The 144,179-nt window shown below is 36.1% G+C and overlaps 1 protein-coding gene across 1 annotated transcript; it reads right to left on the bottom strand.

The window, feature by feature from the left end:
• Window positions 1-35,223: 35,223 nt before the first annotated feature.
• Spred1 (sprouty related EVH1 domain containing 1) lies at window positions 35,224-122,374 on the bottom strand. The gene is made up of 7 exons (XM_046461394.2): window positions 121,226-122,374; window positions 82,269-82,443; window positions 65,777-65,945; window positions 64,484-64,530; window positions 52,784-52,942; window positions 43,013-43,114; window positions 35,224-40,296 (listed from the first exon to the last, which is right to left on the bottom strand). Exons 1-7 carry the CDS (start codon window positions 121,255-121,257, stop codon window positions 39,643-39,645), a joined length of 1,338 nt encoding a protein of 445 aa, XP_046317350.1. The 5' UTR covers window positions 121,258-122,374; the 3' UTR covers window positions 35,224-39,642.
• Window positions 122,375-144,179: the final 21,805 nt, after the last annotated feature.

Here is a 144,179-nt window from a genome sequence, read left to right as displayed (position 1 = left end):
TTTTTTTTTTTTTTGGTACTGGATATTGAACACAGGGGTTCTCTATATCCCCAGCCCTTATTATTTTTTATTTTGAGACAAGGTCTAACTAAGTTGCTCAGAGTGTCTTCAAACTTGCTATCCTTGTGGCTGAACCTCCAGAGAAGTTGTGATTTCAAGAGTGGGCCACAGACCTTGTCTCTCTCTAATAAATCTTAGCATTACAAAATGAGAGATAACTGGACAGTATGTAATTTGTGATAGAATGCAGTCGAAATTTTATGACACCACTTAGGAAATTATTTTGCCAAAATAAGGAAATTGAATTTGATCCAGTTTCTAGCTCTAACTATTTATTTACTTGGAAACCCAGGAAATAGAGAAACAGGATGAATGATACCTTGGGGGCAATCAGCAAAGTCCAGAATGGATTTTTTTTTTTTTTTTTAATTTTTTATTGTGGGTTGTTCAAAACATTACAAATTTCTTGACATATCATATTCCACACTTTGATTCTAGTGGGTTATGAACTCCCACCTTCACCCCCTACACAGATTGCAGATTCACATCAGTTACACATCCATTGATTTACAAATTGCCATACTAGTGTCTGTTGTGCTCCGCTGCCTTTCCCATCATCCACCCTCCCCCCTCCCCACCTCTCCCCTCCCCTCCCCTCCTCTCTCTCTACCCCCTCCACTGTATAACCCTGAGGGTCTCCTTCCATTACCGTGCAATTTAAAAATGGATGGCATTAGAGCAGATTATGCTAAGTGAAGCTAGCCAATCCCTAAAAAACAAATGCCAAATGTCTTCTTTGATATAAGGAAAGTAACTAAGAACAGAGTAGGGACGAAGAACAGGAGAAGAAGATTAACATTTAACAGGGATGAGAGGTGGGAGGGAAAGGGAGAGAGAAGGTAAATTGCAGAATGGATTTTTGATTACCTGTACAGAGAATGAGTGGCAAGAAAAAAAGAATAAGAGGAGGAAATGTTTCGTTAAAAGAGACATCACCAGATGCCATCTTTTAAATCCTTATTTGAATTATTTAATCATCAGTCGAATCTATAAACAAAAACCAATTGCAAAAGGCCTTTATAAGATCATGGAGGAAATATGAATATTGACTACAAATTGATACAAGAAAATTGTTAAAATTTATTTAGTTGTAACAATAATGTTGCAACCTTGGATTAAACAACCGTTTCTTAAATATGACACCAAAAACAACACAAAATAAAAAATAAATTAGACTTCATCAACATTAAAACTTTTGTGCATCAAGACACCATTATGAAAGTGAAAACAAAATCCACAGAATGGGAGAAAATACTCTTCAAGTCATATATCTGACAGGATTGAGGATCAAAAATAATTAGAGAACTCTTAAATGTGACAACAAAAAGACAAACAACTAAATTAAAAATTGGTAACAAACTTGAAAAGACATTTCTCAAAAAAATACCTATATACATGGCCAATAAACACACAAAAAGATGATCAATATCATTAGTTATTAGGGAAATGCAAATTAAAACCACAAAAACATGTCAGCTCATACCATCTAGAATGGTTATAATAAAAAGGATGGATAAATAACAAGTGTTAGCAAGAATGTGGAGAAATCAAAACCACATATGTTGGTGGTGGGAATGTTAAATAATGCAGCCACTTTGGAAAGCAGTTTGGTAATTCCTCAGAAAACTACATACAGAATTACCATATGATTCAGTAATTCCACTCCTAGGTATAATCCCGTGTTGGTCAGGATTTTGTTTCTGTGACCCAGATACCTGACAAGAACAATTTACAGAAGGAAAAGCTTATTTGGGACTTATGGTTTCAGAGGTTCAGTCCATGGTCAGCTGATTCCATTGCTCTAGGCCCAAATGGGGCAGAACATCATGGCAGAAGGATACGGCAGAGGAATGCTGCTCAGTTCCTGGCATCCAGGAAGCAGAGAGGACAGAGAACAGGAGACAAAATAAAAATCCTTGAAGACACATCTCCACTGAGCCACCTACTCTATCCACATACCACCTGCCTACAGTTACCACCCAATAATTCATTCAAATTATTAATCTATCAAATTGATTAATCTGCTGACTAGGTTACAGCTCACATAATCTAATCATTCTATCTCTGAAAATTCCTGCATTGCCATATGAGCTTCTGGGGGACATCTTTTATCCAAACTATAATGATGCCCAACAGAAAGGAAAACATATGCCTTCATAAAAAATTATACACAAATCCTCATTGCATCATTAACCACAATAGCCAAGAAGTGGAGAAAACAACCCAACTGCACATCAACTGACGAATGATGAATCAAATGTGATATATGCATACAATGGCATGGTATTCAGCTGTAAGAAGGAATAAAGTACTGATAACTGATTCAAAATTGATGAATTTTGAAAATAGTATGCTAAGTGTAAAAAGCCAAAAGAGCCTCTCATAGTGTGATTCTATTGATATGCAATATCCAGAAAATCAGAAAGCAGATAAGTGGTTGGGAGGATGGAGGGAGAAGGGAATGGAAGTGGCTACTATTGGGTAAGGGATTTCTTTTGGGGGGTGACTAAAGTGTACTGAAATTTCCAGTTTCCCATGCTCACTGTGGTGAAGGATGGATTTGCCAGTGGTGAAGAACAACATTGTAAACATACATAAAACCACTGAACTGTGTACTTTAAAATGGTGAATTTTATGTTACATGAATTTTATCTTGATAAAAAAATGTTTAAAATAGTATAGTGACATTTTAAAAAGAGCCTTTATTGCCTATAGATGTATACTTTATTTATGGATGACGTGATGATGTCTAGGATTTGCTTTTATAAAATCTAATGGGATGGAGGTAGGTAATATGGGAAGGGATAGATGAAATGAGAATGGCCATGAGCTTATATTCGTTAAAGTTGGGTGATGAGTCCCTGAGGATTTGTTATACTATTCTCTCTACTTTCAAATGTGTTTGAAATTCCTCTTAAGTAAAAGTTTATGATCAACCAGTGGTGCTGTCAGGTCACACAAGGGCTTTAACAATAGTGGGAGAACCATAGCACATCGGGCACTAACATGACCTTATAGATCATTTAATTGAGCTCTTTGTTTTTATATAAAGGCGAAAACTAACATACCCACAGGGGGGTAGGGGAAACTATTTTCCCAAAGAGGTAGGTCTAGAATAAGGACCCATAACATAAAATTGCTTTCCTCTGCTCTCCTATATTCTTTGATTGAGCTATGAATTAAATTGACACCAGACAGATGAATAGGGAAAAAATCATATTTAGTTATATATGTATGCATGGGAGTCCCACAAAATATACAAGAAGGGTCAGATGGCTGAAGCTCCTTTAGCACCCTGAGCTATAGAAAGGCACAGGGCTTTGGGCTTCTGGGGGTGGTGAGTTATGGGAAGGTGAAGAGAAAAAAAGGTGTAGTGGTTCAAGGTGTCTTGTTATGCAGAAAAATCTCTCTGGTAATTGAGTTGTCTTGGAACAGTCCTCAGAAGTACAGGTGATTGGACGTGGTCTCTCTTCTGATCAGTTTTCTGTGGAGGATATTCATGACTGATTCCTTTCAGAGGACCTGTCTTTAGGCAGATCAAGGGGGCCCAGGGAAATCTTCTGTCCCACTTCCCCAAGGATCCTCAGTTTGAAGTAACCATCACACCAAGTGATATATTTTGGGGTGATATTTCCTAAAGTCTTTCAGCAGTTTTAGGTTAACAGTGAAATTGAGAGGAATATACAGAGCTACCCCATATGCCCCTTCCCCTATACATATAGAGGCTCCCCCATTATCAATATCTCCCACCAGAGTGGTACATTTGTTCAATTGATGAACTTACATTAACACATCACTTATCACCCAAAGTCCAAATTTACATTAGGGGTTGTATATTCTAGTGTGGACAAGTGCATAATGACATGTACCTACTGTTATGGTACCCAACAGAGTATTTTTACTGCCCTAAAAACCCCATGCACCCTATAGGATGTGCATGTATGACAGTAGAGGGTGTATGAAATATCTCTTTACATCCCTCTCAATTTTTCTGGGAACAGAAAAATTAGACTGCTCTAAAAATTTAAACTTAAAAAAAAAATGTCCTCTGTGCATTTTTTTTCTCTTTTCTTCCCCCAATCTCTGGAAACTGGTTTTGTTGTTGTTTTGTTTTGTTTTTACTATCTCCATAGTTTTGCATTATCCATTATATCATATACTTGGAATCATAAGGTATGTGGCCTTTTCAGACTGACTTTTTTCATTTAGTAATATGTAATTAAATTCCCTGTGTCTTTTCATGATTTAATATTTGATAATTTGATTGATTGATTATGACACTAGGGATCGGACCCAGGGGCACTTTACTACTAAGTTATATCTCCAGCATTTGTTTACTTTGAGATAGAGTCTGTTTGAGTTCCTGAAGCTGACCTTGAACTTGTGATCTTCCTGCCCCAGCCTCATGGAGTCACTAGGATTACAGGTGTGCACCACCATGCCCAGTTTATTTCATCTATGTTCAGCTCTAAATAATCTTCCATGGTTTGAAGGTACCACAGTTAATTTACCCATTTCACCTAATAGGGCTATCTTGGTTGCTTCCAAGTTTGGGCAATTATAAACAGAGCTGCTATTAACATTTGTTTGCACTTTTTTACCTGTGGATTACTGTTTTGTATAGTAAGAATGATTTACATTTAATTTTGTTAGAAACTAACAAACTGCCTTTCAAAATATCTGTACTATTCTGCATTCCCGCTAACAAGAAATGAGAGTTCCTGTTGTTCCACATCCTCACTAGCATTTGGTGTTGCCAGGGTTCTGGATTTTGACTATTCTGAATATGTGTGTAGTAGTATCTCATTGTCATTTTAATTTGTACTTCTCTGATGACATATGACATAGGGCAAATGTACTTATTTGCCAATTAACTATCTTTGGTGAGATAACTGTAAGGTCTTTGGCCTATTTTTAAAATTGTGTTGTTTTCTTACTGTTGAGTTTTAAGAATTCTTTGTATATTTTGGATAACAGTCCTTTATCAGATATGTCTTGCAAATATTTTTCTCCCAGATTGTGGCTTATCTTTTCTTTCTCTTGACAGTGTTTTCCATAGAGCAGAATTTTAAAAATTTCAATGCAGTCTAGCTTATCAATTCCTTCTTTCACAGATCAGACCTCTGGTATTGCATCAAAAGAAGTCATCACCAAAACTCAAGGCCATCTGCATTTCCTCTCTGTTACCTTCTTGGAGTTTATTATTTTGCATTTTATGTTTGATTTTGTGATCTATTTGCAGTGATTTTTTTTTCATAAGAAGTATAACATCTGTATCTAGTTTCAATTTTTTTTTTTTTTTTTGCATTTGGGTATCCAGTTATTTTATTGTTTGGCTTTGCTCCTTTGTCTAAGAGTCAGTTGGTGATATTTTTGTGGGTCTGTTTCTGGGCAGTCTGGTCTGCTCTGTGGTGTTTGTTCTTTCACCTACACCACACTGACTTGATGAATGTAGCTTTCCTTGTCTTGAGGTTGGGTCATGCCAGTCCTTCTTCAGTTTTGTGCAACTCTTCTCTCCTAGTGTCATATTGGCTATGCTGGGTTTTTTGCTTCTCCATATAAACATTAGAATCAGTTTGTTGTTATACACAAAATGACATGCTAGGGTTTTGCACTGAATCTGTAAATCAAGTTGGGAAGAATTGACATCTTGACAGTATTGAGTCTTCCTCATCGTGAACATGGAATCTCTCTTCATTTATCTTGTGCTTTGATTTCTTTCATCATAGTTTTATAGCTTTCTTCATGTAGATATTGGACATTTTTTTTACATTTTTATACCTACATAATTTCATCGTGGGGGATACTACTATTAAGTGGCAACTTTTAAGTTTCAAATTCCATTTTTTTATTTCTGGAATATTGGAAAGTGATTTTTTTTTAGACATTAACTTTGTATTCTCCAACAATGCTATCACTTGTTAGTAACAGGAGGTTTTCTGTTGTTTTGGATTTTCAACACAAACATTTTCTGTAAAGAATTTTCTTTGAAGGATTTTCTGTATAGAATCATGTAGTAGTAAATATTTTAGGGTTAGCAGTCTAGCTTCTCTTGCATAACTCTACTTTATATATATATATATATATATATATATATATATATATATATATATATTATGTAAAGAAATGAGTATACCTGTGTTCCCAAAAATACTTCATTTACTAATTACAATATTTATTACCTTATTACTTTATATATGCCTGTGTGTATTTCCAGGTGCTGGGTGAACTGAGTTGTCTGGTTCATGAATTGTAGTTTGCCAACCCCTGGTCTAGAAGAACCAAATTCTTCAGACTCTACTTCCTATTCTCTTTTCACTGGTCTGAATTATGAAGAAAACAAAAACACTGGTAATCTTCATACTAATTGCTTTGAGCTTACAAATGAGGACTCAGAAAAAAAGAAAAACAGCATCCTTGAACCAGAGCTTCCGTGTCCCATCCATTCCTAACATCCCAAATTGATCTACAAATGATAGGACTCTGGTGCACCTTGAAATTAGTTTTTCTCATAGCATAAATACTATTTGAAAATAGAATATCCTAACTTTAACTGACCGGAGCTCTAAATCACTTTGAAAGTAAGGAGGGGAGGAGAAATGTTTCAGGGAAATCTTTTCCAGAGATGGCAATATCAAACACAGTCCTGGGCATAATTGTTTATAAGAAGAAATATGATGTTAATAAATTCATCTGGTAATGGAAGATAATAGTATCTAATATTTAATGATTTTTCAGTTTGTATTAGGCATTCTGACACACGGTATCAATATCACCTTGTGTCTTTGCAAAAACTCAGGGAGTTTCCCAGTAAATGCAACTATAAATCCTGGACTTAGTGTATAAAGCAGGTATCTGATGACTCTGGAAGTTAAATGGAAGAGGGAAGAATTAAGAACACCAGAATTCAAAGTGGTGGTGCTTATCAATATTTTCCTTGCAGGCATCCCTCAGCCTGAACGTAATGCAGTCTTGAACAACTGGAGTGTGGGCATTAAAGTGACTAGATAGAAGAGAAACCCTCTAGTTTTGGCTTTAGAGCAAAAAGGAATCTATTAAAACTGAGAGGATGCAGAAATCTCCCTCCCTTTCCATTTTCTATATACCCTGCAACTCTATGGAAACAGAGATAGAGGCTATAATTCAACTGAAGCCAAAACTGTGGGAGAAAGGATTCTTCCTCCTCAGTGCAGGGAGCTGTGACCCTGCTCCTACTCTCCTCTGTCCTCTGTCCTCTATCCTCTCACCTCGCTCCTCTGTCCTCCACACCCCGCTTCAGTGTTATACCAGCTGGTTCCATGGATGGTTGAATGGGGTGACTAAAACCTCTGCATTCTGTCAGAGGATGAAAGAGGAGACTCTGAGAACTAAAAAGTTGTAGACAGAAATGAACTCTGAAAAGGGACCCCATAAAGTTGTTTATGAACTACTAGGCTCACCCCCTAGTTGAACATTCATGATCTGATCCTAATTTTGAGAACTGAACAAACAATAGATCTGTACCCTGGATTCAGTCTGACTGTTGGTTGGTGCACATGAGGGTAAGTCGGCAGGAGGTAGTTTGCCAGATAGGAACCTGTTCTGTATCCTGATGGTGGTGGTGCAAGAATTCACATAGGTGAATTTGGCTGCACGTCAACAACAACAAAAAAAAGTGTTTGCACTATTTCTGTATGGTCATTTTTAAAATTAAATGAACAACAGTTAAATCACAGGAAGATAGCATGTCTGTCAAGATCCTTGGAGACGAGCATCGGGAGTGATTCTAGTTAATTTAGTCAGAAAAGAGTTTATTTGAATACTCTTCATTGGCTCACAGAACTGACAAGGACAAAGAATTAGGACTGGGAAGGTGATATTCCAGCAATGCCCTGGCTAGGATCCTTCACTTTCCTTGTTAATACCGAGCAATCAGTTCCACCATGGCCACTGGTGCTGTGTGTGCCAAGGTGCAGAAAAGATTGCATGCTTTGGCTTCCACAGAGATTCCCAAAGTGGCCAGGAGTACAAATATAGACTGGAGGGTGCCTAGCTGGCAGAAATAAATAAGCAAAATGTGGCTTTACTATTAGCCCATCCTACAGATGAGAAAACCCGGTGTGTGAAACATATATAACTCTTGAATAGAAGTGGTGAAAGAGGGCATCCCTGTCTTGTTCCAGTTTTTAGAGGGAATACCTTCAATTTTTCTCCGTTTAGAATGATGTTGGCCTAAGGCTTAGCGTAGATAGCCTTTACAATGTTGACATATGTTCCTGTTATCCCTAGTTTTTCTAGTGTTTTGAACATAAAGGGGTGCTGTATTTTGTCAAATGCCTTTTCTGTATCTATTGAGATGATCATATGATTTTTATCTTTAAGTCTATTGATGTTATGAATTACACTTATTGATTTCCATATTTTGAACCAAACTTGCATCCCCTGGATGAATCCCACTTGATCATGATGCACAATCTTTTTGATATGTTTTTGTATTCGATTTGCCAGAATTTTATTGAGAATTTTTGCATCTCTGTTCATTAGAGATTTTGGTCTGAAGTTTTCTTTCTTTGATGCGTCTTTGCCTGGTTTTGGGATCAGGGTGATATTGGCCTCATAGAATGAGTTTGGGATTACTGCCTCTTTTTCTATTTCCTGAAACAAATTGAAGAGTATTAGTATTAGTTCTTCTTTAAAGGTCTTGTAGAACTTGGCTGTGTATCCATCCGGTCCTGGGCTTTTCTTGGTTGGTAAGCTTCTGATGGCATCTTCTATTTCCTCACTTGATATTGGTCTGTTTAAATTGTGTATATCCTGACTCAATCTGGGCAAATCATATGACTTAAGAAATTTGTCGATGCCTTCAATATCTTCTTTTTTATTGGAGTGGAGAAGATAATGCTAAGTGAAGTCTGCCAATCCCCAAAAAACAAATGCCGAATGTTTTCTCTGATATAAGGAGGTTGACTCATAGTGGGGTAGGGAGTGGGGAGCATAGGAGGATTAGATGAATTCTAGATAGCAAGGAAGTGGGAGGGAAAGGGAGAGGGGAGGGGATTAGCAAGGATGGTGGAATGTGATGGACATCATTATCCAAAGTACAGTATGAAGACTCGAATTGGGTGTTAACATACTTTATATATAAACAGACATATTAAAAAAAATTGTGGTATATATGTGTAATCAGAATTGTAATGCAAAAAAAAAAAAAAAAACAACCCAAAAAGTACATGTATAAAGGCATGAATTGGTGTGAACATACTCTAAATACAAAGATATGAAAAATTGTACTTTATATGTGTAATAAGAATTGTAATGCATTCCACTGTCGTGTATTTAAAAAAATAAAATCAATAATAATAATAAAAAAGAAATGTATATAACTCTCCTGAGTTCACACAACTTCACCAGAACTCAAAACTTTTGCTTCTAGCTATCATGGGATGGCTAAGTCTCTGGCCTCCAGAGAGCTTTGTGGAAACCCTGGTGCCTTGTCTAAAAACAAAGAAAAGTAATTTGAAGCAGAAACTCAACTTCCGCCTGGCTTTCCAACTCAAAAGAATGCTAACCCAGCTATTTTTTGTTGTCGTTGTTGTTTTTGTTGTTGTTTTAAGCAGTTTGACTGTTTTGTCTTTGAAATACAAACATTGGGGTTCTTTTCTTTCTTTCTTTTTTAATTTTTTTTTTATACGCTGACTCTTGATATGGTCCCTAGAAAAGTAGCATTCACATTTTTAGATCACATACTCATCATCAAATATTTCTAAGCATTACTCCTTATAAATGTAAGTTTGTTTGTAAATGATATGTATATTATAATACTTATACATTGCATTCTAATTAACATCTAAAAAGTAAAGAATGATAAAATATTTTTTAAATAACGTGTTAAAATAGTACAAAATCAATTTCATTAAAGAATTGTTAATGTAAGTTAACTGAATATGCTTCAAATGTCTGGTTCTAAATTTAGTTTATTTTTATACTTGATGTTAAATGGCTACTATAATTAGAAAAAAATTCACAAAGATATGTAAACCCAAATGAAAGAAGTTCATCACTGGCTATGTTTATTAAACAACAGTTCTTATTATTTTTAATCCCAACTATCAGTTATGCAAAGGATTTTGGGAGAGGGGACCATAGAAGGTTGAATTTAGAATTTAGTAAATTTCCATTTTTGTTGCTGTTAGACAAATAATTAGAAGATGCTACATTTTTGTACTTTTAGCAAATTACTTGAAGACTCATTGATTTTTTTTTCTGTTAGAAAAATGTAAATAGGTTAGCAAATTATGATTCTTACTTTTCAACTGTTATGTAACAAACAAACAAACAAACAAAAACCCTGTACTCTTAAAAAGCGTTATCTGTCTTACTTAACTGTGAAGTCAGGCTTAGTACTACATACCTGTAACCCCAGGGACTCAGGAGGCTGAGGAAGGAGGATCATAAGCTCAAGGTCAGCCTAGGCAACTTAGTGAGACTCTGTCTCAAAATTTAAAAATAAAATTTAAAAGGCCTGGGGATGTACTTTGGTGGTAAAGGACCCCTGGGTTCAATTCCCACTATTAAAAACAAGAAGAAGGAGGACAAAGAGGAGAAAGCATAGATCAAGAAAGTATACTGTACTTTATTGATAGTATACAAGGGTGTAACTATATGGCATCAGAGGAAACAGTAAATTTGGTACATTTGATCCTTCATAAAATGAAAGCTCATACCTCTTCTTTCCCTTTCAAGGAATTTTGCTTCCAGCTTTGGTAGACTAGTTTGTTTAGTATTTTCTTATTTAAGACTTCTATAAAAATTTAACAACAACAACAAAAAAAAATCTTTTTAAATCTGAAGGTATTAGAGAGCTGTGAACGTGGTGAGGACTCTCCTGGAGAGCAGGGACGCCCAGGGAGGTGAGCGTGGCAGTTAGAGCTGCTTGTCCCCGCCAGGCAATTGATAGTCTTCACAGGGCTGAAAGCCTACGGCAGCTTTCAACAGTCACTGGACTGGGTAATGAGAATCAGAGAAGGGCCTTGGTGAACACTGCAGGGACTAAACCCTTAGGGTAAGGTGTGTTAGAAATTAATCATCCTTCTCAAGGACTAAAGCCCAGCTGCACATCATTTCAGTCCCTACTTGAATTAAGATGATCTGTAATTGATATTACTCCTTACTTACACATCTGCTTTAGAAAATGGGTAATTTCTTATTGAGGAGGATACCATAATCTAGAGCTTTACAATATTTCTTTGATGTCAAGATCTCAATTTAAATATTATCAGGTAAAGAGAAGCATAATTGAAAATCAAGAGAAAGAAAACACACAGGATAGATAACAAATAACCAAGGGATCTGGGCAATGAAGCCATTAGGTATGAATTTAAAATATATATGATTAATATGTTTAATTAATTAAAAGACAAGTCTTAAGAATGTTGGCAGGGAATTTGGGAGGTATAAAAAATAATCAAATAAAACTAAAAAACAAATTGGACTTCCATGGATGGATTTAAAAGAAAATTAGGCACACATTTAAAAATTTTGTAAGTAGATTGAAGAAAATATTTAGACTGAAGCACAAAGAGATTATATATATGTTATTATACACACACACAAATACACACATATATACACACTATATATTGTGTGTGGTAAAAATGGGGGTGGGATCTATAATTAGAGTAACAGAAAGAAAGCATAGAGAAAATTGGGGCTAAAGAAACATTTGAAGAGATAATGACGAGAATTTTCCATACTTGCTGATGGACTGGAAAGTATAGTCAGGTACTTTTGTATAGGTAAGTGACAAAAATTTTTGAGGCACAAATAATCACAAATCGTTTTGTTTATATATTTACCTTATTTATCACATCTGGTGGCTCTCTGTAAATTCCTGGCCTCACCCATTTTGGGAGCAATAGATTGCCTATGAATCATGTAGAGAATGAGTTTTCTATGGTGCTATGTTTGTAACTCCAGACTCCTTTATTTATTTGGGTCAAAGCAGCCACTCCTTTCAGTTCCACTGACACAAACCTCCAACGCACATTGGTGTTTGTTAACTTAAAATGTCATTTACTACAGAAATTATATAGTTTCTAACACACTTTTACATAGAGATGCATGCAAAAAGACTTTTGCATATTTCATCATTAAAACATTTCAGGAAATAAAATATAGGGCCATTTTCTTTTCATCTTACTCAAGGGTCAGCAGACATTTCTGTAAAAGGCTAGATAGTAAATATTTGAGCCTTGCAGTCCACTTGTGCCTTCTGTCATAATTACTAACTCTGCCACTGTAGGACGGAAGTAACCACAGACAGCACGTAAGCACGTGAGTGTAGCTGTGTTCCAGCAACACTGTATTTACAGAAATCAGTGACGGCCCAGTTTCACAAAATGGGCCACAGTTCACCCATCCTTGATCTGACTGGCTGGCAAACGTCCACTCTACATAAGTTTTTCTTATTTTTATATCTGCATTTTATCAGCAATGATTTCTGTGTCTTCCAACAGAATCTTCTAACATCAGAGTGCAGTTTACGTCATGGCCAGGTCAGTTCCTATGCATCATTTCAGTCATTTTAACCCAGAAAATGTTTCCCAATGATAATTTTAAAAACTCTTTATTTAATAGCAAAGAAAAGAATCTTCTAAACTCCTATAATAGAGTTTAGAAAAGGAATATATGGTACTGGACTGAGTATTACAATACATAAATTTAAACACTCCTGGAGAAAATATAGAGGTTTGTCTTCACATTTGGATCTCTTTCTTTCTTTCTTTCTTTCTTTCTTTCTTTCTTTCTTTCTTTCTTTCTTTCTTTCTTTCTTTCTTTTTAATTTATTGAATGCTTGCTGGCTAATGTTTTAAATAACAGTAAGAGTCAGTATTGAGGGTAGGGGCTAGAAATTCACAAAGAAAGGGCGTTTTTGACATCCTTTGATTCTCTGGTCGGACTTTAAGGCGTCATTGTTTGAGTCTCATGTTGCTGTCACAGAGCTTCTACTGTACCAAGGTTTGCTGTGTGTAAGCATGTGCTTATACTAACAGTGTTATCTGAAATCCCAAATTTCTTTGCAATAATCTGCAAAAAAATCTTTTTCTCTATTTCAGCATGGTTTCTTTGTTTGAAATGAAAGAATATCATCTCTTCGTTCCTTTAACTAGGTATGTAAAAACAGCAGCTCATTGCCAATAGGACAGCCCTCTGAAATGGTGAGTTTCTAGGCTTGTCTCACTTCACCTTGGTTAGCATCTGTGTAGCATGATGGACTAACATAAAGATTTCAGTGCATAGTATTTGTACAGCTTAATTTCTTTCAAATTTTTAAATTAAAAATAAATATGTGAAGAAGTTTTATCATTTTTTTTCCATATCACATCAAATCATTACCTACTACCTTACTACAGCCAAACTGTGTGATTTTCTACTGACCAAAGATAGGACAATTTGAACATTAATAAGATTTGTATCTGTAATGTATTGAAACACATCAAAGCTCCTCAAATCTCTTTGGCTGCTTTTGAAGGACTGTAGAGAACCACCTCACTACATGGTTACTACTTTAACCATGGCTCGAAAAATTAAAGAACATCTGAAACTATAATACCCCACTCTTTTAAAATTCAGATGGCTTGATATAAGATTTTTCTTCATGATTTCCCATGGTTTGATATAAGATTTTTTAATTTTACGTTGTTGTGAAATCAAAATGTGTTCCATAGAAACAGTACTTTGAGTCCTCAAAAAACCATTCTGTGCTTCACTTTCAATACAAAATTCAGTAAATTACAAGAGCTATTTTCAATGCTTTATTTTAAAGTAGGCTTTGTGAAGATGAGTTTGCCTAGGTGTAGGCTAATAAGAGTCCCGAGCACATTTAAGGTAGGTTCAGTAGATAGAAGTTGCATTAACAATTTGAGATATTTTCCACTTACAATGAATTTATCCCTATCACAAGTTGGGAAGCATCTGTACTTTTCTCATCTGAGAACTCCGAAACTTTTAACTATGTTGCCACAAGCTATGTAAGTGAGAGCTCTTGGCCATTTTCATGGATTCTTTGGAGAGTTTGATTATTTCTATAGAATCCTTCTTGGAAAAAAAAAAGAACACTAATCCTTCCTTCATTCCTTCATTTCTGTATTTGCCTAATCTTTCCTCCCTCCATCACATCACCTTTTCTCCCTCTCTTCCTTTCTAGTTCAGTTCAAAAATTCTTGAAGGCCTGGGAGTTGAGTAAGATGTGCCTGGTATTCCTGAGGTTGCTAGACACTCATGCAAGGAAGTTAAGCCAGTGACAGTAGCATCTCAGTGGCGGGTACTGGGCCCACACAGGAATATGTGCTATGTAGGGTGGAGAAAGAATGAACAAATAAGGACATTTGGAGGATAACAAGTTTCTCATTCTTGAAGAATACACTTACAAACATGAGAAGGGGAAAGACTAGGATGAACCCTGTGGTATTAGATTGGAAGTAGAGACATTAGAGTGAACTCATTATTTATTAAAGAGATAGACAGAGATGTAAATGTGTGAATGCCACCACACGCGACTAAATCAGTTGGGGTCACTCCAGGTGAATTGGGCTGGCACTAAATAATCACACAGACACAGGGGTTCAGTGACAACTCTTCTGCCCCAGCTCCCACAAGGGAGGCAAAAGAGGCAGACAAAAGAGAGAGGGAAGCATGCCTGAGACCATCCTATTTATTGAGAAAGTTCAACCCAACTAAGGCAAGGGGTTGGGTTTCAGGGGGTTGCTTGGTGATGTCTTGCAGTCAGCAGATTGACTGACATCTTGGAAAGCCACACCCATCTCAGGTGCCGTGTGGGATCAAAGGCAGAGCAAGTGAAAGTTACACTTACTTGCACATCCAGTCAGAGCAGCAAGGTCAGTCCAGTCCCCTCATGTGCTCAAATGCGCATAGCTCACACACACAGCCCATGGCTGGCTCGCGACATGGGAATATGTGTTATGTGTACATTTATTCCTGGATCTGTCCACTGAGAAGTTCTGGCAGAAGTAACACCTCACAACAGCCAAGCACCTAGTGGCTAGATCTTGATTCCTGAATACTTTCCTTCACTAGAGCTCACGGAGAAATGTCTGGTCTCAGGAATGTTCAAAATGAGACCGGAACATCTGTGATTCCAGAAAGTAAGAAGACCCTCAAAGAACAATGGGCACACGAGAGAAGCCATTGGAAGGGAATCACACAGGCCAAATTTGGGACAACAGATAATCAAATAAATAATAGTAATAATAATGATAATCAAATAAATAATAGTAATAATAATAATATGCTCTAACCCTTTGAGAATGAGTCCACACTTATAAAATAAAATAAATAATAAATGTTTTAAAAGGAAAGCTTTGCTTTATAGTAGAATAACAACAATATATGTAGAGATATATGTTAAAATGAACAGGAGGAGGTTTCAAGACTGATGAATGAATAAATAAGTGAAAGCAGAGCAGCAGCAGCAATAATAACACAGAGACAATCCTGGGGAAGCCAAACCATATGAGTTTCTACTGATCAAAGATAGGACAATTTGAACATTAATAAAGGTAATATCTGTAAGATATTGAAACACATCAAACCCCTCAAATCTCCTTGGCTGCTTTTGAAAGACTGTAGGGAACCACTTCACTATTTTGAAAACTGGCATCTGAAGGGAAAGAATGGAGGGTTTATCCTGACTTTCTTGTATTTCTTAAACTTCAGGGCAACTTAACAGCTTTTGAGAGCTTTCCCTTTATGGAAGCATCTCAGTTCATTCCACCTACTCTGTATAGATTTAAATTTTTTCCACAATAGAACATTTTTTTTTTTTAAATGAGCATCTGATCTCAGTTAAACACAAGGCTACCACATATGGTGTTCACAGGGCACCCACCAAGTTGAGAGGATATGTAGGGGCAGAAGCCCAGCCCTCACTTCTCTTGCCAAGCCATTTGCCTTGCTGGGCAGTGGTGTCAGCAGGAAGAAGGGACATGTTTGTTTGTTGGTTTGTTTGTTTTCCAAATGGTCAATTCAGAACAGTCATCTATTTCCTATTTCTGAGAAATAGCCTTTACAATTTTTGCCTCAGGTGACGCAGGGGCTCTAAACAGCAGTGGCATTCAAAAACCAGTCTCATTAAGAAAACCTCTTCTCTAATTCAGAAAACTGCCAAAGAACTGTGTCGGTGGTAGAGACATCAGCAACAGAAGTGAGGGGAGAGCCCAGGAGGGAGAACAAAACAAGCCTAGTTCTTCAAGGAGCAGCAGAACAACAGCACAGAGAGGAAGGGACCAGGACAGAGCAAAGTTATGGCCACTAGGAGGTGCATTAGACTCACTGTGGCCTCCGTGACAGGTGGGGTGAAAAGGCATTCTGATTTTAGGAAGTGCTTTGAACAGGGCTTAAAGTGTCTACCTTGCAATTTTGTGCCAGCTCTTGTCCCTAAGGTGGGAGTAGCTTTAGGAAACAGGCTATGTAACACATGCCCACATACCATCCTGCTCCAAAGCATTCATATATCCTCAATACCCTCAGGATGCTGGTTAATGTTCTGCAAGTGGCCATTCACGGATTCTAGCTAGTTGTGAACCTGGGGACTCCCAGTGCAAGTCCAGGTTATTAGGCAAATGTACATCAGGAGCCTGGTTTTCACCTGGTGTATTTCAAAATGGTGACTGACTTTGCCTCAGGTCACTATTATTTCAGAATATTAAAATGTATTTAAATTACTGTCACTATTATTTCAAAATGGCTAAAAAATATATTTGAATTGTTGCTAAGACTCTGGCTTCTGGCAGGCAGGCAGCTGATTGGAAGTGGATCTTGCCACACAGCCCATACTTGAAGCCCGGACTTACACTCAAGGGCAGATGCACGGCCTCCCACACATTCCCACGATGTGTGTGCACTGACTGAGAAGGAAATGCCTGTTCTCAGACTTGCTGCTCGGGGAGCCTGGCTTCTCCGTTTCCTCCCTGGTGACTTCCCCACTTGGCTTCTGTAGGAAGCAGATCAGCTTTTCTCCCAAAGGAGGCCAAATGTCATAATAGAGAAAAAGGCTGCTAAGCAGCAAGGGGGCCCTAATGAGAGAGCAGGAGAAAAGCTGGACCTAAGATCCTGAACAGATCATTTTACTGGATTGGAGAGAGAGAAATGAAGGTCTTTCTAAAACTGATTCAACCAACCAGGACATTTATGCCTTCCTGCATGAGGCTCCTGCATGCCTCCCTGGATTCTGTCCCCACCCCGTGCAGCCCCTCATTGCTAGTTCTGGAAGTCAGTGAGTGATAGGTTAGCATGGTGCTCATCCCATGGTGTCACCTAGCAACGCGATGTTCATAAATAGCCACAATCATCTCTTCTCCAAAAATGGTTAAAACTTCTTTTAAAGACATCAGGAAAAATGCTTAGCTCCTTCAGAGCTAATGTGAAATATTCCCTTTTCTCAGTCCTCCCATTCCCAGCCTTCCTCTTCCTCTTCTCAATTTGACCTCCCAGCATGTTTATTATTTATACTTTGCCCCCTCTTTTTTTTTTCTTTAATGCACATTTCCTTCTACCGGGTCACATAACAGATGTGCATGTAAAAGTCTCCCAGTAGTCTTACAAACTTCATTCAGCTGAAAAACATCTCAAAAGCCAAAAACATTCCTACTTAATCTTCATGTCCTGCACTTTAGAAGAAATCAAACTAAGAGTCATAGAATATTAAGACTAAGAAAGAATTATCTCCACGCAAGTTAAGATCATACAAAATGTATAGCACTATCAGATAAAAGATTTATCCTTTATTAAAAGTTCAAATGCATGAGAACAAAAAGGGTTCCAATAACTAGACCATTACCTAACAAACCTTAACTCATAAACCTAACATACACTTTGGGGGCTTCTACTATATTTCAAGTTCTGAGCTACATAATGATACAAAGATGAATAAGGTTATTCTATTAAGAATTCAAAGTGTGGTAAGAAATGCTAGGAAATCCTTTTTGCCCATGGACAAAACAGCATTCAGAACAAGTCCCAATCTTCTAATTATACATTGTCATTGGTACAAATGGAGAGTCACAGATAAATAGATCTGTCTAAAAATGCTGAGAACCCAGAAAAAGTATATTTTATAATAAAATTGAGTCTTAATTTTTTAGCTGGAACAAGAGATACACGCTGGCGCTTATTGTGATAATGAGGACTAGATGCTCTAGGAAGGAGATAGGTTTTACTTTGGCCATATTGAATTTGAGGAATCTTGTAGGTGTCCATTCTCTGTCAGGATAAAGCAAGAACCAGATGTATTCTCAAACTAGAAAATCAACAAGAGTTAAATAAAGGAACTGATACAAGAAATACGGACAAAGAAATCAAGGGGGTGGTGAAGTGCTCTGGCACAAGTCATAGCACAGAATGATTACTACCTCTAGCTTTTAGGGACAATGGGAGAAAGGTTGGACTGACCAGAAACCAGGAAGTAGCTGTCACTGCTGAGGGTTGACTTCAGTAGAGGAAAATACCTAACCCATGGTGAGTAGGCAACAGGGAAGACAAGGAGATGAATACCCTCCCCTCACTCTTATCCTGCCTTCTCTGGGATAGCTAGCACCTCCCATGGGGCAAACTCAACTGGTAGCAACAGGCCCAGAGAGCCTGGTGATGCAGCATACAGACTAGCCTCCTAGGGCACAGGATATGAAGGAGATGGCTGGAGATTTAATCTGGATGGTAAATGGAAACATCTACTACCACACTAATACAGATGGTAAAAAGGTTTTTTGGGTTATACAAGCCTGAGATTCAGGGAAGAGGCATAAGTGAAGATAGACATTTGGGAGCTATCCCGTTAATAAGTGGTACTTAAAGCCACATTTCAGGATGAAAACACTCAGATTAAAGAGTGTTTAATTAACCATATTAAAGAGTTGAGGAATAGCTAGCTGCTTGATGGAGGAGGAGGAGCTAGCAAAGGTATCAAATGATCTCATTGGCTTCTTGATGGTTATTGCCACTGAAGAAAACAGACCTTGGGCTTGGGCTGGGGCTCAGCAGTAGAGCGCTCACCTAGCACATGTGAGGCCCTGGGTTCAATCCTCAGCACCACATAAAATAAATAAATAAACAAATAAATAAATAGATAAATGTAATGTGTCCCACTACAACTCAAAAATAAATATAAAAGAGAAAATAGACCTGATAACTGGGGAGTTCTCACTCTAGGGTACTTGTGCCTTAAGAGAAGTTGAGGGAAAGAGGAAAATGCCTAACACTATTCATTCCTTCAAAAATGTTGAGCTCCTAGACTGCTGGGTGCTGATGAATGAACAACAACAACAAAAAAACATGGCACCTGGTCTCATGGGAATTGTAATTTATTGCATGTGAGACAGTCACACAAATAAATGTCAAGTGTGGTCATGGAACTGTGAGAAAGGCATAACTGTTTGGGATTCCAGAAGTACTTTCCTGATGAAATGATGCTAGGGCTGCTTGAAAGGTTCAGAGGTTGGTTAGAAGAGGACATATGGTGGGAGCTGCCGGGGTGAAGCTTGCATAAGTGAAGTCCCTGTGGTTGGAGGGAGAATGGACTGAAAGAACGAAAGAAGGACAAGGGGGGGTGGGGAGGCTGGGGAAGTGGCGTGCTCGCCTGGCATGCGTGCTCCCCGGGTTCGATCCTCAGCACCGCATACAAACAAAGATGTTGTGTCCGCCAAAAACTAAAAGTAAATAAATAAATAAATATTAAAATTCTCTCTCTCTCTCTCTCTTAAAAAAAAAAAAAAAGAAGAAGGACAAGGGGGCTGTGGAGTTCACACAGCAGTAGTAAGGCCAAACGGAAACTGGAAGGGATCCCAGCCTATTTGAAGTATAGGGAAGGAGTTGAAGAGTGGATGGAGTACCTATGGATGTAGGTGGAAACAGACTAATGCAAAAGTCTGATGGCAGCTTGGACTAGGGGGCTGGTGCTGAGCAATGGCCAAGGCACAGGAATGCAGGAGAGGGTGGGTCCAGAAGGACTCTGGGTTTCTAGTTTGTAGACTGGTGAGATGGTGATGGACAGTGACGAAAACCACCCATTCACAGAGCAAAGGGGCGGAAGACTGTGAATAATGTGAGGAGCCTCTGTCTCTTAAAAGAACTTGTTTTCAGCTCTTTTCTCTTCTTTGGACCCCATTAGTACAAAATAACCACCCTCACTATTAGAGGGTGAAACTATTGAATGTGGTACTTTACTCTTCAGTATGGGTGGGACCTTGCATAAAATACATAAACATTTTCAAAGCATGTTCACATCCAGCCTTTTACTTTATCCTCACCAAAATTTCATCGCTTCTCCTACCCGTCCTTATTGAAAGATCAGTGCATTCACAATCTTGGTCCAATTATGATGTGTATTTCTGGGCACATCATCAAAAACCTGCAGCTGCTAAATCCATTATGAAATCTTAGACTCTCTGAGGTTTAAGGGAACATTAGCTCTCAGTTACTACCAAACCACTTATTTTTCTGAGGCCCAAAGAGATAGCCAGAGGAAGAACCAGGATTGTAGTCAAATAAAACAAGTACACATCCAATTAACACTCACAATCTCTGATAGTTGATATATTATTTTCATGTAGAGTTTTTAAAAGAAATGAATGTGCTAAAAGAACAACCCAGATCTGTTGACAAGCAGTCCCATCAATCAGCAAATGGCCTGTGGCTCCATGCAGTGATGCTGTTGGCACTGGTAAATGGAAAAGCCTTACTCATCTCTGCCCCTCCTAAGAAGGGACTGATCCACACCAGACATTTTCTTCAATGGCCTTCTCTCCAAAGCTTCACTCAGCAACTCCCAAAGGGTTTAAGTGAGCAGGTGATTCATAAATGTCTCCTCTGGCAGGAAGCTAGGGCAATTCTTTGAAGGTGTGCTACAATATTGCAAATTGGCTGCCTGAAATTTAATGGTTGTGGAATTTGGTTGTGGAAATGGTGAGGACAAGAAGACTCTTAAATAGGCTGGGAGTGTAGCTCAGTGGAGAGTGCTTATCTAGCTTATCCCTGGGTTGGATTCCCAGCAATGGGAGAAAAAAAAAAAAGATTGTTAAACGGAGAGGAGTAGATGACAGAATGAATAGTTGTGCTTAAACAAACAGAACAAGCTTTATATACATAAAATCAATCTAGAACTCCTAAGACCAAAATGATGTTTGAGACAAAATTTTTTGTGACTCCTTTATCATTGAAGCTTGTGCTTGAAATTTACTTCAATTTGATTTGTTCTGTAGGAGAATGTTGGAGATAAGAAATGTTCTAAACAGGATTTAGCCCAAACTTAAATCCTATCCCTCACCATCAGGACTCCTTCTATTTGGACCATTTGTTCAAATAACGTTCCTTGAGAAGTTTTCAGTGCCAGGCCTTGTGCTAGGACTGGGGCATGTGATGCAAACATGCAAAGACACTCTATCTGCAAAGGAGTCTAGCAGGGAGTCTAGCAGGGCACTTGGACTGGTGAACAAATATCACTAATAAAGACAGGTGTTCACTGGCATGTAAACAAATGCTGGAGAAGGTACTAGGAGTCTGTTAGGGGCCACTGGAGGAGACTTCAAAAAGGAGATGATACTTCAGTGAAGTTTTGAAGAGTACATATAATTTGGTAGGCAGTCAAGAGCATTCCAGGAAGAGGATAGTGTGTTCAAAGGGCATACGAACATGGAACTGCTGGGAAGAGATGGTCAGGTTATGGCCGGAGATGAGAGATCAGATCATGAAGGATTCCTATGCCATGCTAAAGAGTAGAAGTGACTCACAGTAGTGAGTAGTGTGCTCTATTTCTGCCCAGGGTTTTGGCACAGTATAAGCTGATTTTGCACAGTACAAGCACCATTGTGCTGAGGAACAAATGACTTCAAAATTTCAGCATTTGCAAAAACAAATGTTATTTATCATTCATGTCACATGTCATCAATAGATCTGGTGAGGTTCAGCAGCTCTGTGATTCTGAGGTTCTGCTCTAGGTGGCAAGTGGATTGCATGCCAGCCCTGCATGGATGCTCATTCTAGAGCCTCAGGTTAAGGAGCAGCCCTTTTCTGAGGTGCTCCCTTCTCACGCAGAAGGCAAGAAGGGAACTTCCCATAATGCATCTGCTTGGAAGTCACTCACATGTCCATTGGGTTGAGCAAACTACATGGCTACACCAAGGGGAATAGAACACACACTCCACCTATAGGAAGGGATGGCAAGGTTGAATACGTAAAATGCTCTTTCAGAGGTGGGAACAGATGATTGGAAATGACAACACAGTATAGTACAGATGGCTTTAGGAGGAATGAGCAAAAAGCTGTCATCATGGCCCAGACAAAAGTATGGTAGCATTCTTGTTGCCTGTTGTGGCACAACAAATCACACCCAAAGTGATTCAAAACAACAGCAATTTTATTGTTGCTAATGGTTTCTGTGGGTCTAGAGTTCAGGGAGGGCTCAGCTGAGCAGCTCTGGCTTGGGAGTCCACACTGAACTTGCAGTGTGGTCGGGGGATCTGGGCAGGGGACAGGAGCAGCTCTCTCTTGGGTAGTCTCAGGGACTCTGCAGGTCAGCTGTGGACCATTCTTACAATACGGTGAGCCCAGGGCGTCAGGCTGCTTCTGCGCAGACTGAAGGCTTCAAAGTTGAGCATTCCAGTTGGCAAGGCAGGAATTCAGTCACCTTTTATGGTCTAGTCTTGGAAATCACAAAGCATCACTCCAGTTGTACTCTAGAGTGGGACAATTTTTTTTTTCCTGTAAAAATCCAGCTAGTGCATGTTCTAGACTTTGTAGGCTATAAGGACTCTGTCACAACTACTCAATTCGACCACTGTTTAGTCAGCTTTTTCACTGCTGTGACCAAAAGACCTGACAAGAACAATTTTAGAGGAGGAAGAGTTTTTGAGGGGGCTCATGGTTTCAGAGGTCTCAGTGGCCAGAGAAGGTCAGTTCCATTCCTTGGGGCTAAAGATGAGGCACAACATCATGGCGGAAAGGTGTGACAGAGGAAAGTGGCTCAGGACATGATCATAAAGCAGAGAGAGAGAGAGAGAGAGAGAGAGAGAGAGAGAGAGAGAGAGAGAGAGAGAGAGAGAGAGACTGACTCCACTTACCAGATACAAAGATAAATACCCCAAAAGACAGGCCCGCAATAACAGGCCTCTTCCGGCCATACCCTACCTGCCTTAAATTACCACCCAGTTAATTCCTATCAGGGGATTAATTCACTGATTGGTTTAAGACTATCATAACCCAATTATTTTACCTCAAGCTTTCTTACATTGTCTCACATATGAGCTTTTTGGAAGACATCTCACATCCAAACCATAACAACCACTAAAACACAAAAGTAGCCCCAATCAATACAATACAGAATAGTAAGGCTGTGTGTGTGTGTGTGTGTGTGTGTGTGTGTTATGTTGTTGTTATTTATCTGTTTTTAGTACTGGGGCTTGAACTCAGGGGCAGTTTACCACTGAGCTACATCTTCAGCCCTTTTTTAATTTGGAGACAGGGTCTCACTGAATTGCTGAGGCTGGCCTCTAACTTGCAGACCTCCTGCCTCAGCCTCCTGAGTGTCACCTTTTTTTCCCAAACACTTAAAGGTGTAAAACCCATTCTTAGATTATAGGCTGAATAAGACCAGGTGGCAGGCCCAGCTTAGTCCCCAGGCTATTGTTTTCCAAGTCCTGCTCTACTGCAAAGTTAATTGGAACTTTAGTTTTACACAGTTGAGAATATCTGAGCTAACATCATAGAGGCAAGTGTCACTGGCATTTGGTTGGTGTTTGAATTCCCTAAAGCCAGTGAAATTTCCCCAGCAGTAGGCACTGATTGGAAGCAAAAGATCCTGGAATGGAATCTTAGGTGCCCCAGCAGCTAGAGATGAGGAGCTAGTGAAGAGAGGTTGGAGGAACCACAATCCAGCCCTCCTCCACCAGCCTTCCCCACCTGAAACCTCAACCTCTTGTCCCTACTTTCATTCCTGCCCCCCAACCCCAACTTTCCACACCCCAGGTACTATTTCCAAAGTTACAGGTAGAGATAAAGGCATGCAACTCTGAAATGTGGAACTCTTCACACTCCTTTCTGTCCAATTCTTTCATACAAAAACTATGATAACTTTGTCAAATCTCATGTTATTTAAATACCAGGTGACATTATTGCATATAAAGAGTTTCTTAAGGAGTGCTGGCATAATTAATATTAATAAGCCATGATAATTTAGCAAAGGGAGAAAGAGACCAATAAATCAAACTCTATGAATTAGTATTTGCAAACATCATTATTTGTACCTTCCTGGGAAGGAAAATAAACTTTTCTAGAGATGTCATTAAGTAGAAGTCTTTTAGAAAGAGAGTGAGAGTTGTGTTGACTCTATTTCCTCTAACTCTTAAGTTTTCAAAAGACTCTAACACTGGATACAGAATGCAGAGAATAAATGCAGTTTATTCAGTGTTGGGAGTGGAAAACGATTGCTCTTTTGGTCATTGCAGAACAAGCTTGATGACCAAGCTAATTAGAAGTGTGTACAGGTGATCTTGTGACTTGAGGCCAGGATAATCATGGCAGAAGCACAGAAGTAGTGCAGTGTCATGATGCAGTTCAAAAGGATGGCAAGAACAGTCCCATCACTGACACATTCTCAGCACATAGACATTGAAGTGGCAAGGTGGGAAGGCAGGGACCTCCCATCTCTAAAATCCCCTCCCATCTCTAGGATTCATTTCTTCTCCTTCCTCATGGGCTTGCATAGCCTGCAGCCAGTCATTCCATTATTCTGCAAATATTTGGTGAACTTCTAAGAAAAGGAGCAAATCAAAATGAAGAGCACCCTATAGTACTGAAAGATTTTTTAAAAAGACATTTAAATAACATTTGGTCCCTGCCCAAGGGAAAATTGTATTTTTTTTTAACAGAAGATTTGATATGTACATAAAAAGGCATCTGTGGTGTGGACTGGAAATTTTTCTATTGCACTCCTTCCTTTTACCAAAACTTGTGTGGATAGAAGCCCTGCCTAAGAAAACTTATCATTTCAAAGCCTGGTTTGCTTATATTGATGATAGCCAATGATCAGGAGTGAGACTAGCATCTCTGTTTCAGAAAACACCTTAATGAGTGGTGTGTGTGTGTGCGTGTGCATGTGTATGTGTGCGGGTGTGTGTTTATGTGTAATACAAAGTTAGGTCTTGAGATCCATGAGGAGAGCCAAGTCTTCCCATTCTAATAATGTAAGAGGCTTTGTCCAGTAGACAGAGAAAATCTTTGCATAGCTCTGTTAGCTATTGTGGTGATTCCTTCAGAGGAATACATTTAACAATCTATCTTCAAGTGATGTCATAATGTTTCACATCTAGACAGAGCTCAGTGAAGCCGCTTCTTCCCTCCTAGCCTTTGTGCTATTGTCAAATGTTTTCTACATTAAAGATCATTCTATATTGGTTTTATTTGTGGTTAAATAGCCAATATTCTCCTTAAAAGAAGTAAATATGAATAAAGTCTTTATGTGATCAGGAGGCTCCTCCCTCTGGCACTCTCACTGTGAAGGTCTAGATTTCATCTGGTGTCGCCTCACTCTGGCTGAAAGGCCTCCTTTTACACTTTGTGCACATGGGTCTGGTGGTGAGGGATCCATCCAGCTTTTGTATATCTGAACAAGTCTTTCCTTCACCTTTGTTTCTGAAATATATTTTGGTGGATATAAAATCCTGATCTTGTTTATTTGTCCCTTGGTTATTTGATCAATCTTGCCAGAGGTTTATCACCTTTATCAGTGTTTTCAAAAACCACCTTTTGGCTCTGTTGGTCTGTACTCTATGCTTATTTTCTAGTTTATTAAGTTCTAATACTATATTTCCTCCCTTCCATTACTTTCTTTGACCTTATTGAGCTCCTCCTTTTCCGACTTCTATGTTAACTCTTTAGTAACTCATTAAGATGTCCTTCTTTTTTTAAAATTAAAATTTAATTTATATCTATAAATTTCTCTCTAAGTACTGCTTTGGCCACAGCTTACAAGTTTTGATATTTGATACTGGTTACTATTGTTCTGGTTTAAATCATATTAAATTCTTATCATAGGTCCCTCTTTGAACTAAGAATCTTTTTCTCAGTATTTTTCTAATGTTCCAGATTTGCAACCAAAGATTATTCTCTTCCACTGGGCATAGTGGAACAACTTGGAAGTCTGAGGCAGGAGGATGGTGACTTCAAAGCCAGCCTCAGAAACTTAGTGAGGCCCTAAGCAACTTAGTGAGACCCTGTCTCAAAATAAAACATAGAAAGGACTGGGGATATGGCTCAGTGGGTAAGCATCCCTGGTACCAAACAAAACAAAACAAAACAAAAAGCAAAAAGCTTCTTTCATTGATTCCCTCCTCCTACCCCATTTAATCCATTAGGAAATCTTGTTGGTGCTATCATTAAAACATATGTAGTATCTGCCTATTTCTTTTCAACTTTACAACCGCTACCCTGGTCCAAACAAAAATAACTCTCATTCAGACCACTATAATAGCTTCTAATTGGTCTTCTTGCATTCTCTTTTCCTCCTTCTTCCTCAATCAATTCTCCATAGAGTTCTCAGAATAGTCTATTATAATGATAAAGTGCCACTTTCCATGTAAAACCCTTCAATTATTTCCTCATACTTGGAATAAAATCAAAACTTCTTACCTTGGTTTACGAAGCCTATAGAATCTGACTTCTCTCTCTCCCTTGCTCACTCAGTTCCTGTTCTGTTCTTTTCTCTCTTGTAACCCATAAAGCTCACTCTCACCTCAGGGCCTGTATTACAATAGGTTAGGTCAAACTAGCAGACTCCAGTGAAGTTCAGGCTGCTTTCCTCCACTTTGTAGCTACAGCAAAGGACACATGACCTCCAAGATCACTGTAGCTAAGCAAAAGAGACAAAAGCACAAAGTTCTTAACTGCCCTGCCCTGCATGTGACTCATGTCACACTTCCCTTAATTTAAATTAGGTTAGCCTCCTATGCTCTCCAAGGCTTAGAAAGTAGAGATTACAGAGAGATTCTTGAAAAATGTGGTGAGTTAAAAACTAAGGTAGATGATGATAAGATGTGGTTAAATGGAATTGATGAAGAAAAGGGTTGTCCTCCAAAAACTAAAGGTAGAATTACAAAGGGAGTTGCCCAAAGAGAAGAAATTGAGAAGCAGGCTACTAAATTTAAGTTATCTGCTGTGAGAGAAAGTTTGGACTACCTTCTTGACTTTGTGGATGCCACACCTGAATTTCAAAGGTTTCATTCCACACTGAAAGAGATGCAACAAGAAGTAGTCAGGAAACAGTTCCAGAGTAGAATCCATTCAAGAATTGGTAGTTTTTTGACACCTAGGCCTCATAATATTAAGGATACCTTTAAAATGCCCTCAACTTCTGGTTCTAGTAATTACATTTTTGTGTTTAAAGATTTCTGCAGTTACATGATCATGTTTGATGTAAGCCTACTGTAATTGTCATTGTTTTTATCAACTGACATTATTTTGCATATCAGTGTTCATTTACATATTGGTTATAAACTATACAGTTTGAAAATAATAAACTTTCGTTTCTTTAAAAAAAAAATTAGGTTAGCCTCAACCTATCTCTCTTGTAAACTTGGAGAGATAGAAAAGCAAATGGATACTGGAAAAACACTAACTCTGTCTTAATCAGGCCATCAGTTATTCCTCTGACCCTTTCTATCCACTGAGAAAGATTCTCTGAATGACTGGAGTGTAGCTTGTGAGACCACTGCTTGACCAGGTTCCAAATTTGGGCTCCCTCCTCAGCTAAGTAAAATTCTAGCAAGAATCCTGCTGTGTCAGTTTAGTGACAGTCCCCACCCCTATTCTTTATATTGGATCCAAGTCCTCACCCACCCTTCTTGATATCACTCTGGCTTGCCTTCAGAAAGGATATTGTTAAGTTCATTTAGGAAAAATCCCCCTTAACCTATCCTATTTCCTCTTAGTAACTTACATCAACTGGTACCTTCTGTTCTCCTTAACTATTAATCCTCACTTGTCCTTATTGTATTCAATTGAGACCAATCTTTCTTCCCGACTGAAAAACCTCCAATTGCTGTAGTCCCCACATCTATCACAATAGTCCTGAATAAAGTCTGCCCTTTTGTTCTTCTGTTTTAACGATCATCTGAATGATTATTTTTAAATCCAAAGAACACACTCAATCCTTTCTTGCGGTTGATGATGTAAAGTTCCATCTTCTTGTTGCATCTAGCTGTCCTGGATCTCCAGGTGATCTGTGTATTCTCTTCTTTATGGCTCTTCTCCATAGGTTTATGAACCAGGAATCAAAGTAGTTGCTTATTCCTCCAACACATGCAGTATATAAGATGCAAGAACAGGATAATTGCAATAAACATTCTCATTTGAAAAGAATGGGAATAGTAAATACAAATCAATAGCCCATAGCAATTCTAAGATCTCACTCAGGAGGATCTAGAATGGTCTTCTGCCTTAAAAATAAATCCCTTTTGAGTCCCTGATTCTTCTGATAAAAACAAAACAAAACAAAGCAAAACAAAAAACACTGTTCTCTGTGATCTGATGCTTTTGGAAAGTGTATTAGTTTTCTTTGACTGTTTTAAGAAATCACATTTTTAAGTTACTACAGTTCCAGATGCCATTGTTTTGAAATTAAAATTGCTGGACTGAAATAAAGCTAGTCATCTGGAGGCTCTAGGTAGGGGAGAATCCGTTCTCTGCTTATTTCAACTTTTGTTGGCCACCAGCATTCCTTAGCTTGTGGCTACATCTACACAAGTGCAATCTTCCTGAGTATGTTGTTCCCTTCTCTACCTCTTTCTTATAAGGACACATTTAGCATACACCTGTATAATCTGGAAAATCTCCCCATCTCAAGATTCTTCATCACACTGTGAAGACAATTTTCCAATATAATATCTGCAGATTCTGAGGAATTAGGACCTGCTATCTTTCATTGTCATTATGCAGTACCTAATAGGAAGTAACTCTTTGTTTATTATCCTCTATGACTATATTTGAATAGGCCTTTTGAGGTTGTGGATTTCTCACCTGTTTCTGGCTGATAGAATTTTAGTGAAGCAAGAGTGGTCTTATGCCTTAACACCATTTTTCCAGAGTTCTTATTCTTTATTCCATTTTCTTTTATGATTTTCTGAGCCAAACAACTTCTTGAGAGACATAGAGGAGTGCAAAAATTAGATAAACCTACTGCTAATGACTTTATTTCATATTAAAAACATTATCATGTATCATTAGGTGTTATGGTTTGGATTTGAGAAATCCCCCAAAGGCTCACGTGTGAGACAATGGATTCAGAGGGGAAGTGATTGGATTGTGAGAGCCTTAACGGAATCAGTGAATTATACCCTGATGGGATTAATTGAGTAGTAACTGGTGGCAGGTGGGGTGTGGCTGGAGGAGGTGGTCATTGGGGGCATGGCTTTTAGGTATATATTTTGTATCTGGTGAGTGGAGTCTGTAGCTGCCTGATCATCATATGAGCTGCTTCCCTTTGCTGCACTCTTTCACCATGATGTCCTACCTCACTTTGACCCCAAGGAATGGAGCCAGCTTATGGACTTATGGAGTGAGACCTCTGAAACCGTGAGCACCTAAATAAACCATTTCTCCTCTACAGTTGTCCTGATTGGGTCTTTCAGTCATAGCAGTGAAAAAGCTGAATAAAACAGGTTCACTTTTACTAAAAATTAAGTGGAGAAAATGGAAAGCCTAAGGAAAGTATCATTCATATAGAAGAAAAAGATTTTTAAATGCAGAAGAGTAGATATTCTCTATTAAGATATACCGTGGTCAAACCTGTGTCATCAGAAGTTGAGATGTCTGGGGTGGGGATGTGGCTCAGTGGCAGGTAGAAAGCACATACTTGGCATGTATGAGGCTCTGAGTTCCATTCCCAGTGACAAAGAAAAAAAAAAGGAAAGTGATTAATCAATTGCAGATCAAAATACAGGAAGTAATGGATAGGTGCCCACATTTGCTGAAGTACAATGGACTTAATGCTGCACCATTACCAGAGAGCAAATAAAGACCTCTTTGTTAGAATCTAGGCATTGCAGAAGCATGCTATAGAGGCTCACCCTGATCTTCTAATGAGTCATTTTCTTTCTAAAATTTCAAAGCATAGACTTAACATCTTTTCATGGCTTCACTATTCATGGGAATCATGAAGTTAATCCCAGATTGTCTTTTGAAATTTCAGTATTACCTGACTCTCAACTGTGGGTAAGACAGGCCAGTGAGTGTGAAAGAAAATGCAGAATGAGAGAACACTGAGGCCAGAATTTGAAGGGGGAGAAAAGGAGATAATGCAGATTGAGCGCTGAAATAAAAGCAGGGGAGAGGCTGGAGACTTAAAGAGGGGGACAAAGGAGACACACCCCACAGAGGCAAAATGTAAGCCAAGAAAATGTGGGAGTCAGGAACAGAAAGGTTTGGATTTCAGTTCCCCCACTTAATTAAGAATCTAGTTTTTAAATTTCTCCATGCCCAGTTTCCTTATCTCTGAAGTGGAAGTAATTATGCTGACTTCACAAAGTTATTGAGTATGTTTAACACAGTGCCTGGTCCCTAACAGGCAGCCAATAAACACTAAGTTATTTTTCCTCATTACAGGTGCAGGCAGAAGGAAAGGAATAGGATAAAGGGAATAACTGTCAAATCCAGAGAAAAGGTAGTAATAATCCCGAAATTAATATGTAATGAACATGAGGTGATGAATCATTCTAAAAATAAAAGCCCCCCTACCCCCACCCCGGGGAGAAAGAATAGAAGCAGGAAGCTGTTACAGAAATTGTAGGCTGGAGATAACTGAACCTTGTACTGAGATGGTAGTGGTGCACATGGTGAGAACTATTCAGATTTGAAATCTATTTTAAGTTGAGTCTCTTGCAGATGGTCTGGACTGGAAACATGATGCAAAAAGACTAACTCTTTAGCAACTGAGTAAATGATCGTTTTTTAAAATGAGGCAACTATAGGTGGAGCAGGTTTAGAGTAGAGAACCAACAAGAGTTCTATTTTGGCCTTATAAAATTGAAATGCCTGTGAGACGTCCAAGTGGAGATATCAAGATCTAAAAGTGGATAACCTTAGCCTATGTTATTTAACTATGAGAATGGATGCAATTCCCCAAGAGGGGAGCATATATTACTGTACCTGAGGAATTCCACCTTGTAGTGAGTGGAAAGAGGAGCCAGCAGAAAGGAAGAACCAATCAAAGAGGAGGAAATTTGGACAGTTTATTCCCACGGAAGCCTAGTGAAGAATATGTCAAAAGCTGCTCAGTGAGGTGAAGGTTAAAAAAACATCCACCAAGTTCAGAAATGTGGAAGTAGTAGTAGATCTTGTTGACAGCATTTCAGTTGAATAGCTAAGATAATGCCTGAGGTAATGCAATACCAGTCCAACAAGATCTGAGACCAGAAATGGGGTTTATGGTTTAAAAAAAAAGAAAAAAGCTACATAGCCATAAAATTTCTCTGTTGAAAACCTTTCAGTAGATTTCTTCTACACTCAGAATTAAAATCTGAACTTACTATGCCCTACAAATTCCTACAAGATCTGGCACTTGCTGTGTCTGTCCTTAGCTTCTTCCCCAAGCTGTCTCATTCAGTCCCTTTAGCCATACTAATCTTCTTGCTCCTCCTTCGATAAGCCAAGACCTTTCCTACTCAAAGCCTTTGCGTTTGCTTTTCTTTAACCAGAATGGTTCCTTTCTCACTTACGTGTATGGCCTTCTCCTGTACCTTCACAGCATCATTTAAGTACTTAGCCTTTCCTAGAGGTGTGACCTTCAAAAGGGGAGGAAAGCTGCACCAGGCAAGGTGTTTTTGACCTTGCTTCAGCAAAAAATGAGTTGTAAAAAAAAAAGGTAAACTTCTGAAATAGGTTCACCTGGTTATGCAGCTATTGATTTACTTATAACGCTATCAACAATAAGATTCAAAAACTTTCTAGTAATGGCCTCTTTCACCCAAGTTCTCAGAAAACAATAACAATAGATAACAAGCTTAAAATCACTTAGAAAAACTGGATTTGAGAACAGGGACATAAATTACAGTTCGTCGTTTCTGTAAGTTTGCATTCTATAGTTTGATTTGCTCTCAATTACCGCCAGGATGCTGAACTGCTCTTACAAGTCACAATGATTCAACTTAAAAACTTTTTTGGGGTACAGATAGTGAACCTTGTGGCACTTAACCACCAAGCCACATTCCTAGGGCTTTTTATTTTTTATTTAGAAGCAAGTTCTCACTAAGTTGTTTAGGGCCTTACAATGTTGCTGAGGCTGGCTCTGAACTTGCAGTCCTCCTGCCTCAGCCTTCTGAGTCACTGGGATTACAGGCGTGTGCCACTGTGCCAGCTCATCATAAACCATTTAAAATTTTTTTTTCTTAATCTGGGAATATCTCAATTGGAAGATCATAACTTTATATCACTATTTTGTTGTATAAAATGCTTTCATATTCCAATTATATTTAAAATACAAATCATCCTTTGTTAATAAAGACACCCAGGTGATTTATTGGTTGTTTAATTTGCAGTGACAGTAGTATGATCCGACTTCTACTAGGATAGTGACACTAGGGATAGAGGAAGGTGGGACAGATTTGAGGGACATTTAGAAAATAGAACCATAGGAAATTGAGAATCAAGGGCGAAAAGCAAGAAGAAAATGAGAAATTAAGTATGATGACCAGGTTTATGTCTAGAGAAATTAGCTGGGCAGTGGTGTCAATGCCATCTATCATGGCAGAGGAGAAAAAAAGAATGAACAGGGGAAATCATGAAATCTGTTTCGGCATACTGAATGTGAGGTGCTTGCAAGAGATGCACTTGGACAGCTGGGTATACAGTTTTAGTGCAGGTTGTTCTCGTGTAAGTGAAAGAGTTTGCACTAACACCTAAACCTTTTGAATTTCAGTTACTACATTTATAAGGAGCATGCTATTCTAGATAATCTCTTTGGTACTTCCCAGCCTAAAACTTCAGAGAATCTGACAACTTTAGTCATTAAGTAACTTGGTTTGGTTTGGTTTCCAGTCTCATCTTAAAACTCTGGAGTACCATGCTGTCTATGAGCATTTTACTTTGATATTTGAACAAAAACTATTAACTAGCTGGGAGCTCAAGTATTCATACAACTTTGTTTTAAATTTTATGACTGAAAGTCAAAAAGACTGACTTCCCCTACTTATTAAAGACACAAATTAAGCTTCCTGGCCTTTCTTGGGAAGAATACAGCATAGAATCAATCAATCAATTTATTGATAGAACATACACATAAATATATATTGATCTATACAAATACACAAATGTATATACACAAATTCTTTTCCATGAATTCTTGCCCTCATAGACTTGGATGTTCAAAGGACATTATTTCTATAAGAGGGCAACAGAAGAGCAGAAAATATGAAGGGCATGAAAAAGGGGTTGGATAAGCAAAATCTGTAAGGTTTCCTATATATATTTTTAAAAAGAAAATAAACATTTAAATTGGCATCTTGCAGTGTGGCAACACAAAATTAAGAAGTGATGGAAATACCAAGTCTCCTGTCCAGACATAATTATCTCAATCATTTCAACACTGAATAGTCTGGATTCTCCTGTCTTCCTTCCTTCTGATTTAAATATAACTTCAAATTAAATCATTTCCACATTAGCAGAATCAATAATTTTAAGTTCAAGGGAAGAGAAATGTCTTCAATCTGACATATTTAAATAGCCTGGACAATAAACACAACCCCGGTTCCAAGGACAGGATTTTTTCTGTGAAATAACTGACATGTGAATAGCTTAAAATAATCATTAGAATTTCACTTGAACGATATGATTGGTGTACTAAGTATATCCGCACCCCTATAATATAAAGGCAAAACTGCACTGGGACTTAAAAGCATGCATGGGCTTTGGAGTCAGAATTTGGTTCAGACCCTCGTGGTCTGTCAAGTAGTCTCAAAGTCGCAATCTTCTCTTCAGTAAAATGAGGAAGATAATACCATATTACAAATTTTTCTAAGGATTAAAAGTGATTAAGGGGCTGGGATTGTGGCTCAGTGGTGGAGTGCCTGCTTGCCTAGATTGTGTGAGGCCCTGGGTTCGATTATCAGCACTACATATAAGTAAATAAAATAAAGGTCCATTGACAACAACAACAAAAAATATTTTTTAAAAAAGACGTTATGAAACAAAAATAAACATGGTTTCAATTATAATTGTTAGACTTTTGTTACAAAAGGTACTTTTGGAGCCATCACTTCAAGGGTCTAAAACTTCAAATCTTAAAGCAGTTAATTTAAAAATAATTGACTCCAACTTTCATTACTATTGATTTTTTCCCCTTCAAGGAATACTGTGCATGACACTGTATTGAGGACCAAGCAGGAATCCTAGTTCCAATTCTGATGTAAAAACTATTCAACTTACTTGTGCATGATATCTTGATATGAAGAATATAGAGCAAGTTCTAATGAGACTACATTTTATAATTCACAGAAGGGCACAGTTAACTCTTGACTTTTTCAGTTGACTACAACTGTAAATTAGTAAAACAAAGTTATTCTGATGTTGAGATACACTGACTTTTGAGTAGTACTGCTATAGTAACTTTTCATTTGTTTTTGTTTACAAGTACAACTGTTGTATACATCTGCCACTATCATCTAAGGTTTTTAAACCAAACTTAACTACATTATGTTTCCAGACTACTTTTTCCCCTATAATGTGGGGGAAATTGAACTTGGGGCCTTGCACATGCTAAGCAAGCACTTGATTACTGAGCTACATCCCCAACCCCTAAATTTTGAGACAGGATCTTGCCAAGTTGACCAGGCTGGCCTTGAATTTGCAATCTTTCTGACTCTGCCTCCCAAGTAGCTGGTGTTATTGGTGTGTGGCACCATACCCAGCACTGCAACGTATTTCCAAACCAATACACATAATGTAATACCAGACTGGAAAAAACAAACATAACAACTGGATGCATAAATAGATGATTAACTATTTGTGAACTTTCAGTTAAAAAAAGAATGAAACAAAATTCTGATAGAAAGTTTCCATTTACATTGTCCTCCAGTAATTGTTATCTCTTATGTGATAATTTGATAGCTCTAAAAGAGTAAGAAAAAGTCCTTTAATATTTCATGATAGGTTTAATTAGGTAATTCCAAGAGGGAGGGAACCATTAAAACAAATTCTTATGATATCATCTGGTATGTCCAATTACATGAGTATCGTAACAAAAAGTTACAAATGTATATATGCGTATTTACATTGTATACTCGAAACTATCAAGCTAGTCAACTATATCTGAGATAACATTATGACATGAGTTAAACACTTTTTCATTGCTCATTAGAAAAAATGCAGTCAAGCTTTTAATGGAAATAATGTACAAGTGAGGCACTTTTGAGGTCAAGAGAATAGAAAGCAAATGATACTACACACTGGAAATGTTCACAAAAATCTATGTGTATCTTTAATACAAAGGCTTTTCAACTAGATTATTCTTGAAAAATTTCAAAACAATTATGCAATTTAAGCTTTCAGTAACAATGGCTATCATTTATCAGTGTACCAAAGCATATGAAAGTTTTATAACCACCTGGCTGCTAGGCAAATAGTACTTTAAAGCCCTTTTTCTCCCTCTCTCTCCCTCTCATTTTAATATAAATCACCTCTGGTCACGTTTCTTTTTTTAAAAAAATATTTTTCTATGTTTGACTTACTGCAAAACACCTTATGGTGCTATTAGGATTTATAGACATTTTTAAGTGCAACAATAATGCAAGTTTCTAGCACTTTCCCTTAGAAATGTGATCATGGAGGTCAAATGAAGAATGAGAATTGTATCATTGAGAAATCTGTTTTTTAGGTAACACTAAAGTTCTCTAACTTTTCTGTAGAAAAATGTGTATTTTCTTAATGTACCTTTGGGCTACAAGTAAAAACCTAATCTTAAACCCAAGTTACATATTCCAAGTATAATCACAAAATCTAGAGTCAGTTTCAGTAATAACAACAGAAAAATCCTTAAAATATCTTTATACTGCATATCTGAAGTAGTATGTTTCCTGTACTCTGGATACTTACATGAATATTAGGAAATATCTTTGAGCCATTCAATTAAGGGGAAAGGAGAGAAGAAAAAGTAAAGAAAAAGCATGACTTACCAAAGATATTAGATGGCACTATACACATGAATTGAAAGTGCATTTGTATAACTTCAAAAGCTCATTTTAGGCACTATTGAATAACCAATGAAAATAGGTAGTTTCAAGTTTTTCCCTTTAAATTTTAATCCCTGCCCCATCTTTGTCTCAGAAACATACACACACTTTCTTTAAAGTTGTCATGATAAAATACAGGTGGTTACGTTTATCTATTTATATATAAAAAAATTCTCCCTGACTGACAATGGGAGGGAAAAATACCATTTTGGTAATGGCTTCCAAGTTAAAGGAACTGGTTCTATAAATGCCTCAGCATATCCATTAAGTTTGATTGCCAGCTCCAAATAGCAATAAATATTTTAAAACAGGATATGTAAGAAAAAAGTGCTTAAAATCTTTCAGTGACCAACAAAATTAATTAGAGAAAAGAATCATTTTACAGTTCCTTTGAGATATTTCTTACTCCTGGTTTCCCTGTAGGAGGTGGCCACCACTTGACTAGCCCTTTACTGGTGGTAGTGAATGAACCCTGCGGATGCCTATTGCCATCTTTTTCTCTGGTCTGGATATTATCCAGTAGGTGGTGCTGAAGTTCCACACATGGAAACAAATGATCCAGATTATCATTTGAAAACTATCAGTTCCAAACAAAACAAACTCATCAGGCCAAATTCTTTCTTATCATGCCACTTAGATGATCTCATTTTTAGTGTTTACTTTAACAGTTTTGTTGAGCCATTTGCTTATACAATCAGATAAAAAAGTTGTAGAAGAAATGCCAAATGGCAGTGCCAAATCTGTATAGAGAATGGAAACAGTTTCTGAATGTACCTAAAACACATTTGAGAATCAGAGACTTAAACTATCCATTTGTTTGCACATAGGAATTCTCAACTACTCCAAAGAGAAAATTTCCACATAGGGATACAGATACACTACATTATCAGTTTTTGTTTCCTAGATTGATTTGGAAACTATTTCAGTTATAAAGATCCAAGGTGAAATAAGAACCAATTTCATCACCATAGTTTTTAATGAAGAAACTTGTTTAAAACTGTAATGGAAAAAACGGGGATGGGACGGCAAAATCTTAGCAGCAAAGTGGTTAAACAAATTGAAAATATTAATGCACAAACATTAAAATATTAAAGCATATATGTTGCATATAAAATACAGTACAGAACCAGGAGTTGCACTATACTGATTAGTGCTTAACAGAAGAAATGATTAAATTTGTTCTTCCCAGAAGTATATACACAGTTCATTTCCACAGCATTTTCCTATATAGCCAGCAAGTTATTTTCTTCAGTCATTCACACCTCGCTCAAACCTGAATTAAAAACTCAGTACTTACAAATATGAAAATTCATTCAAAAAGAGAACCAGTATTTCCATTTCATCCATAAAAAGGAATTTTGAAAGTTAACAGTCTATTCTAGGAAACCAAGTTTAGCTGAAAACTTCAGGGATGAAGATCACCAGGTGTAGCAGCATTCAAATATATAAACAGTAAAAATAAGACTTAAAACTGCTGCTACAATGTCATGTTTTGGATTTAGTTCATCCAATTGATTTTTAGTACAAAACTAGAAATAACCTCTTCTTCATAACATCTACAGTTAACAATATAATTTTCTTCTTTTCAATGTGAAATAATACTTCAAGATGATCTATGTACACAATGTTGTCAGTTCAAGCTGTCATATAAATATAAATGCTTTCTTTTTTTTTTTAAAAAAAGTATTTTACAGACAAGATAGTGTTATATACATTGTTCAGTTTGATAGGGGGCAAAAGAAGAATGCTAACACAAGCTTAAGTTTGATATGTAAAACAAATGATATATAAATGACATTTAAAACCTGCAGAGAAAATGAGCTTCAAATGGTAGTGTGATTTTAATTTCTATCACCTCTAGTATTTCGAGCCATTAATTAAAAAAAAAAAAAGGCACACGTCTCAACTTTATTCCTGTAAGGGAATGTTCTTAAAGAATTCCTCATTTGGTTAGTTTTGATGTTAAAAAAAAAAAAAAAAATGACCCCATGGTATTTTAAAATGGTATGCTGGAACACATATCCTACTAGTTTGTAAATTAAACAGCAGTAATACAATGCTCTGCAAAAGAAATAAAATTTATATCTACAAGATATTTCATTCACAATGATGTTGGATTAAATACTTTCCTGGGATACGTTAACATACATTTTAACAAAATAATTTTGTTTTCGGCCAGTTTAAATTAAAAAACATATAGCTGAGAAAGATCAGTGTTATATGAATAGTAAGTACTGAGGAGAAAGGTAAAACATTAGTAATGCAGCTGAACATATTTCGGTGTAGCAGAACAATAAATGGAGATTTCAAGAGGAAACTGTTTTACACCAACTATGCATTTACACTTTTTGCCTTGTAAAACGTTTGTTTTTGCAATATTATTTTTTGAAGGAGGAAACTCTGAAAGAAAACAACTTGCTGGTTGGATACCACAAAAAAACAAAACAACTAAAACCCTTAAATTTTCTGTTTACTCAGTCTCTTTTTATATAAAAATAAGGGTTAAGTTCCCATCAGAACATTAGACAATTACATCTGTGCTTTAAAAAAATGTTGGTCACACAAGGCTATTAGAATATCTTAAAGGTTTTTAGATTACCAGAATGTACAGATATAACTCAATATAAATTGTAGCCAAAGATAAACAAGGATGAAAATATCAAATCATTCACATGGAATAAAAATGTTATTAACTAGATGAGTTAAGTATTCAAAATATATGGAATGTGACAGTAGATAAATGTGTATCTACTTCAGAATTAGGAAGGGCAAGAAAGGTTTAATATGTAATAATTCGTACCTTACATTTAGTTAAATATAAACATTTTGTTATTTATACATAAAACTGCTTTCAGAAAAACAACTAATAAATGTTTTAGTTGCACTTATTTTACTTCTTATAATTCCCAAGTGTTAACTTTTCTTAGATTGAAATCAACTGTCCCCTAGTGCATTTTTATTTTTAGTTCATGAATTCAAACCTTTAAATTCCCATCACCTAATGCATAAATATACAAAAATGCCAAAAATTAATCCCTTTTTGTTGGATCATATTTATGCTGACTTTTTATAGTCAATAGCCAAAAATGATTTCCTTCTGCAAATACTCTACAACCTGTAATGAAACATGCCATGCACTCAAGGAAAAAAATGCATGGCTAGCATCTGTGAAATGCCAAGAACTGACGAGTTCTGCTTCTTCCATGTGTGGCCCCAGTGATACCAGGCAAGATTCCATATTGCTTGCCAAAAGCTTCCACAAAACCAAGTTAGCTAATTCCTGGAAACAAAGATTTTAAGCTCCTTTTGGCACTGGATCATTTCATCCAGCAGCTTTATGTTTCCCACCACAGCACCCACACGCCTCACCACAGCGATGGCACATTCTCAAAGGGACGTAGCAGCACATACATGGTACAATGAAAGACAAAGCTACCAGGGCTAACCATCGTAAGCAGAACTTGTCATCACTAGTGTCACATGAACAGGGATCAGAAAAATCTCCCTCTGAGTCTGACATACAATGATACAACATGCTCTCTGCACAGAGCATACAACTAACTTGATATATGCATCTTTTAATAGGATCTGGAGCATCCTGACATTTTCCCCTGCCATTTTCTTCATGATTAAACCTTTCCTGGCAGTATACGCAGCGAGAACGTTCACCATCCTCTTTTCTTCGTTTTGACTTCTTAATTTTTAATGAGGAAGAAGGCTGTGTCTTAAATACCACAGAGTCTTTGAGTGAGCTTAACTTAGTCTCATCCCCACAAGAGTAGAGATAGTCTGACTTTTTACTGTCTGGTTTAGGAAAGTGAATATTGGAGTCAGTATCATCTCTCTCCAAGTCATTTTTCCACATGTCGGGATGTCTGTAGTCTGCATACCGACGTATTAAGATATCTCGAGGGTTTATTCTGACAATCTCATCCTCGTCTTGAAAGCTGACATGTCTGATTGATTTCAAAGGGACCTAAAAAATGAAAAATACAGTAAGGACTACAGCAGTTAATTTTAGGTGTCAATTTGATGGAGTGACACTGCCCAGATATTTGTTCAAATATTGTTCTAGGTGTTTCAGTGATTTTTTGGGGGGTAAGAACAATATTTTAATTGATGGACTGTGAGCTAAGCACAATACCTTCTATGATGTGGGTGGACCTCATCTAATCAGCTGAAGACTTTAATAGAACAAATATTCCTTTCCCCAGACAAGAAAAACTCTGCCAGCAGGCTGCCTTTGGACTCAGATTGCAACTCTTCCTTGGGTCTTCAGCCTGACACAGTTTACCCTGAAAACTTGAGATCTGTATTTCCATGGTGGCATGAACCAATTCATTAAAACTAAATCCTACTCAATCTGTTTCTCTGGAGAACCTTATTACAGACTTTCATGCCAGGAAGTGACATGCTACTATAATAAATATCTTGAAAATGTGGAAATGGTTTTGGAACTGAGTAATAAGTAGAAGCTGACAAAATTTTTTTCTTTTTTTTTTTAATATTTTTTTTAAAGAGAGAGAGAGTCTGAGAGAGAGAGAGAGAGAGAGAGAGAGAGAGAGAGTCAGAGAGAGAGAGAGAGAGAGAGAGAGTTTTAATATTTATTTTTTAGTTTTTCGGCGGACACAACATCTTTGTTTGACCCAGGTGGCACACATGCCAGGCGAGCGCGCTACTGCTTGAGCCACATCGCCAGCCCCAGAAGCTGACAAAATTTTAAGATGGACATTAGAAAGAGCCTTGAAGAGACAACTGGTAGAAACATGGACTTAAAGATCCATCTGGTAGGGTTTAAGATGGAAATGAACACATTACTGGACATTGGAAGAAAGGGCAATCCTTGGTATAAAATAACAAAGAACGTGGATGAACTGTGTTTTAGTATTTTTTGGAAGGTAGGAGAGATATACATGAACATTCAGCAGAGGAACTTTCTAAGCAAGGTGTGTTCTAAAGAGAATACTAAGGGTGTGGCTGGATGATCATAGGATAAAGCAAGACGTTGCCAATTTGGATGTAAAGGGACAGAAGCAAGATGAAACAAAGAATGGCTATAGGACTTGTGGGATTCTACAGAATGTGCCAAGAGTTATGTGGCTGTGAACAAGTGTCATGTTCATGACATGTCATATCTCAAAAGAGAAAGAGGATCCTGAAGTAGGACTGTCCCCTCTGAGTTCCAGAGGGTGAAGCTAACTTCTGAGTTTTAGTGGGCCATGCAGTAGCAGTGCAAGGCCATGGAGGAGAAGTTTATACCCAGGGCTGGGTGTAGAATCACCATCCCAGTGGGCCTAGAGGACAGAGCATAAAGCTAAGGAGAATTAATCTCAAGTCTTAAAACCTAATGAAATTTCCCATCAGGTTTAGATTTGCTTAGGACTCATATGACAATTTTCTTCATTTCAGTTTCTCTCATTTTGAATGGGAATGTCTACCCTATGCCTTTCCTACCACACTATACTTTAGAAGCAATAACTTGTCTAGTGTCACAGGCTGACAGGTGGCAGGGAAATCTGTCTCAAAATGAATCATACCTCAACACACCCACAACTGGCAGAAATGCTATTTAGAAGAAATTTGGCAACTAGAGTAGATACTGGAATCTGTCAAGACTGTGGGGCCACAGAAATAAAGGCATGTGTATTTTGTATGTGAGAAGGCATGAACTTTGGAGCCAGTGGGAAGAATATTATGGGCTGAATCATATCCTTCCCCAATTCATATGTTGAGGCCTTAACATCAGAATATGATATTTGGAGATGGGGCTTTTAAAGAGGTGACTTAAAAAAAAAAAGAGAGAGAGAGAGAGAGAGAAAGAGAGAGAGAGAGAGAGATTCCTTAAAATAAGGAATCAGGGTAGACCTTAACCAGTCTTACTGGTGGCCTTGTAAGAGGAAATCTGGACACACAGAGAGATATAGTAGGGAAGCATGTGTAGAAGAAAAACCACATGAGATGGTAGCCATCAATAAGTCAAAGAAAAAGGGCTTAGAAGAAACTAAACATACCAACCCCTTGACCTTGATCTTGAAATTCAGCCTCAAAAACTGTGAGAAAATAAAACTACTATTTTAGCCACTTTGTCTGTGGTATTTTACCCTGGCAGCCCCCTCAAACTAATATAAGAATATAAATGTTTATAGCTCAGCTATACAGAAAAATCCCTAAAAAATGACTTACATACCAACCCCATCTCTCTTTCTCTCATTTGTCTTCTCTTTGTATCTAACTCGTGGATAGATGACTTTTTGGGGTTGGGGAACAAAACTGTCTTTTGACCCTACCCACCATCCACAAAGGAGATGGTTTTCTAGTAGTCAAATCTGTATTACCTAGTTCTAGTTCCAGGATACAAGGACTAGTGTACAAACAAGTGTCTAATCCAGTTTGGGGCAATCTTTTATTCTACAGATATTTGAAATTGGGATTAAATTCCAAGTCTGGGCTAAGGATGGGCTGATGGGTGAAGTCCACTAAATTAACAGTATATTATTCTTATTGGTCCTATCCGATATACATACAAATTCAAAAGAAAAATTTTGGATGGAGTTTAAATAACAGGGTTTATAAGTAAATATGAAGCAAATTTATACATGGAAATTATTTCAACTATATAAAGAATTCAAATGACTAGAAAACTTCACCTATATGCTAATTGCCTATATTTCATTGCAGAAGATATTACTTACCCGGTTTTGGGATTTTAAGCTTCCGCATTCCTTGGGTATTTGCCGCTGCACATATTCCACACTTCTGCTCTGAATGTCTAGGCCTGGCTGCCCAAATGTTATCTAAAATACAAACAGTGTCTTATGTAAGTGATGACAGAATGAATTTCTTGCTCTTAATGAAACCATACACAGTGCACATTTTCAAAATGGTTTTATAAAAGGTATTGTAATTCCCCTCACCTTAATTTTTTTTTAAAAAAGCTATTTTCCTATACATTTTAAAATGTATGCATTACATTCACCAATTAACAAGTACTCAAAAAATTAGAAATCACCCAAATATATCTATCAACTGATGAAAGTATAAACAAAATGTGGCAATCCATATAGTGGAATATTCCTCAGCTAAAAAAGGAATAAAATATTGATATTATGTTATAATAGTGATTGATAAGGACTGAAGGAAAAGATGGAGTGGTAATGACTGCTAATTGGTACGAAATTTTGGAGGGGGATGAAAATTTCCTGGAATTCAATAGTGGTGATGGTGGCACAGTCTTATGAATTTACTAAAAACCAACAAATTGTATATTTAAAAGGATGACTTAATGATATATGAATAATATATATATAAGTGATAGGGACATTTCTTAGTTGTTTGAATTGCAAAGCCCATTTTGGAGCTAGATTTTTTTTTTTAATGACAGTGAAATGCATTATAATTTTTATTACACATTTAAAGCACAATTTTTCATATCTCTGGTTGTATACAAAGTATATTCACACCAATTCGTGTCTTCATACATGTACTTTGGATAATAATGATCATCACATTCTACCATCATTTCTAACTCCATGCCCCTTCCCTTCCCCTCTAGCCCCTCTGTCCTATCTAGAGTTTGTCTATTCCTCCCTTGCTCCCTCTCCCTATCCCACTGTGAATCAGCCTCCTTATATCAAAGAAAACATTCGGCATTTGGGTTTTTGGGATTGGAGCCAGATTTTATAGCTGAAAGTTACCAAAGCTTAATTTTTAGAATTTTATAATAAAAAATTATTATAAATGAATTTCCACATCTACCACCTAGCTTCAATAATTATCAATACTGCAGTAATCTTATTTTCTTATTGATTATTTTCCTGGATTATTTTGATCCAAATCCTACTATTAATAAGACTATAACCTTGAAAATAAAAAAATAATACAAGTAACATGGCAAATTTTTCAAACAGTATTGAAGTACATACAATAAAAATCTTCCATATTAGATGTTTGGTCCCCATCCTAGAAGTTAACTAATAAAAAACAATTTTCAGTGAATTCTTCCAAAAATTTACACACACAAACATGTACATCTTTAAAAGTTTTAAATACAAATGGAATGCTTTTCTTGAGTTTTCTTACAGTTAGTGATACATTACAGATACTTTTGTATACTTATAGGTAAAACATATAAGAATTCAGGAATTAATGGAAAATATTCACAATGGATTAAATAGTGTAGAAAGGCTTCATGAAGGAAACTGGGCTTGAAGTAAACACAGAATGAGTTAAGTATTTGGTCAAGTACAATCACCACCACCACCACCAAAAAGAAACAATTTTTTTCCTGATAAAATTTAATGACTTCAACTTATATATTAAATACACATTCCTATACCTTAAGAAGCAAGGACACCTACTTTTTCACTTATTACCTAAATTTTACTGTCTCAGAAAAAAGTCACATGTACTACTTAAACAGATGTAACTGTGAAATCTACCTGAGTCAACAGTTTATAATTATTAGGTCTCCCACATGATCCGTAAGTGAAAAGACAAATGGATGTTGTCTATACACTTATTAAACACAGATGTTGTAAGATACACCCAACTAACTATTGCTTTTTAAAGCACTGAGAACCAAAACTATTTTATAGTCTTCAGAAGAATTTATCAGCTGAGATATACACAGGAGGTGCTTCTTCAAAGTTGGTCACAAAAAAAAAAAATTTAAAGGATTCCATTTAAAATGACAACAAAATGATATGAAAGAAGAAAAGATTATAAATGATAAGAGATTTTTTAAAATAGGAAAATACTCATAAAGAAAATGCAAAGTTTTATTAAGAGAGAACTAGGGTTGGGTTTGTGGCTCAGTGGTATAGTGCTTTCCTGGCATATGTGAGGCCCTGAGTTCAATCCTCAGCACCGCAAATAAATAAATAAATGATCCATTGACAATTAAAAATATTTTTTAAAAAGACAGAACTAAATAGAGGGATATATCATACTCATGGATAAAACTGTAGCTTCCTTTAAGCTAATACACAAATTCAGTGTAATTTGAACATAAACCACAAAAATATTTTTCATCAAACCTGACAAACTGATTCTAAATTTTATGAAAGGTCAAGCAGTCAAATAAAGAACTCAAAGGAAAAACAAAGTTAGAGCATTTGCTGTACATATATATTAAGACTTATCATAGAACTACAGCAATTGCATAGTAAAGACTAATGCAATGACAGACAGGAGACCAACCAATCAGTTTAGAGAGACAAGAAACAGATCCAAACATACATGGAGACTTGATACATGACAAATATGACACTGTTAATCAACAAGTAGTTACAGAGGGGACTGGATCCCTAGCATGAAAAAAATCAGTTCAAATTAGATTAAAAGACAAAGCTTAAACTAGAATGTCTGCTCACTAAAATACTGAACATAAGAGTAAAATTAACAATCACTAACTAGGAGATGCTAGCCACAAATAAAACTTAAGAAGGATTTGTACTCAAAATACACAAGAAGTTGATAATGAAAATTTTATTACTCGGCAATCAGGTTACAGTAGGTATTTAAAGCTGATTTGTAAGAAACAACCACTGTTTCCACTATCCCCTGTATACATGACACAAATCAACTGAATAGTTAATTTATTTCCGTTTTTTAAAAAATAATACATCATCAAAAGCTCACTTCCATACATCCTGAAGAAATTTCATGCACATAGACAAGAAGTTTGTACCTGCACTATGCCTAATAACAACAAAAACCTAGAAAGAGTGGGTTTATCCTCTGGCAGAAGAAAACTATGTAAGTGGTGGAAATCGTGAGAAAACCCAGGATTATCTTTTCAGGAATATGCATATAGTGAGACCGTTGGAATATAGTGTTCTCCCTATGAAGACAGTCTTGTTCAGTGATTAAAAAAAAAAAAAAGATAAATCAGGCAGTCTTATTGCCCATTAGAAATAAAATTCAAGGTAATGGTTACCTTCAGAATGAAGGAAAGGGAATACATTGGAGATCTTCCTTTACAAGTTTTTTGATGGTTTCTTAGGTATTAAATGTGTTATAAATCTTCCATTATTTGCTTATTCAAACACACTCTTATTTGTCTATAATGAAATGATCCTCAAAAACTTGAAAGTAAGAAAAATAATGGCTTTCAGCCCAATACATTGCAACTAAAACCTGCCTGTGTTACCATTTTGAATCAATTTATTTATCCAAAGGATTTAAACAGTCCACAATGTATACAAAATAATCGAAGACAAAACATTGACAATGTTATTGTTCTACTAACATTACTAGAAGGAAAAACCTAAGCTAGCATTAGGTAACAATTCACCACAGGTTTCATTTCTGTAAATCTACTTACTGCACATAGGCATCGTCTACCTTTGTTTTAGTTTATCTTTTCAAGGACATGCATATAGTGAAACCTTTGGAAGACAGTATTCTCCTATGAAGACAGGCTTGTTCAGTGATCAAAAAAACAGACAGTATCTCCTTGCACAAGGTAAATCAGGCAGTCTTATTGCCTATTAGAAAAGACTTGACTGTGTAAACATCTTCTTGAGCATCACTCTCATGGATCTTGGTGGTGGTGGTGGGAAGGGTGGGGGGACCAACACAAACATGAAGCTCATGCTGTTATATATTGTGCTATAAGTAATAAAATCCTTTGTCTCTAACCCAAGGTAAAATGTTAAGACTCTTTATAGTTCAACAAAGCCATAGTCTAGTTGTTTTGATAAGGCTGTTCCTCTTTTTCAGAAAAGGACTCATCAAACTATCCCCAAAGTACAACTAAATATTCAAGGCGTATTAATTAACTCTGTTGAGCATTCATACACACCAAACTAGCTTTCAGAGATGATCTGGTAAGTCATGAATATCTATTTTATGTAGAGAATGTACAAACTTGTATTCACTAGTACCTATAGTACTAGTGGTTTAAATTTTACATTCTGAGTTTTGCATATCATTTTCTTAAACTCAATTATTTAAATCTTTGAAAGATGACTTTAGTCTTGAAAAAAATGAAGCTTCTGACCAGCAAGCTGAGGGCCAGATTCTGTACAATGGAAATTCATTTTTCATGTCTTTTGGGTCACATGCAAATGGATGACTGGTATGAAATCCCAACAGTATTTGCTGAATATAAGTGTGCTTTATTCCCTTTAAGAAATTTCTACACTATTTATTTACTTATATGTGTAACTTTAAAAGAGAAAAACCATTCCATTCTAAGTCCTATTAAATTGAGATATGTGTGAACACTTAGTTTATATAATTTCACTGCTATGGTTTGAATGAATACATACTACAAAGTTCATGTGTTGAAAATTAATCCCCAACACAAGCACTGAAAGATGGTACCTTTAAAAGATGAGTAGGTCACAAGGGCTCTAATCTTAGAAGTGGATGAATGCCTTAATTGCAGAAGTAGGTTCCTGATTAAAAGATGAATTTGGTCTCATTCCCCCTTTTCTCTCTTACCCTCTCACCTTCTTGCCTTCTGCCATGGGATGACACAGCAAGAAGGCTTTCACATGACACTGGCACCTTGATATTTAAAATTCTTTGGAACTATGAGAAATAAATTTCCTTTCTTTATAAACTACTTAGTTGGTGGTATTCTGTTATAGCAACACAAAGGGACCAAGACAAAAACCCTTGTTTCTCTATGTCACATTAATCTGGGAGATAAGGAAAAGTATCAATTATAAGTGACTAGGAATAGTACTGTTTTATTTAACAAAACACTTTTTGCTAAGTGCTTTATAAATACATTTAATCATTGTACTTTCATAATAACTTCAGCAGTTAGATACTAATATCATCACAATGTATAGGTAAAGATACAAAGACACAAAGAGATTGTGATACATACGTTCAACAAAGAACTTAGCTCTAATAAATACAAACAATGCCTATGAATCAATAATAAAAAGTCAAAAATTCAATTTAAGATGTGCTTAAAGACCCAAAAAGGTACTTTATGAAAAAGTTTCTAAGTGGTAAATAAGTATATTAACTGGTTCATAATTATGAAAATATAAATATTAATTATTATTTCATAATTTTAAATTATGAAAACATAAATAAAAATCACAATAAAATATAACTTTGCTTCTACCCAAAGTAATAAAGAAGACCAAATCAGGGATGCGTGTGATATACTGGTATGTGTATGTGGGGTGCCATACCATGTGTTTAGGGAAACCTCTACCACTTGTAGAAATGTAAACTGGAAGACTAATTTGAATTTTTGTTTTTGAGTAAAACCAACTGTCCATAAAATGTTCTTGTTTAGCCTGTGGTTTCCTGTATCTTCTTGCACATGACTGTAGACCAGGTTTGTAAAACAACCTAAATAAAGCCTAACGTGTTTTGCACAACATAAACATCTAATTATTGGGTCCTTGTCCTTTCTGTTTTTTTTCCCCCCCTTTTTAATGCTCCATGTTGTCTTTCCACCAGATCATTCACATCTTTGATTCCCTGTTACAGACAGAAAAGGTCTCCCTAAAGTTCAGATATTAAACTTCTAATCCCCAAGGTCATGGTTGTTTGGTGACACAACTTTGAGAGATAGATAATGAGGGTAGGGCCCTGGTCTGATGGGATCAGTGTCCTTGTAAGGAGAGCCACCAGCAGACTTGGGTTCTCTTATCCTGACAAGTAAGGACATGGCAAAAAAGCCTCACCAGAACAGAGCCATGGTAGCAACTCTGACCTTAGCCTTCTAGCTGCTAAAACTGAAAGAAAAAATTTTTTTTTTGTTTGAGCCACCTAGTTTGTATCTTTGCAGTCCAAACTAAAACATCCCATTTTAAACACTCATCCTCCACTCTTCTTGTGTCCTTTCCCATAATTTTCATTGCTAGCCCAACCCTTCAATTAGCTAATGATATATCTTATCCTTAAAAAGTTTAAGCATATCTAGAAAAGTCATCTTCTAGCATGAGTTTAATGCACTCATTCTGTACTTCCATAGCTTTATGAGCTTGCACATATTATCAGAATCTCCTTTAGATTATGGCTCATTTATCTTTGTATCCCTCAACTCTAAGCTCAGGGTCTGACAGATGCTATATACATACTGTATAACATATTTAATGGCAATAATATGTTGAACTGAATGCTTTATTTGATCTGTCTCATTATCTACGTAGATGCAAATTTCTTCCTTAACGAACTGCATGTCTGAATTCCTCAGATCAAAATGAAAATTATTAAGAGAGAATCAGGGAGGCTTTTAGCTGAGCAGCTCTGCCACTGGACACTAATACTGTTGACCTTTGAACAACATGGGTTTGAACTATATGGGTCCACTTTTACGTAGATTTTTTTTTTCCTGAGATGTGACAATTTGAAAGAGCTTATAGATAAACTCCATAGCTTTAGAAATATCAAAAAGTTAGGAAAAGTTAGGTATGTCATTATTACATAAAGTATGAACAAGATAGTCTATATCATTTACTACCATTAAGTATACACAAATCTATTACAAAAAGTCAAAATTTATAAAAACTTATATACTTACGGACTGTGCATAGCACCACTCCCAGTCAAGATAAATGTAAACAAGTTCATAGACACATCAATATTAAATCATTACTATATGAAATGACTGTAATAGTACTGTACTACTGTAACAACTTCGTGGCTAACTCTTACTGCTACTGCCTTGAGAGCAAGTGTTTCAAGTATCTGCTTAACTCTCTGATACCAATCATTTCCATATAAGCAGCTCTTATCTCCAGTAAATTCTATATTTTAGAAAATAGTGGCCTCTTTGTGATTCTTACATGTTTTTCACCATATATAATACATGTAACATACAAAATGTATAAATGACTATTCATGTTATAGGTAAGGCTTCCAGTCAAGACCATGCTATTAGTAGCTGAATTTGGGGGAAATCAAAAGTTATATCAAGAACTCTACCAGTTGCAGGAGTGGACAGAAGACCCCAGAGAATCTGACGTAGCCTGCCACTGCTGGCACTGGCCTAGTTACATCATACCCCAGGAGGCATTGCTGCCACAGTGGCGGTATCAATGGCCCTAGTCATCATCACTGCAACCATGAGCAGCAATGCCAAGACCAAGCAGCCAGCAGGCACCACCCTCAGTGCTGGCCAAGTCCAAGTCCGTCACCACGAACAGTGATGGCCCAGCTGGTTTGTGCCCAGTGCAAGAAAGTCATAGAAAGGTTTGGGGAACAGTAAAATAGTTTAATGTAAGAAACAAATATGGTTTCATTAACAGAATTGATACTAAGCAAGATATAGTTATACAATCAGTCTGCCATGAAGAATACCCCAGGAACTTTCTTCATAGTTCAGGAGATATTGAGTCTGTGGAGTCTCGACTTTGTCATAGAAGAAAAAGGAGTAGAGACAGCAAATGTTACAAGATCTGGTGAAGTTCCAGGTGAAGGCAGTAAACATGCAGCAGACTATAATTACTATAGTCACTATCCATGTAGTTGGAGTCTTCCATACAATTATCAGTTGAATTACCAGAAGAGTAAGAGTGGGCAATAAAAGAGACTAGAAAATGCTCTTGAGTCAGGCCTGACAATACCAGCCACACCAAACACAAAGGTTTTCACCATACTACACACAGAGACCCTATGGGTCTCCTTGTGCAGGGAGAGATAAAGGATGACAACAACAACCAGTGAGACAGAATATGTATCGAGGTTATAAACTATGATTCCATAGTGCCTTTCTGCACCAATGAAAAGGATGACAATGAAGAGGGTAAGGAAAATCAAGGTGAGACCCCAGGTCAGCAGCCACCTTAATGATGGTATCACTGCCACTTCAATTACCAATGCAAACACCCAGAAAAATCTTAAACCACAAGTGGTAGAGACAAAAGCAACTGATCCCAGCCTTGGGATTAGAGAATTCATTTATTCCCGGGACTAAGTAGGGCAGGACATAGTAAATGTCAGTTTACCACTGCTACCATCATCTGGTGATCCAACAAGACGAAATGAATATGAAATTCCAGAAAATGGAAGAACAAAAACCCTGAAGTTCAAGACCTTAAGCACTTCATTTTTGCCAACCAACCATATAACTAGAACTATCTGCATTTACTAAAGATCTCTCTTTACCTAAAGATCTCTCTTTTTGGTAATGGAAAACATGTTTCAAAAAGCCCAGAGAGGTGTATTGAGCTGAGACAGTAGGATCACTGGAGCCCAGAAGTTCAAGACTGGCCTAGGCAACATGACAAGAACTTGTCTCAAAACAAAAAAAAGGTATACATGGAGTTCTTTGTGTTTGTTTTTATTTTTTGGCACCAGGGATTGAACCAGGGGCACTTGAACACTGAGCCACATCCCTGACCCAACCCTTTTTGTGTTTTATTTTGAGACAGGGTTTCGCTAAGTTGCTGAGGCTAGCTTTGAACTCGCAATCCTTCTACCTTAGGTTCCCGAACAGCTGGGATTATAGGCATGTGACACTGTGCCAAAATATGGAGTTTTGAATGTATAGGGGCCACTGCCTCACCCTTTGTTATTCACAGGGTCGATTGTACATCTTTTCAATATCATCTATCAAGAAGAACAGATATTTTAAAATATTATTAAAAGCACATGTAGGGGCTGGGGCTGTAGCTCAGTGGCAGAGCTTGCCTTGGATATGGGAGGCACTGGGTCCGATCCTCAGCACCATATGAAAAAAATACAAAAATAAAATAAAGGCATGCTGTTCATCTACAACTACAAAAAAATTAAAACAACAACAACAACAAAAAACAACACATATGAACTTTGATTTTGTACACAGATATCAGGTATAACTTAAAACCCATGAGTTCACGTAAGGTAACAATTTCAAATGCTTATTTAACAATAACAAAAATATTTGTTTATCTCACTAAGAGAACTGAAGATATTCTGATAGATTTGATATCATCTGTGAATAGCAAAAAAATAGGATTATGTTCCATAACTGAGGCTTCACTTTTAGATCTAATGGTTGTCTAAAATCGGATTGTATATGTAATGCCCAGTGGAAATGCTTTCATTGAACTGATTTAGAAATACATTAGCAGTTTTTGAGGTAAGCTATAAGAAGCAACCTTATGAAATGTGTCAGTGTATTTGCCACATGTATGTTTACCAATGATATATTTTTTCAAAATAGTATGTCTGATAAGTTTCTTATAGAGAAACTTGCTTCTCAAAAGACTAGGATGCTTTTTCCTTCTGGATAATGAAAATTTCTCTGAACACTTTTCCCATTTTTACCTTTGCCACCAAAACATTTAAAATTTATGGCTTCATTTACTACATACTGACATAGGATTATATGATCTACGTTTGCTGTCACACTCTGGATTTGATTCACTGTAAATCATATTCCTGGTTTTTTTGCCTTTTTTGTTTATTTTAACTGGTAAAGGAAGATGGTCTTAAGATCCTTCTCTAAAACATACCATTTCTACACATATGTTATACATGCTGAAAAATATTTATTTTCTCACCTGATTGGCTTGGCTTTGCAGGTAGACTCTTCTGGCATTCAGATCTTCAAAGGGAGATGGTCTTATATTTGAGCCCCTGTAAGGGTCACTGGTAACAACTGTCTCTTGCTGGAAAAGGTGATCTTTCACTAGAGAAGTGGAAGTATCCTCTTCAGTTGCCTAATGGGAACAACCCTCAACTCATTAGTTGTCAGGGGAAAAAAGATCTAACAAAAGAAGATCCTTTAAAAGATACTTTAATTACAAGTATTTTGCAAATTATTAAGTATATACTACCCTCACTGCTATGAATGGCAATTCCAAAAGTCCAAGGTACATGATTAGAGAGCCATGTTAAAATAAATAAGAAATAGAAAAAAAAAAACACAATAAATCAACTTTCTGAGCAAAATAAGCTTTCTTACTGAAAACAACTTAGGAAGAATTGAAGGTAACCGTGTAGAAGAGCCATCTAATTAGAAGAAAGCCTTTAATTATAGTAACAATGATCTGAATCTAAAAAAACCAAAGAAATTATTAGAAAATACTATTCAATTAGAGTCTTATTTTGCAAGTTAAAAATAAAAAGTATGCAGTTAGGTAGCAAGAACTGGAGAAAAAGAAGGAAGATGGTAGTAGTCCATATCTTTTTGAATCAATCAATTAGTCTGAATTTGCTGCTTACTTAGAAGAGTTGAAATCAGCACAAGAGATTTAGGTAGAGGAATATGGTTAGACAAGACAAGCACTAAAAACATGCTTTCAAATGGTCATGAACAATACGGTCTATGAAATAAATACATGTTAAATGGGAAATTTAATACACTACAAACCAGAAAGTCCTAGAAGGGTTAATTCATTTAGTTTTTTAAAGAAAGCGGGGTAAGGGGGGTGGGTGGGTAACTGCTATAATTTTCTCCACTGTTGTATAATTATTTAAGAGAAAACAGCAATAGACAAGTAAAAAGGCTGAAATATATTTACAGACTCATTCTAAAATAATTCAGAATATATGGCTAACAAATTTAAAGGTTCATACCTTTATAAACTTTTCTTTTTATAATTAAGAAAGGGCTTAAAAATTTTTTGTTGGTGTTACTTCTAAAATTAACCAATAAAATTCATAAAATGACTGTGATATATATATATTTTTTTATTTAATTACCACCTTTTGCAGTGTGAGATTCGAATTCAGGGCCTCAAAATGCTAGGCAAGTGCTCTACCACTGAGCTATGCTCCAAGCCCCCAGGAGATTTTAAACTTATAAATACAAGTTCTTGCTCTAGAACAAAACAGCTTTGTGCCATTTAATTTCTTTGGCACACAATTTTCTCAATTACAAAATATTTATAATTCCTACACTAATTCATGGCATTGTGCTGTCATAAGATCTAGTGAGATAATAAAAGTGAAAATGCTCTTAAAAGCTGTTACTGTATCAGGAAATAAGCAACTAAATTTCAAACAATATATTAAAGAATTTACTCTCACTTAAAACTAAATATGTTAAAACCAGTTAAACACTATTTTTACCTTATTTTCATATCAGATGCCCCAATATGTTGAGACAGTTAATGCTAAATTATTGAAAAGGAATTGGCTAAACACTTGTATCCGTTCTTTCAAAATGTACAATCAATTTGGGGAAAAGAAAATAAATTCAAGAAATATACTTTCTATTCTAGAGATTTCTGAAAATACATGAGTCAACTGTCAGAAATCATGAACAAAATGAATAGAAGAAAACACTGAAAAAACACAAAGTCTAAGAGAAAGGGTCTCAAAATTCTGCCTCATCCAATTAAGATACAGAACTTAAACAGCTAACTTCTCTGAATCACAATTTCTTTTCATTATAAATTTGGTATCTATATCAGCGTAACAGGAACACTTGAGATTAGGGAACCAAAAACAAGTATGAATTGTGACAGTAGCATCAATGATAATCATGAAGTAAGCCTGCCTAAAAGGGTGACAGTTTTCATTAGGGTGTCTTTTATTGAATTATAGCCTAAGAAGTCATTTAAGAATTGTAAATTCAAATAAACAGAACAAACATAAAAAGGTCAAATAACCATCCTATTTTACTGTGATAACTCAGGCTATTCTAGTTATATATACACAAATTTTATTTAAATATATTTATTTTAAAAGGGAACTATTCAAAGTTTTCATTGAATTGAGAGAACCAAATTAACATTTTAGAGAATTCTAAATTAGCGAAATGGATTTTCTTGTTATTAATTATATCTTTTTTTCACCAAACTAAAAATTTAGATTAAATTGACAATGCTAAAAATAGTGATAAGGAAAATGGGCATGAGAATTGTTAATTCTATACACACAGAAGTCAAATCTGTAACAACTATTTCTAAAAAGCAATTTTAAATAAATGTATCAGCTTTTAAAACATTTATATCATTTTAGCCATTTAAGAAATTAAAAAGCATAAACAGGGGCTGAGGATGTGGCTCAAGCGGTAGCGCGCTCGTCTGGCATGCGTGCGGCCCGGGTTCGATCCTCAGCACCACATACAAACAAAGATGTTGTGTCCGCCGAAAAGCTAAAAAGTAAATATTAAAAAAATTCTCTCTCTCTCTCTCTCTCTCTCTCTCTCTCTTTAAAAAAAAAATAAAAATAAAAAGCATAAACATTTCAGAACTCATTTTATATTTTATAGTATTTTTTTAAGGTATTTTTATTTGGATTTTCTCAATATACTACAAATACATTCCAAAACAAAATTCCTGTGCTCAAATATTAGACTATGCCTTAAGAACAAAATATTTATGAACAGAGTTTCAAACAATCAAAATCACAAATGCTTACTATTTCTTAAAACTAAAAAAGAAAAATATCTTGTATTAAAAATGAAAAGCTTTTAGGTATAAAGCATTTTCTCTAAGGATTATTTAAATCAATCTACATGAAAAAAACAAGCTACATGTGCTATAATTAGGGAATGGTTAAGAAAATTATGGTATACCCACTATAATGATATAATGAAATGAATGTGTATATTTGCGACTCAACTTTAAAAAGTAAATATAATCAACACAACTAAATAACACTCTTGGGTTTCTCCATGTAAACCTTCTTCCTTTCTATCACTTAGAGCTTCAGTAGTTAAAACTACCTTGAAGTCATTATTTTCATTTTCTTAGTCTTCTTTACAGTTTTACTACCTAAGTATTATCTAAACAACAGATTGCTCCAGATGCTTTTGAGTTTTATTTGGCTAATACACCAACATGGGACATTCTGAGACTTAACTTTTGCCTCAATTTTTTTGGGGTAAAATTTATATTGATGTGTACCAACTGTGTAGCAATGACAAATAACACATACTGAATATTTTCTATGTATCAGACATTGTCCCAAGTACTTTATGTTAACTGATTAAATCCCCACAGCAGTCCTCTAAAATAGATATCCTTCCTACTTCAAAAAAACTAAAATTCAAGGGAATTAAGGAATTTGCCTAAAATAAAAGTTAATATGTAGCAGAGTCTCAATAAGAACTCTATAATGCACCTACTCAATCTCTGTCTCTGGATATTTGGGTTGTTTTAATTTTTTGCTATTTCAAAAATGTTGCTACGAACAATCTTGTATAGGCCTCACAGTACACATGCACAACAGTTTCTCTGGTACATATCTAGGGATAGAAATGCTAGGTTACAGGATATATACATGTTCCAGTTTTCATGATAAAAATTATTTTCAAGATGGTTTTTAAATTCACATACCCCCAGAGCAGCGGTCCCTATCCTTACCAAGACTAGGCATTATCACATTGTTCACTCATATAATGTAATATGCTATTTAATTTCTACAATGGATCAGTCTTACTCAAAATTACAATGTCTTCCCTTAGATGAAAAAGTAACTTAGAAAATGTGGGACTGGGGTTGTGGCTCAGTGGTAGAGTGCTTGCCTCACATGTGTGAGGCACTGGGTTCAATTCTCAGCACATATATAAATAAATGAATAAAAAATAAAGGTCCATCAACACTAAAAAATATTAAAAGAAAAAAAAAAGAAAGAAAGAAAATGAACACAAGAATGCACAGGTTTCTTTCTTTAAAAAAAAAAAAGTCAAGATACTTCCTTACCAGGGCTCATTGTGTTTTTACTCTCATCTATTTCTGTTTAAGAACACTTACATAGTTTTTCACTCAATTACAACCTGACATTTCATACTTCTAAGTTTTTTGTACATCTCTTTCTTTTCCCACAATGGCTACCTTCAAATTTTTCACTAGAAAACCCTCTTTATATGTAACTTTAACCATAGACTCTTCAGTGGAGATCTACTTGAGTTAATCATGCCCTTCTTTGAATTTCCATAAAAATACATATATCAACAACCTGATAACTCTTAAATGTTCTCGTATATACGTTTTTCTTATGATCCAGTGCTATGTGGTCTGCATGATTGTCCCCCTAAAGTCTACATGTGGAATATTAGTCATCAAAATAGTGATATCTGAATGTAGGGCCATTCAGAGGCGATTAGATGTGATTAGACCCAGAAAGCCGTCTAGTATTTTCCACCATGTAAGGACACAGCAAAAGGTGCCATGTAGGAACCTGGAAAGTGGGCCCTCATCAACCATTTAATCTGCCCATGCTTTTGATATTCCCAGCTTCAAAAATTGTGAGAAATAAATTTCTGTAATTCATAAGCTATCAGTCTATGGTACTATGTTAAAAGAGCTAGGAAAACACACACACACACACACACACACACACGGATAGCCTAAACAAGAAGAAATTCTGACCATATTTTATCCCTTTAGCTTAGAAATAATTAAGCCTGGCACACAGTAAAAACACTATAAATAACCTGTGCCATGCAAATATCTACAAATCAGATCACATTATATTACAGACCTCAGGAGTAAATGTTGTGACTTAAAAAAAATGCAGAAAGAGAACTCCTAAACAACAATAAATTTTCACACAAAACACCTCTTAGTAATTGCTACATATCCAAATTATGCAAAAATAAAAAATCCTTCCCATAATCCAAATCCCACGGAATAATCTGTATAACTATGGGCATATAGATTGCTATATAAATTTTTATAAATCTATTTTTTGGATAATAAGCAACAGCTACTTAGTTCTTGCTAACTATATAAATCTTTACACTACAAATTTTTGACATATACACTCCAATGAAACTCCTTATAGACACATCTTAGCACATCTGTAATAATATTTCCTTGTGATTAATTTCCATAAATGGAATTGTTGAGTAAAGCATGTGCATATATTTAATTATATTACCAAGCTACTTCCAGCAAGCATATGTATCAATTGAAAACCCCTCAATAATATATGAGGGACTATTTCCTTACATCTCTACCTGCATTAGGCCTTATCACTTTACCAATGTTTGTCCATCTACCAAGAAAAATATCTTATTATTTTCCAAAAATATTATCTGTATCATTTCTATAACTAAAATTAATAATAACCAAACATCTTTCTTTTTTGTGGGGGGGTATTGGGGATTGAACTCACCAGCAACTGGCCACTGAACACATCCCCAGCCCCATTCTGTATTTCACTTAAAGACAGGGTCTCACTGAGTTGCGTAGCACCTCACTTTTGCTGAAGCTGGCTTTGAACTTGAAATCCTCCTGCCTCCGCCTCCCAAGCTGCTGGGATTACAGGTGTGCAACACCACATCCAGATCAAACATCTTTCTTAATTTGGGGATATAATTGAGTAAAAAGTGTTCAAGCTTTAAGAAATTTCTGTTTTTGCTCGACTGTAATCCCTGAAAAGTAATAGCTACAAGGGAAACCTGGATATAACAAATGGCTAGGGAAGTACCTCCGTAGCCTACAATGCACAAGACCCTGGGTTTAATAACCAGCACTGCAATAAATAAAATAAAATGAACATAAATTAGGTGAGAAATGCCAAAATTCTTCCATAAGAGCAAAAAGTTTAGTATATGATATCACAAAGACTTGATTCACTCACTTAGTCTGAGCTTTTAAAAAAAATCATGTATGGCAGTTATATACACCCAAATCCAATGCATTTAATATTGTGTACTGGCATAAGCTCATCTGTATTATACATAAAGTAACCCAGGCCAATGTTTAATGCACAAGGGAAATATGTTTTACTCTTAGCTGGTATAATAATTAGTCTCCTATGCTTGCTAAGAGGTTGTTTCATTTTTTATTTTTCCCAAGACTACTATAGTAATTTTGTGTGTTAAAAAAAAAAGGGTACAGCAATAAAATAATACCAGATCTCTTAAATCATAATAGAAGACCTGTATAGAAAATAAAGACTCTGCTTCTCTCCTTCTTTTGTCCCTTCTTCCAGTGTTAATTCTGAGACAGAGGAAAGTAATAAATGATTTCCAATAAATAAGTGTTGAAAAATATCATAGTCTACATTTGCTTAGAACTTCATTCTTATAGTTGTATATCACAAGTCACAAGATTAAAAAATGTGTGACTACATCATATCCAACAAGAAGTTTTAATAATTATGCTGTTGGTATTTTAGTAATTATCAATTCATTTTCATTTTGGCCACAACCAACACCTATTCTGTTCACTAGATTTCTTTAGTAACTTTTAAGGATAATAAACAAATCCCTTAGTTTTTAGTTTTTATTTGTCTATGAGCTTTGTCTAGAAACATTAATAGTATATGGTATTTTCTTTAAACACCCTGAACACAACAGTAATCTGTGATGAATTAAATGGAAAGAACATTAAAAAATGTGTTAAGACACAATGTCTGGCAATAATAGTGAAGAAAAAAAAGTCCGCTGTCCTGGCTTATATAAGAACTAAACCTTTCTATTGAAATGTTAGTTTACTCTAAACATGATAATAAGTTTGTAGAAATTGTTTACCATCTGAATCTATTTTTTGGATAATAAGCAACAGCTACTCAGTTCTTGCTAACTATATAAATCTTTATACTACCCTTTCTTTAGCTGGTAAATACATTTCTAGGATTGTACCCCAAGGTCACACTTGAATATGTAAACAAAAATTTACATAAATTTGGGGTTATAAATAAAATTTAATCTAAAAATATCAGGCTTTTAGAAATTAACTGTATGATAGTAAGACTAAAGAACGGTGATAGGTTTTGACTACGGTATCAAACCTATGTAACTAAATTGCTAAGAATGCTTCTGAACTTGGGATCCTCCTGCTTCAGCCTCTGGAGCCACTGGGATTATAGGCATGCACCACCGTGCCCAGAAAAACAATCCTAATTTTTAAGACTTTTCTTCAAAAAGACTTTCTTGAGTACCAGCTATGTACTGGATCAGTCCTGTCCTAGACACAAGGAATAAAACATGAGCAAGATAGGATTTTAATTCCAAACAATGACCCAGTGATGGTGGCGCAAACCTGTAATCCCAGCAACTCAGGAACCTGAGGATGACCACCAAGTTTGAGGCCAGCCTTAGCAATTTAATGAGACCCTCAGCAACTTAGTGAGACCCTATCTCAAAATAAAAATAAAAGGGCCTGGGGATGCAGCTTAGTGGTAGAGCATGCCTGGATTCAATCCCCAATATCTATCCCCACACCCCCCCCCAAAAAAAATCCAAGCTTCTTTCTGTTGACTTCATGTTTACAATCTGAATAAACACAATTATTACTCTAGGTTAAAAAAAATTAAATAATGGGTCATTCTTTTAAACCATTTTAGTTGTCTTTACAAGTCAATCTGATATAAACACTAAACACTACCTTAAATCAGTCAACTCATATTCGAAATAACTGTTTACCTATTTAAGATAAATTATGAAACTTAAGATGATATATTCTATTCCTAGTAAAGTGGTTAAATAAATTAGAATACACCATATTCTCCAATATATTTCAAAAGTTAAATTGTGGAACCAAGCCAGGTGCCCTTCAGTAGATGAATGGATAGGGAAACTTTGGTATATACATACAATGGAACATTACTCAGCATTAAGAGAATAAAATCATGGCAAAAAAAAATTTGCAGGTAAATGGATGGAGTTGGAGAATATAACGCTAAGTGAAGCAAGCCAATTCCAAAAACCCAAAGTCCCAATGTTTTCTTTGATATAAGGATGCTGACTCATAATGGCGGTGGGGGGGGGGCATGGGAGGAATGGAGGAACTTTAGATAGGGCAAAGGGGAGGGAGGTGAGGGGAGGGAGGGGAGGGAAGAGGGCAAGGGGATGATGGTGGAATAAGTTAGATATCATTACCCTAAGTACATGTATGAAGACACGAATGGTGTGAAAATACTTTGTGTACAATCAGTACTTGAAAAACTGTGCCCTATATGTGTAATATGAAATGAATTGCATTCTGCCATCGTGTATAACAAATTAGAATAAATAAATAATTTAATTAAAAACATATCTTAAATAGATGATTCTAGTTCAGGATTCCTTGAATTCCAAAAGAAAACTCTGTGGGTCTTGTAAATCTTATTTTGACTCACTCCATTAGATTAAAAAGCACGATCATAAATTATTCTGAGCTGGGTGTGGTGGCAATGTCTATAATCCCAGCAACTCAGGAGTCTGAGGCAGGAGGACCTCAAGTTCAAGGGCCTGCTCAGCAACTTAGTGAGGTCTGAGGCAGGAGGACCTCAAGTTCAAGGGCCTGCTCAGCAACTTAGTGAGGTCCTGAGCAACTCAGAGAGACCCCATCTCAAAATAAAAAATAAAAAGGGCCGAGGATGTGGCTTAGTGGTAAAGTACCCCTGGGTTCAAAAAATAAATTATTCTGACACCTATGTTAAACTTCTGCTAAGGGACACATTCTTATACTTTTTCTAAACCCTATTATCCTAACTGAAAGGTTCTCTGAGGCAGCACCTTAGAATTTTCTAAGGTCTTAACAAAGGAACTTTGGATATTTTTGGTATTCAAGAAACACCTTGCCCCTGTAATCCCAGAGGCTTGGGAGGCTGAGGCAGGAGCATCTAGAGTTCAAAGCCAGCCTCAGCAATGGCGAGGTACTAACCAACTCAGTGAGACCCTGTCTCTAAATAATATACAAAATAGGGCTGGGGATATGGCTCAGAGGTTAAGTGCCCCTGAGTTCAATCCCTGACCCCGACAAAAAAATTCTTAACTAGATGGTTCTGGCTTAGGATTCCTCACCAGGTTTGAGTCAGGACACTAGGCAAGTTATTGTCATTGAAGATTTTGTCTGGAGATGAACTGTCAAATGTAAATGTGGCCACTGTCCCAAGGCTTCAGTTCCTCACCCCATGGACATCTACATAGAGTAGCTTGAATGTCCCCATAACATAGCAAGTGGGCATTCCCAGAAATAGTGGTGTATGAGAAAGACAGAAGACAGAAGCAGCAATAACCTACCCCTGGAGTCATACGCTGTCATTTCTACAATTATCTTTGTTAACAACACAACTCGCTAATAGTACACACTCAAGGGGTGGGAGGATTACATTCCACTAAAAAGAAGAATATTAAAAATCTGTGATTCTCCTTTAACACCACTACAGTATTTTTAAAAAACAAATTAAAACTTGATACAAAAATGGTTCTTACTGAAATGACATTTAAATGAAAGGCTAGTATCTCTAGGGATAATGCCTATCTTCTATTTTATTATGAAAAAGAAAACTAAGCAAGTACTTTAGTGTCTAAGATATAGAGACTCCTTTAGTGGTCTGTGTGTAAATTACTGGACTGAGGGCACTAGAGATACTAGTGTACTATGAAGCAGGGATCTTATGGAGATAAACAGAATAATTATTCTTACTGCTTTTGCTACACCATAACCCTCTTTACCAGCTTCCCTTTCCTGATTCTAATTTTTTATTACTTTGCATGTCTCTATAATAACCTTCTCCTGGTTCATATCTTTTGCTTTTCTTACTCTGTGGCAAAACCTTGACACACATAATACTATCAGGGAACATGATTTTGAAAATAAATATTTTTTACAAAATTAATTGCTACTTGCATAAAGTCTGACAAACAATTATGTTACAGCATTTATTTCCCCACACAATGTTAATTAAATATAGAAATTATGTGAGACCAAATCAGAAGGATATTAAAATAAAAAAAAAAAAAACAGGTGCGATGGCACACATTTATAATCCCAGTGACTTAGGAAGTTGAGGCAGGAAGATCACACTCTCAAGGTCAACCAGGGCCACTTAAGGATGGTAGCACATTTATAACTTTCTTTTTTTCTTGACAGGTTCTTGCTATATTGCCCAGGCTGGCCTTAAACTCATGATTATCCTGCTTTAGCCTCCCAAATAGCTGGGACATACCACCATGTCTGGCTTCTTTTTTTTTTTCCTTTCTCTTTAAGTGGTGCTATATGTCTCAAATTTTCTAAAACAAACATTCATATTTCAGATTTTACAAGTATTAAAATGAGCAACTGTGTACATAAAACATTTTGCCATGTCTTTATGTCAAAACTATTTTATAAAAATAACGAGTAGTAATATATCAATATGACATATATGTATGAATTTGGGTATTTTAACTTATAAAAATTTAATACTTTTAGCAGCAAATACGAAAAACACAGAAGAGCATTAAAAAGAAAGCTAAATTGCTTAGAATTCCACCTTAAAGGTAAACAACAAAAGCATTTTAACATTTTGGCTAAGTAATGAGGAAAACTGATAACAAAATTTTAATAGTTGCATGACAAATGTACCTTATTCAACCATTCCCACCATCCTATTATTTAGATAGTGCCTTAACTTTTTAAATCATCAAATATTTAAATACATATACACACAATATTAAATCCATGTATAAAAATTTTTGTGTATGTTTTCTTCATATACATTGCTACAAACTGATTCCCTAGATAAAGAGACACAAATGTTTCTTTTTTTAAGTTACTCTTCAATTGACACCAGTAACTTATGAGATTTCAAAAGAAATAGATTCTGTAGGTTTAAAAAATTAGAAATGTCAACATGTGAACAAGTAGAGGTTTTTAAACACATACTGACAAACTGTTTTCTAGAAAAAAATTTACCAATCTGCATTCTCTTCAGTGGGGCATCATGGGGCAGTATCATTTTTTAAAAAACTTCAGTCATTTGACAACTAAAACTGTTAATTTGCTTTAATTTATATTATCTTTTAATTATAAGTTAGTCCAAACACAATGGTATCCATATGCTCATGAGTAATCTGCAATTCCTCTTCTGTGCATTTTTGTATGTAAGAACCTTGCCCATTTTTTTCTGGGGATGGGGTGTCTATAATATGTGTTAGTTTGGCCAGGCTATGCTCAGTGCCCATATTTTAGTCTAGATGTTGCTATGAAGGTGTTTTTTAGATGCAACTAACATTTAAATCAGTAGACATGAAGTCAAGGAGATTTCCCTTAGCGCTGGTAGCCTCATTAAACAGCTGAAAAGGACTGAGATCTGCCTGGAAATCCAAATGAAGACACACCATGTCAATTTCCAGCATGCATGCTCGCCTGCCTGCCCTGTGGATTTCAAACTTTTGAACCACCACACTCCTGTGTACCAACTCCTTAAAGAAATAAAAATAAAAAAACTCTCCCTCTACACATACTGGTTCTATTTCTCTGAAAAAAACAGACAAATATAGCATCTTTGAATATTTTTAAATAATTTATAGGTTAGTTAGTACTACGTCTAGTGATTTCCTCTACATCTTTTATGTTTAGAAATTCTTTTCAAGCCAAAGTACTTACTTGTAAGTCATCAGCTCCTTCAGCTTCATTTTTCAATGCTGGGCATCCTAAGAACACAGGTAAAAGTTAATTAAGCATAGCATTTCTGTCTTAGATTTTAGTATTCATTTTTAACTGGTGTCATTAAATCCCTTCAGAAGACTGATCAGAAATCATTCTGGGCTGCCTGGCAACCCAGTTAGATATTGGTCACTGGTTCTTATCCTGTTGTTAAAAGGTGTTCCTTCACCTACAGATAAATTTCCAGTTACTTACTAAAGAGATGTTTCCTCTTCAGAATTTATAATGTCTTGTAATAGAGAGAAAATGACTAATGTTTCACAGTAATTTTCCTGAAGTAGAAATTAGATTGTTTTTCAAATTCTAATCTTTTTAAAGTAGCATTTTGAAAACAATATCTATACTAAGCATTTACATGTTCCTGTTATTTTTCTCATAAATTAGTTCATTTCTTCAAATTTCCCTGTAACATGCCCTTTTAAAAATATATAAATCATAATGTGGTCTTACATGTTTTGATTCAGTTATTTTTTATATAGAAAGTTATCTCTATTAATAAATATATTTTCCTTCCTAATTAGAAAAAATGTATATCTCAGTTATTTCTCCCTTTATGTAAAAGTTTTAATGTGATTTCTTTTTGTTTAAATAAGCATTAAGCCAGTTTTACATGAAAATAAATACTTCCTTAAAAATCCACATTTTAGGAGCTGGGACTGTAGCTCACTGGTAGCACCACTTGCCTAGCACACGTGAGGCACTGGGTTTGATCCTCAGCACCACATAAAAATAAATAAATACAAAATAAAGGGCTGGGGCTATGGCACTTGCCCTTGAGGTAGTGCACTTGCCTGGCCTGGGTTTGATTTTCAGCACAGCATATAAATAAATAAAATAAAGGTCTATCAACAATTAAAAAATATATTTAAAAAAATCCACATGCTTTAGAAATTAATCACCTTGACAGACCACAAATACAGCAGAATATCTCCCTAGGATTTTGATAGATCTTACTGGTTCCCTCTTCTTCAAACTCTTTATTTTAAAACATTAGTCTTAGCTGAAGGCTACTGATATGTGCCAAATAACAAATGCAATTGGTAGAGACTATAATTTGACAAATATAAAATTGGCTAAGGAGTCCATTATTTCATCTTTACCTATTGTGAGATTTCCAGGCCTGATCACACAATGTAAAAGCTGGTAAGAACTACTGTGGGTTAACTTTTAAGAAAGATGACCTCTACTCTGTATATTTAACACATAAACTGATAAATAATCAAGGAAACCTACCTTGAGAAATATCCTCGATGGCTCTTCGAATGCCTCTATCAAAAGCCCTAGCATCAGCAGGACTTTGAAAGGTAAGGCCAAATTTCTTGTCATCAATCTTCCAGTGGTGAAATGTTGGAGTGACCTTATTATAAATAAGGTCTTTTTTAAGCATACATTCCAAAACCACCTGTCAAAAGTCATATACCAACATTAACATATGTATTTCAAATGTATCTAAGGTAGCTCTTAGTTACAAAATAAGGTGAGAAAAATTATCTTTTTAAATAAATAATAGATAATAAATATTCTATTTTTAATTTCAATTTAGGATTTTATTTTTTTATTGATTTTTAAAAAAATGACAGCAGAATGCATTACAATTCTTGTTACACATATACAGCACAATTTTTCATATCTCTGGTTGTATATGAAGTATTTTTGCATCAATTCATGTCTTCATACATGTACTTTGGATAATAATGTCTATCACATTCCACCATCCTTGCTGACCCCCTGCTCACTCCTTTTCCCTCCCACCCCTATGCCCTATCTAGAGTTCATCTTTTCCTTCCATGCTCCCTCCCTACCCTACTATAAATCAGCCTCCTTATATCAGAGAAAATATTCAGCATTTGTTTTTTGGGGATTGGCTAACTTCACTTAGCATTATCTTCTCCAGTTACATACATTTTCCTGCAAATGCCATGATTTTATTCTCTTTTATTGCTAAGTAAAATTCCATTCTGTATATATTACATTTTTTTATCCATTCATCTACTGAAGGGTATCTAGGTTGGCTCCATAGTTTAGCTATTGTGAATTGTGCTGCTATAAACATTGATGTGGCTGTGTCCCTGTAGTATACTGATTTTAAGTCCTTTGGGTATAGACAGAGGAGAGGGACAGCTGGGTTAAATGGTGATTCCATTCCCAGATTTCCAAGGAATCTCCATAAAAGTAATAAGCTCTTGATCTCAATTTATATCACAAAATCATTCAATAAAAAGCTCAAGATGGTGGGGCTGGGGATATAGCTCAGTTGGTAGAGTGCTTGCCTTGCATGCACAAGGCCTTGGGTTCAATCTCCAGAACCAAAAAAAAAAAAAAAAAAAGCTCAAGATGGGAATCAAAAAGACCATGCAATTTGTAAACAGGATGTTTATTATACTCTCATTTTAAAGAATATACATACTCCCATATTTAAAAAAAAAAACAGGAATTATTTTTGGGAAAGAGGCAGGGGTGGTGATGGTAGTGGTGATAACAGAAACTTTAAAAGCACCTCCCTAAATTCTTTAAAAATCCATTAATATTTTGTTTGAGAATTTAATGGACATAGCAGCAGATCAAATTCCTGCTTTGCCACTTTCTCAGAATACATATTAAGTAGGTTACTTAATCTTTTAAAGCCATAATTTCTTCATCTTGAAAATAAGAATTGCAATATTAAATACCTCATATTATGGAATTACTTAATAAGCATTCACATAAAAAGCTCCAGGAACTGTGTGGAACAATATGACTTTGTTTGATTTCCCCCCACCCCAACACTTTTATTTTGAAATGATATAAATTTTACAGAAAAGTAACAAGAATAACATAGAAATTCATGTCTGCCCTTTACCCAAATTTATCACATTTACTTTTAGCATTCCATCTCTCTTTCTCTCTGAATATCTCTATATAAACATGCATTTATTTTATTCTGAACTATTTAAAAAAGTTTACATATATAATGTCCATTCTCTTTAATACTTGAGTGTATTTCCTAAAAGCAATGCTGTTCTTTTATGTAATCATTGTACACTGATCATATTTAGAAAATTTAAAACTGAGACAACACTTTTATCTAATTTATAGTCTATACTCTAATTCTGTCCAGTGTGCTAATAATAACTTTTATAGCATTTTTAAAAACTTCTAGTGTAGGATCCATTGTAGGATGACAGATTACATTTACTTGTAATGCGTCTTCAATCTTTCTCAGTCTGGAACACTTTTCTTAGCCTTTTATATCCATGACATTCATAGTATAATAAACATTAGATATCATAATTACTATACAAAAGTAAATTTGTAGTAATCCTTGCAATTAGCCTAGTTAGTCAAAAACGAAAACTACACATCTTAAATATTTTAGGGAACATCCTATAAAAAAGCAGGAGGAATTAAAAACAATCCAAATAAATCCTAGATCCCATATCCTATTTTATTTTTTATAGTACTCATAATGATCAGATAGTTTTATTAATATGCAGGCAGAATACTTTTAGAACAAGTATAAACCTTATCAGACAATTCTCCTTTGCTTCAATGTCTTCAGTCTTCTCAATGCTTTCAAGATTGAAGCCAAAATTCTTATCAGGAACTACTAGGGCCTGCGTGAGTAAAGCTCCATTCTCATTCCCACACTCTTCCTAAATCTATGTTCACTCATCACTTACATCCACCATTCACACCCTTTAGTGCCCACTCAGTACTAGTCCCTCTCTGGAACTCTTCCTTCAACTTAACCTTATAAAAACATTCTACTCAAGATACTAACTCTTGAGTTTGAATACAGTGGTGCACATCTGTATCCCCAGGGACTCAAGAGGCTGAGGCAGGAGGATCTCAAGTTTGGGGCCACAGCAACTTATAGAGATGCTGTCTCAAAATAAAATAAAATAAAATGGGCTGGAGATGTAGCTTAGTAGAAGAGTGCCCCGGGTTCAATCTCCAGTATCAAAAACAGAAATTAAAACTCAAATAAACAACTTACATTTAACCTCCCAGGTAATGTCTTTTTTGATCCCTAGATTGGATATGGTCTGATAAGGTCTCTGGTGTACTTTCCTATATGTATTTATAATTTTGTTTTGTGTGTGTGGTGCTGGGGATTGAACCCAGGGCAAGCACTTTACCAACTAAGCTATGTCCCCATCCCGTATTTATAATTTTTTAAATGGAGTGACTAATCAATGCCATTAATCTAAAAGCTGAGTAAGGGCAGAGACTGCCACATTTGATCATCACTATATTCTGTTTTTATAATACAGTAGCAACCATACATTAAGTACTCAACAAATATTCCTCCTCAGAAAAATGCACACTGTTTTTCTAGAAATTGTCAGGTTTTATGTACTCCCCTTGAAACTCACCTATGGATCATATTAATTAAGAACCTCTGATACTTTAGGAATGATTTAGGTTCAACACAACCACTGGTATGCTAGAGCCTACTAATACTGGCTTCTGAGAGCCAAATGTTAATTTTTTAGGAACTTTGCTGGTCATTATTAAAAACTAAATTATATATCCTTACAATTAAATAAGTTACACCAAAACCAGAGTAATAAATACTTAAAATTCATATTTTCCTAATTATTTACTGCATTTTACAATTACATATGTTCTTGAAACAGTAGTTTATCTCTCTCCTATCTACATGGTGAAAAAATTACATAAGCTGTACTACTGCTAATTTCTTTCCAATGCTGAATTCAATGATGTATTTAGTGAGGTTATACTGACAGAAATCAACCAATGTGCAATTATGCAAATGCTAGAAATCACTGCTTTTGTTCCATCTTCAAAGCAGTTAAAATTTTTTTCTTTTGTAGTTGTAAATGAACAGAATGCCTTTGTTTGTTTATTTTTATGTGGTGCTGAGGATTGAATCCAGTGCCTCATATATGCTAGGCAAGCACTTTGTCACTGATGTACAGCTCCAACCATAACTGTTAAATCTTTATCAGCATGTCACTAACTATAATGATTCTTGATAGTAAGTTTTATTAATTCCAGAATAAATAACCAAGAAAGTGACTGTTTATAAGCAATGTAATGAAACTTCCTCAACAGTTCTGCTAACTATACTTTGATGACTCTACATGAATTAGAAAAGAATAGACATATATCCATGACTTTTATGAATTAGTTTTTTGTTAAGGCATTTTAACACAGATTTATTACACAAACATTTTGCTGGGCATGGTGGTGGTACATGCCTGTAATTCCAATGACTTGGGAGGCCAAGCAGAAGGATGATGAGTTCAAAGCCAGCCTTAGCAACTTAGCAAGACCCTGTCTCAAAATAAAAAAGGGATAGGGATGTTGCTCAGTGGTAAAGCACTTTGGGGTTAAATCCCCAGTACCAAAACAAACAAACATTTTGAAACAATAATAATGATACAATTGATAATTAAATCAGTTCTGGAATTCAAGAAATATACTATTACATCAGGGAATGCTGCAATGTTTTTACTATATTCATTTATAAATAGTAGGAGTAGTAGTATTTCAGAAATTATGTTAAATTGAAATTGTGGCATATGTTGTAATCCTAGCTAAAGGTTAAATATATGCTAACTATGAAAAATATAGATAAATAAGTAAACTCTGGAATTCAAGACAAAATGAAAACTACTCAGCAAAAATGTATTAAAATCTAATTTGTTAAAGGGACAGAAAAAAAAGGCTTCCTCCTATACTACCAGGTTAAGATACAGGGAGAAAAAAGATGGTTAATGAGAATGGATCTATGAGTAAAAAGTGTCAAAATAAAATGATTCAGCTACGAAAAATAGAAGGGACAGGATTCCAAGGATGGAGAATTGGTATAGTTGAGAGGAGTTTGCTATAGTTGTTAGTTAAGTTTGTGGGCTCAATAGCTAAAACCAATTGGGTCCCAGCTAGTCTTCACCAATTATTAATCAGCTCACTTCTGAGAATTAATTAATGTAATATGTGAATTATTCAAAATAATGCCTTTCATAGTCAACTATCAATAAATACTAGTAGTGATGATGATGTTGGTCACTAGGTAATACCACTTGTCAATGATAAGTTAGTAGATATGAGAGGCTGGGAGTCGTGATTTGTAGGGGAAATATTTTTTGAGTACAGTACAGGAAAGTTTCTGAATGGTAAGTATAGATACTCCATACTTCAAAGAGCTTATGTAAATAGATTCTGAAGAGCTTAAGTTAATCAATTCTAAAAGCAATGAAAATATTTTAATGTGCAAAGTTTTCCCTTCATTTGAAAGAAATTCCAGGGTAAGAATTTATAAAAGGAAAAAAGGGGGATAAGGGGGGTGGGGGACTGTGGTCATTAAACTAAATCTTCTAAAGATGTGTTCTATTTTGGGAAATATAGAGCAAAGCTCCCATCATAAAATTACTGTACTGTTTGCCAGAAGTTTTCAAAATAGACCAACCCAAAAATGGACACAAGTGCATTTTTGTTTCACTAACAACAACATAATAATTTGGGAGAGGAAAGTAAAATTAAATATATATTTTTAAAGAAATATGTACTTTATTATAGTCACTACCTACAATTAATTACATGTTTACAAATAATATTATCCAAGAAGCAGTGTAGTTGGTAACAAAACAATTTTACTGTAGCTTTCTGAAGTATCTTTGAATCAAATGAAAAATCATTTTGTTTTTTGAAATAAAAATTCCAAATTCAAATTAAATTTATTCAATAACCCAAACTGACTTAATATCTCAGACTTGCCTCAATTTACGAACTTCAGTTTTCTAGATACAAAAAGTACTACCTTTTATGAAAGATACTATGATTTTTATTAAATATGAAATTATACTGTAAAAAGTACTTTTTTTTTTACTAGTTATTAGTAAAAAAAATTGTGTTTAGTGCTGTGTTCTGAGCTAGGATTTTAAAAATTAAAAAAAAAACAGAAGCAACAATGGCAGTGATTCTCACATAATAATAGTTTAGCTAACACAAAAGAGAAGAAGGAAAATAGTATTATTTTTATAATTATGGCACATATTTTAACACATTATTTTTGTGTGACTAAACCACATAAAAGATGAAATACTCAACAATCAAACCCATACACACTCACACAATTTTACTTCCATTTAAAAAAGACAGTAAATGAAACACTACTAATATTTAGTTTCCAAACTACAATAAGCACTCACTTGGACCTAGTTCTCATTAAAATAAACAACTAAACACATAAGAGGCAAGAGCATACGCATATTATGCAAACAATAAAAATCAAAATACAGGGCTGGGGGCATGGCTCAGTGCTAGAGCACTTGCCTACCATGTGTGAGGCACTGGGTTCAATTCTCAGCACCACATATAAATAAATAAAAAATAAAGGTCCATCAACAACCAAAAAAATATTTCAAAAAAAAAAAAAATCAGAATACATTGCAAATTGAAGAATAAAACTGAACTGTATGTGCACACCCATGGCTACAGGGTTCTAAAAAATTGTACACCTGGAAACTAATTTGACATCACTAATATCAAGTAAAAGTGAAAAATGTTGAATGATAACCAAACAAAATGGATTCTTAAATTAAAAAGTACAATGAAACGTAAAAGTTCAGTTTACTTAATAGATAAATGCTTCCACAGATTTTCCATGAGACCCATAATAAACTGACAAATATATAATCACTGTAAAATATTTAAATATCTGTCTCAATAACTGGTAGATGAAATAGACACAAAATTAGGAAAGATAAAGAATATTTAAACATCAGCATTAAAAATTTGATCTAGTGACACATAGAAACCTGCATAAAATAAATGCCTTAAAAATATTCATCAAAAATACATGAAATATTTGAATAAATTAGTCATATCCTCACAACATGTCTTGAAAGAAGAATTGTTATCATACAGTCTATATTCTCTAAATAGCACACAGATCAAAACTAGTTTAAAATAATCTGTTTTTTTGAAAAAATTTCTACCAATTTCTAAGGAAAAAAACCAAGGAAATCAGCATGAAAATTAGAAAACTCTTATCATCAACAGATAATGCAATAACCACATATAAACATATGGGGGCGAGGTTGTAGCTCAGTGAGTAGCTTAGCATGTGTGAGGCCTTAAGTTTTATCCCCAGAACCACAAATACAAAATGAAAAGATAAATTAAAAAGAAAAGTACATAACTAAGTGAGAATTTTAAAGGAAATCTATAAAGTAAAAATTTAAGAATAGAAAAAAAGAAAATCTGAAAACAAAAGAACTCAATGTCAAATGTAAAATGTTAAATATAATAAATCCAAAGAAACAAAGATAAGAAATATAAATTACAAAACCAATAACAATCCCTCCCCCACCCCAAAAAGACCCATTATACAAAAAGGAAGAATGAAGAATTTCTTCTACCTCATTTGTTTTCCTGTTCAGCTATGGATACCAATCACATGGATTCCTATTTTAGTCCATGTATGACAATCATTTACAAAGAGAACTTTCTCATACTAATTCTTTTGTCTTTTAAACATGATTCTTTTGTTTGCTCCTTTACTTAGTGGCACAAGATAGAGGACATTCTGGGCAAGGATGCTTTAATGTGAATGAAGCTAATTGTGGGGAAACGTTAGGCAAGTCCAAACTTTCTACAAAACAATTGTCCAGTATTCTTACATATGTCTATGTCATGAAAGACTAAGAAATTATTCAGCTGATGCTATAATATCTTGCATTGAAGAAACAAAAATGTTGAAAGAACCTTAGGACAGTTACTTGCTCATACATGTTGGTGGCAATGTATTATGGCAAGCCACTCTGAACAGAAGTTTGGCATTTTCTTATAAAACTAAACGTGCAACTACCATATAGCCTAGCAACTACACTCTTCATTACTTATAGTAGCCTTATCTGTAAAATAGCCCCTTAATGAAAACAGCCTAGATGTCTTTCAATGGCTAAACAAACTGTGGTATATACATATGATAGAATACAACTTAACAAAAAATGGAAAAACTCTTGACATTCAACCTTCATGAAACCTCGGTGAATTATGCTGAAAGAAAAACGCCAATCCTGAAAGACTGCATACTTATGATTTCACTTTTATAACATCTTTGAAATGATAAATTATAGAAATAATCAAGAAAACAGATTAGGGGTTGCCAGTCTAAGAGGGAAATGGACATGGTTAGAACAGTAACAAGGGAGGAGTTCTTACAGTCACTAGACTGTTTTTATCTTGTCTGTGAGAGTTGACAAATGATAAAACTGTATAATACACTAAAAAAAATAGTAAAATGAAAAATCTAAATATGGTAGATGGTATCAACATGAATATCCTGGTTGAAATGTTATAATAGTTATAAAAAATATTACCATTCAAAAAACTGGTTAGAGGGTACACAGGATCTCTTTATATTATTCTTTCACAAGACATTTATAATCTACAATTTCCTCAATAAAAATATCAATTTTAGAAGTCTGTGGAACATTTATAAAACCAGATTTCATAAAAATCTGTATGAAATTCTGGTGGGGACTATAAGGACATTTCCATTCATGACAAAGGATATCTCAAAATAACCAACATCAGATTTCTTCACATAATACTATAAATTCCTTTAGATTCACAAAGATAGAAGTCCTCAATCATCAATATTATCTAACATTATTCTGAAAATTCTAGTGAGTACCATAAATAAAAGATACAGGAAGAGCTTTTAAAGATATCAGATACCAGAAAAGATGACAGAGAGATCATTTACAATAGCTCCCCAATTTCTTATGTAGCTATGAAAAATTTAAATGAATGTACCCATGGGGGACCAAAAAAATTTAAAAAACTGTTTATAGCATTCTGAAAGAATAGAATAAGCAAACAAATACAGCATCTCAAAAGAGCTAAAGACAATTAATGAAGGAGTAACTACTATTAGCAGATACTAAACTCTATATAAAAGTTATAATAATTAGGCCCCTGAAATGTTGTATGTTGACCCTGGACACCCATTGCCACATACCCCACCCCACTTGTGGCTTTTTCTGGAGTTAAGACTTGTGAAAAGGTGATAAATCAGATCACAGAGGTGGGCGCATAATCATATAAGATTGGTGACCTTGTAATAAAAGAAATATCAGAGCAATTCACTTTAGGCCATGTGAGGACACAATAAGGAGACAGTGTGCAATCTAGGCAGAGCCCTCACCAGAAACAGAATTGGTCAATAACTTTATCTTTGACTCGCCAGCCTACAGATCTGTAAGATTAAGTTTCTGTTTAAGCTATCCAATCTATGTTTTGTTACGGCAGCCTGGACAGACTATACAGTCTATACAGGAAACCCAGCACACTGAAGTTTCTCCAACAGCAGCTGATTTTTTAATAAGGAATAATATTGAATGAGCAACTAAAAGACTGGTAGATTCAAATTGTAATTTAGATTCTAATACAACAAAAGTAGTGAAAGGGAAGGCTAACATGTAATGCAATAATTTGAGGTCAAAGTGTGGAACTTAATTTAACTATTAAGGAGATTGTAACAGTTTAACTAATTAGAATGTAACAGAAATATATCACAAACAGGTATGAGAGAAAGATGAAGCCAAGATAATACTGAGGAACTTGACAGAACAAAACAGTAAACATCAATACAAACCAATATATGTTAATAACTAAAGAATGGAATTATATTAATTAAAAACAAATAACTGAACAGTAAAGATGAAATATGAAAAACAGCTGGGGATGTGGCTCAAGCAGTAGCGTGCTCGCCTGGCATGTGTGCGGCCCGGGTTCGATCCTCAGCATCACATACAAACAAAGATGTTGTGTCCGCCGAAAAACTAAAAAATAAATATTAAAGTTCTCTCTCTTTAAAAAAAAAAAAGAAAGAAAAGAAATGTGAAAAACAGTAAACAGTAGATTGAAGGAAAGTGAAAGAATTAAGCTGAGGTTGTCTGAGAAAATAAAAGCAACCAGGAAGATAAACTGGCAAATATTCTAAATCTTTATTTTTGAAAACCAGTTATCACAAATATACAAGAGGGGGAGGATGTTTTTCCCCTCTTAAAGAAATACTGGTAAAGTTAAAGAATAAATGGTTGTAAAAGAACTGCTGGGAGAAAATTTTTTAAAAAATCATGATTATAGAAAAATATATTAATAGCACAATTCATTATCTTTTCAATTTGGATTGACCCTGAATTGAACAGGTAATTTTGGATTGGTAGAAAATTACGATTAACAATTCTCCCAATTCCAATTATCTACAGCAAAACTGGTTTGCCCAAATACTTTCTCTTCCCAATTTTCCTATTTTTTCATTTTTTTCCGTAAAAAAGAAAATTGTTTGCTGTCACTGTTGTTTACTGAGAACTAGTGAGCTATCTAGGAACATTATCTACTCTACATAAATTCCTCATAATATACTATCTTTATAGTTCCATATTTATTAATGGAAAAGAAGAAAGGACATTTTTCTTAAGTTCAATGCATGGTACTTTTGATGACCCATGAACAAATCAGTAAGGCAATACCAAAAATTTTTCCTTGAGAAAAAGGCAGTTGAAGACAAATGATGTAAGGACAAGCTCATAAACCTATTTTTTTGTGTTGAGATAAGAAAATGGGCTTGTCTCTAGGAAATTATTAGGAAATACTAAAGAAATATTAGACCCAAGCTTTAAAAAGTTCCTTATGGTAAATGACCAAGAGGCTAAAAGGAGCAATGAAAACTGGGAGGCTTAATTGCAGCAGCACAAGTAGGCTATGAGAGAGGGAGAGATGGAAAACATTAAATAAAACCAAAAATAAAGACCTGCTTGAACAAATGGAGAATCGCTGGTAATTCCTAGGTTTACCACTATTGCTCTTGCACAATTTCATGCCACAAGTTAAAAGAATGAAGAGGCAAGCTACTGGCTGGGGAAAAAAAAGAACTTTTGCAAGCCACATATTCCCACAAAGGACTAGTATCTAGAATATATAATGAACTCTCAAAATTCAATAGTAAAAAAGCAAATAATCCACTGAGGGAAAAAAGGCTAAGATTTTATATAATGTGGCATAAAAACTTAAAGAGTATAATTCATTTTACTTTTAAGAATGGTCAAGATTTGGAAATCTGGACATACAAACTAAAACAGAAGGTGTTATTCATAATGTAAATCATCTTCAAACAAATGTTATCTACTTTCTCAGGAAGGCCCTCCTTGGATGCTGTACCTAAATATTAACCAATCCTCCTCCCCCAAAAAACTCCCTATATTCCCTTCCCCCAGCACTATCTAGCATATTATTGATTTTACTGATTTATTTAACCCTCATAGAATATATACTCTACTTAAGAATAGAGATTTCTGCCTGTATTCATTTGCATATTCCCAATGCCTACAAGAGTATCTGACACACAGTAGCTGTTCAACTTTTGTTACATGAATGATTGACTCACCTTTAAAAAGGGAGTAGTAAAAGGGAATATGAAATTTCTTTAGCATAAAGGAAAAAACTTGGCAACAAATCATCTATTAAGATATGAATAAGAGTAGTTTACGAGATTGCAGAAAAAAATTAAAAGAATTGTAATGAAAATAAATAAATAATAATAATAATAATAAAAGATACCGAAGTCAGAGGGAATCTAGTGTTAACAGGAGAAAATAGGAGACAAAGTAATAGAAAAAGGCATGAAATTGAAGAGAAGAATAAAAAGAAAATGACAGGAAACTACAAAATTCCTCAAATGGAACAGTTGTCAGTAACCACCAGATCTAGGAAAGTAGCCTCCTGAAATAAAGACCAGAAGGTCAAGAGACTGCAAAGAATAGTAGCAAAGACTGATGATGAGGTGCAGGTGTAGAAAAGTTACTTATGAGAAACAATTACTAATGTCAGTGGATGAGAATGAAAGCTAGAGGATGGTGATTGGAATGGTACCGAGTAACAATAAAGAGATTTATGTATGCAGGTGACAGTAGTAGCCGGAAAGAGCAATGAGGAATAATGACAATTCTGTACCACCTCTACCCACCCTTTACCTAACTGTGGTATTCTAGATATCAGAACATATCTTTCAGGAAAAAAAAAAAAAAAAAAACTGCTAGGAAGGCTGAATCCTAAGAAATGCTAGTTAAGGCAACTAGTTTTTAATGGATAAAAAATTCTGCAGGACTGAAGTTTCACAATAGAATAATTCACACAGGCATAGAGGAAAAGCTTAGCAGGAAATTCCTGTTTTGAACTTGGGTAGGTTCAACCAAGGCAAAAAGATGTTTCCCTGGTCTTCTGAGACTTTCTTGTGATAGAAAAGGGATGAGTTTTATTTTTAATAGAGCTACTGCTATATTATAAATGCTTTATTTTTCTTCCTAGAAAACAATCATTCCAATTTTATTTTAGTCTCTAGTAACCGGCAACAAACTCCATTTTGAAAAAAAGTGTTCTTTCTATTTATTTAGGTACTTGGGATTGAATCCAAGGGCAGTTTATCACCGAGGTACATCCCCATTCCTTGTATTTTTTTTGGAGACAAGGTCTTACTAAGTATCTTAGGAGCTTGCTAAATTGCTGAACCTTGAACTTGGGACCCTTCTGCTTCGGCTTCATGAATTGATGGAATTACAGGTGTGCACCCCAGCGAAAGCTGTGGTTGATTTTTTTTTTTTTTTTTTTAAACAAGAGGAAACTCTGAGTTTTATAAACAACTTTTTATTCACAACCTAATAATTTACTAATCCTAAAAATAATTCCTTACTCTCCGTGGCAACTTCCTAAACTAGAAATGCTTGTTTTCCCTTTTTCCGTTTCAAAATTAGCTTTGTCACACTAGGTTTAACCCTGTTTATTCTTGCTTTCACAGAGCATCTTAAGTAATTCAGTTTTTTTTAAGATCATCCTACTGATTTATTTATCCTCTCCTGTCTTCTGTCATCTCTTAGCAGATATGCTTTTTAAAGCATTACTTTAATTATATGAGTAAATTTACAGTATTTGTCTAATATGTAAACTTAAGAATAGCTATTTTAGATTCCTATGGTAATGAAACACTGTTTGGCAGTAATAAATATTTTAGCAAATTTAATAGGCTACTATTGAAGTTAATTTAGGTAACTATAAAGAATCTAAAGGTACATTATAATTTAGTATTTTATATTTCCATACTATATACAATTAGCTAAAAATGGCCAAATAACAACCTGTATAAATGGTAAATATTTTAACAAAATATCTATAAGAGTGTTGTACTTAAAGAACAAGCTGTATCTAATGAAAATTAAATGTAAGAAAATTTCTATCATGAGAATGTACAGCTCCTTTTAAGTTACATGTTGAGTCAAAGTTCAGTTTGCATCTCACAAAATGTTGTCCAAAATAACAATAACTTTTATTAAATAAAGAAATCAAGGTTGAACAAATTTAGAAGGAAATGGAGAATGCAACTCATACTCAAAAAAGAGATTCTGCAAATCTTTCCTACAAAGAGGACCATTCTATCCCGGAGTATCTATAAGAAAGACAGTACATTTACTTTCTTATGCTATAACAACCAAGCCTGGTGTTTCTTTCAAAGTCTTTGTCAATCAAAATTAAAGCATGAAAGACAATTATTCAGTGCTTTCCAATACTTTTCTCCTCAAGAACACACTGGGAAAAAAAAAAAAAAAAACTGTAAGGCAATCAGTCTGGATGTTCTGATTACTTTAATCCAGTAAAGGTGAAATGCACTGGCAAACTCTAATTTAGAGAAGGATCATAAGGACAACCTAGAAAATAACCTCTTCCTCTACAGGCATCATAAAAGAGAGTAAGTTATATGTAAATATCATAGGAAATAATTTTTGATTACTTCTAGTAAGAAAATGCATGAATGAGTGAATGAGTAATGACTCAACATAGAATGATGCCTTCTTAGAAAAAAATTCCTGGGCAGCCTGCTTTTTATTTGTACTGGCTCTGTTATTTAAAAAAAAAAAAAAAATGAATACAGCTGTCCCTCAGTATTTAAGGAGGTTGGTTCCAGAACCCCCACCCAGGCCCCAGCAGATACCAAAAGGTGAGGATGCCCAAGGCCCTTACATAAAAAGGTGTAGTATTTGCCCACAATCTACACACATCCTCTCATACAGTTTAAATTATCTCTAGATTACTTATGATACTTAGTACAATTGCAAATGCTATGAAAGTAGTTTTATACTCTGTTGTATAGGGAATAATGACTAGGAAAAAAGTATATGTTTTCAGTATTTAAAAAAATTTTTTTTATTCCTCAGTTGGTTGAATCTGCAAATGCAGAAACTGTGATTCCAAGGACCAATTGTATAATATAACCCTCTAGGAAATAATAATAAGAATTATTTTTAGTACATATAATTGTAAATCAAAGGTTGGAAAAGTCTTCTGCAATAGCACTGTTTCTCTCATCATTGAGAAAAGTTCTTTCTTCTTCACTATGGTTACTAGTATTCTAACTTACAAACATCCTTTAAAATATTATCTAGTATGTCTTTTTAGCCAACAAATAACTATGTGCACTTTCCTTTATTGTTTATCTATTATTTCTTAAAGGTTACAAAATTATTCATGGAGCACTGGGGCAAGAAGTTATATAACCAAGAGGCAAATGGGTACAGAATCATTTTTGTCTGTTTTTATATAATGAATTATTACATAGGAAAAACTATGAAAATGGACTGTTTTATTACTGAGAAAGCTTTTAAAAGAAAGCTATCATTAATTTGGGAAGAACCTGGTAGTTACAGTGTACTTCTTAAAAAAAAAAGAAAAAAGAAAGGAAAAAAGCAAAATCCAGAAAGAGAGACTAGAAAAACACTAATCAATAAAAATACCAATTAATGATTGTGAAAGTATGTATACTTCTAATTCATCACTGGGTTCTTCAGAAATAGTGCTGGAAGTCTATCACTCAGCAGAGGAGGCGAATTATCTGCTTATTTCAATGCTACCATCTCATTTCTCGTCCGACTCTGCAACACTGCTGTTTTCAATTGATCGCCATGTTACTACCTCTGCCTTTGATCAAATAAGTCCCCACAACCTAGAATGCTTTACTATAGCTAATCCCTGTAAGAAATATGGCAACCCTCCATTTTTTCCTTTATGTTGACTCTGAGATGTTTATTATCTGTTTTACAAATAACAGGGTTCCTCAAGGAGAATTAACTAGGTGAAACAACAGGTGTTCTGATTTCTGGTCAGTACTTTTAGCAGAAGAGCCTATTTTCTTGCTAACATATCATGATTCCATACTCTAGGAGAAGATTAAGTGTATTTCTCCCTCCCTCTTAAACCCTATTCACAGGGAATAGATTTATGTTCTTTCTGAATCCCATGTTTATTTTTATTAGCTTTATGTAAAAGCCACATTCTGAACCATCACTGAATCCATTAATCTGAGTTATCTTTGACCAGCCTCACTCTAAGTTAATATAGATTTGATCCTTTAATTATTCTAAAATAAACTGTTCATCTCTGTTAATATACCCCAAATTCTGTTTTACTAATTTATTTTCTATTTTACATCTAAGTCATCTTTTCCTTGTTCTTATGATTTTCCTAGCAAGTTTTCTCCCCCCAACTCTTACTCCATTTTTGACTTTTTTTTATTTCTATTATTTTAAAGTTTCATTTAAAAAAAAAAAAAAAACACCTTAGATCTTATTTTGCTCAATTTCTAAAATCTACAACTTATTTTTCAGCAACATTTCCAGTTATCTTTGCTCATACCAAAAACATTATACTGTAGACAGGTCACTATAAGCCTTTTCTTAGATGTCTTCAAGCTTTAAAAAGTATTATCATGTGTCACATATTTTTTCATCTAAGGCTAAAAGCACCTTAAATATTTAAACTTTTTAAAAGATAACATGTTAAATTTATTATATTCACTTCTGACTTCAACTGGATTTTCTACAACACCAAATGCCACTCTTGTTAATTGAGATACACTGTGTGTGTAACAGAAGTAAATTTTGAAATTGTAAAACATTGGAGTTAAAACACTTTCAAGATGATTTAAGGTAACTCTCCCTTTAACTCTCCATGTGACGGGGCCACAGATAAGTTAAACAACTCAAGAAACCAAAACCCCCAAATAAAAGAAGGTTGCATTCAAAATGTTCATGTATGAAAGAATTATTTGGATAAAGAATTGTTTATTAAAACACACTTCCAGGGGCTGGGGACGTAGCTCAAGCGGTAGCGCGCTCGCCTGGCATGTGTGTGGCCTGGGTTCGATCCTCAGCACCACATACAAACAAAAGGTGTTGTATCTGCCAAAAAATAAATATTAAAAAAAAAAAAAAAAAACACCCACACTTCCACAAATACAACACATAAGTTAAACAGCCTCATAAACTGGTTCACAAATGTATATTTAAAGGGAATTCTAGTTACTTTCAAGGGTCTTAAAAATTTCAAGCACTTTTCATTTTGGTTGTTTATGCTCTCCTTTTCCTTTATGCATAAATGATACTATATCACTCAGCTTTTTATATATGATTGGGCTATTCATTAATATTCTTGCACTAAGCTTAAACAGAAAAGCAGCACACACATCCAATGTGTATGTCAGATCCAGTTCTGAAAACTGTCATATTTCACTGTCTTTAACAGAAAAATAGCTCCAGGAACACAATCAGAGTCACAAGAAAAAATAATTCTTGTAAGTAATATACTAATCATAAATTTAAATAGATAATCCATTTTGTAGAACATATCCTAAACTTATAGTGATAGATACATTATTCATTACCATTTTGTCCCTGAGTCGCTCTCCACGGATAAAAAAGTCAGCACAGCCATTCTCTTCCTGATGAGGGACTTTGAAGACAGTGACGCTGCTTAGTCCACTCCCTCCAAGGGGTAACCATCCACCACTTGAGTCATCTCGGGTCATCACCACAGCTCGCACTCGTGCATAACTATTACTAAAATAGAAGCAAAGATTGGGAATTAGCTTTTCCATAAACAAAAATAAGCCGGGCTGTCAGTTTTAAGAATCCAAAGGTCACAAATAGTTAACATGTGCAGACTGACAGGTTTACTATTTCTATGACAGTCCACAGGAAAAAAAAAGTACTTGAAAAAAAATCATAAAATAACTACACTTAAAGGTTATTCTTTATTTTGAATATTAACCTTATAATAAAAGGCTACAACACTCATATTTTAATTTATCATTTTAGTAGTCCAAGCATATTTGATCCTCACAAAGGGGGTCGTGAAGTAGGCCCACAGACAAATATTGTCAAACTACACTGGCTATCATCAAACTTCTCTCTATGTGTCCATTTGTTGCAGCATTAGAGCCAGGACAAATTACTGCAATATTTCAGCACATTTAACTGTAGCATCTCTAAGTTCTTAATCATTCTGGAATACACCATACATGAAATGTTAAAACAAACATGCTTAGGCTTACATGTCACATTTTTTTCCTAACAAATGGAAATCTAAATAATTTACACAAATTATATGCAGAATAAATATATAAATATTAATATAGTTAGTAAGCAAACTGGTGTGTAGAAAGCTTTCATGATTTCTTTCTGGCAGACTATCTTAAGAGACTGCAGTCTAGTTCCATCTCAGAATCATTTCCCAATGTTAACAAAGATCTTTACATAAAATCTAGAAAATATGTTTAACATACTAAATGTTCTACAAAACCGACATCTAAGACTTTTAGTTCTGAAACTTTTAATATAATACATAGTAATAGAATCCTAAGAGCAGTACACCTTGCTGACTTCTTAGAAAATTATATTGAATGTAACTTAAACATGTCTTGGTTATTATGAATATCAATTGAGGGCCTATGTAACGGTTCTGTGCTTTTTAGCATGTCACTGCACTAAGTTGTCTGTTGTCACTGTCTGAAAGCTTCCCCTTGCTTTAAAAAAAAAAAAAAAAAAACCAAAAACTTTATATATTTATTTGAAGTATACTTTACATACAATAACATGCATCAATTTAAATACAGAATTTAGAGTTACTGAATGCTAGCAAATGTATATATGTATATGTGTGTACACACACACACACACACACACACACACACACACACACACACAGATAGTCCTATCTGAATCTCAGCTATAGTCCACAAATTTGTATGGTGAAATCCCTAATAAAGTAATGGTATCAGAGGTGGCGGGGGACGGGGGCAGGTGATTAGATCACGAAGGTAATGCCCTCATCATTAGGTTATAATCATTATAAAAGAAACCCCCCAAAGCTACCTCTTTCTTTCCACCATGTAGTAATGGCTAGAAGGTACGATTCAAGAATCAAAAGTAGGTCTTCACTGGACACCAAATCTGTTGATACCTTCATCTTGAACTTCCTACCCTCTATAACTGAGAAATTTCTATTGTGTATAAGCTATAAGTAGCTTATACACACGGTATTTTGTTATGGTAGCCCAAACAGACTAAGACATGTAGAACAACCTAATAATCAAGATATAAGGAAGGCATTTTTATCACTTTAGAAAATTCCTTTATGTCTCCTTTCTGCCAAGTAAGTAACCATTGTTTTGACTTCTTGTATACTAATTAGTTCAACCTATTCTGAGCTGTTATTAAATGGAATCAAACATAATTATCACTTCTATACCCTGTTAGGGTTTGGATGTGAGGCATTCACCCAAAAAAACTCATGTTAGACAATGCAGGAATTTTCAGGGGTAAAATGTGAGAGCTGTGGATTAAACCATTTGATGGGTTTAATCATCAAAATAGATTATTGGGTGATAACTACAAGTAGGTGAGGTGTACTGGAGGAAGTACGCCACTGGGTGTGTACCCTTGGGATTATGCTGTTTTCCCTGACTCCTAGAGCTCCCTCTCTGCTTCCTGGCTGCCCTGAACTGAGCTGCTTTCCTCCATTATGCCCTTCTATCATGATGCTCTGCCAAAGCAATGGAGTGGGCTGGCCATGGACTGAATCTCTGAAACCATGAACCCCAAATAAACTTTTCTTTCTCCAAATTGTTCTGTGTCTTTTGGTCACAGCATCAAAAAACTGACCAACATACATTCTTTTTATATGACATCTTTTTCTCATGTTGTTTTGTGTATCAGAAGTTCATTTTTCTTTTTACCAAGTCATTCTCAGTTGAATAAATATATCACAATTTTTTCTTTATTCTTTCTTACACAGATGAGCTTATGGACTTTTCCTTGTTGCTGGCTTTGTGAATAAAGCTTTTGTACAAGTCTTTTTGTGGAGATGTTTTCATTTTTCTTAGATAATTACCTAGAAATTGAATTAATGGATCATAAGATAGATACAAGTTTATACAGAAAACTGAAAGTTTTCCTATGTGGTTGTACTGTTATATATTCCATTAATAATGTATGGTGGTTTCATGTGTTCTGTGTCCTTGCCAATATTTAGGGTTTTCAGTTTTTAAAATTTCACTCATTGTGATGTATCCTACTGTGGTTTAAATTTTTCATTTCCCTGATAATGCATAATGTTGAGCATCTTTTCATATAATTTTTCATTTCCCTGATAATGCATAATGTTGAGCATCTTTTCATATATTTAATATAAGATTAACTATTATTATCATCATTATTATTATGTCTACAAAACATTTAAAATAGAAAAAGTTGCCATGTGGTAACTCAAAGCCAGGAAAGAGTAAGGAAACAATAAAATTTACATGGAAAACCATAATTCTCCATTGCTCTCATCAGATTCTTATTTGGGCCCAATTACTGAAAACCTTCAACACAGAGAACTGGTGAGAAGAGGCATAAGGGCTAACTTGGTGTAGATATCAAACTATATTCTTTCTTCTAGGGTAGGATGGAACGAGTACTACTACTACAAATAAACATGGTATGCATCTTGAGACTGTGGAAGCATTACTACATAAATAATCACTTTGGGGAGATAGCTTCAATTCTAAGACAAATGAAGAAGCTCTTAAAAGATGCTTAGTTTTTTCTAATTTAAAATCTAAATGGTACCTAAACTTCTAATCCCTGATTTTATTTAAACAATTATTCTAAATATATCCTTTCACATGTAGTAGAGGAATCAAACTACTGTTTTAATCTATAATAAAACACCAGACTGAGTAATTTACAAAGAACAGAAATTTATTTCACACAGTTCTGGAGGGATCAAGTCACCAGCAGGTTCACTGGTTAAAGGTAGTTCTCTGCTTCCAAGATGGTGCAACTTCTGGAGGACAGGAATGCTGGATTTTTCCACTGCAGAGTTTTAACTGGTTAAAATACTGTATCTTTGGTCTAAAGTGACCTTCTTTTTCAGTTTCTTTTCTCCCTTGCAAATCCTTCTTGCTTTGTGATTACTGAGCCTATTCTATGACCCCTCCCAACTGCTGGAAAAGTAGAAGAAAATGTTTGAAAAGACCAAGTTTAAAACAGAATGTTGAATAATTAAATTCCTTAGAAAATATACAGACTCTTATAACATATTGGGACATGTCTTGGTACACCGAATACTTGAACAGTTTTAATACTGATTCTTATTCTTCTCATTTTCTGATGACTACCAAAAGTTCCCACCTTTTCATTTTCTCCCACTTGCTCACCATAGGGAAACCAGAATATATTCAAAGCCAGATAACATAGCTACTATATGTACTGTACTGCAGACTTGTATATGTGGTAGCATAATGCACTGAATACTTTCATGAACTTATAATAATTAATTAACCATAGTTTGATTTTGTTACTATGAGGTAAAAAAAAAAAATAACTGCCCATGGTGTTTATAAATTAAGGTTCTATCACCTATCAGTTCATTCAACTAAGTAAACTGGAAAAAGTTATCAATCACCATATACAAAATTGACTTGTACAGAATTGTAATTGATCATATATCGGTTTTATTTTTGAACCATTTAAAATATATATTTGTTCTTTACAAAGTGTAATAATTTTATGACTTGAGAGAATGCTATGACTCCACTTAACTCACACTCAAGTTAACTAACTTGCAAGGAAATGTTATCTTGATAAAGCCATAAATCAAAGGACCTAAAAAGCCCATTATAGAGCAATCTTACTTTTCAAGACCCAAGTCAATCTCACATTTGTTCACCTCTTGGAAGGGACTGTGAATCCCCAAAATTGTATTCAAATGTGAGTTCTTAGACATATATGTATTTTCCTAGAGAAGTCAGTACGTAGTTTTCATCACAATTTCAATAGCATAAATGATTACCCTAGCAAACCAATTTTAAGTACTACTACTACAAAAAACAAACAAAATGACTTGTACTGCTCTGGTTCTTGCTCAGATCTGTTTCCTAAGTTCAGATACATTTTAGTTTCCTGCTGATAGTTTATAATACAATGGATGACTGTTCTTAAGCTTAACATTTCTAAAACAAGTTATTTCCCTACTTTTGTCTCTCTTCTCCACAATATACCTTATTAACACCTTGATTTTAGACCAATAAGATCCATTTGGATTTCTGGCCTCCAAACTACAGTGTAATCAATTTCTATTGTTTCAAGCCCCTGAAGTTTGTGTTAATTTATTTCAGCAGCAACAGAAAACTAATATAAAATATAAGGGAAAACCTTCTTGAGGATATGAAAGCAATCTATGCAAGGAGATAAACATAACTATTTTCAATTTCTAACTACAACAGTACTAAAACAACCCTCTCACATACCACAATTGAGAAGAATCCTATTCAGCACAAAAATTTATGCTATTTTTTCCATATAATGTCAAAATATCCTTTGCTTTCTATAGTACATTTTAAGCAAATACCATCCATACAGTAAACATTATCACAGAGACTGAGTTTAGAAGATAAGTATTTAATAGAAGTAATTTAAGATGATATAACACTTCACAATATAAGTACTTGCTTTGCAAACTATATAGACTGCAGATATTCAGAAGATAACCATGTCACTACTCATTTATTTATTCAGTTAAATAATAGGCACTTATTTATATGCTACATACATAAACAAAATGGAAAAGTCAAGGTCCCTTTCCTGTAGAGACTCTTCATCTCATGGGCAAAGATAAAATAAATAATGAGAATATAGGAGTATTCACATTTGATTTGTGTTTATTTTGAGTATCAGTTTATAAAACAGGACACTTCATGGAGTGTGACACAACTATGTCATGCTAAGGACCAAAACTAAATTTAAAAGGTAATCATGAACATAAGCAAGAAAAGGAAAGTGAGACAGCAGTTAGTTTACTGAATTAGGCCTTGCATATTATACTCAGGTTAGTCATCTATTTTACTACAATAAAGAAAACAAGGAATGGCAATAAACACAGGAGTACAATTTGTGTTTTGAAAGATCTTTCATAGAAGAACTAAAAGAACTTTGCTGAATCAACTCTAAATGAAAAAGGCATTTTCCTATCTTACAGATAAGAAAATTAAGGAATGAATTGGTTAGAAACAAAAAGTCTAAATTACACCTTTAGCATCAGTAACTTTAAAAACTGGAGCAAATATTTCCTGTGTAGTAACTACCCCAAGTAGCACATTTGGATTACATAAGCTGTGTGTCTCCCATTGCCAGTTCTATAAAATAAGATTAGCTATTATAGTGTTATAAGGAAGTTAATGACGATATGCATGTAAAATGGTTAGCATTATACCTGGCTCATAGATGCCAAATAATGTTCCAATGACTTAATTTGTTAAGCCAACTTTATGTTGGTATAGTACTTGTATTCTGACACTGTCTAAATTTGCGTCATTTTATATGGTTGTCCATAACAAACCCAGGAGGCAGTCCCTTTCTCAGGACTTTTTAGTTTAAAGAAGAATCACTAACCATGGTTAAGAATTAAATAATCCACTTTCTAAGTCTTCCAAAACTGCTTACAGGATGGAGGCACTTACATCTGGTAAGTTTTCCAGAAAGGGGGCCGGGGGGAATAAAAACTAAAACATGAAGGTTAAATAAAAGATATTCAAACTATCCCTTTAGAATCAGCCATTCTAGGTACTGATTGTCAGTATTATCCACTGTTAAAAAGTAGTTCAACACTCTAATGACTTTGTACGTCCCCTGCCTTCTAGTACCACTACTATTATTCCTTGGTTATCGGCAATGATACTATGATTTCATATTGAAGTTCTCCATGTCTGGGTCAGAAGAACTATTAGTAGAATTCACTGTCAACAAGAAATCAGAACAGAGAAAAGAAGAGCTTAAAACCATTAGAATATAAAAATCAGAAAATTTAAAAATAATTTTACAGAAAGAAAACCAACATAAATACAAAATAGACAAATAGAGAGTTTCAGAATGCATTAAAATATAAGATAATTCAACTTTATTAAACTCATATCTATGCAGAAATTTCCATAAATGATGATTAAACAACAAGGGGCTGGGGACATAGCTCAGTTGGTAGAGTGCTTACCTCACATGCAAAGCCCTGGTTTCAAAACCCCAAACCCCAAAAAAAGAAGAAGAAGAAGAAAAAAAAACTAGCAAACTGAGATAAAATAAGCATACCGCGCATATATTAGTTTTTTATTGCCACTATAAATTCCGCCACTAAGTTAGTACCTTAAACACTACAAATTTATACAACTCTGTGAAACTGGAAGTCCAGACAGTTTCACTGAGGTAAAATCAAGGCATTTGTATCACTGCATCCCTTTCAAGAGGTTCTATAAGCAAAACAGCTCCTACAAGCCATCCACATTCTTTGGCCCTTGGCTTCCCTCTTGCTTCCAAGCCAGGTATACTGCTTCTCTATGAGCCTTCTGTAGTAACTTCTCTTTCTGTCCACAGTCCCACCGTCAGAAAAGGTTCTCTACTTTTTAAACACTTGTGATTAGACTATAGCCATGCAGATAATCCAGGTTAATCTTCCCTATATCAAAACTCATAACTGCAACCATACCTGCGAAGTCCTAGTGTATTTACAAGCTCTGGGGATTAGGGCAAGGCCATCTTTGGGGAGGGGAGGAATAGAGGGCACATTATTCTACCATAAACGTAATAGAAAAAAATGATATTCTCTTAAAAATAACTCTCAAAACAGGAGGAAAGAAAAAAGGAAGGAACAGAGGGAAAACAGGCAGAGCTCATGAATAAAGTCCACAAAAGAAAAATGTATATGCCATCAAATATATAAAGAAAATAAACTACTTACAAGAAAAACACAAATTAAAGAGATGAGCAACTATCAAGACATTTGTTAATAAAGGAGTTGATTCAGGTGTATAGAAGAATAAATTAGTCTGACCAATTTTAAAGGTCATTTGAAAATATCCATCAAAATTTAAGATGCACATATTCTCTGACGTAACAAACTCAACTTCTATTCCATATATAAATTATACCACTATGAGCAGAGTTTAAAGAGACTTATGAAACATCTATCTAATGGGATACTAAGCAACCATGACAAAAATGAGGAAGCTCCTTCTATGGTCAAGGGAGCTAATCTCCATTTATTCAGTTTCCTCCCACCCCAAAAGGTAGATAAATATGTTTAAAAGTCACCATTTGGAGCAGGAGGGAATCCATTGTCTTATATATGAATAGGAGAAAATGGGACAGAAGGACAAAGGCAACTTTCTTTTCATTAAATACTCTTCTATTTTTTGAATTTTATACCAGGTGTAGGCATTATCCATTCAAAAATCTGTTTTTCAAACTTCACTTCTAAACATATACACACACACGGTATATAGACCCTGAAGGGCTATGAATTAAAAACAGTACTTGTCTCTATAACAGGAATTAGCAAATTTTGTATACTTTCCCTTTAAAATACAACTGAGAATTTTCAATGGTATACAGATTTTAACAGCATTAACCCCTGCCCTGATGTCAAAACCTAGTGTACCTTACACAATGCACCCTTTCCAAAAACTTCTGAAAACTAACAATAACTCTTTTCCCACCTACTTAAAATTTATAGTTCTCCCCAATACACCCTAACTTGCTCAAATACAGTCTTGGCAACCCAGTTCCTTCTTCTACAAAGTAGCCAACAATTCACATCATATGCATTTAATTCTTCTAGAGATGCTGGAATCATATCATTAAAGTAATTGTTCTATAGGAATTGTAGGGTAATCAGCAAATAAGATCTCATCTGAAGAAAGGCTGGATGTTCTTATATTACATATACAAAAAATAGACAAGTCCTAAGAAAGAAGATGTGAATTCACAAGGTAGGCAAGCAGGGGAAGTATTTTAGTCTTATTATGCTTGGATCTAGATTTCAAGAAAGAAAGATACACTTGAGAGGAGTTCCTGAATGGCAGAAGAAATAAGATTCTTACCTTTCTAAAGGAAGCACAGGTCTAAGTGAGGTATGTCTACATATTCCAAGGTGAACATGGATGATCTTGAACTTGTAAATCATTATCTAATTATAGATGTTACTCTTCAGGAAGTCTACCCTGATGCTAGTAATGGGTTATTATCTTTTGTAAATGTTTCCATCATGTAAGGTGAGAGTGGAAGACTTATATAATTGATAGTTACCTTATAATTGATGGTTACCATGTCTTTGATGGTTCATTGTAGCCAATGATTCTTACTTAAAATAAAAGTTGGACACCATTCCATTTTTCTGGCTTAGATTAAGTATGTGATATCTTATGTCTACCACTATATAGTCATATGAGAAGTTCCTTTTAAATAGCTAGAAATAAAGCATAGGTGTTTATTATTCTTGTTTCTAATGTTTTTAGTAAAATTATATTTGGGTCGTATTTGTGCTACCAGAGATTATAATGACAACTGTGGGTTTATGCATGGGATAAAGTATTATTCTTCTGACCACTTTAGGGGAGTGGCAAGAGCATTCAGTGAGAGATCTTTTTCTCTCCATTCAGGGAGATTCAGGTGACCTTCCGGTGAAGGTAATTTCTTCATTGTCAACATCTGAAGATGGGTTTTACTAAAGAAGCCAGCAGAATCCGTTACACTGAATACCCAAAACTTCTGAAAACATTGCCAACTCCTTTTCAAAGGTTCTGTTCATGTAACTTCATTAAGGAGTGGTGAAAAGCACTATTTTTCCAAATGCACCTAAAGGCACATATTTAGAGTGTGGCTTTATCCATGTTAAGAACGCACCTAAGGGGAGATCCAAGCTGGCAGGGCCAGAGGAAGGCAGCATTCTGTGTTGCTCTGTGACCTGGGACTAAAGTAGTGAGAATACAGCATCTCTGCCAGTGATGTTCCTGCTCCCGCACAGGAATCAGAGCCATGTGCCCAAAGAGGGCTCAAGGCCTCAGTGTCAGAGTAGGTCTCACAACTACTCCCACACACAGGACTACCAGGTGCCCGAGCAGGACCATTGGCATCAGCACCTGCACAGAATTTTCGGCCACCCACCCAAGCAGAAATCCCAGATGCGGCTCCCATGAAGAACACCCTGCAGCTTCCCACATGCAGGAACTCCGGCCGCCCACCCCTCCCTTGTGGACCCCCATCTACCAACGTGGGGCTCCCCGGGTGGCTTCCATATCTTGGGACTCTGTAGCAACAGAGATAGTCCCCTATGCACAGTAGCCTGCCTGTACCAAAGAACTTCACACAGGCTCTGAAGTCAGCAGACAAGCCAAACACTACATGCCTCAGAGCTCGTCTCTGAACTCATAATCCAATGCCACTGCCTGGCTCCCTCCACCCGACCGGACGGACCCGACCCGACCGACCCGACCCGACCCGACCGACCTGACCCAACCTGAACCCCCCCATAGCTGAAAGCAACTACCTTTGGTCACCTTCATCACCATCTTTAGTGGGGGCGACTCCCAGTTTGGAACTCTGGCTGGCCAGGTTCCCAGTTTCTAACTCCCCCTTCTCCCCAGCAGCGGCTAACCCAGCACAGTGGCTGCCCAACACAAAACAGTTCTCAGTGGGGCAGGTGCGCAGCATGCCGAAAGCGCCAAGCTCAAGAGCCCCAGAGAGAAAGGTCCCTTATTAGGAAGTAGTAAGGGAGAGGGTGAGTGTGATACAGTTTAGAGACTAACACAGAGATGAGGAACTGAGAGGTCTTCAGGCGAAATATGGAAATAAGATCAGGCTTTCACATCACATGAGTGGGCCCAAAAAGAGATCCTTGAGGTGCAGTCTCCCTTCATGATCAGCAGGTATCACACCCCACTTCCAGGTACCCTCCAATCAGGACCAACCCTCCCACCCTGGTTACCTTCACCATCCTGAGGGCAGAGATACCAGCTAACAACAAACAACCCTGCATATTAGATGAGAAGGGAAGCAGGAAAGATACTGATCATGCACCAAAACAATCCCCATTTCTTCCTTAGAGATTTTTTTTTTCTTCTTCCTTTCTATTCTCCTGTCCTCACATCCCCAACATATGTGAAACCAAGTACTTTGCATGAATTAGGATTTTGAGGACTGGGACGTCTGAATAGTGTATTACAGTTGTGTTGTATATTCTTTTTTTCCCACCAATTTCAACTATTTTAACATTTTTTATTTTTCTTAACATATGTGTGTTTATTTTATGTACTCTACTGTCTTCCCATTTACTTGTCTACTCCAAATTACTTCCTCTCCCTTCTCCTGCTACTTATCTTCCTCTTTTAGATTTCTCTTTCATACTTCCTAAGACATAACAACTCTATATCCTCACATCCTACCTCCTCAGCATATCATCCTTCTCCTCACTTGGCTTCTTTGTCCACCATCAGAAACTATAAACCCTTTTACAAACCTACTGAGTATACTGTAGATAATAATTGAATTCACCATTTCTGTACATTGTGACCAAGCTGTAAATGTTTTAATAGCAAACATTTGTTTTCAGTGTGTATACTGTTTACATTGGGATCTGATAACATTGTCCTTCACCTCATAGGAGACCCTTTGGATCCCTATAGGGGCACTATAAGCCTACAGGGTAAAAACAGTAGTACTGAGGATCCACAGTGCTAGAAGGGAAGACACAAGCAATATAAAAAGACAAGGGAAGAAAGTGCCCCAAACAAATCAAGACACCACATTATTAGAATTCATGGCCAGCACAGCAGAAGAAAATACAGAGAAGGAGTTCATGATGTACATGATTAAAATGTTCTGCAAATTAAAGGATGATATAAGAGAGCAAATACAGGCAGCAAAAGATCATTTTGACAAAGAGCTACATAAACAAATACAGGAAGCAAAAGATTACTTCAATAGGGAGATAGAAGTCCTAAATAAACCAAATTAAAACTTTAACTGAAAGCATCATAAACAGATTAGACCACTTGGAAGACAGGACCTCAGACAATGAAGACAAAATAGATAATCTTGAAAAGAATGTAGACCACACAGTGAAAATGGTAAGAAACCATGAGCAGAACATTCAAGAAATATGGGATAGCATAAAAAGACCAAATTTAAGAATACACACAAAATCTCGGCATTTAATGTCAAAGAAGTAAGGAATAACAAGGATTAGCCACCAACCTTGAATGTCTAGGATGACAATTCTTCAGGGGTCATACACAACCAAATTGGAAATACAAAAAAATATATGGAGATAGTAGCAGGGACCTAGATTTATCAACAGAATAATCTCCTAAGGAAAATAAGTTTTTTGTTTGGTTTGGTTTGGTTTGGTTTGGTCCAATACTAGGAATCAAACCCAAGGGCACTCTACCACGGAGCTACATCTCCAGCCCATTTTATTTTTTGAGACTAAATTGCCAAGGTTGGCCTCAACCTTGGATCCTCCTGACTCAGCTTCCTGAGATGCTGGAATTACAGGTGTATACCATTACACTTGATTTAAAATGGAAGTATTTCTACAAAACATGACTAAAAACCACCAACATCTGATTGTTCTGGATATGACTGACAATTAGAAGTCCTAAAAGTATCTCCACAAAATAAGCATTCGATACATACTTGAATAGTTGAATCCAGGCAGGGGTAAAGGATAAAATATTACAGTTGGCACCAACAATATAATCACAAAAAGGTCTAGGAGGAAAAGTTGGGGAAAGTCCTTCAGGGGTTAGGACAATCAAAACTGACCTTACATTCTGGGGGATTTAGAAAGCTGATCTCTAGGCTCAGTGTAAGCACAAAGTAAAGGATGTAAGACAGAACTGTAGATGGCATGGCTAAATTTTGCAATAGTGCTGCCATATAGCACAATCTTCAAAGACTGGGTTTTTCTTTCTTTTTTAAACTTCTGGTACTTAAGGAAATTTCTGTCAAATCATAATATGACCATGTGGTAAATAAATAGAGACTTCAGGACTTACACTTCTGAACTGTGAAACTTACTACAAAGTTATAGTAATTAAAACACTGTGGTACTGGCATAAAAATAGACATGAAAGAATAAGCATTCAGTCTATTGATTTATGTGAAAGGTCGCAAATTAAAGAAGCCATACATAAAAGGTCACATTTTAAATTATTTTGAATAGGTAAACCCCAAAACACAAAGCCATTTGGCGGTTGCCAAGGGATGGGGAAGAGGGGTAATAGAATGTATATGGAATTTTCTTTAAGGATGATAAAAATGTTTTGAAACTAGACAGGGGTGATGTTGTACAACATTGTGACTACACTAAACGCCACTAATTTTTTACTTGAAAGTGGTTAAATTCATGTTATGCAATTTCACTCAATGCTTAATACAGGTAAAATGTTAATTATTTTAATCTGTAAATCCAAAATGACACTCAATTAAAAAATAAAAGATTTTCACATTTAAGTTTTTGAAATTTGATGTGCATTTTACGCATGTCGTAGTATATGTCAATTCTGACTAGCTCTCAACAATTATAATACTGGACAGCTAATGAGAAGATTATAAAAATAGGTAACACTACACAAAAAGACATCTTAAAAATCTAGAAGCCTCTTATTAATTAATTAATTAATTACTAGGGATTAAACCCAGGGACTCTTTACCACTGAGCAACAACATCCCTAGCACTTTTTATTTTGAGACAGGGACTCATTAAGTTGTCCAGATTAGCCTTGAACTTGTGATCCTCCTGTCTCATTCCCCCAAATTGCTGGGATTACAGGTGTTTGCCACCACATTTGGCAAGTTTTGTTTTTAAAATAAAATGAAGTTCATTTTTAAACTTAACTGTTAAGGATTCCTCACTGATCTTTTCTTATTAGCTCCAAATTCATAAAAATCCTTATAGTCCCAACAGAGTGCCTCTTTTCAGAGTTCAAAATTCCTAGAACTGAGGCTCACTGTCTGATTTGTCTGCCTTAGATTATTTGCTAATCTCTGAACCAATCACACACCTGGAAAAGGCCTGAAAGTGAAGAACGAATGAGTCCCCCAGGAAAAGTAGATTAAAAAGATTAAAAGCCAAGGTATGCAATGTCTTTGAAGACAGAGGTAGAATGTAGAATTCTGGACCTATTCTTTTAGGGAGGAGTTAAAAAAAAAAAAAAAAACTCAGAAAAACAGTTTACTTAAGAAATGTGGTATTAATGTTTGGATCTTAAATGTCCTCTAGAGGCCATGTACTAAAAGGCTTGGTGGCCAGCCTGTGGTGCTACTTAGAGGTTGTGAAACCTCCAGGAGGTGGGGATTAGTAGGCAGAAGTTAGGTTATCAGGAGGCATGCCCTTCAAGGAGATATTAGAACCTCAACCCATTTTCCCCTCTCTGCTTCCAGGCCACCAAGAGGGGAGAAACTCTGCTTCATTATTCACTCCCTGACATGATGTGCTGCTCAACACATTACAGGCCCAAGCAACATAGTCAGGCAACCACTGACTGAAACTTCTGAAGCTGTGAACTGAAATAAAACTTTCCTCTTTATACATATGTTCCGGTATTTTGTCACAGCAATGGAAAGCCAACACACACAGTAAAAAGATTCAAAGAAAGTAACTAAAAAAACATGGAAATCTTATGTACTAGTTACCTAGCACATATAGATATTTGATTTAAAAATAAATTGTATACATGCATGCTATGGTTTGGATATGAGTTGTCTCCCCAAAGCTCCTATATTAATGCAGGAATATTAGAGATGAAATGATTAAATTACAAAAGTTATGTTTAATAAGTGGATTGGTTCATTTGCTAAATTAATAATTTGAATGGACTAACTAGGTGGTAAATGTAGGCAGGTAAGGCATGGAGGAGATGGGTCACTAGGGGATTAAATTTTGTCACCCTGATGATCCCCGAGCACCCCCACCCTTTCTGGCCATGATAAGCTAAGCAGCTTTCCTCCACCATGCTCTCCCACCATGATCCCAAATAAACTTTTCCTCCTCTAAGTTGTTGTGAAGTACTTTGGTCATGGCAACATAAAATCTAAAACAATGAATGAATTTATTGGATCTCTTTTATAAGCCAAACACTATATTAAGCAGAACATAACCAAAGATGAATAAACATAGGTCCCTTTTCTCAAAGTATTCACAAAACAACTATCTTCAATATAATATGGGCAATAATTTTTAGACATTACCCAAAGTTCAGAGGAAAAAGTGATTTTTTCCTGGTAATGGAAGCTCTGAAGTAAATCAAAAGCCTATGTAAAAGGAAACTAGAAATACTCCTTTTAAAGAAAAGAGATCACTGATAGGGGTTGGAATACTTAAGACAGGTGGAAAACTTGCAAAATAAAGTATGATGAAAGTCTAAACAATGTTTTTCTCTTAAAATGCAAAAGTACTAACAGATTGGTACAATTAATGTAGAACACTGATTCCTCCACTTAAAATAATTAATAAAGTCATAAATTCAGCTTCTGATATCTTTAGTTAGGCCAAATCATTTTAAGTAAGACAGTCTGTCTTTTAGAACGAAGTTAGCAGCTCAAATATTTGAATTTACTCTTACTTCACATTAGATTCAGAGTGACCTACCCTGTTGCTTGTAATAGTATTCAGGTCTTAAAGCAGACAAATGAGCAAAGTAAGTGGCTCTGAGTGCTTATAAGCTTGTAGTGGTGGAGGCTATAGCTATCTAAAGGGATACTTCAAACTCCACTCCAGCAGCTGCCTTGTAGAAATGCAAGTTCATTATTATGAGAATGGTTTGATGTTTTTAAAAATGCTGGAAATTGTGCCTATTGAAATCTCATGATTTCTTATGCATTGACTCATATAAGAAATTTTCATCTTCTGTCTTAAATGACTTTTTAATCAAAGAGAAATATAAATTGTTTTTATCCATTTTACCACTGCATTTATCTGTTTTAAAACTAAACAACTATATAATAAAAACTATACAAATAAACAGAGCATGCTTTGGGATCTACCAAATAATTCATTAGCAACAAGGAACTATTAGTATTCTATTTACTTACTTACACTATCACTTTAATGCATTTTTCACGTCAAAGTGTTAAATATATTTAGGTTCTAAACATAAAATCCCAAACTTGCAAGACCTCAGCCAATGCATTAACAGAAGCTACTTGCCTTTATGATCCCTTCTATTGCTCAATCACTAATCTGCAACTACAACCGCATCTCTCTACTCCTTAAGTAGTTCTCTTCTACCCCAGGTCTCTATACTTCCTTTTTCCTTTACTGGGATTCTCCCCTGAGATATTCTATTGGCTTACTCCTTCTTCAGTATCAGCTAATGTGAATCATCCTCAAATGAGTAGGACCAGGCTACTCTCTCTTTATTTTCCTGAAATTATTTTATTTACTTATCAATTTAAACAATTATTGTTTCTTTTTTAAAAAAAATATTTTTGTTTTTTTACACAAATGGAGTACAACTTTTCATTTCTCTGGTTGTACATATGTAGGTCTCACCATTTGTGCCATCATACCCATACATAGGGGTAACACTGTCCATCTCATTCAATTATCTTCCCCCCCCACACACACACACTCACACTCCCCTCCCCTCTTTATCTCACTCTAGTCAGAATGGCAATTATCAAAAAATCAAGCAACAATAAGTGCTGATGAAGGTGTAGGGAAAAAGGTACACTGATTCATTGCTAGGATTGTAAAACGGTACAACCACTTTGGAAAGCAGTAGAAATACCTTAGAAAACTCAGAATGGAACCACCATTTGACCCAGCTATCCCACTCCTAGGTCTATACCCAAAGGACTTAAAGCAGCATACTACAGTGATGCAGCCACCTCAATGTTTATACCAGCTCAATTCACAATGCTAACCTTTGGAAACAGCCCAGATGCCCTTCAATACATACACGAATAAAGAAACTGCGGTATATATACAAAATGGAATACTACTCACCCTTAAAGGAGAATGGAATTATGGCATTTATGGGGAAATGGACAGAGTTAGAGAATATCATGCTAACTGATGTAAGCCAATCCCCCAAAACCAAAGGCCAAATGTTTTCTCAGGTAAGTAAATGCTGATCCATAATGGGTGCGGGGCAAGGGAAGAACGGGGGAACTTTGGATCTGTTTCTTTTTAATAAGATTTCTTTTTCATGTGTGCAGAATCTTTGTTTTCCTTGCTCACTACTGTATCTAACAGAACATTATCTGGGATATAGTGGATGCTGAGTAAATGAATGGAAAGGCATACAAATTCCCAACCTTCCTTACAATATTAACATGCCATTTCTATGATCCTCTATAAAAACAAAATATTTTTTGAAATTTTAGCAAGATGATGTAGGAAACTTTCAAATCCCAGCATCCTCTACCATAATCTTTTGAGTTCTTTTTCTCTAGAAGCCACCATTCGCCCTGTGCCCTTTAGGTCAGGTCAATATAAAACATTTCATAACAACTCTAATGACATAGAGAGGTAGAAATAGGTACATTCTTACAATCCAGACAAAAACCATAAAATACAGAATTTTTCACAATTACATGTCATTTTCATAGAAGATAAGACTATTTCAGATCTCAGAGTGATTTCAAGTCCTTCCAGGAACCAGGTATACTCTGTATCCTAAGAGAGTTGAAGGAAGAATAGAGGTAAATTAGAAGAGGAAAAGGAAAAAAGAGTTTTCCTGATAGAAAACTATTTTATGTAAAAGACACAAAGGAAGAAAGAGCAATAGAGAAAATGATAAACTAAAAGATTCATACAGATTTTTTTATTAAAGACGAGAAAGGGAGCACTAATAGGACATATAGACTGGCTCACACAGAATCATATTAAGGATTCTACTTTTAATATTAAGAAAAACCAGATTTTTAAAAGAAAAATAATATAAAATCTACACTTAAAAAGGAAAATCACACTGCCTTAGAAATTAAAGGAAAAGATGATAGAAGAAAAGGGAGTGAAGAGTGAACACAAACAGTAGTTTACTAATCCAGGTGAGAAATAAAGACTAAGATGAGATAACTGGAAAAATGGACCAGAAAATTTAATGGACTAAAGACATACTTTGGAGGTAAAATTGTACGCAGAGTGCTTCCAAAACTCTGATCTCTCTGATGTATCTCTGTGCCTTTTCAATTGCTTCCATTGTCTGAAATAAAGATGTTTTTACGTATTTTAAACAAAGAATTAATGGGATAATGACCATTACCTATTAACCATCCCATATATCCTGTACTACCACAACACTACAGCTTATTTGTTATATTTCACTGTTAGTTTCTGTGATACTTCCCACCTGTCCCCTACTTACTGCAAAGCTCAAAGATCTTTGTTATGTTCTCTAAATAATCCCTAATCTAGAAGAGTACCTGGCAGTGAGTCAGCACTAAATAATATCCACTGAATAAATAACATTTCAATTAGGAAGAGGAGATTTTCATAGTAATTATCAAAGAATATGGTAAATATATAGTATTTGAAAGAGTGAGTCGACAGGAGGTTCTTTCAACCGTGCAGCAGGGGTAGTGGAGAAAAAAAAATTAAGATAAAGTATTTAAAATAGTGTGGTATAGATGAAATGGAACAAGGTTTCTCAGTTTACAGTTCATAAAATTCATGCATCACAATAATCTACTGTATTTATTATAAAACTGACTCCTAAATCCCGAAGTTTTGAATCAAGATTTCCTGAAGGTAAGGCCCATGGAGATGCTTTATTAAAAAAAAAAAAAAATGAACTGATACTTATACAGAATATGTATGAATGCCACAGGAATGGAGTCCAGACTCAAAAATATTTAATATGTGATAACAATAAGGTATATCAAATCTATGGACAACAGACAGATTATTTAAAGAATAGTGTCAAAGTAAAAGGCAAGCCTTCTGACAACAAATTAGAACTTGAATCTCTACGTTAAACTACAATTCACCTGTAGCTCAAGAGTTAAAATCAGGAATCAACAAATGGGACTTACTCAAACTAAAGAGTTTTTTCTCAGCAAGAGAAACAATAAGAGAGGTAAATAGGGAGCCTACATCCTGGGAACAAATTTTTACCCCTCACACCTCAGATAGAGCCCTCATCTCCAGAGTATACAAAGAACTCAAAAAATTGAACAATAAGAAAACAAACAACCCAATCAACAAATGGGCCAAGGATTTGAACAGACACTTCTCGGAGGAGGATATACAATCAATCAGCAAATACATGAAAAAATGCTCACCATCCATCGCTAGCAATCAGAGAAATGCAAATTAAAACCACCCTAAGGTACCATCTCACCCCAGTAAAAAAGGCAGCCATTATGAAGTCAAACAAGAAAAAGTGCTGGCGAGGATGTGGGGAAAAGGGTACACTGGTGCACTGCTGGTATGACTGCAAACTGGTTGGACCAATTTGGAAATCAGTATGGAGATTCCTCGGAAAGTTGGGAATGGAACCACCATTCAACCCAGCTGTTCCCCTTCTCGGACTATTCCCAAAAGACCTAAAAAGAGCATACTACAGGGATACAGCGTCATCAATGTTCATAGCAGCACAATTCACAATAGCTAGACTGTGGAACCAACCTAGATGCCCTTCAACAGATGAATGGATTAAAAAAATGTGGCATATATACACAATGGAATATTACTCAGCAATAAAAAACAACAAAATCATGGCATTTGCAGGGAAACGGATGACATTAGAGCAGATTATGCTAAGTGAAGTCAGCCAATCCCTTAAAAACAAATGCTGAATGTCTTCTTTGATATAAGGGGGGCGACTCAAAACAGAGCAGGGAGGAAGAGCATGAGAAGAAGATTATCATCAAACAGGGATGAGAGGTGGGAGGGAATGGGAGAGAGAGGGGGAATTGCACGGAAGAGGGAAGGAGACCAGCATTGTTATACAAATATACATATAAGAGGATGTGAGGCGAAGGGGAGGAAAATAAATAAATAAATAAATAAATTAGAAAGAGTGAGAGAAATGAGCTATGGTAGATGGGGTAGAGGGAGGGGAGGGGAGGGGTGGGGGGATAGAAAGGGGACAGGAAGGGCAGCAGAATACAACAGACACTTGTTTGGCAGTATGTATAAACGTGGCTGTATAATCAATGTGATTCTGCAATCTGTACACGGGGGAATAATAAGAATTCATACCCCATTTGAAACAAATGTATGATATATGATATGTCAAGATCAATGTAATGTTTTGAGCAACCAATAAATTTCTGATGCTTACAAATAAATAAATAAAATAAACTACAATTAAAAGTGTGCATTTAGAAATATTCTTGTAATATACAATATATATACCTTTAAACCCATAAATTTTATATCTAGAAATTTATTGTAAAGAAACAGGGAAGTGCATTTGGGAATGTATGCATAAAACTATTCATCACAGCATTGTTTATTACAATTTTAAAAAACCTATAAATTGGCTAAGGATTAGTAAAATACCAAAAATAATTTTTAGCCATTAGGTATTAGGATGTGTATTTTGTATAGGCTGACAGTAAAAATACAGACTGCAAAGCAATATGAAATAGTGTGATCTGTTTTGGAGAAATAACTTTAAAAGTATATAATTTGCTTTAAAAAAAACTATGCTGGAAAAACTCACAGTATAAGTCATCATGATTATCTCTCAAAAGTAGAGATTATCTTAATTTCTTCTTTTATGATCACACACACAAAAAAAGTAAAACTACCAAAAATGAAATAGCAATCTGAGCTTTAATATTTAATAGTAAACACCTAATTGCAAACATTTACGTAGCTTAATATATTCTGGGTCAAATGTCTAGATGAAAAGTCTAAATGTGAGATCAGAGCATCTACCAGGAAAAACAAAACAGGATTCCACAATCATGTTCCTGTCCTACTGCCACAAAGAAACAAGTCTCAAATTTGTAATCCTATTTCACAGATCTGCCCACCTTTTCTACAGATTCTTTCTTCTTCCCTACAAACTCCTCTTCTTCCCTAAAATGTTCAACAATCCAGATCATCATGAAAATACACTAGAAATTAAAAGGTTTTTTTTGTTTTGAGTCATGGTCTTGCACAATTGTCCAGTCTGGGGTTGGACTCACCATCCTCCTGCCTCAGCCTCTCAAGTAGCTAGGCTCCAGCCATGTTCCACTACACTCAGCTTTACAAGAAACTTTTTAACAATAAGCCATACTGAATTCAAATCGGCATTCAAACTAGCAATAGAAATGTGAGGCACTTACAAAAAAAAAAAAAAATAAACAAACAAAAAAAAAGCCATGGTTCTACTTAGAAGAAAAAAAAAACACATAATGACAAAATTAAAATAACCATTAGAAAAAAGTTATAAACTTTTCATTTCTAAAATTATAATGATCAAAAGATTACTATAAAGACATGCAAAATATATTTTTACTGATACTGGGAAATGGGCATAGACAACAAATTTCAAATACTTGCAAGATCCCCAAACTAAAACCACTCTAATATCACTTATACATTATAATGGGCAATCTGAACTGCCAACTTGATTAGATTAAGATATGTGGAAGATTAAGATATTTCTGGGTGTGTTTAGAGATGACTGAGTGTGGAATAATGAATTGAAGTGGAGACCCTCCCTAAGTGTGGGCAGCACCATCCAATCAGTTGGAGGCTTGAAAAGGAAGCAGCAGCAGATGCAAGCTTGATTCTTCCTGAATGGGCACTTTATTGTTGCTGCAATTGCCTGAGGACAGATTCTCCCTCCTTCACTCTTCCCAAGTGGACTCTGCCAGTGATGCTCCAGGGACTTTCCAAAAGCCTTTGGTCTTGGACTGGAGTAGTGCAGGAAGCCACAAACTGAGCCACACTGGAGCCATTAGGCAGGGAAGACAGGTCTTGGGAATTCCAAGGTGGAAAGCCCTCCTGCAAGAATGCCCAATTCACATTGGCGTCCTGATCCAGCTCAGACCTCAAGTTCAAACACAGCTCCCAAGATAGGAGTAACCACTGGAGCCAAACAGACTCCCAGAGATGGGCATAGCTTGCTAAACACCAACCAACATGTTTACCTGAAGACCCCTGCCACACTAAGAAGCAAGCACCTAAACAAGATTCCTCCCACTGAAATCTTATTCTTTGATTTACTCCCCCTTAAATAAAGAATTGGGGCCTTTTCAGTGTTCAGTTCCAGTTCCTATCAGGTCTAGAAGACTCATCAGGCACCCGCTTTTAAAATCTAATCTTTGGCTTTGTCTTATTTCTTACTGATTATTTAAGACTTTTTATTTTCCTAGGCAGCTCACACCTCATGAGCAGGAAGATGCTCTGTGGGGGTACTGTCTACCCCGTCACAGAGTAAGCATCATTGATCCCTCTTGTTGTGAGACTTTAGCATCTTGGACTGCATAGCTACTGGTTCCTCCAGCTCTCCAGCCTACAGATGGCCATTATGGACTATCCAGGCTTCTGATTGTGTAAACCAATCTAATAAATCCCCTTTTTACAAGTCATACCTCCTGCTGATTCTGTTCCTCTAGAGAATCCTGAATAATACAACCATCAATTCAGTAGCTTCTTTTTTTAATCAAACAAAGCTGGAGTGAATCAAACATACTACCCACAGTTTCTACAGCACAACAAGGAATAAATCCCAAAAAGATGTATTTATGAACTATGTATGGAAAATTATTCACTATGTATGAACTCAGTAATGCTGGTGTCCAACAGATTATCAAAATTCTCAGGCTCTCCCCATCTATTACTGAGCTATACTCCCATCTGATACTTTCTTTAGTAATTTCCCTGTAAAAGCTCATATTGAACTGGTTGTGTAAAACCAATCTAATAATCAATTTAATAATTAGAATTTTCAGGAAGTTTTATAACTTAGCATAAACTGTGTGCTTTTCTTTATAAGAAAGGATTAAGAGAGGTTGACAATAATTTGTTCTTATTTTATTTTTTTGGTACTAGGGATTGAACTCAGAGATACTCAACCACTGAGCCACATCCCTAGCCCTATTTTGTATTTTATTTAGAGACAGGATTTCATTGAGTTACTTAGTACCTCACTTTTTGCTGAGGCTGGCTTTGAACTCACAGTCCTCCTGCCTCAGCCTCCAAAGCTCCTGGGATTACGGCGCCTGGCTGAAAATTTGTTCCTCATCCTTAAATTTCAAACTGTACAGCACTTCTTTAAAGCTATGCATTTTGTTTTATTTTTATACAAAAATGCATTTTCAGAGGGTGAAAAACCTAAAAAATAGCATGTATAAAAATTAAAAGCATGGAACTTAAGCAGACATAAGGAACCTTAAAGATCTAGGCTAACATAATACACAACATGACACTCTTTTGAAAAGATCTACATGGATGATCAATCTTCTGTAGTTGGAGAGTAACTAAGAAGCTCCTAACTTTCCACCACAATCCATTCCACTATCAGACAAATCACATCATTAGCAAGTCCTCTTTCATAGAATAAAAATCTGCTCTCTACTTGATTAATTTCCATTCACTTATTCTAATTTTTTCTCTCAGAGTCTAAGTTTATTCCTACTATACAAAAACATCTAGATTTTTTATCTGACTATAGAAATAGTTTTCATTTATCAACTCTGCTCAAAATGAAGGTCAATAGATCTTGATAGCTACAAGTGCTCTCCTTACTTGCTGCAAGTAATAATAAACCTACACTTTTTTTTATTTTCCAGTGGAGCTGATAGGCTCTGCAGTCACCAAGAGTCAAACCCACTGCACTGGGTTATATGCTTACAACCTAAGTAGTTCTTTTACCTGTAAGAGATAATAAATTAGTATTGATTCATTCTAAATCATTTGGTTTTGCAAACAACTGTTTCTTATGATCAAAGAAAATGCAGTATGCATGTTCACATACAGACTCATTAACTTCATGAGTATGTTACTTATTCTAAAATGCCCCAAACTGAAAAATCATATCATTTTTCATGACATATATTTTTAAGCAAGATTAAATTGATACCCTAATTCAATCTGTAATCACACCCACAAAAACAATAAACTATATATTTTTTAAAAATCTGGGACAAAAGTAAAAGTGGCTAATTGTGCCTAACAAGGATATAGAATATCTGTTTTCTTTGTACATTCGTACTTTTTAAATTTCTTAAAAATAAAAAAGCAACTTACCCATAAGCTAAATAATAAACTTATTTCTTGGCAAGACCCAGCTGGTTACCGTGAGAATCTGAACAGTCCTTTTAGAAAAGTTTTTTTTTTTTCATTGCCTTATGGCAGGGATTAATAAAAAAATTCTGATTAAAAGCATTTTTATACCCTCATATCCCTCTAAGGAGGCAAATTAGATTTTCTCTTTTAATTTATATATATTTTAAAATCAGTGATTATTGGTACAAACAAATTATTTCCCCCATAGAGATGAGATCACAGACATATTGTAGGAAAAATCAATAGGTGAAATTTTCAGTTAAAAAAAACACTGAAGATATACTTTCTATTAAAAGGACACAATGCAACTGTTATATTTTGGGGAAGTTATTTTATAATTCCAGGTCTCATCTATAGGAATAAGGAAGATCTTATTTAATCAAAATCTTTTCCAATTCCAAATTTCTTTGATTCTGTGAAACACCCAAGACTTGGTTTTATGCTAGATAGTTCCCATAAATGCTTGGCATGCATTATTCAACACTTATCCAACAGCAGATACTTTTAACATTTCTTTGCAACGAATTTCTGCTTCTATTACTTCCACTAGTAACATCAGTAGATAGCTAACACTTTAGTACTTGCTATGTATAGAAACAGTTTAATGCTTTATATGGATTATATTTAATCCTTATAATCAGGGGCTGGGGATGTGGCTCAAGCGGTAGCGCGCTCGCCTGGCATGCGTGCGGCCCAGGTTCGATCCTCAGCACCACATACAAACAAAGATGTTGTGTCCGCCAAATACTAAAAAATAAATATTAAAAAATTCTCTCTCTCTCTCTACCTCTATCTCTCTCACTCTCTCTTTAAAAAAAAAAAAAAAAAAGAAGTAATGAGCAAGTGCATGCTCTGAGCAAGGGCATGCTTCCTCTTCTATAAAAAAAAAAAAAAAATCCTTATAATCACCTTCCAGACAGGTATGGTTATTATCCTCATTTTGGAGATGAGAAAACTAAGGATTGTGGAAGTCTAAGACCACATAACTGGTAAACGGCAAATGGCATAGTGGAGCCCTGAACCTGGTCATTAGAAGGAACTCAAATTTCCTGTAGAAGTGTATTTCAAAGGTTGTGATTAAAATAAGATAGCACAAAACCACACACATCCTCTTTTGGTCACAAGGCTGACTTACAACTTAATAAGATAATACTAAGAAAATAAGAAACAAAATTCTGTACCTACTCTTAAAACTAAATCTTACTAAACTTAACCTGAACTGCAAAACCACAGCCAACGTAAACAATGGCCTTAGCCTTCCACTGGGAAATTGCTTTATACAGATAAATCAACTCTTATTTAAAATATAATTTTAAAAACTGTTAGAATTCTTGTTCACTCACCAACTTTCAAAGCAATATACTAAGACAATAAAAAACAAATTCACTGAGTACACATATGTGCTAAGTAAACATAAAGAATCATTTCTAAGGGTTCTAATAAAAAAAGATGAATTTTTGTCTTGAGATCTATTTTCATTACTACTAGAGAAAACAGCACATACATAGTTCTACCATACACTCCTTCATACAGGTTTTCATCTTTCAATCTGCTTTGAAATAGCTAAGACATAATCCCATATTACTTGCCACTGATATTACCTTAACACCATAATAATAATAATAATAATAATTATGGTGTTAAGGTTATTGTTGTTGTGTTGTTGTTGTTATTATTATTATTATTATTATTACTCTACATTCTATTCTATTCTAAGGAGGCAAATTAGCTTCCAGGGGTGCTCTACCAGAACTATTTCTGCATCCCTTTTTATTTTTTATTTTGCAGCAGGGTCACCCAGCCTGGCCGTGAACCTGCAACCTTCCTGCCTCAGCCTCCCAAGGTGTTGACCATGCAACATGCTTGGTCAGAAATTTTAAATACACTTTTTTCCCTTTAACACAGAAGCACAAATATAAGATTTAAGAATATTTATTCTTTTTGACAAAGATAGACTACAAACTATCACAGAAGCCTATGAAAAAAATGTTTACCAAACAAGCATCAGCCTAAAACTTGGAACTACATGAAGTACATCCCTTTTTGTACATGTCAGTCTCTAGTCCAGCAAAATTTAATACACCATAAGAACGTCCCATAAAAACTAATAAAGTGACTCTAAGATTATTAAGGATAAACTACAACTGTTTTATGAATCAAGTGTAAACTGAGAATGAACAGGATCAACATGTGAAGGCAAAATAATTTTTAAACAGAAAAGACTTACTTACTCACCAGATTCTCAATCTTAAAACTAAAGGACAGTGTGAAAGCCTGAACAAAATATATCAAAGAACAGAAACAGTTCTTCACACAGACTGTTTGTTTACTCACTTGGAATATGGGAAAAGTAATTCCAACTCATGAAGATGTTCTGAGAATAAATGTAACAAACAAGATCCCTATAAATGTTAAACAGTTAGATATGATTTAGAGTATATTAAATTACTACAATTATGAAATGACAGTGTGATAAAAGGCACACATAAAAATAACTAAATCTAGTATTATATTTATGTATTATATGTTTAGACCTTATATACAAATTCTAAGCCATTTGAATTCATGGATATTGAAATAATTTACAATCACCATATTATCTATCACTACTTAACTATACACCTAGGGAAAAGTCCCAATAAACAGAAACATTCTCAGTATAATATATCACACTCAAATTTTGTCACCGATGTCTAAAATACTGCCTTACTCCTAGCAAGCATGTAATAAATACTTTTGGAACTACAGTAACTATTTCTGTTTTGAAATAACCGTACTTAATAACCGTACTTATTATTATCAAATACGTTTCTTAAATATATTTTAAGTAGGTTGTTCCCTCTTCCTTGCCAGGAAAGACAAATAGCAAAAATAATGGAAAAGAAAATATAAGAAAGGACCAATATGGGCAAGTAGAGACACAGTCTTTGGACAAAAAAGGCCCAAGTTTACATTCCAACTCTTATGACTTCATCTGGGTGTTATGAATAAGACAACTTCAGCTTGTTTTTCTGCATATATAAAACCTCACCCCAAAGCAAATTAAGCACACCTAGCACCTAATTCTAACATATTCTCTAATAACAGGAACCAGAGCTCCTTGGAAAAAGTGGGATGATTCCAAAAAGCTAGGGCAAAGAAAGCATGCAATGAACCTGGAACATCTTGTGATACCAGAAAGGAAGTGCTCAAATACAGGGATGGACAAAAGAACAGAAGCCAACTTGATGGGGCATCCCAATAGTCAAATCTCTGAGCATTAAAAAAAAAAATTATAACAAAGGACTATAATCCACACTAATGGAAATACATAAATGTGAAAAAGAAAGTTTATAAAATTTCAATTAATAAAAGTAGAAGAAATGGTGGGACTAGGAAAAAAATCATCATTTGGCAAACATCACAATAATTACTGCAGGGAGGAATCATCAACAATGTTAAAAATGGTAAACAAATGTATGATAGAAAATAGGATATGTACATGGTCTCAAAGTATTTTCCCAGAAGATGCTTATTTCAAAGAGAAGTTAATATGTGAGAAACCTACAAATATCATCTTTAACAAATGGTCAGTACGATCAACTTTAATCTCCTAATCTGATGCACCAGAAGACTTTCACTATACTACAAAACTGTTGATAAAAATAACTTGAACTTGGAATATTCTACAAAATACCTAGCCAGTACTCTTCAAAAGTGTCAAGATTATAAAAAAAAGTCTGAAGAGCTGTTTTAGATTAAATAAAATTAAAGACACATGACAACTTAATGCAATATGTGATAATAGATTGTATCCTAACTAGAAAACCTGAATTAAATCAATAGATAATAATATTGTTTAGATGTTAATTTTCTGACTTGATGTAAGATGTTAACATTTTGGACACTGCCTGAAGAGCATATGTGTATTCTTTGTACACACTGTACATTCTTGGTATTCACTATGGACCTTAAAGTGTAAGAATTTTTTGAAGGAACACAGCAATACGAGGAGGTTTAGTTTATAATTACTTTACCTGCCACCTATCTTTGATAACTCTAGTATGTAACAGTTAAAAATTCTCAAGACTACCAAATTTGGCAAGCAGCAATGACAGTCAAGCATTGTTTATATAATCTCTTCACTATTTCTACTTTGACCTCTCACCCATACAATCTTCAGTTTTTTAGTATAAATAACTGAATGGGATGGGAGAGAGAAATTTAGATCAGTAGGTTCATGACAAATTATTTGAGGAGTCTGGAATCATAACTGTGTTCTTCACTTAAAATACCCCTTCATTTCTCAATCAGAATTCTAGGCTGTATGGACCATTTATATGTCATAGAATAACACATCTTAAGCTCTTATATTAAATCCTAACCCAATTGGGCTAATTATCATAGAATTACAAATTATTCATTTCAAAATGCTTGTTAGTGAAGGAACTGATTTTTAAAAAATATTAAAATCCCACCCAGCAAATAAAGTATAATGCATATACATATAAATAAAATTTTATTTACAAGACATAAAATGTGAATTTAGCAGTTATAGAAAGACTAAGGTCAAAATATTCTTTTGGTCCTTTTCTCTATGTTGTTAACAAACATTAAATCTTTAACCCTAAGATGAGTTAAGAAGGGGTTGGGGTGGTGGCTTAGCAGTAGAGTGCTCGCCTCACATGTGCGAGACCCTGGGTTCATTCCACAGCACCACATAAAAATAAATAAGTGAAATAAAGGTATATAAAAAAAAGAATATGTAAGGATTTTCTTAAAAAAAGATGAGTTAAGAAGACATAAAAGCTAGCCTGCTATACAAACTTCAAGGTGAATTAAAGACAAATAAGACAAAAACGTGATGTACAGAATGAAGTCATTGTCTCAATGTCCTGCCCAACGCTAATCCTATCTACCTAATTTTTCACTGTCTGATGAGAACATGGAAGAAAACATTCACAGTACAGATTAGTAGCTACTTTTTTGTTTACTGGAACTTTTAGATTTTAAGTTTTTGTGAAGAGCTGTTTTCTAACATTTAAACTGAAATCAGTTTTTCAAACAGGTTATAATCCTTTAAAAAAAAAAAAAGTAACCCCACCTTCAGGCTAAATGAAAATGAGCACTAATTATTTCATGAACATAGTACCACTCTTCTGAAGAACAAAAAGTTCTTTTTAATATTCTTTTATCTCCAATGGAAAAAAAATATTATTGGGGAGAAGAGTTTACATTTGTCTTAAAATGAAGTAGGCACACATTATCCTAGTTTTACAGTTGGAAAATCAAACACAAGGACAGGTTATACAATTTGCCAAAGTTTTAATGCTAACATCAGCAGTTAACTCCAGGATCATGTTAATTGTGAACTACAGGTTAACTGTAGAAATTAAATTACTAAATTTTCTTTTGAAAGGGCTGCTCTAACCCCATTAAGAATGAAGTTCACAAAAACTACATACTTTCAACACCTCTTTCACCACCAACACCCTTCTCTTCAACTTCCAATTCCAAAATTCTTACTCCTGCCTCTTTAAATTGTAGAGACAGATGGCAACATTTATATTTGTACTCGAGTCACTCAACCTACACTCACTCAATCATGCTGCCACTGGCTCAGAGTACCTCTCCTCCTCAATTTCTGATGCCACTCCAGCAACTTTAACACTTGTATAACTGACTTTTTAAAAAACACACTAGCAGATCCTGGCTTCTCTACTCCAATAACCTTCATCTCTCTTTCTACTTTTTAATCTTCCCTCAAGTCACTCTAGAGAACTTGTTCTCTGATCAAAAATTTCTTTATCTTTCAATTTCTCCCACTTGCAATCTACATGCGCTGTAACTTTACTAAACCTTCAATACAGTCATAAGTTCTACATGCCTATCTATCACTTCAAGCACATCTTAAAAATATAGCTTATTTGGGCTGGGGACGTGGCTCAAGCGGTAGCGCACTTGCCTGGCATGTGTGCGGGTTCGATCCTCAGCACCACATACAAACAGATGTTGTGTCCGCCGAAAACTAAAAAATAAATATTAAAAAAAAAATTCTCTCTCTCTCTCTCTCTTTAAAAAAAATATATATAGCTTATTAGGTGTGTGGAATACAGTATGATACAGATACAACGTAATTCTTTTTTTTTTTGGGCATGGTACAAAACCCAAGGCCATTCTACCACTGACTGAGCTACATCCCCAGACTATTTTGAGATAGAGTCTCACTAAATTGCCAAAGCTAGCCTTGAATCTGTGATCCTTCTACCTTAGTCTCCTGAGCTGCTGGGATTACAGATGTGTGCCACATTGCCCTGCTCATACTATGCAATTCCAATATCAATTCTACAACTTACTCCTTTGTGCGGCTGTAGAAAAGTTACTAAATCTCTCATGAGTTTAAGTTATTTATTAACTATGGATAATACTTAATTCACAGTCCTTATAAAGATTAAATCAAATATTGTCCAAGTAGTAAGACAGTTTGAGACTCCTCTTTCCTGGGCCTTGCTCATTATTAGTCGTTTTAATTTTTTTTGCCCTCTTCCTCTCCACTGTTGACATCACCTCAGCCAACAAATAATCTCAACTCCTCCTCTGAGTACTATCTACTCTTTGCCTTCACTAGTTGATCAATTCTCATTTTCTCTTCAATCTACAGCAATAACTGATTTTTGCTTCCACTACTACTCCCACAAAGTACGTCAGTGACATCCTAACATTAAATCCTTCTTTTGGGTATCACCAGTCTTTCTGCAATATCCTAACACTGGTGGCCTTCTTTGGATTCCTTTAACCCTTGGCTTCTAAAACACTTTCTATCTTTTGGTACTTCTTCTTTCTTCTCCTTTCCCTTAAAATTGATGCTTCTCACTACTCATTTTCCCATACTTCATATTTTCCATGGACAATTTTGCATTGAATTCAACTATTACATCAGTCTAAGATATCACTTCTAACTCTGCTCTCTTAAAACTTCTCTTTGGAAACTAAACCTATATTTATAACACATTATGAGACATTCTCTACCTTGATACCTAGCGAGCACTCAGACTTTAAAAGTTCAAAACTGGACTTTTTTTCCCCATTAAAAACCTATTCTGGGAGCTGGGGACATGGTTCAAGTGGTAGCGCGCTCACCTGGCATGCATGAGGCACTGGGTTCGATCCTCAGCACCACATAAAAATAAAATAAAGACACTGTGTCCACATATAACTAAAAAATAAATATTAAAAAAACCTATTCTGCCAATATTTTCACCTTATTTAAGTTGATTCCACATTTTTCCTATTCCTTTCTTTACATCCAGTCAAGTAATCCTATGTATTAAACATCTGAATTGCCCCTCAAATTTATCTCAAATACTTCCAAATACTTTACTACTTCAGGCGTTGGTGAGTCTATTTATTTGTTTTGTTTGCTTTCCACACAAATTTGCTATTACTCTCTCACTTAAAATAATGACTCCCTGTTGCTGCCTACATTAATAAAACCTCTAGTGCTTCTCATTAAGTATCCTTACTGACTAAAGAGGGTTGTGGTGCTGGGAGAGTATTTCAAAGAAAAAATTTTCTTTGAACTCTTCAGTGCTTCATCTGAAAAATTAATGAAAATTCTGTTCAAAATTCATGACATTACAGACCAGTTAAATAAATTTGCTTTATGTTACAGGTTCAGTCACCTCTCTTTGCCCCAAGACTGCTGATATACAATTAAGCACAAATCTAAACTACTAACAATTTTGTCCCCCAATACTTACTCCCTCACAACTCCTCCAAACAAAAGTATCAAAAAAACTATTGCTTTTCTCCTTTTTCCTTTTCTCATTCTATGCTAGCCCCCCACCACTTCTTGGTTGGAATGCCCTTTCTGCTTTCCATGCCCTTATCCATCAATGACTCCTAAAATGCTACCTCTATCCTAAAGCCTTTCTTCACACATTCCCTCCAAGGCTATCTACCCCCAGACAGAATCGCCTCCCCGTGAGTCTTGAAGAACTTCATAAGCAGAATGCTCATCACATTTCTGAAGGATCTATCTTCCTTGGAGAATTGTGAGAGTTAAAAGTTTACTTATCTTTATATCTCCAGAGTTGAAAAAGTCAAGTGCCTGGGAAGTACTCAAATGTGACTAAACTGAAATCCTTGAAGAAAAAAATCATTTTTGTCTGTTCAAATCTGTTTACCTTAATGCATAAGAAATATGTATACATACATGTATGATGTATGTTTGTATTCCAGTAACTAAAAATGTTGTTACATATCAAAAAGAAAAATCCAGAACTGATTCCTAATCCAATCTCAGTTTCAAAAATAAAACAATAAGCTAGTAAAAACAAACAAACAAACAAAAAAGGTATGGTGACTTTGTGTTGAAGTTAATATAACATTCTAATGTGGTAAAAGTTAAGGTTAAAAAAAAAAAAAGGTCCAGAAAAGTCATAACTCATTAAATTTCAACTAAATTTTTGGTATTACTACAATAATCCTAAAGAGAAGACATTAACAAATACTATGCATTTGCAAAAACATTTTATAACCATGTGTACTCTCCAAGCAAGACATATCTAATTGTATGTAATAGTATCACTAAATACTACCAGGAAAATAATTACATTCCACATTCTAAGTCAAGATAGCATTCATTTACACTAAAGTAATATTTGAAAATAAAATTACTAAACTTATGGATAGAAATTTCCAATTATTCTTGAGTTTACTAAGCTTATTCTTTGTTCCCTAACACTCTGCAAGATAATTTTAAAATTTCACAGTTTCCAGTAGTCAATCCTACATTTATGAGTAACTGATATGATCTAGTAAAAAAGAATTTCAGAAGTATGAAAAAAATTAGGATTCTAGAACTAAAAGGAACCCTAAAATTGATCAAATCCAATACTCAAGTTAAATCAGAAAAATTAAAAATCTAGATTTCTAAAGAGCAGAAAAATATATCTATACTTATGAACATTTCCTATGGGGAGAAATTAGACAATATTACATTTCTGACATTTATTAAGATCATATTATCATTTCTCTCCTCTAATCTTCAGATGTGATAAACTGATTTTTTTCATGTTTATCCAGCATTCTCAAAATAAACCCTGTGAGATTTTGTTTTATATTTAGTTCACTGAATTGGGTTTGATCTTTTTAGTTTTTGAAAATGCATAACCAATCTCTCTAAATATTCACTCTCCTCATCTCTATTCTTAGGGAATTAGCTATATATTATATTGGTCATCATCTCCTTCATATTTCTTAATCTTTATATTTTATATCTCCATCTTTAATTTCAACTTTTAGAGCCTCCATATAGTCTGTAAGAGAAGATTTTAATCTTGTGTGTAATGGACTTTCTGCAGGACAATGAAGCCTATGGCCCCCTTCTCAGATCAATGTTGAAGACCTAAGTATTTTTCATTTTTATATAGTAATAAGGTGGTTCCTTAACACATTTAACATAAGATATAGCAATGGTTTTAATAACTAGAATAATTTCAAGGTAGTGATGACTATAAATATTTGTCAGGATAGCTGTAACAACTGAACAGAAATTATGCTGTAAGAAAAAATCTGTAATTTCTGTGGGTATTATGGGATGAATTGTGTCCCTCAAAAATATACTGTTGAAGTCCCTAATCCCCAATACCTTAGAATGTGACCTTACTTAGAAACAAGGTTGTTACAGATCTATTAATTAAGATGAAGTCATTCTGAAGTAAGGTTGGCTCCTAATCCAATGATTGGTATCCTTATAAGATCAGATGAAAATAGAGACACACGGGAAAAAGGACATATGATGATGTAGGCAGAGACTGAGGTTATGTAGCTGCAAGCCAAGGAATGACAAGGATTCTCAGCAACCACCAAGAAGCAAGGAAGGAGTGCCATGTGGGGTGTGTGTGTATGTGTGTGTGTGTGTGTGTGTGTGTGAGATTGCTGAACCCCCTCCCCCAACACCCCATTTCAGAGGGAACATAGGAACATAGTACAACCAACACTTGATTTTGGACTTTTACCCTCAAGAATTGTGAGGCAATAAATTTCTTTTGTTATAAAAAAACTGAGTTTGTGGGGCTTTGTTAAGGAAGCCCTAGGAAACTAATATTTGCTATCATAAGTATCTCTAATACACTATGGCTTGTCGGCATTTTTTTCATTTATGAATATAAACAAATTTTGATATTAATTAAAATGTCACTTTTTCCCATTCAAGCCCACAAACACTCTGAATTTTAAGAACCTTTGTCTACAGTCATTTAACACCTTGGCTTAAGATCCATTATTAGTGTATTGTTTTGACAAAAACCCAGTTTTCCATTCCATGTTACAAAAACTAAATCTCACAGACTTGTAATGACTTTGTTTTTGGACTGAGATGCAGCTCCTGACACCACGTGTCACAGTGAAGAATTAAATCTAAATATTAAATAATAATAAAACTCATTATCTATGTTAACTTCTTAAACTAAATAAACATACAATTATTCCTTAGTGTTAGATCAATATAATTTGAATAAATGACCAAGTGAGAAGTATTATTTTTGGTACTTTGTGGTCATTAAAGAATGAAGATCGGTACGCTGTAATTCCTTATAGAGCTATTCAAGTTGACATTTAAGTTCAAGAGCCTTCTGCTCACTTATTCATCTCAACCATGTTATGTATTTTTTTTAATAAGCAGTACAAAGTTCTCCATTTTTATGTAAAAACCAAGAGGTACACCATAAAACTAAGAAATCTGTATGTTTTATCCTTTCCAGTTCAATTTCCAATTCTTTATCCCTAGTCACTTTCTCATAATTGGCACCTTGGAGGAGCTGGGGGGAGAAGATCAGATTTAAAGAACTTAAAGTGATCCAAGCCAGAGATATATTCAATTTTCTATGTTAAAAAAGACAAACATCTACCACTCCTTGCTGATGACGTGGTTCTTCAGATATATCACAAAGCTCAGAGGCTAAGTACATTCAAATATTCCAACAGCACCTAGGATAGGTTTAAGCCTGAACTAAGTTATTTCTCAAATTTACTGAAATAAAAAATGAGGCAAATTTTGACCTAAAATAAAAAGAATAGGATAATATATTGATTTACTTTTCTCATAATTTTCAATCTATTTTTCTAACACAGCTAATGCTCTCAAATGCATAAATTCACAAGAAACAAATACAAGGTAGTATGACTACATTAATTCAACCTATTTATTAAGCATCTATCACCAAGAATTGTGCTAGTCATACAAATGAAAGCAAGGGATTATGTAAAAGGGGACACAGAAATAAGCAAATTATTTCATACTATGTGATTTGTAAAAAATCCCTAATATAAATATGTACTAGGTACAAGACAATACATAAGGAGGGAATGTTGGAGGAGCAGTAAAGCATAAATGAGAAAATCTTTTGATTTGAGTTAACATCTCATACCAAAAGTTAAGAGAAAATTTCTTCAGGGGAGAGATTATTTTAGGTGTGCTGGCATGCTGTATTTAGAAAAATACAATTCAAGGTCATAAAGTTTTAAGTCAGAAAGCAGAAGGAAATAAAGCTGACGCAATTAGGCAGTCATTTAGCTCATTTAACTCAAACATCCTAAGCAAACGTTTATATTATGTATACACTACATCTATATTTATAAACATTACTTGACAATATTACACAGCTCTCCAATGCTTCTGTTCATATCTAGAGAGCTTTCCAATTACACATGTATATATGCATGCACATATACACATAAAGATATATGTAGGTGAATATATCTTGAATATATATATTTTTTCACATACATCTTCAGAATAATCCATCACAAGGTACATTTTTAATAAGGCATCAAATAATATAATCATAAAAATGTGTTTTATTTATGAAATAAAAAGGTTCTAACCCAGATTACACCAAGTTTATCACAAGTGACCTAATTCTAGTTAACCTAGTTTTAATCTTATATAATCCCAATTTGCCATTAGAAAACCTAGTACTGACATAGTAAGTATGTCTCGCTAATGAGAGCATACTAAGTAAAATGTTTAATATTTCAGCTATTTCACTTTTCAAGACTTTGCCAAAATGGCAGAGGATATGCAGTATTATATTCACTCACCAGCAAAGGACAAAGACCTTTAGTATCACATAATTTGCCTTTAAATATTTACAATTCTACTTAAATTCTATTCAATCACACACATGGTTTTAATGGAAGCATTTGTCTGGAATATTAATAATTTCTGTAAGGTTATAGACAAAAAAATTATGTTTAGCTAATCCCTTCATTTATTTACAACAGAAAGCATTTTACCCTATTTTCAAAAGTTAAGAATTTTAAACCCAAATTTGAAAGATTGAGATACAAATGTTTTATGCTATTCAAATTCCTTTCTTCCTCATTTAGCTTGTTTACTGTTTAAGACAAAATCTTAAACAGATTCTTCATTAATTCTTAAACACATATTCACAACCGTCCTCTAGGAGTTATCTTTTTCTCTACACAGAACTCTAAAGTCAAATAAGACTTCACATTAAGACCTCTAGAGGCCTTACTGAATTTTAACACAAAAGCTATCTAGAAAAAGTTAATATCCCAAGAAATGGGTGATTTTCACTTCTTTTAAAGTGAATTGTGTCCCTCAAAAATATACTGTTGAAATCAGGTTTAAAAAAAAAAAAATGACTAGGGTTAAGAACACTCTTTGATGTAATTAAATCCCTATGAACTGTGGCTTTAAAAAAGAATATGAGTAAAAAGCCCAAATAAAATCCTTATTACAGTACAGTTTTAAACTATGCTAAGACATTAAGAGCTTGTGCCGTAATATCTCTTTTATTTCTTCATATTGTGATTATAAATAATAAATTTTCATGAAAACATTACTTCATATATTAAAGATAGTGAGACATAAATTATCAGATTAAAAGCTACATTCCAAAGAAGTTCACTCTTTGTGGTTTAGCTAATGCACAAGCAAACAATGTCAGCTCAAGCATAATTTATTACCAGATGAACATCACTTTCTATTATAGTTTTTAAAAATGAAACCAGGATTTTTCCCCATAAAGAGTTAACATCTCATACCAAAATATTAATACCAAATAAATATTTAACAGTATTATATAGTTTGTAGAGAATACTTTATAATAAAGCAGGATACATTTGAGAAAATTGAATGTTGAGTCTAGATGAGTAAGGTAATTTCCAAGTGGTCCCATACTAAGCACATTTAGAATTAAAAAGAAAAAAGTAATCATACCAATGAAGTTCAGTATTTCCAAAAATCAACATCTTGATAATTATAAACCTCTTAAAATATTTTCTCATTTTATTGTAACTGGGGTATGTATCATCCAGTGCTTTACACAAACACTTGTACTCCCGGTTTATCTATCAATGATGGTAAGTATTTATGTTTTTTTTTTAAAAGGGCCCATTTAGAAACAATCTATTTTACACGTGTGTCAAATTCAAATTCCACCATTTGTTTTTCTATCAGCTGCAGCCACAAGGAGATATTCAACACTTTAAAACAAAAATTGATAGGAAGTCTTTTCCCATTTCTAAAATAGAAACTTAACATTTTGATCCCAGCTACTCACTTAAAAAATACCAAAAGTTACCGTTATTCCGTACAGCTTTTCAGCAGTTTTTCTCCTAACTAAGCACTAAGACAGACTTCTTGATCTCCCTCAAAGTAGGTCTAATCTGCGGAAGGCAGTGAGACACTGTTCTGCACTGTGAATGGACAGCCAGGTATTTTATGAATGGAGGCAATCACGTGATCCCAGCACCTCCCAGAACTGATATTTCCCACATAACTGTGTCAACATTCTGAGAACTGGGGTAGTTGTTTGTGTGTGCGTTATGTTTCTAAATTTAATCGAAAACTTCAAGTTCTCCTTACCTCCTGAAATCAAAAATATACATATAGACAAAGAAGCTTCGAATTTTTTCTTGGGAAATTCTTACAAGGTGTCCAAGGTGATGGATGTTTAATTATTTTTTTATGAATGAAGAGTGTGTTATGCAAATGAGGGCGATTCACAAAAAGAGAGAGAACATGGCGGCCACTTCTGCTTCCAGACTGCGCTGACACTGCAGCAATTACCTCCTTCTACACCCGCTCATCAGAAGGGTGGTTTTGTTTTTTTGTTTTTTTGTTTTTTTTTTTTTAAGGAGGGGGAATACTGCTTGTCATTTTTGTAGTTATTTCATGTCAAACTGGCCTCGGCACCGGACTTTAAAGTTTCCTCAAAAGGTCTGACTAGAGGAATGCACTTTGTTTAAAGGAACGCATCCTAAGAACTAGTCCTAACTCACTTAACTCTTTCTAACCCTCCAAAGATAAACAAAAACTCAACTACAAGAAAACGGATACTAATATTCTGCACAGAATTAAACCCTTTCTCCGTAGGAAACTATTACCACCACAGCATTATTCCCCCAGGCAGCTCCTACGATGAAACAAAATATTTAACAGGCAAACTATTTCGTTTGGAAAACATAAAGGCAGCCCAAATAAGCAAAAACTTAAAACTGGAATACTCTAGAAGTTGATGAAGTCACCAAAATGTTCAAGCATTATGAGATTCTGTTAAATCAACGTAATTGATGTGTCTTAATATAGCCGGAAAAGTAGAAACCAGCACTCAAAATTCTTAATTCTGAGTTCTTTACGAGAAGACACATCCAATATTTACAAAGGTAAACACAATAGGTCAACATCTCCCACACTCCAGGTGTCCTTAATCCTATTAAATTTCAAAAATGTTTCCCTAACCCTATTTTTTACAAGAATCTTACAGGTCATAAGTTTAAAAGGACAGACGAAGGGGGAAGACAAAGGCTTAATCGGTATTTAAGAGTCACTGACTCATCGAATTAAGATTCAAAAGCAGTTTGCTGCAGGAGGTGCTCCCACACATTAGTTTCCAAGTGAAATAGCTATAAAGGAAGAAGGATGGATATCTAAGGTATGTTGCCTGGCATGACAGAGCAAAGAAGGACAAGGCTGGGGTCTTCGAGGCAGAGGGGCAATTTCTATTCCACTTCTATCCATCCACAGTTCTCCATCAACAATTGCCATCCCACTTCTTCACTTAATACCCTTCCCAGGCAGAGAGCAACTAAATCTAAGAGATGGAGGGGGTTGCTGCCATTAAATAAAATGGCCCCCAAAATAGGTTATCTCCAACACAAGATGCACCAACTCTCCAGGGTTGCCAGTTTTCCGGCACCCAAGTCTCCACCAAGTCTGGGGAAGTGCCGAGGGAGAACTGGGGGAGGGGAGTTAGCAATCAAGATCAATGAGGCGCTTACTCGTTGTCAGAAGTCGCCGTCTCCTCGCTCATCTTTCCCTCACCGTGATCCGATCCGGAGATGGAGGAGCAACAGCAGGCGGGGTAGTAGCAGCAGCACCGAGGGGCAGCAGGCAGCGGCGGCCGGGGGGGCGCGGGGGCAGCGGCTCAGGGGCCTCACCATGGTGGATGCCTCACCCAGAACGGTGCCCCCCCAGCCGGGAACCCCGGCCACCCCCGCAGGGGGGTGGCAGCAGGAATCTTTGCCGTGGTGACCCCAGCCTCTTCCCTCGCCTCAGCGCCCGGCCAGGGAGATCCAGAGAGGCCGGGTGGAAAAGGGAAAATGGAAGAGGGGCTGCAAAGGCTGGCTGGAGAGCTGCTCCTCCAGCCACTGGGGTGGAGCGCCGCGGGGTCGGTCCGGCCAGGAAGAAGCGGGCGGGCGGAGAAGCCGGGAGCAGAGGCGGCGCTTCCCTCAGGGATGCGGCGAGGAGGAAGCAGAGCTCCGCTCGGTGGGGGCCGGTGGGGGGGTGCCAAGCCCAGGCTCCGGGCGGCGGCGGCACGGTCCTGCCGGAGCCCACCCCACCATCTCCCGCCCCGCCGCCGGCTGCCCGCTCAGCCACCGGCGGCGCCGGGGTCGGCCCTCAGACACGAGCGGAACAGGACAAGGGGGCCCGCGGCGGCGGATTCCTCCAGACACGCTCCAGCCGGGACTCCTCCTGAAGGGGGAGGCAGGGGCGGCGAGGAGCGTGAGAGGCGAGGGGCAGACGAGCTGGTTGCTCCCACCCGAGCCGGAGAAGAGCGGGCGAGCTCGTAGATACAGGGTCCCGAGAAGCCGCGGCAGAGGAGAGCGGCCGCAGGTCCCCACCAACCGGTGCCCACCAACAGCTCCGCGGGCCAGCTCCTCTCGCCCGCCAGAGGGGAGCTGCGAGGGGGGCCGCGGAAGCGCTCACGCCGCCCGCTCCTTCCGCCGCCGCCGCTGCCCGAACCGGGGGCGCCCGCGGGAGAAGGAGGAGAAGTAGTCCCTCGCGACTTCTCTCGGCCGCCTGCTTCCCCCGGGGGCCAGAGCGGACGCAGGGTGGGGCTGCCAAGCGGGGGGTGCCCCGGCCGTGGCGGGCAGTGGGTGGGAGGACTAAAAACTGCAGCCCCCGGACGAATCACTGCAACTCGAAGTCGTGTGCAGCATAGCAAGTTTCAGGAAAGTAGTTCCCTCCTCCCTTCATTTCCCAAATCGTTGTCGAGCCACTTGAGCGGGGAAAGGGGGAGGGAGGCGGAGGGATATGTCACTGCACCGCGCTTGGTGTGCGTGCGCGCGCTCCAAACTCTTGGCACGCTGCGAAAGGGGGCGGGGGTGTGAGCTGCTAGGGGAGCTGCTTGGGAGGTTGCATTGTTGCGGTGCGTTACCCCTCGTTACTCTGCTTGGAATATCTGGGTTGCTTGAACAAATTAGCTACAAAGACAGTGTGCTCAAGGAGCAAATCTGGATGGTGCTCTGTTTTGCTGTTTGTGGTGTGTGTGTGTCTTGCAGAACGAAGAATGGAACTGGCTTGAGTTCATCGTTAGTGGGGGTTACGGGCTGGGACTGCAAAGACAGCTCCTCCTGCTGTGCCTAAGGTTGCATTGCTGCAGTCCCCTAGCTTCATGCACAAGGAGAGAGAGAAAGAGAGGGGGGTGGGGAGAGGGAGGGTGTTTTAATAGCTCGCTGCCTGATTCTTACTGCGCAAGAGATATGCCGTTCAGGGCATTCATCTCCGAAAGCCAGAGTGGTTGTTAATGGAGAATGACTTCCATTGAAACCCAGGGTAGGCGTGTTACATGAATCTGGTGCATCCAGAAGCACAGGAAATAACTCCCGCTGCGAGTGAGGTTGCATAACTGTAGCGCAGGAGATGCCTCTGTAGCACCAACTGCTCTGAAAGGAGGTGGAACGCTTATTGGATAGGCAGCTGTCACGTTTGCATTGTCAGAGGACAATGTATGCATTTATTTCGAAAAGGTTTTTGCAAAGAAACCTCCTGGAATTGTGAGCTGGAGCCTAGTGTCTGTCCTACTGAGGACTCGGAGCTCCTAATTCTGCACATTCTATTATCTTTTCTCTACCTAGAAAGCCAGCCTATACATGCTGCAGCCTGGAGGACCGAATCCCAAACACTCCCAAGTTCCTGACGCATCACTCCAGGCGTCAGCCTAGCTCTGTGCGCAATGCTTTTCACTTCACTCTCAGGTTTCTGTGGCCTGAGAATGAGACTTGCCGCTCCAGCCAGTTTGAGGAGTAGAATAATTCCTGAGGAAGAAGAAAGTGAGAAAACCTCCCAAACAAACCAACACTTCTCCTCTGTCTCTGGAAGCTTCAGGATTGTTCTCTGGATGAGCGTGCATACTAACCTATTAATAGTGTTTTGCACATGGTAGCACTTAGTAAATGTTTGAAGAATGAACGGAAGAACTGAAAGCAGTCAGTATGCCCCAAAATCATCCTATTGGTTTCTGAGGGTTTTTTATTTAACTAACTTCCTTCTTCATCAAGGAAGGACAACGTTAGTGATGGGGAAAGATGATAGGAAGACCCGCCTTTTATAACTTGTCCTTGCGAAGAACATGTAATTGGGAGTGTTGGGCCTCTTCTTCCAAAACCCATTAAACACTTTGGGCACTCAGGTTTGAATCAATTCCTAACACTTATAATCACTGTTTTTAGGCAAGTTGCTTAACTCTTTGCCTGTGTATAATGGAGATAGTAGTACCTAACTCATAAAGCTAAGGTACTGATTTCTAATAAGATAGTAGAAACACACAAAACACTTAGAAAAGATTGAGTTCATTGAACTCAAGAAATCCTAGCTATTATGATTATTTTGTAAAACAGAGATGATAAGCTCCATGGCAAAATGATGGCAATTGCTCTGAAAGTCCTAAATGTAAATGATTCACTATTAGTGTTCATTCAACAAATAATTCACTGTTCATCTTTTGTGTATTCCCCTTGCTAGACATATGAGGTCTTTAGAAGCTATTGATAAGATAACTATCACAGTAATGGATAAGTGTAAAGAAAGTTGGTCATTTGCAAAAGCAATTTTCACTTTTGAAGATGTACATCTGTTTAAAGTTCTGGCACATCAGGGAAATCATCCATACCAGTTTTAGGAGATGATATGAAAACCATCTTTGTTGTCATGTACCAGGCAGTGTAGGCCACTTTTAAACACATGACTTACTTAAAGAGTCAAGATGTGATTGACAGCTCGAATTGGCCCTTTTTAGATTGTACTGAACCCCTATGGCCAAGACACAATAACCAAACCATTCACTGCCTTTGGTGGTCTCCATGCCATTCTTGGGACACTTTTGTGCCCTTTTTAACAACACATTTGTCATTCCAATTGTTGACGATCTTACCAACTTTTTAAAAAATTTCCATGGTCTGGTAATTGTATAAGTCTTCGATCAATCAGAAAGATCCTACAATGAGGCTCAGAGCCTAGGGATCTTCTAGCTGATGTTCAGTCAGCAGCTGCCCTAAATTCAAGGTGTATCACAACCGATCTGTCCCAGTGCCTGGCAATCAAAGGCAATATGTGAGACTTTATTTAGATTCTGATTCGAAAAAATATTTTAAAATTTGATACAACTGGGGGACTTTGAACATTATCTGAAAATTTGATGAGATAAAAAATTTTTCAAGGTTTGCTTCATGATTATGTTTTTTAAGTCCTTATCTTTCAAAGATAAATATTCAAATATTCACAGATAAAATTATATCTGATTTGCTTCAGAATCATTCAGTGTAGTGAAAAGGGAGAAATGTGGGTAGGGATATAAAGAAATAAGATTAACTATAGATTAATGAGAAACATATTCTCTTTATCATTTTATATAATCAAAATTTTCTCATGATCAGCTTTTTTTTAAAAAAATACACTGTGAGCATTTCTTTAAAATGCAGATTTTCTAGGCTCCAGCCCACAGATTGAAATCTGTAGGTCTATACTGGGACCAACAACATCTTTTTCAGAAATATGCCAGGTACCTGACCCTTTTTAAGTCCTTCATAGTCTCCCCCCCCCCTTTTTTTTTTCAACTCTTTTTGTCATCCTGTCTCCCAGCACATCCCTAATTAAAGCCTCCATTGTAGTCAAACACAAAAAAGGGGTAGTCCAGGGTATATCATAGGCTTATGTAGATACTATTTGAAGACAGAGAGATAGTTCTGCTAAGAAAGGTGGATCCAGCCAGACATGAATAACTTTATGAGAAGCTAAATATAGAATATAATTTCACCTTAAGTTCCAACTCCATTCAGTTGATACTTGTCAAGAGGGACTCTATGGTCATATCAGGCTTCAGCAAGGAAGGGAACACATATATTTGCTTGATTGTAGTTTCTCAGGTGAGGCCATGGGAGAAGCCTCATCAACAGTAGCTGGTTCTCACAGTGGCTCTCTGTAGTATTGTACTCAGATATAAGAATTAGCCACAGCCCCTTGTTAGAGGTGCTGATCAATAGCAACCCATGGATCAAAGAGAAAGGAAGAACATCTTGACTGTCAAGTAATTGCCAGGATATCAACAAAGTTAAGAAGGCCTACATGGACTCTAGATTCCAGATAGGTATCAATCCAAGGATTCACAAGGATAGCAAAATGTACTGTCCTCACTGTGCTTACTGTGATACTGGTAGATGGCATGTGGCTCTGCAATGCAAGAATTTCTCTTCCCAGGCTGCTCACTCCATAGTTACCATCTTTCTTTTGAACTCAGAATCTATCATTCAGCATTAGGCATAGTGGTATGTGCCTATGGTCCCAGCACTTGGGAGGCCAAGGCTGAGGCAGGAGGATCCCTTAAACCTAAGAGTTTGGACCAGCCTGGGAAATATGAGACCCCTGAGACCCCCATCTCAAAAAAAAAAAAAAAAAGAGAAACATCAGATTCTCTTATCTTTGTTGTTTATACTTACACACACACACTGCTAATTAACATTTTATTAGTTTATGCTTGTTTCCCCAGTTCAATTTTAAGTGACTTGAAGACAGGCTGCATTTCAGCAGTGGTTTTAAATAATAGAGCTTTTCGTATAATATTATGCCAAATCTTTTTCTATGTGTACAAATAAAGCTGTTTGCCTGACACTCTGGTAGAACCAGGAGTTCCCTATGGCTTCCTCTTGCAACTAGAATACTATTAGAGTTCAGCATGTCATACACCCTGTTCCTTGGACTATTAGCTGTCAGCAGATGTTTGTACACTTGGGACACTAAATAGGAGACAACCATGCCAATATTGAAGTTCTTAATAAAATACAAGTGAACATTTCTATTTCTAAAATTCCCCTTAGCATTATTTCTTAGCAGATGTTATTAAAATTTTGTATTTGAAAACTATTTATCAAAGGACTGTATTTTCATGCTATACTAATGTTCGCATAATGAATTTTTCTTTTCTTTTTTTAAGTGTAACCAGTCTCATGGCTAATAAGCTCTGCCTCTCAGTAGAATTACTAAATGGTAACCATGTTTCTAAATAGTTTCCTTGCCTCTGGCATGAGTCTGTTTCTCCATCACTAGAGTTTCCATGTTCTTCCAAACTAATACAAAGTATAAAGGATAAGTATGCTATTTTCTTTTTCTCCCTAAGGACTGCAATTGTTGGTCTGCTAGTATCCGGTGAGTGTGAAATCAGTTTACTTTTAATGCTATAACTGCCTTTTACAGGAAGTTTCCACAAGATTACGAGGAGTACAAGGGAAATGAGCAGTCTGTGACTTCCTTTATGCTCCGTATAATCTTAGCAGGGAGGATGCTTACCAGACCCTCTGCTACTAAATAAAGCACTCCTCCCTTACCATCATTCTCCCAAATGACTTTGGCATGTTCATTCTTCAAAAACTATGTTCCATTACAACAAATAGGAAGGATTGAAATAGCCATCACAAAAGATTTTTAAGGCTATATACCCACAACACAAATTTAGGACAACAAAAATTCTTAGACAACAAAAGGCAGTTCTTGGATTTTGCTTTATGGCATTGACTTCCCTTTTTGTGAGTAATAATTAACCATTGTCCAGGAGTTACAATGCCCTTCAGGAGCTTACCTTCCTAACACCCTTGCCCAGTAGGTATTATTATCAACTCCTTTTATAGAGAGACTTGGGAACTGATGATCAGACAGGTTAGGTTATGTACCAGAGGTTACACAGAAATAAAGGTATGGGTGAAGCTGAAATCTTCAAGAGCCCAGAAGTGTGTATGACTACATATCTAAATGTCTTTGAGTTTTTTCAATATTTTATATAATATTTCAGATAAGGAATCCTAGATGGGATATTACTTTCTTTTCAATTCAATATTACTTTGGATGACTTGGCAGGAAAATCCAAGTTTTAGTTTATCCAAAAAAGAAAATGAAATTCCTTGACAGTTATCAACTGCCTCCTATGGTTCACATTATCTAAGATCCCTTATTCCATCAGTTGTCAGAGTAGGGTCTGGAGAACTCTGGGATCTCCTTGTAAATTAGTAGCCAAATCTAAACCTTGATAGCAAGACTACTTCAATCAGAAGGTAAATAACATCTGGTTGCCTCCAGTTGATGCTAGCAGCCATTAATTATCCTGGTAGTTCCCTAGTCATGTGTGACTATTTATTGCTTAGGTATACTGTCCATATTTCGAGTCCTCAATAGTCACATGTGGCTAGTGGTTACCATTTTGGACAGTCTTTGTTCTCTTGGCACTCAATGTGCAGATGTGTTGCAAGCAATGCAGGTAGTTATCTTGTTATTGATGCAGACATGTAACAATGATTATACTTTCAAATGTTATTGGCTTGAATTAGAGCACTGAATTCTCTCCTTTGATCTCAGATCATCTATTTGTTCATCCACTAAAGGTAAAAGAGAGGATATAATTTCATAATTAGAGTCTTTGAAAAACCCACAGAAGATATCTATCTGGAAGAAACAAATTCATTGATTATTTTATAAAGATACTTTAAGTGCTCCTGTCTAAATACTTAAGTCAGCTACCCAAAGCTACAAACTTCACCTGGAAGTTTGTTAGAAATGTGGGCTCTTGGCCTCCACCCCAGCCTTACTGAATCAGAATCCATATTTTAACAATGTTGCTACATGATTCATGTGCATATTAAAAGTTTAAGAAGCTGTGCTTTTGTGGGTATAGGAAGGATAGTAAAATGAGTTGGACATTATTTCCCTATGTGCATATATGATTATATGACAGGTATAACTCTGCATCATGTACAACCAGAAGAATGAGAAGTTATACTCCATCAATGTATGATGTATCAAAATGCATTCTACTGTCATATATAACTAATTAGAACAAATTTAAAAATTGAAAAAAGAAGCTGTGCTTTAAGTAATCTCTTTATAAGAATGTCCCTTCCTCACCTTGCCTGGGTATAATATGACCTGGGCTTGTCCAATCTCAAAGTATACAAAAATAAAATATTCCTGTCACCATTTCCAGTCCTTTTTCTAGTCCCCTTAAACAGGTCTTTTGTTCTTGTTTCCTTTTAGCCTCTTTTTCCTGGCCTGTGATTTAGACCACTCACTCCTCTCATCTCAGAATTAAGCCCTCTACTCTGTCTTAGTTCTCTGTAGTCCTGGGATTATCAAGGAATTATGCCCTTAAGAACTGCTCTCCTTTTCCCTTTTGTCTCTCAGATCTCCCTACTTTAAAAAACAAAACCAAAAAAAAAAAAAAAAAAAAACAACTTTTTTTTCAAATTGTTTCTGGCTTATCTGAAGTTTCTCTCTTCTTCCCACTGTGTAACCATCACATTTGAGTTGGATTTTTTCATATTTCATTAGGTGTATGTAAAGCCTGTTTGGATTTTTGTTTTGTTTTGTTTTTTGTTTTTGTTTTGGCGTGTGTGTATGTTGGGGATTGAACCCAGGGCCTTATACATGTGAGACAAGCACTCTACCAGCTGAGCTATATCCCCAGCCCCAGTTGTTCTTAAAACTTTGAATTTTGTTGTAATTTCCATGTGGTCTACTATAATTTTAAAAGGCAAAACAAAACTTAAGAACCTATATTTACATATGACATTGTTTTATGTTAATACCTCCCCCCAATTGTGTATGTAACTGTGTGTAGTTTAATAATTATAATTCAAAGTCAGAATATGTAAGTTTAGGTGGTAGAGGCTGGAGGAGAGGTATAAAAGAAATATTAATGTTTGAGGAAAAAATAACAGTTACTTTTATTTTCTGTTTTATAGAATCTTATATAATCTAAATGTTTCCATTTGTTTTTCCATGTCTCCATAGCTGTATTATAAGATTTTAGAGACCAGTAAAAAGGCTGTTGTGAGAGTCTATACAAGGAAAATTAGGGCACTACCCATGGGGCTACAACAAAGAGGATAGTTAGAACTACATGTCAGTGGTAGAATTCGCAGGATCACTTTAGGTTCAAGGATGAAGCCTACTTTCTGGGAATTTTAGTCTAGCTTGGAAGAAGACATGGAAACCAAAGGGAGACATTCAGATAATATGAGATGCAGTATGACTGAAAACCTAGCAAGTAATGAAATTCAATGTTATTGTTTTCTTCTAATGACACTAATATTATTACCATATCTAAATGTGTCTGTTTTGGAATCTTATGATATTATACTGTTGTGTAATAAAACAAAAAATACACCATATTAAAGCTTCCATATTTAAAAATTATTAGATGATAAAAACTTTAGTTCCAGTGACATCTGCCCAAAAAAAGATATCTTTATTCTCTGTAAGATTTAAAATCCTGAGAAGACCCTGGCTTTCCTTCTCACTGGACAATGTCACTTTCAGAACTAAAGCTCTTTATCTAAAAGCTCTAAACACTTCACACCCTTATTGCCTCCTGGGTTTTAGCCAATCTTTGTTTATTTCAAGTTTCCTTCCTTTGTTGGGTGTCCCTGACTTCCTTCTGGGTCCTTTGCCAAGCGATGCCATGTACTTTGAACAGTCTTTTTTTTTTGTTTGTTTGTTTAACCTCTCTTATTGTTCTTGCCTATTTTAAGTCTATCTCCTGAGGTTTTCCATAAGGCTTTTGGGATTGATTTGGAAAAATAGCATTGCTTTCTAAAATCCTATATTATTTGGTCTAGTCTACATCTTAGAAATATAGCTGTTCTTGATATGTTCTATTGTACTATTCTTTTTTTTTTAATTTTTTATTGTTGGTTGTTCAAAACATTACAAATTTCTTGATATATCATATTCCACACTTTGATTCAAGTGGGTTATGAACTCCCACCTTCACCCCATACACAGATTGCAGAATCACATCAGTTACACATCCATTGATTTACATATTGCCATACTAGTGTCTGTTGTGCTCCGCTGCCTTTCCCATCCTCCACCCTCCCCGCTCCCCACCTCTCCTCTCCCCTCCCCTCCCCTCCTCTCCTCTCTCTCTACCCCCTCCACTGTATAACCCTGAGGGTCTCCTTCCATTTCCATGCAATTTCCCTTCTCTCTCCCTTTCCCTCCCACCTCTCATCCATGTTAAATGTTAATCTTCTTCTCCTGCTCTTCGTCCCTACTCTGATCTTAGTTACTCTCCTTATATCAAAGAAGACATTTGGCATTTGTTTTTTAGGGATTGGCTAGCTTCACTTAGCATAATCTGCTCTAATGCCATCCATTTCCCTGTAAATTCTATGATTTTGTCATTTTTTAATGCAGAGTAATACTCCATTGTGTATAAATGCCACATTTTTTTTATCCATTCGTCTATTGAAGGGCATCTAGGTTGGTTCCACAGTCTTGCTATTGTGAATTGAGCTGCTATGAACATCGATGTAGCAGTGTCCCTGTAGCATGCTCTTTTTAGGTCTTTAGGGAATAGACCAAGAAGGGGAATAGCTGGGTCAAATGGTGGTTCCATTCCCAGCTTTCCAAGAAATCTCCATACTGCTTTCCAAATTGGCTGCACCAATCTGCAGTCCCACCAGCAATGTACAAGTGTACCCTTTTCCCCACATCCTCACCAGCACTTGTTGTTGTTTGACTTCATAATGGCTGCCAATCTTACTGGAGTGAGATGGTATCTTAGGGTGGTTTTGATTTGCATTTCTCTGACAGCTAGAGATGGTGAGCATTTTTCCATGTACTTGTTGATTGACTGTATGTCCTCCTCTGAGAAGTGTCTGTTCAGGAACTTGGCCCATTTGTTGATTGGGTTGTTTGTTCTCTTATTGTCTAATTTTTTGAGTTCTTTGTATACTCTGGATATTAGGGCTCTATCTGAAGTGTGAGGAGTAAAGATTTGTTCCCAGGGTGTAGGCTCCCTATTTACCTCTCTTATTGTTTCTCTTGCTGAGAAAAAAACTTTTAGTTTGAGTAAGTCCCATTTGTTGATTCTAGTTATTAACTCTTGTGCTATGGGTGTCCTATTGAGGAATTTGGAGCCCGACCCCACCTAATGTAGATCGTAGCCAACTTTTTCTTCTATCAGACGGCGTGTCTCTGATTTGATATCAAGCTCCTTGATCCATTTTGAATTAACTTTTGTGCATGGCGAGAGAAAGGGATTCAGTTTCATTTTGTTGCATATGGATTTCCAGTTTTCCCAGCACCATTTGTTGAAGATGCTATCCTTCCTCCATTGCATGCTTTTAGCCCCTTTATCAAATATAAGATAGTTGTAGTTTTGTGGATTGGTGTCTGTGTCCTCTATTCTGTACCATTGGTCCACCCACCTGTTTTGGTACCAGTACCATGCTGTTTTTGTTACTATTGCTCTGTAGTATAGTTTGAAGTCTGGTATCGCTATACCGCCTGATTCACACTTCCTGCTTAGCATTGTTTTTGCTATTCTGGGTCTTTTATTTTTCCATATGAATTTCATGATTGCTTTCTCTATTTCTACAAGAAATGCCGTTGGGATTTTGATTGGCATTGCATTAAACCTATAGAGAACTTTTGGTAATATCGCCATTTTGATGATGTTAGTTCTGCCTATCCATGAACAGGGTATATTTTTCCATCTTCTAAGATCTTCTTCTATTTCTCTCTTTAGGGTTCTGTAGTTTTCATTGTATAAGTGTTTTACCTCTTTTGTTAGGTTGATTCCCAAGTATTTTATTTTTTTTGAAGATATTGTGAATGGAGTGGTTGTCCTCATTTCCATTTCAGAGGATTTGTCGCTGATATACAGGAATGCCTTTGATTTATGCGTGTTGATTTTATATCCTGCCACTTTGCTGAATTCATTTATTAGCTCTAATAGTTTCTTTGTAGAGCCTTTTGGGTCTGCTAGGTATAGAATCATATCATCTGCAAATAGTGATAATTTAAGTTCTTCTTTTCCTATTTTGATGCCTTTAATTTCTTTCGTCTGTCTAATTGTTCTGGCCAGTGTTTCGAGAACTATGTTGAACAGAAGTGGAGAGAGAGGGCATCCCTGTCTTGTTCCAGATTTTAGAGGGAATGCCTTCAGTTTTTCTCCATTCAGAATGATGCTAGCCTGAGGCTTAGCATAGATTGCTTTTACAATATTGAGGTATGTTCCTGTTATCCCTAGTTTTTCTAGAGTTTTGAACATAAAGTGATGCTGTACTTTGTCGAATGCTTTTTCCGCATCTATCGAGATGATCATATGGTTGTTATTTTTAAGTCTATTGATGTGGTGAATAACATTTATTGATTTCCGTATATTGAACCAGCCTTGCATCCCAGGGATGAATCCTACTTGATCATGGTGCACAATTTTTTTGATATGTTTTTGTATCCGATTCGCCAGAATTTTATTGAGGATTTTTGCATCTAGGTTCATTAGAGATATTGGTCTGTAGTTTTCTTTCTTTGAAGTCTTTGTCTGGTTTAGGTATCAGGGTGATGTTGGCCTCATAGAATGAATTTGGAAGTTCTCCCTCTTTTTCTATTTCCTGAAGTAGCTTGAAAAGTATTGGTATTAGTTCTTCTTTAAAGGTTTTGTAAAATTCTGCTGTATACCCATCCGGTCCTGGGCTTTTCTTAGTTGGTAGTCTTTTGATGGTTTCTTCTATTTCCTCAATTGATATTGGTCTGTTTAGGTTGTCTATATCCTCCTGACTCAATCTGGGCAGATCATATGACTTAAGAAATTTATCTGTGCCTTCACTATCTTCTAATTTATTGGAGTATAAGGATTCAAAATAGTTTTTGATTATCTTCTGTATTTCTGAAGTGTCTGTTGTGATATTGCCTTTTTCATCCCGTATGCTAGTAATTTGAGTTCTCTCTCTTCTTCTCTTTGCTAGCATCGCTAAGGGTCTGTCGATTTTGTTTATTTTTTCAAAGAACCAACTTTTAGTTTTGTCAATTTTTTCAATTGTTTCTTTTGTTTCGATTTCATTAATTTCAGCTCTGATTTTAATTATTTCTTGCCTTCTACTTCTTTGCTGTTGTTTTGCTCTTCTTTTTCAAGGATTTTGAGATGAAGCATGAGATCATTTATTTGTTGGTTTTTTCTTTTTTTAAGGAATGAACTCCAAGCAATGAATTTTCCTCTTAGAACTGCTTTCAATGTGTCCCATAGATTCCGATATGTTGTGTCTGTGTTTTCATTTATCTCTAAGAATTTTTTAATTTCCTCCTTGATGTTTTCTATAACGCATTGATCATTCAGTAACCTATTGTTCATTCTCCAAGTGATGTATGATTTTTCCTTCCTTCTTTTATCGTTGATTTTTAGTTTCATTCCATTATGATCAGATAAGATGCATGGTATTATCTCTACTCCTTTATATTGTCTAAGAGTTGCCCTGTGACATAATATATGATCTATTTTTGAGAAGGATCCATGTGCTGCTGAGAAAAAAGTGTAACTGCTTGATGTTGGGTGGTATACTCTATATATGTCAATTAAGTCTAGGTTATTAATTGTGTTATTGAGTTCTATAGTTTCCTTATTCAACTTTTGTTTGGAAGATCTGTCCAGTGGCGAGAGAGGTGTGTTGAAGTCTCCCATGATTATGGTATGGTGGTTTATTAGACTCTTGAACTTGAGAAGAGTTTGTTTGATGAACATAGCTGCACCATTGTTTGGGGCATAAATATTTATGATTGTTATGTCTTACTGGTGTATGGTTCCCTTAAGCAGTATGTAGTGTCCCTCTTTATCCCTTTTGATTAACTTTGGCTTGAAATCTATTTTATTTGATATGAGTATGGACACTCCTGCTTGTTTCCGAAGTCCATATGAGTGATATGATTTTCCCCAACCTTTCACCTTCAGCCTATGTATGTCTTTTCCTATCAAATGCGTCTCCTGTAGGCAGCATATTGTTGGGTCTTGTTTTGTGATCCATTCTACTAGCCTGTGTCTCTTAATTGGTGAGTTTAAGCCATTAACATTTAGGGTTATTATTGAGATATGGGTTGTTCTTCCAGCCATATTTGTTTATTTCTGTTACTAAACATGGTTTGTTTTCCTCTTTGATTATTTTCCCCCCCTTTACTGTCCTACCTCCCACTGTTGGTTTTCATTGTTATTTTCCATTTCCTCTTCCTGTAATGTTTTGCCGAGGATGTTTTGAAGAGATGGTTTTCTAGCTGCAAATTCTTTTAACTTTTGTTTATCGTGGAAAGTTTTAATTTCATCTTCCATCCTGAAGCTTAATTTCGCTGGATACACAACTCTTGGTTGGAACCCATTTTCTTTCAGTGTTTGAAATATGTTATTCCAGGATCTTCTAGCTTTCAGAGTCTGTGTTGAAAGATCAGCTGTTATCCTGATTGGCTTACCCCTAAATGTGATCTGCTTCCTTTCTCTTGTAGCTTTTAAAATTCTCTCCTTATTCTGTATGTTGGGCATCTTCATTATAATGTGTCTAGGTGTGGATCTCTTATGATTTTGCACATTTGGCGTCCTGTAGGCTTCTAGGATTTGGGATTCTGTCTCATTCTTCAAGTCTGGGAAGTTTTCTCGTATTATTTCATTGAATAGACTGCTCATTCCTTTGGTTTGGAGCTCTGTACCTTCCTGTATCCCAATGACTCTTAAGTTTGGTCTCTTAATGTTATCCCATATTTCTTGGATGTTCTGCTCATGGTTTCTTAACAGTCTTGCTGAGCTGTCTATGTTCTTTTCCAGTTGAAATACTTTGTCTTCATTGTCTGATGTTCTATCTTCTAAGTGTTCTACTCTGCTGGTAGTATTCTCCATTGAGTTTTTAAGTTGGTTTATTGCTTCCTGCATTTCTAGGATTTCTGTTTGTTTGTTTTTTATAACCTCTATCTCCCTGTATAGTTGATCCTTTGCTTCCTGGATTTGTTTGTGTAATTCCTTGTCGAAGTGATCTTTCATTGTCTGATTTTGCTGTCTAATGTCTTCCTTGATACTCCAGATCATCTGAAGCATGTATATCCTGAATTCTTTATCTGACATTCCATCTGCTGCAGCTGTTACCTCTTCTAAAGTTGCGTTGACCTGCATTGCTTGTGGTCCTTTCTTTCCTTGTCTTTTCATACTGCTTGCGTATCTTTCCTGCAGGAGCGGGCGGCGGCTCTGCTCTCTCCTTATTCCAATTGGGGTGTCATGGCTACCACGCCGGCAGGTCACTGGGCCTGTTCTGGGCGCTGGCGGCGGCTCTGTTCTGCCCCTACTCCAATTGGGGTGACGAGTGTACCACGCCGGCAGGCCACCGGGCCTGATCCGCCGGTCGGTTGCATGTTTGCCTACCCTGCAGGCGCGGGCGGCGGCTCTACTCTGCCCCTACTCCAAATGGGGTGACGTATCTGTCGTACCGGCAGGCCACTGGGCCTGTCCCGCTGGTCGGTCGCAGATCTGCCCACCTTTCGGGCACGGGTGGCGGCTCTGCTCTGCCCCTACTCCAATTGGGGTGTCGTGACTACCCCGCCTGCAGGTCGCTGGGCCTGTTCCTGGCACGGGCGGCGACTCTGCTCTGCCCCTACTCCAATTAGGGTGGTGTGTGTACCACGCCGGCAGGCTCCTGGGCCTGATCCGCCGGTCTGTCGCAGGTCTGCCTACCTTGGAGGCGCGGGCGGCGGATCTGCCCTGCCCCTCCTACCACGCCTGGGGACCCCTGGGCCTGATCTGCAGGTTGGTCACAGGTCTGCTCACCCTGCGGGCATGGGTGGCGGTTCCGTTCCGCCCCCACTCCAATTGGGGTCACGTGGCCACCACACCGGCAGGGCCTGATCCAGGCGTGGGAGAAGGATCTGCTCTGCCCCTACTCCAGTTGGGGTGATGTGTGTACCACACTGGCAGGCCACTGGGCCTGACCTGCCAGTCTGTGACAGGTCTGTTTACCTTGCATGCGCGGGCGGCGGCTCTGCCCTGCCCCTCCTACCACGCCCATGTACCACTGGGTCGTGGGTCTGCCCACCTTGCGGGTGTGGGTGGCGGCTCCGCTCCGCCCCCTCTCCAATTGGGGTCACGCGGTCACCACGTTGGCGAGCCGCTGGGCCTGCTCCGGGCGCTGGCGGCGGCCCGGCTCCTCCCCTCTGGCTCGACGACAAATTGAGGAGACTCGGGTGTCTGTGCCTCACCCCCCCTACCAGGAGACCAACTGTTTCTGTTGCCGCTGGTATTGATGAAGTTCTCTCCTCCGCCGCTTTCTGATGACATCAGATCTCTGCCATGTTGGTATCCTATGCAAATGGCAGCATTTCGTTCCCCTTGCCGGGCAACCAAAGCAACGGGTGAGTCCTGACCGGCCCTCAGCAGGACCCGGACAGAGAAGCAGTTTCCGTGGGCTCCTAGCCCTGGGCCAGGGCAGTTCCGGGAGCCGGAACTCGGCCGCTCCGTGCTCGGTGTAAGCTCCAATAAGAGTAGGCTCCAAGAAGCAGTCCCCACGGGCTCAGTTCCGGGAGCCGGAATTCGGCCACTTAGTGCTTGGTGTATGCTCTGATAGGAGCAGGGTCCAAGAAGCAGCCTCTGCAGGCTCCGCAGCCCTGGGCCAGGGCGGTTCCGGGAGCCGGAACTCGGCCGCCCCGGTGTTCGCTCCGATAAGATCAGGTTCTAAGAAGCCCCCAGGCACTGAACCCTAGCAATCTGTCTGCAAGCCGCAGGCGAATGGCAGCCTGAAATTACCTGTTCTATGGCTGAATGAGCTGCGGTCAGTGGAAAACAGGGATGGTGACGTCAGCTTTCCAACATGGTGGCTGCTGGCCTCCTCTGTGGTCTGACTGGTGTGGAGAACCGAGATGGACCGCTTCCTTCCCCTGTCTCAAACCCAGAATTCAGCCCTGAGTACGGTGCTTGCACGGCTGGCAGAATCTGCAGCGCTGTATCCCTGCGTTGCTATCTCCTCGTTTCCCAGTGCGCGCTGCAGACTCTAGCCCTATTGTACTATTCTTAACTATATTTGTTTAATGTCTATATTTAGTTATTTATCCTTTCCAAGTTTTTATAAAATCTTGATATTCATGTGTATCAAATTATTTATAACAACTTGTAAGGTGAGATGTCATGCTATATATACAAAATGTTATTTTATAGCAGTAATTATAATTTGTTACTCCGGTAAGACAACTTTTAGTTTATATTTTGAATTTATCTCTGGAGCTCCTAGCCATTCAAATGTAAAAATGACATTAGACATTTTGACATGCTGTCATCTAATTTCATAAACTATATATTATCACAGTTTTTTTTTCACTTTTCATATATCTAAAATATTGAATTTCCTTGAAAAATCACTTGAAATATGATTTGATTAATTTGTTTTAATTAACTAATTTAATTCTAACACTGAACATTTCTCTGTTTAGTTTTTTAATTCTTTTTCATGACTTATACTTCTGATGTTTATTCTATTTTATAAAACCAAATATACTCAATAAAGGATATACAGAACCTTCTGAAGACTAATAGAGCCATCTAGACTTCATTAGGGAGTAGTGTTTTGGTTCAAGTCTCAAAGTATCCATCTTTGATAAGTTCACAAAAGCAATCTGTATCAGAAGAATTGATTCATTGAGATATTTATTTTACACACCATGCTTAGTACTAGAGATAAAATGAAAGCAGTCTTTGACCTTCAGAAGCTTATAGTCTACTGAAGGTATATATTTAAAAATTAATATTACCATGGTCAGTGTTGTAAGGATTTTGAGTAAAGTCCCATGTGAACAACTGATTTTGCTTCACATAAAACATAGAATTAATGGTAGATGAGTTACCATAAAGCATTATTGTGAAACGTAACCAAAACAATGAAATGAAAAATCATCCTTGAAGTCGACATCACCCGTGTATTCAAGGAGAATGTAAATAGAAAAAAAAAATGCTAAAGATTGTTGATTTGTGTAATTTCAACTTCAAAAGGGCCAATTTGGAGCTAAGAGAGATCAGACAAATGTATGATTTTTTTTCTTATAGTCTTTTCTACAACACAGCCAATGAGAATCCATTAAGGATAAGACTCTCCTAAACTTCAGAGTGTCCTCCCAGGGGAATGAAGATAGGTGTGGTAGAATATTTGTTTGCTACAACTCAGTGGATGTTGATAGAGCTGGCTTGTTTGTTTTCAATTGTATTTTCTGGCAGTTAGGTATTATATGGGTCCTCTTTGGCTTAGCTCAGCAGTCCCCTAATTTAGAATCTAAATACTCTGAGAAAATAACCGTTTACATAATATACTTTGTTTTGATTCCCAGCTCCAGAACTGACAGTAGTAGCCTTTTATATTAATTCTAAATGCCCAAGGCTACTTGTCTTGCCTCTCATTTTATCTATCCCAATGTAGTTTTCTCTGGGCCTTCTGTTTCTCTTGTCTCTTCTGAATGCTTGTAAAAATTCTACACTAGACATATCTTTTTGTCTGTTTATTTTATTCCAAAAAATATTCTTAGGTTCCTAGTTATGTTCTGAATATCAATCAAGAAATCAGGAGACTTACTTTCTTTTATCTTCCCCAAATACCTAGTATTGAATCTTCAACGATGTTAATGGGTAGAAATGCCTTTGACCTAGTGATATCTGTTACCTCTCAGAAATCTGAAGAAAACTCATGTGAGTTTAATTCAAAACAATAATTCTAAAAAAGCACAAAATAATATAAAGATTCATCTGTTTATGCTTTTTAATTTTATTTAGTTATTCATTTTGTGGCACTGGGGATGGAACCTAGGACCTTGTACATAGGAGTCAATCATTCTGCTTGAGCTATACCCAAACATCTAAGAAAATATGAATGTATTAAGCACTACTATTATTAGGTCTTTATCTTTTCTAAGCAAAATAATAGATAAATAAAAATATGGTTTAGAAAGGCTTTTCAAAGTTTTCTTTCCCATATTTGATGTTCTATTTTTATGTTTGCAATTTTAAAATTTGTCTTTTTTCCAGTTGCATGGAAATATTGTATGAATTTTATTTCCATACACATACTTAAGGGAAAAAGTCAATGAAACTCTGTATAAAATATACATTTGTCTATAGTGTTTCCCCAGCACATATGTGTTAAACCAGTATTAATCCTTAAAGTGTCATGAAACAGATACCTAACTTTCTCCTTTCCCAAATCAGTAATATAGAATAATTCCCTTGATAAATACAAACAGGTAAATGTTGCTGGACTCTTTTATACAGAAGTATTGGTACACGTTCTTCCCTAGTAGAGGACTTGATGATAATCACAATAGCTCATGTTTATTGGATGTTTACCACAGGCCTCAGGGTCTGTCCCACCTCCTTTACATATGTTAATGTTAATCTTACTGCTGAGAGCTTCGTGATACTAGTAAGGAAATGAAAGTGACAGGCTTGAGTGGGTTTCACAATAAGAAAGTTGCGGAGCTCTGATTCAAAGTCAGGCCATGGAGTTGGAGAGCCCCACTCAGAAACTTGATGCTGAGCTTTCCTGATGAGTACTTGACTAAAATGTAACAAAGGGGAAAGGAACTATAAGAAAGATATGGACAAAGAGAGAAAAGAACATGAAGGATAAAGGGAGGGAAATAAAGGAAAATAAAGTTGAACAAAAAGAAAAGGAAAGAGAAAGGGGAAAATGATGGCTGGGTGCTATGGTACAGACCTGTAATCACAGCAAGTCGGGAAGCTGAGGCAGGAGGATCCCAAGTTCCAGGGCAGCCCAGAAATTTAGTGAGACCCTGTCTCAAAATAAAAAGGGCTAGGTATGTGGTTCAGTGGTTAAGAAACCCCAGGTTCAATCCTCTGTGCCACAAAGGGAAAGAAAAGGAAGAAATAGTGAAAATAATTACCCTCTGACCCTTCTCATGCCACCAACCCAATGGCCAATTAAACAATTTGCTCATATCAGCACTAGTATAATGCACTGGATTTGGGATTTGGTCTTCCTCATCCTTCCTAGCCCTTGGCTCAGCTGTCCCTTCATACCCACATACAGACATGTTTCTTCCAACTTGATTACATCATCCTGGCATCTTCCTGTACTGTACTTCCACAATTTACAAAAACTGTAAAAGATGTAAACTCTAAAGAAGAAAGATAGGGCCAACTAACTCTAAAATCATTGTCAGATTTGTGCTTTAAGGTATATTATAAACAAGTTGCCAAATATTTCCAAAGTATGCCCTTCAAATTTTCAAGAAGACACATTGTGTAAAATTTGGACTTGGGTTTCAGGTTCTTCCTAATTCACTAGACTCACTTCATCTTGAGCAATATAGAAAACGTAATGGGCAATCATTTCATGAAAATGGTTCTCAACTAGGTCAAGTTTATCCCCTACGATGCCAGAGGACATTCAAAGATGTCTGGAAACATTTTTAGTCATAGCTGGGGGTGCTGCTGGGAGGGGATGTTTCTGGCATCTGGTGGATAGAGGCCAGGGATACTACTGAGAACAACAAATTATCTGAAAATGCCAGTAGTGCCAAGGTTGAGAACCCTGTTTCATGAGGCAGTGGTTCCCAGGCTCAAGTGGAAGGTCCTCTCTAATGACGTGGGGATTTGTCGTCCCCTAACAAATATCCAAGGACAGGCAAAAGTTTTCTATTCACATTCTACTTTTTCCTTCCAACTCCTTCCTGTCTGGCCTATGGCCAGGGCATTCATTTAAACAACAACAACAAAAAAAAAAAATTGTGCAAAATAGAACTAGTATAAAAGTCCAAGCCAATATATTTAAGTGCAATTTCTTATTTTTTCTCTCTGGTCAGGGACTATTTTACAGAAGAATTTTATGAATGATATTATTTGGATGTCTTTATAAAGCCATGGATTAAAATGAAACTGAGCAGATGTTGTTGGGTTAAATAATAGAAGAAAGGAAAACTTTTATTCAACTGTAACTGCCTCAGGAATAATTATTATCCCAAAAGTAGACTAGAATTTTTCTTAAGAAAAATTAATTAACATATTTGAATGTTTTTTCTTTTTTATGTTGATTAATGATAACATAGTATTTTTATGTATTCTAAGAAAATCAAAGTGTTTAATAGTAATAGAAATTTATGTGCTATTTAAAATAATATGTACCACATACTCTTTTTAATCCTATGTGCATTATTTCATCAAATCTCATGTACCTATTTATTTTAGTTTTTCAGTGCTGGGGTTCAAATCCAGGATACACATGTGAGGCAAGAATACTCTACCATTGAGTTACATACCAAGCCCTCAATATAACCATTTAGTAAATGTGGAAACTAAAGACCCAGAAAGGTGAAGTTATTTTCCCAAGATTATATGAGCTAGTAAGAAGCACACAAGGATTTGAATTTATGTCCTCTGACCCTGACCAAATTTATATTATGTATACAGTCTGATTCTGCCTATCTCATTATCCTCACTCACAAGATCATGCAAAGCATAGAATAAATCTTTTGGCAATTTAAAAATGCTTTCCTAAATAAAGCCAAAGTACAAATATGATAAATATATTATTATAGGAAATACATTATGTTCATTATAAAATACTCCAAAATAAAATTTTAAAAAAGAGGGCTGGGATTGTGGCTCAGCTGCAAAACACTCACCTAGCACGGGCGCCACCTGGGTTCGATTCTCAGCACCACATAAAAATAAGGGCATTGTGTTGTGTCCATCTACAAAAAAGATTCCCTCCCTCTCCCCCCCGCCCCCCCCCCGTCTCTCTCTCTCCAAAAAAAGAAAAAAGAAAATTAAAATTTTAATATTTCTTCCTATATCTTGATGTATCAGCATTCTGTGTACCTCTTGGGATTCTTCTACCCACTTCTAAGACCAATGGAATAATAGAGTATTTTTTGCTGTATGTGTCAAACTCAGAAACCTGGCCATGCTTCTTCAGAGAGTACCTCAATAGTAGCTTCATATCAGATCAGTATCAGATGACAATCTCCTTCAGACTCACTTAAAACCAAATGACCCAATAATGATTGCAGAATATGATCCTCTTCCATCAGGATAGTGCAAAGTGGCAAGAGGGAGGGGCTTCTGCCCTTTCATCATCCACCAGGATAAAAAAACAGTGTGACAAGGCAGATGTACACCACAAAATTGAAGGCTACCTAGCATTTCATTACAAAGGCATTAATCTCAAGAGTCTCAAGGAAATATGTTTCTAATCCTTTCCCAGTGCATTGTCCATAGCAATTATTCAGTAAAATATGTACTGGGGTCACCCACTGAAACTGCAAAACTACTGCAGAAGGAGGGAATCTTGAGGGCATGAATTACATGCAGGAAGCCAAACTTAAACACACAATTAAGTTATTTGATTTGATTAACTTGGCCTAGAATGTTTCTAAAGCTTGTATTATTTTCTACCATTTCACTTACCAACACTCTTGCTCTGACTCTTTCTGTGGATGGAATCTTTTGTCTCAGGCCTGGAGCAGAGGTAATGGTGAGTGGAACTTGCCTCACATTCAGTGTAAGGGGGGAATAAGGTGGACAAATATATCAGTAATAAAGATATAATATTTTAATGCAATGATTTTTTAAAAAATAAAATTAATACAAAAAATCCATGATGCGTAAAATATCAAGATTTCAAATAATAATAAGGGAGCCTGTCTTTCTCAGTTTTCTTGGGATTATGAAAGTAATATCCATTCTGTCTGATTTCTCTATGATTTACTTTCACATTTAGGTAAAATGATACTTCATTTAACTCCTTGATGGCCTAAATAAAAATGTCTTTGATTTCCACTCTAGGAAATCTCCTTTCAGCAGAACATCTTCTATTTTCAACTCTATTCCAGTTAAGTGGCATCCTGCCAAGGAGAAATGTTCCTATTGGACTATCACTTTGGCCTTCACAGTTCTTTAAATCTTCATTTTTATAAATGAAAGAAATATTATAATATATTAAATATAACTATTTTCATCTTAATTAGTAAGTAGTTTATTGACTAAATGACTAACTTAATTTTTTAAATGGGGAATTTAATGTAAGGATTCTGCTGTGTCTCATTACATGAAGAACAGTGATATACTGGGCCTCAGATTAAACCAGTTGTGGATCTAAAAGTTGTCCTTTTTGCTCTTCTCCTGTAACTACTTTCTTTTTCATTTTGACATGTATATTACTTATATCAAATTGGAGAAGATGGCTATTGGAAGGCGAGTGACTCACCGAAGACATATTTAACTAATAGATTTTATTGGGGGACTGCCCGAAGGGGAAGAAAAGGAGAGATGGAGAGCAGAGAGAAGAGATAAGGAGGGCAGAGAGAAAGAGAAAGAGCAGAGAGAGGAGAGAAAGAAAGAGAAGAGGGCAAAGAGTAGAGAGGAAAAGGGCAGAGAGCGTGAGCTTGCAAGTTTGGGCTTAAGAAGGGTTGCATAGGCGACGAGGCAGGTGCTGATTGGCAGGATGACTCAGGAACTTCGAGTGGACACTGTATCCTGCAGGGATTGGTTGAGAAAACCTTTGAATTGGGCGGTCTTCTGCTTGGTGCCCTTTGGAGAGGAAGGGGATGGAAAAGGGATTCCGTGATGTTCTCTCCAGATGGAAACTTAACTTCAGTAGGGAGTCTCCCACACACCCAACAGCTATCAACCAGTTACAGTTTCAGCCACCAGAAAGAGATGGACACTAC

The sequence above is a fragment of the Marmota monax genome, unplaced genomic scaffold (assembly GCF_021218885.2).
Source record: "Marmota monax isolate L192 unplaced genomic scaffold, Marmota_monax_Labrador192_F-V1.1 WCK01_AAM20220418_F8-fsc00001, whole genome shotgun sequence".
In the NCBI taxonomy this organism is placed as follows: domain Eukaryota; kingdom Metazoa; phylum Chordata; class Mammalia; order Rodentia; family Sciuridae; genus Marmota; species Marmota monax.
Note: the sequence above shows the minus strand (reverse complement) of the source record. Positions and strands in the feature narration are given on the sequence as shown.

Coding starts and splice junctions, on each gene's coding strand:
- Spred1 (XM_046461394.2), bottom strand. CDS start 121,257: ATGAGCGAGGAGACGGCGACTTCTGACAACGA. Junction 64,531..65,776: donor CATCGAGGATATTTCTCAAG/GTAGGTTTCCTT, acceptor CTGTGTTCTTAG/GATGCCCAGCATTGAAAAAT. Junction 43,115..52,783: donor TGCAAAGCCAAGCCAATCAG/GTGAGAAAATAA, acceptor TTTGTATTTTAG/ATAACATTTGGGCAGCCAGG.